The following is a 144,179-nucleotide window of genomic DNA, read 5'->3' as shown; positions in this document are numbered from 1 at the left end:
TTTTAATTTTTTTATTTATTGATTGATTTTAGAGTGTAAAGAAGCAAGAGAGAAATAGAAACATTGATTTGCTGTTCCACTCATTCAAGCTTTCATTAGTTGATTCTTATATGTGCGTTGGCTTAGATTTGAACCCACAACCTTGGTATATCGGGATGACACTCAAACCAACTGAGCTACCCAGCTAGGTACTTCCTATGATTTCTTCAAGAATTTTTATGGTTTCTTCTAGGAATTTTATGGTTTCAAGTTTAACATTTAAGCCTTTAATCTATTTTGAGTTTATTCTTGTGTATGGTGCAAGAAAGTGGTCTAGTTTAAATTTTTTTTTTTGTATTATCTGTCTAATTTTCCTAAAACCATTTATGGAACAGACTATTTAGCTTGTTGTATGTTCTTGCCCTCTTTGTAAAATATTAATTGACCATAAGGCATGAGTTTATTTCTTGGTTCTCTATTCTGTTCCATTGATCTAGATTTCTGTTTTTATTCCAGTACCATGTTGTTTTGATTACTATAGCCTTGTATTATAGTTTGATATGAGGTAGCATGATTCCTCCAACTTAGTTCTTCTTTCTCAAGATTGCTATGGCTATTTGTGATTCTATATAAATTTTTGAAATATTTGTTCTAGTTTTCTAAAATATGCCATTGGTGTTATTTATTTTTAATTATAATTTTATTTTATTATTTTAAAATTAAAGTTATTGGGGTGACATTGGTTAACAAAATTATACAGGATTCAGGAACATAATTCTACAATACTTCTGTATACTCTATTGTGTGTTCACACCCCCAAGTCAAGTTTCTGTCCATCACCATTTATTTCCCCCTGATACATTCCTCCACCTCCCTCACTGCAGTCACCACACTGTAATCCATGTCCTTGAGTTTTATATCTCTTTTATTATCCTTTTTTGCTCAGTTCCTTTACCCCCTTGACTCAGCCATATCCTCCCCCTCCCCTACTGACAGTTGTTAGCCTACTCTCTACATTGGTTTTATCATAAATGTATGCTGATTTTTATCACATGCTTTTTCTGCATCTATTGATGGGATTGTATGGTTTTTATCCTTCATTTTGTTTATGTGGTGTATCATGTTTGTTGATTAGCAAATATTATACCAAGCTTGCATCCCCTGAATTAATCCCACTTGATCATGGTACATGATGTTTTTACTGTATTGCTGAATGCAGTTTGCTAACTTTTTTTTTTTTTGAGGATTTTAGTATCTATGTTCACCAAGAATATTGGCCTATAATTTTCTTTTTTGTGATATCTTTATAGGATTTTGTAATTAGGATAATGCCGGCCTTATTAAATGAGCTTGGGAGTCTTCCTTCCTCTTAAATTTTTTGGAATAGTTGGAGAAGAATAGGTGTTAGTTCTTTGAATTCATCTTCTTTGGTAGAATTCATCAGTGAAGCCATCTGATTTAGGACTTTTGTCTGTTAGGAGTTTTTTTATTACTGCTTCAATTTTATTAGCTATTATTTGTCTATTCAGATTTTCTGATTCTTCCTGATTTGGTTTTAGAAAGATTGTATGTTTCTAGAAATTTATCCATTTCATCCAGATTGTCCAATTCAGGGTCCTCAAACTTTTTACACAGGGGGTCAATTCACTGTCCCTCAGACCGTTGGGAGGGCCAGACCATAAAAAAAAACTATGAACAAATCCCTGTGCACACTGCACATATCTTATTTTAAAGTAAAAAACAAAATGGGAACAAATACAATATTTAAAATAAAGAACAAGTAAATTTAAATCAACAAACTGACCAGTATTTCAATGGGAACTATGGGCCTGCTTTTGGCTAATGAGATGGTCAATGTGCTCCTCTCACTGACCACCAATGAAAGAAGTGCCCCTTCCGGAAGTACGGTGCGGGCCGGATAAATGGCCTCAGGGGGCTGCATGCAGCCCGTGGGCCATAGTTTGGGGACCCCTGGTCCAATTTGTTGGCATGTAGTTGTTTATAATATTTTCTTACAATCTTTTGTATTTCTTTGGTGTTAGTTGTTGCTTCTTCTCTTTAATTTCTAATTTTATTTATTCAGGTTTTCTTTTCTCCCCGATGAGTCTGGTTAAAGGTTTGTCAATCTTGTTTATATAAATATTTTCAAAGAACCAGATCTTGGTTTCATTGATCTTTTGTATTGTTGTTTTTTTTTATTTTATTTTTTTAATGGGGTGACATCAATAAATCAGGATACATATATTCAAAGATAACAAGTCCAGGGTATCTTGTCGCATACCCATCACCCAAAGTCAGATTGTCCTCTGTCACCTTCTATCTTGTTTTCTTTGTATTGTTTTTTATAGACTATTTTATTTATTTCTGTTCTGATCTTTATTATTTCCTTTGTTCTACTCACTTTGGGCGTTTTTTTTCCTAGTTCCTGAAAGTGTAAATTTAGATTGTTTGAGATTTTTCTTGTTTCTTGAGGTCAGCCTGTAATGGTATGAATTTCCCTCTTAGGATTTCTTTCATTTCATTTGGGTTGTTTTGTTCCTCATTTTTATTTGTTTCAAGATATATTTTAACTTCTTCTTGATCTCATTGTTAACCCATTCATTTTTTAGTGACATGTTATTCAGCCTCCATATCTTAATGTGATTTTTAGTATTTTTTGTGATTGATTTCTAGTTTTATATATTATTGTCAGAGTAGATGCTTGATATGATTTTAATCTTCTTAAATTTATTGAGACTTGTTTTGTATCCTAAGGTAACATATCTTAGAAAATGTTCCATGTTCATTTGAAGAGAACATACCGGAATATACTGCTGCTTTACAATGAAATGCTCTGAAGATATTAACTAATTTGGATAATCTAGTATGTCATTTATGGGCACTATTTTCTTGCTAATTATCTGTCTGGAAGATCTATCCATTGATGTAAATGGAGTGTTAAAATCCCCTATTATGACTATATTACTTCTGATTTCTCCCTTCATGTTCATCAAGATTCGCTTAATATTTTTAGGTGCTCCTGTGTTGGGTGCATAAATGTTTACGAGGATTATATCCTCTTGTTTGATTGATCCCTTTATCATTATGTAGTGTCCCTCTTTGTTTCTTAGTCTGTTTTTAAATCTATTTTGTCAGATATAAGTATTGCTACTACAGCTCTCTTTTCATTTCTATTTGCATAAAATATCTTTTTCCATCCCTTCACTTTTAGTCTGTATGCATCTTTTCTCCTGAGGTTGTTCTCTTGTAGACAACATATATTTGGGTCTTGTTTTCTTATTCATTCAGCAATTTACATTTAAAATGATTATTCTTCCTCCTTCACTTCCTCTTCCTTCTCCTCCTTCTTCTTCTTTCTCTTCCTCTTATTCCTCTTTCTCTTCCTCTTCTTCTTCATCTTCTCCCTTTTTCTCTTCCTTCTCTCCTTCTCCTTCTCCTCATCCTCCTTTTTTTCTTCTTCTTCCCCTTTTCTTCAGAAAGACTCTTTAACATTTTTTGTAATATTAGTTTTGTGATATTAACTCCTTTAGCTTTTTCTTGTCTAGAAAGCTCTTAATTTCTCCTCAATTTTAAATGATATTCTTGCTGGATAAAGTAGTCTTTTTTGTAAATCCTTGCTTTTCATCACTGAATATTTCATACCAATTTCTTCTGGCCTAAAATGTTTCCATTGAGTAGTCCACTGACAGTCTTATGGTAGCTTTCCTGTTGGTAACTATCTTCTTCTTGCTGCTTTTAAGATTCTCTCTTTGTCATTAAATGTTGCAATTTTAGTTATGATATGTCTTGATGCGGGCTCTTTGAGTTCATCTTGTTTGGGACTCTCTGTGCTTCTGGTCTTGTGTGTCTTTTTTCTTCACCAGATTAGGGAAGTTCTCAGTCATTATTTCTTCAGAGTTTCTCAGTCCCTTGCTCTCTCTCTTCTCTTTCTGGTACATCTATGTTGTGGACATTGTTTCACTTCATGTTGTCCCAAAGGTCCCTTAAATTACCCTCATTTAAAAAAAAAAATTTTTTTTTTTTGCTGCTCTTATTGGGTGTTTTTTTCTACTTGTCTTCCAAATTGCTGATTTTATTCTCTATTTTATCCACCCTACCATTTATTCTTTCCAGTGTATTCTTCATTTCTAATTTTCTTTAAATGATTTTGTAGTTCTAATTTCCTTGAGCATCCTTATAACCATTTTTTAAAACAATATCTAATAAAATGCTTGTTTCCATTTTATTTAGGTCTTTTTCTAGAACTCTCTTCTGTTCTTTCATTTGGACATTCCTGGAGCACCCAGCTCAGATGATTAAGGAGACAGCATCATTGGGCTCCACAGGACAGCTATGACATAAGGACACCCTACAAAGACTGGGAGTCATAGCAGATCTACCTAATATATAGATACAGACACAAAGAGACAGCCAAAATGGGAGACAAAGAAAAAACTAAATAGAATGCTATATTTTAGTTGTAATTCCAGTTTGATCCTGGGAAATGAGTGTAACATCCACCTGCTCTGCCACCATCTTGGATGTCCATATTTAATTTCTTATTTTGTTTTATGGAAGGTGGCAGATGAGGAAAAAAGATGTTGATGATGCTAACTCCCCTTCACATTAATGAGATTGTACCATTCATTTTAATTGGCATTAGTGTTGCAATCACTTTCCTATAAATAACATGCTTCTTTGACAACTTAGATGCTCCATATTAAAACATGTTTGGAAAGTAACTTGAATGGTCCACTTTAAGTATCTCAGCTATTCAACAGGGTTTTTTTTTTTTCTTTTCCTCTCCCAAAACTATATAGGGACATTGTCTCCACCAACCACTATCTGCTTGTAAAAATTTTATCTTGTTCGGATCAGGACAATGAGAATGCTTATGACATGAGAAGCAATAAACTTGTTTTCAGCTCTTCTCTCAAACACAGCTTTATTATTAGAACATCTTTTGGAAAAAATTGTCTGATTTAATAGAACATTCCCCAGAAAATGAGTTGGTGCCAGCTTCCATATGATCAAAATTCATTGGTAATCTAGTTGCTCTGGGATAATAATGACATGAGCTCCCTACTTTTTTCTTCTTCTTTTGTAAAACCAAAGTTCTTTAAACAATTACATTTTAACCATTTAGAGATTGTGTTCTTGGGAGACAGACCATAGAACCCAAACAAATGCTTCCAGTGGAAAGCTCCTGGGTGACGACAGAGTCTGGACAAAAACAAAACAAAACAAAACAAAAACACTGTACAAATTATTAGTCCCACTTAAAGGCAAATAAGACAGAACCAACCCAATAATTCTTACCCAAGAGTAGTCAGAAAATGCTACCTAAATACAGATACCCCTAATGCTTGGTGGAACCCAAGCTCATCTAATCCCACAAAAATATTTTTTTGATACAATCTTATCTTTGTGAAAGTCTTCTAAAACCCTGATATATAAAGTTCCACTATTATTTTCGTAATATCAAAAAGTGAAGTGAATTACCCAAGTTAAAATATTAAGTCAGTAAGGACTTTCAAACTAGCCTTTATTTTCTTTCACCTTTACTTTAATAAATGCATTTTTACCATTATACTCTAAATCAACAGACACAGCTGAAACCAAGATTTTGCTTGGAACCTGTGGGTATATCAAGAAACACAAGGTCCTTGATGTTATGAAATGTAGGTGTTTTTCCATTTCTCCACAAAATTCACAAATTACATAATGTCTGCAATTATTTAGTTTTCTCATGTGTAAAGTGGGTACAATTACAACCAGAATGTCGTCAGAGAAATGGCGCCATGAGGAATGCTCCTGATACCTCTCCCTGAAACTTCAACAAATTCAACTACTAGAGACAGATAAACAATCCCAGGAGCATCTGAAATACACATACATCAAACAAAGGTACGACTGGGCAAAAAGGTGGCCAAATAAATAACCCACTCTGAAGGAAATAAGACAGAGAACGGAGTATTCTGCTTTCCTCACTGACCTGAGCAGTGAGGGCTGCCTTCACTTGGAACTGAGAGAAAGCGAGGGCTGGGGGCGTGGAAAAAGCTGGGCTAGGGCAGAGATGTTCAAGCCAAGGAGAAAGTGTGCCCGCAGCTCAGCCCACATGGAGCTAACGCCAGCGGCAGACCCCAGCAGAGGTGGGTGAGCAGTTGCTTTGTTTACTCCCGCTATCCCGGTTGGCGAGCACAGGCAGTGTGAGAGTGGGTCCACCTGGCACTTCCGGCATGGGTGCTTGCATTCCTGGATGGGAGGGCTGGGTCGGAGACTGTCATTAGTGGCTCTCTGTGTGGACTGTGACCAGAGTTTCTGAATAATCCTGGCTTCGAAAATAATAGTGCACAGGAAGTGCACGAAAGCCGGCTTCCCTACATCCGGACCTGTCTGGGCACGGCACCTCCTCCAGTCATACAGGCTAACAAAGCACACTCCTGGGGAAGAGAACTGAAGAAGTGGGGGGGGGGGCACGCAGGCAGCTTGCAGACAGCCTCTGGAAAGCAGACCTGCGGAGTGCTGAGGCATACTAGACATGCCTGGAGGCTCATAGAAAGACACCAGAAAGGCAATCAGCTCCCAGCCCTGCCTCATTATGCCAGCAGCTCAGGCTGGCAAAGCCTTACCCAGAACCCTGTGTTGAGTAGGGATAGAGGGGGGATTTGGCAGCTCTTAGAGCCTCTTGCTCACCAGGCAGTGGCTAGGACTTCACAGCTGGGTCCCAGGCTGCTGGTTCAGGAAGGAGAGATTTGGGGAGAGGCTCCGGGAAAACAGACTCTCCTACTGTCAGAGCCTGCAAAAGCTAAGGGGCCCTGCCTAGCAACAGGATTGAGGCCTAGTTTATGTCATCACCATAGCAACACAAAAGCAAATCTTTGCCTAAGAGTGACAAAGGGGCAGAACCTGGGGGTACAGTGCCACTGGCCAAAAAGAGAGAGAAGAAAGAAAAAAGAAGAAGATAACTTCTCAAAACCAGGAAAAATCCACTGTCTTTATAACTTTTTCCATTTTTTTCTTGTATTTTTTATCTTTTTTTTTCCATTCCACTTTGGTCACTTTATCGGCTTTCCTTTTTATTCCTTTCTTTTCATTTTGAACATTATTACCCATAGGTGTTACATTTTCCATTCTTTTTTTTTCTACGAGTGTTACATTCCAAAAAACTTAACTCAATTTTTTTTCTCTCTCTCTCTTTGTTTCTTCTTTTCTCTTTCACTTTTTCTCTCATTTGAATCTTACCTACAAACAAATTACTTTATTCTGGATTCAAAATTTTCTTTGTGGCATTTTGTGTGCTTTTCACTTCGCTTTTTATCTCTTTAGCATTTCCCCCAACTCCGGCTATTCTATAGTTTTTGTGCCACTTAATACAATAGAATTTTCATTTTTCATTGTATTTTTTTCTTTTTTATCTTTTTCTTTTTCTTTCTTTTCTCTTACACTATTTCTCTCAGTCAACTATCATGTAAAAACAAATTATTCTTGATCCAAATTTTTTCCTTGTGGATTTTGTGGGTTCTTGCCTCGTTTTTGCCACTTCATCATTCCCCCAAACCCAGGCCCTCTGTTCTATGTAGTTTTGTTCTATTTAGCACAATAGAATTTTCAGTTTTCCACTGCATTTTTTCAAAAAAAATTTTTTTATCAACTCTTATTAGTGTTATGAACAATACCATTCTCAAATGCCATTAAAGAAAAAGAAATCAAATATCATGGATACAAAAGACAGTGATGTAGCTCAGATAGATGAGGAAAATCTATAGAAAAAATTTCAATAGCTTAGAAAACCTTAGAGTTAAATGACAGAGAATTTAAAATTGAAGTCCTAAAAATACTCAGGGATATAGAAGAAAGCACAGAAAGGAAATTTAGGGAGCTCAAAAAACAATTCAATGAACAGAAAGAATACTTCACCAAGGAAATTGAAACTACAAAAATGAATCAAACAGAGATGAAAAACTCATTTCATGAACTGAAAAACGACGTAACAAGCTTAGCCAAAAGAACAGACCAGATAGAGGAGAGAATTAGTGACATAGAAGACAGGCAACTAGAGGTACTACAGAGAGAAGAGGAGAGAGACTAATTTAAAAAAATGAGATAACCCTACAGGAATTGTCTGACTCCATCAGAAAGAGCAACATAAGAATAATGGGTATATCAGAAGGAGAAGAAAGAGAAAATGGAATGGAGAACATATTTAAACAAATAATAGATGAGAATTTCCCAAGCCTGTGGAAAAAACAAAAGCCTTGAATTCAAGAAGCAAACAGAGCCAGACCAGGCGGTGGCACAGTGGACAGAGCATCAGACTGGGATGCAGAGGAACCAGGTTTGAGACCCCGAGGTCGCCAACTTGAGCACGGGCTCATCTGGTTTGAGCAAAAGCCCACCAGCTTGAACCCAAGGTTGCTGGCTCCAGCAAGGGGTTACTCGGTCTGCTGAAGGCCCGTGGTCAAGGCACATATGAGAAAGCAATCAATGAACAACTAAGGTATTGCAACACGCAATGAAAAGCTAATGATTGGTGCTTCTCATTTCTCTCCATTCCTGTCTGTCTGTCCCTGTCTATCCCTCTCTCTGACTCACTCTCTGTCTCTGTAAAAAATAAATAAATAAATAAAAATTAAAAATAAAAAGGGCCCTCTCCGGTTGGCTCAGTAGTAGAGCGTCGGCCTGGTATGCAGGAGCCCCAGGTTCGATTCCTGGCCGGACAGACAGCAGAAGCGCCCATCTGCTTCTCCACCCCTCCCCCTCTCGTTCCTCTCTGTCTCTCTCTTCCCCTCCCACAGCCAAGGCTCCATTGGAGCAAAGTTTGCCTGGGCTCTGAGGATGGCTCTGTGGCCTCTGCCTCAGGCGCTAGAATGGCTCTGATTGTGGCAGAGCGATGCCCCAAGATGGGCAGAGCATCGCCCCCTGGTGGGCATGCCGGGTGGATCCTGGTCAGGTGCATGCAGGAGTCTGTCTGACTGCCTCCCTGTTTCCAACTTTAGAAAAATAAATAATAAATAAATAAATAAATAAAAAGAAGCAAACAGAACACCAAGTTATCTTAACCCAACAAACCTACTACAAGGCACATCATAATGAAATTGGCACAAACCAACGACAAAGAAAAAATTCTCCAGGCAACCAGGGAAAAGAATACAACATAAAAGAAGGCCCATTAGATTATCAACAGATTTCTCAGCAGAATCTCTACAAGCTAGAAGAGAGTGGACCCCAATATTTAAAGTTCTGTAAGAGAGGAACTTTCAGCCTAGAATACTATACCCATCAAAGCTATCCTTCAAATATGAGGGAGAAATAAAAACATTCACAGATACAGAAAAGATGAGGAAATTTATCACCAGAAAACCCCCACTTCAGGAAATACTAAAGGGGGTTTCCTGACCAGACACAAAGAACAAAACAAAACAAAACTATAAGTAAAATCTCCATCAAGATCACAATAAAAACAAGATTAATCTGTGACAAAGAAACAAAAAAAAAGGAGAGGACAAAGATTAACAGTAAGTAGCAAAGGAGGATGGAGTGCAGAAGCACTCATGAAATAATGTACTACAATGAACATGATATGTATGCTTTCCATTACTTAACGGTACCCACCCCTGAAAAAACCAACACAGAGAAAAACCAACGTGGCTTGAAAAAAGAAGTAATAGAGAAAAGAAGTAAGGGTTACAACCAAACACAAATAAATGATAGAAAAATAAAAGAGAAGAACCAAACAAGATACAAAACTATCAAAAAGCAATATATAAAATGGCAATAGGAAACCCCCAAATGTCAATAATCACACAAAACATAAATGGATTGAACTCACCAATAAAAAGACACAGAGTAGCAGAATGGATTAAAAAAGAAAATGCAACTGTATGCTGCCTACAGAAAACACATCTAAGCTACAAGGATAAAAACAAATTCAAAGTGAAAGGTTGGAAAACAATACTTCAAGCAAATAACATCCAAAATAAGCAGGTGTAGCAATACTCATATCTAACAATGCTGACTACAAGACAGCAAAGGTAATCAGAGACAAAAATGGTCATTTCATAATGATAAATGGGACATAGAATCAAGAAGACATAACACTTCTTAATATATATGCACCAAACCAAGGAGCACCAAAATATGTAAGGCAACTACTGACTGACCTAAAAAAAAAAAAAATGACAAAAATACAATCATACTTGGAGACCTCAATACACCGCTGACGGCTCTAGATCATTCATCCAAACAGAAAATCAATAAAGAAATATTGGCTTTAAACAAAACACTAGAACAACTGGATATGGCAGACATCTACAGAACATTTCATCCCAAAGTGCCAGAGTATACATTTTTCTCTAGCGTACATGGAACATTCTCAAGAATTGACCATATGTTGGGCCACAAAAATTACATCAACAAATTCAAAAAGATTGAAATTATACCAAGCATATTTTCTGATCATAAAGACTTGAAACAAGAATTCAAACTGCAAAAAAGAGGTAAACAAGCCCAAAAAAATGTGGAAACTAAACAACATACTTTTAAAAAATGAGTGGGTCAAAGGAATAAGTGCAGAGATCAAAAGATACATACAGGCAAACAAAAATAACAATACAACATATCAGAATCTCTGGGATGCAGCAAAAGCAGTAATAAGAGGGAAGTTCATATCTACAGGCCTATATGAACAAACGAGACAGTCCAAGTAAACCACTTAACTTCACATCTTAAGAAACTAGAAAAAGAAGAACAAAGACAACTCAAAACCAGCAGAAGAAAGGAAATAATAAAAATTAGAGCAGAAATAAACAAAATAGAGAACAAAAAAACTATAGAAAAATTAATAAAGCAAGGAGCTGGTTCTTTGAAAAGATCAAGAAAATTGACAAACCCTTGGCAAGATTCACCAAGGAAAAAAGAGAAAAGATTCATATAAACAAAATCCAAAATGAAAGAGAAGAAATCACCACAGATATCATAGATATACAAAGAATTATTGTAGAATACTATGAAAAATTATATGCCATGAAATTTAACAATCTAGAAGAAATGGATAAGTTCCTAGAACAATACAATCTTCCTAGACTGGGTCACGAAGAAGCCGAAAGCCTAAACAGACCCATAAGCAGGGAGGAAATAGAAACAACTATTAAAAACCTCCCCAAAAATAAAAGTCCAGGGCCAGACAGCTATACTAGTGAATTCCATCAAACATTCAAAAAAGACTTGGTTGCTATTCTACTCAAAGTTTTCCAAAAAATTGAAGAAGAAGCAATACTTCCAAACACATTTTATGAGGCCAACATAAGCTTCATACCAAAACCTGGCAAGGACAACACAAAAAAAGAAAACTACAGACCAATATCTCTAATGAATACAGATGCTAAAATACTAAACAAAATACTAGCAAATTGAATACAACAACATATTAAAAAAATAATTTATCATGATCAAGTAGGATTCATCCCAGGATCACAAGGATGGTTCAACATACGTAAAACGGTTAACGTAATAAACCATATCAACAAAACAAAAAGCAAAATCCATATGGTCTTATCAATAGATGCAGAAAAGACATTTGATAAAATACATCATTTTATGTTTAAAACATTTAACAAAATGGATATAGAAGGAAAATATCTCAACATAATAAAGGCCATCTATGATAAACCATCAGCTAACATCATATTAAATGGCATAAAACTGAGGACTTTTCCCCTAAAATCAGGAACAAGACAAGGTTGTCCACTCTCTCCACTCTTACTCAACGTAGTGCTGGAAGTTCTAGCCAGAGCAATCAGACAAGAGAAAGAAATAAAAGGCATTCATATTGGGAAAGGAAAAGTAAAGGTTTCACTTTTTGCAGATGATATGATCCTATACATCGAAAACCCCAAAGACTCCACAAAAAGACTATTAGAAACAATAAACCAATACAGTAAGGTTGCAGAATACAAAATTAATATACAAAAGTCCATTGCTGCCTGACCTGTGGTGGCGCAGTGGATAAAGCGTCGACCTGGAAATGCTGAGGTCGCCAGTTCAAAACCCTGGGCTTGCCTGGTCAAGGCACATATGGGAGTTGATGCTTCCAGCTCCTCCCCCTTCTCTCTCTCTCTCTCTCCTCTCTCTCTCTCTCTCTCTCTCTCTCTCTCTCTCTCTCTGTCTCTCCCTCTCCTCTCTAAAATGAATAAATAAAAAAGAAAAAAATAAATTAAAAAAAAAACAACAAAAGTCCATTGCCTTCCTATATGCCAACAATGAAACATCAGAAAACGAGCTCAAAAAATAATCCCCTTCATGGTTGCAACAAAAAAAATAAAATACCTAGGAATAAACAACAAAGAATGTAAAGGACCTATATAATGAAAAGTACAAAGCATTGTTAAGGGAAATCAAGAAAGATATAATGAAATGGAAAAATATTTCTTGTTCTTGGATAGGAAAAATAAATATAGTCAAAATGACTATATTACCCAAAGCGATATACAAATTTAATGCAATTCCCATCAAAATTCCATGTCATTTTTTAAAGAAATGGAACAAAAAATCATCAGGTTTATATGGAACTATAAAAAACCCCAAATAGCCAGAGCAATCCTAAGGAAAAAGAACAAAGCTGGGGGCATTACAATACCTGGCTTCACATTATATTATAGAGCCACGATAATCAAAACAGTATGGTATTGGCAGAAAAATAGATACTCAGACCAATGGAACAGAATAGAAAGCCCAGAAATAAAACTACATATATATGGTCAAATAATTTTTGATAAAGGGGCCAACCAACTCACAATGGAGAAAAGAAAGCCTCTTCAACAAATGGTGCTGGGAAAACTGGAAAGCCACATGCAAAAGAATGAAACTTGACTACAGTTTGTCCCCTTGTACTAAAATTAATTCAAAATGGATCAAAGACCTAAATATAAGATCTGAAACAATAAATTACATAGAAGAAAACATAGGTACTAAACTCATGGACCTTGGTTACAAAGAACACTTTATGAATTTGACTCCAAAGGCAAAGGAAGTGAAGGCAAAGATAAATGAATAGGACTATATCAGACTAAGAAGCTTTTGCACAGCAAAAGAACTGACAACAAAACAAACAGATAGCTAACTAAATGGAAGATGATATTTTCAAACAACAGCTCAGATAAGGGTCTAATACCCAAAATATACAAAAAACTCATAAAACTTAACAACAAGCAAGCAAACAATCCAATAAAAAAATGGGAAGAGGACATGAACAGACACTTCTCCCAGGAAGAAATACAAATGGCCAACAGATATATGAAAAGATGCTCATCTTCATTGGCTATTAAAGAAATGCAAATCAAAACTACAATGAGATACCACCTCATACCTGTTAGATTAGCTATTATCAACAAAACAGGTAATAACAAGTGTTGGAGAGGCTGTGGAGAAAACGGAACCCTCATCCACTGTTGGTGGGAATGTAAAGTAGTACAACCACTATGGAAGAAAGTAAGGTAGTTCCTCAAAAAATTAAAAATAGAACTACCATATGACCCAGCAATCCCTCTATTGGGAATATACCCCCATAACTCAAAAACACTGATACGTAAAGACACATGCAGCCCCATGTTCATTGTAGCATTGTTCACAGTGGCCAAGACATGGAAACAAACAAAAAACCCTTCCATAGATGATTGGATAAAGAAGATGTGGTACATATATACTATGGAATACTACTCAGCCATAAGAAAAAAATGACATCAGATCACTTACAACAACGTGGATGGACCTTGATAGCATTATACTGAGTGCAATAATAAATCAGAAAAAAACTAAGAACTATATGATTCCGTACATAGGTGGGACATAAAAATGAGACTCAGGGACATGGACAAGAGTGTGGTGGTTACTGGGAGTGGGGAAGGGAAGGGAGGAGGTGGGGGTAGAGGAGGGGCACAAAGAAAACCAGACAGCATGTGATGGAAGACTATATGACTTTGGGTGATGGGTATGCAACATAATCAAATGTCAAAATAACCTGGAGATGTTTTCTCTGAACCTATGTACCTTGATTAATGTCACCCCATTAAAATTAATTAAAAAATAAAAAATTTAAAAAGTGGGTATAATTACGTCTACATAGGAACATTATGTAGGTTATAAACATTATAAGGTTACAAACACAAAGTTGGAAATGAAAAAATAAATTTAAAAAGTAAAAGAGAAAGAAGGATGGGGGAAGGGGAGAGACAAGGAAAAATACAGGAAAGAAAGAGAAGGGAAGGGGAGTTGGAGGAGAGGGGAGACCTCTCCACACATTCAACATATTACATTGCATTTTAATAGTATGCCTTGGCAAATTAGAAATGTTGGCAATTTGGATTAACTGAAACCAATCAAAACTAGCATGAGGGTCATTCTCGTATCAATATATTTTCAATTTCTAACATAATGCTGTAATTTGCAAGTTTCACGTTTGTAATTCCAAAAATGGCAAGCCCTAGAGTAGACAGCATGAAATGAGATGGCATCTCCTGTAATGTATTGTATTGCTGACTAATTATTCCATGAAAGTTAGTCTTGTCAGTCTGCTCTTTCATAGAGCAGAGAATTGGCATTGTTACAGTTTTCTGCTTAGTCCCAAGAAAGTCTAAGACAAGTTCACCATTAACAGGAAACCACAATTTTTGCTTTATTAATAGCATTGAATAACTTGATTCTTCCACACTGCCTTTTTCATGTTCAACCTTCAGATTTCCATCTTTGCCCCTCATTACATTCCAGGTTAACTCATAGTGCAGCACTGTAGTTAAACCTTTAAAATTACATAGACTAGATTAAAATCCCATTTTTGTCTCTTGCTAGCTATCTAATTTGTAAAAATTAATTCATTATTTTATTCCTTCCTTGGACAAACATTTATCGATAACTACTTTGAGAAAGCATTGCTCCAGGAAAATTCAAGAGTGAAAAAAGAGACAAAATTTCAGCCCTTGTGGAGCTCACATACTAGTATGTTCCAAATCACTGCCAAAAACAAAATTGAGTTTTAAAATAAATGAAATCTGGTAATTCACTTAGCTCAGTACTTGGAACATAGAAAATTCTCAATCAATGGCAGTTTAAAAATTATGTCACCAAGGGTGACAGCTGAAACAGGTAAGCTCTGTCTCCTCTTCCCACTCCAAACAGTATCAAGAGTTATATAACCATGATTTTCATGTGAAATGAGTAAGTCATGTGCCCAAAAGAACAAGCACAGCTGGTTGGTTCAAACGAAGTCCCAGCCTGGGGTATAACATAGTAGCTTTGCCATCATACATAAGCCACAAGTCTTGCCATCAAGCTTATATAGACAGGTCTTTTCAGATAACTAGCTTCTGGAGAGGAATAATAAAAGGGAATACAGCACAGTGGAACCAGCCAAGTATATTTAGGCTACATTATTAGACAAATTTCTTACTTTCCTTGAAACCAGATTATAAATATACTAGTTGCATGCCATCTTCTGTTTTCTCTGCTTAAAATGCTCTTCCCCCAGATATGTGCTTGCCTTTCTCCTACACTGTTGAAATGTCAGCTTGTCTTAGAGAACCTCCCTGATCAACTGTATAAAAGAGCAGCCCCTCACATCCCAATCATCCTCTATCCCCTTTCATTTTTATCAACTTTCATTTTTCTTCATGGCATGTAAGCCCACATTGCATTAGTCTTGTTTATTTGTTTGCTGCTAGTCTCCCTACTCTAGAACACTACCAAATATTCTGTCTTTCTGATAACTTCTGAAACCTCAACACCTAGAACAACAGATTTTGATCAATCCAAAGTGTGTTGATCGATCCAAAGTGCTGCTCTGTAAATATTTGCTTTAAAAGTTGAGTAAAGGCCCTGGCCGGTTGGCTCAGCAGTAGAGCGTCGGCCTAGCGTGAGGAGGACCCGGGTTCGATTCCCGGCCAGGGCACACAGGAGAAGCGCCCATTTGCTTCTCCACCCCGCCCCCTCCTTCCTCTCTGTCTCTCTCTTCCCCTCCCGCAGCCAAGGCTCCATTGGAGCAAAGATGGCCCGGGCACTGGGGATGGCTCTGTGGCCTCTGCCTCAGGCGCTAGAGTGGCTCTGGTGGCAAAATGGCGACGCCCAGGATGGGCAGAGCATCGCCCTCTGGTGGGCAGAGCGTCGCCCCATGGTGGGCGTGCCGGGTGGATCCTGGTCGGGTGCATGCGGGAGTCTGTCTGACTGTCTCTCCCTGTTTCCAGCTTCAGAAAAATGAAAAAAAAAAAAAAGAAAGTTGAGTAAATACCTTAAAATTGCCTATAGTGCCACTGGGGTCATTGATTGATTAAAATCCACTTATTAGATGTTCTGGTTAAGGATGTCCCTGGACCCAAAACTACAAATCTCCACTTGAATTCTAGCTTGTCTGTCAAACATTCTAAGTAATAGACATTTAACTCTTGGTATATCAAATATTGCTCTCAGATTTTTTAGCCGAGGTCTTTCCAAATAAGGAAAGACTGATATCCTCCAGTATCTTAAGTGAGGAACCCTAAAAACAAACAAAAAAAGGCCTGTTTAGTTTGATATAATCTCATTTGTTTTGATTTGCTTTATTTGAACTTGTCTGGAAAAACATAGCCAAAAAATATTTCTAAGACCAATGTCAAAGAGTTTATTGCCTATATTTTTCTTCTAGGAGTTTTATGATTTATGGTCTTACATGTAAGTCTTTAATCCATTTGAGTTTATTTTTGTATATGATTATATGATATATGATGTAAAAAAGTGGCCCAGTTCCATTTTTTCTTGTAATTGTTCACTATTCTTCTTATTGAAGAGATCGTCTTCTCTGCATTGAATATTCTTACCTCCTTTGTCATAGTTTAATTGACCATGTAAGACTGGGTTTATTTCCGGGCTTTCTATTCTGTTCTATTAAGCTGTGTGTTTTTAGTGTGTGTGTGTGTGTTTTGATTACTATAGCTTTGTAGTATAGTTAGAAGTCAGGGAGTACGAGTCCTCCAATTTTGTTCTACTTTCTCAAGACTGCTGTGGCTATTCTTTATGGTCCTATATAAATTTTAGGATTATTTGGTGCTATAAAAATACTATTGGTATTTTAATAGAGGTTATATTAAATCTGTATATTGTTTTGGGTAGTATGGAAATTTTAATGATATAGTCTTTCACACTAAAAAGCTTTTGCATAGTGAAGGAAACTATCAACAAAACAAAAAAGCAAGCACTGAATGGGGGAAGGTATTTGTAAAGCACATTTGTGATAAGGGGTTAATATCCAAATTATATAAAGAACTCATAAACTCCCCAAAAAATATGTATCTAAAAGTGAGCAGAGGACCTGAATAGCCATTTCCCCAAAGAAGACATACAAATAGCCAATAGACACATGAAAAGATACTCAACACTACTAAACATCAGGGAAATACAAATCAAAACCACAATGATATATCACCTCACACCTGTCAGCCTGGCTATTATTAAAAAGACAAGAAATAACAAATATTGATGAGGACATGGAGAAAGGGAGCTTTTGTGTACTGTTAGTGAGACTACTAATTGGTACAGCCACTTGGAAAATGATAAGGAGGTTACTCAAAAAATACAAAATGGAATAATGGAATTTACTCAGACATGAAAAAGAATTAAATCTTACCATTTGTGACAGCATGGATGGGCCTAGAGCCGAGATGGTGAACCTTTTTATAAAAACCTCCCACTTTTGCAGTGCTGGTCAACCTGGTCCCTCCCGCCCACTAGTGGGTGGTCCAGCTTTCATGGTGGACCAATCGTGGTGCCATTTGGTTGCTCCACTACCACCCACCATGAAAGCTGGAATGCCCACTAGTGGGCGGGAGAGAAGAGTTTGACCAGCACTGCAAAAGTGGGCGGTTTTTATAAAAAGGTTCACCATCATGGGCCTAGAGGGTTATATGCTAAGGAAAATAAGTCAGACAAAAAAGGATAAATATTGTATTATTTCACTTATATGTAGAATCTAAAACACAAAATAAAACAAAACAGAAACAGACTCATAGATATAAACTAATGGTTGTCAGAGGGGAAGAGGGTGAGGGGAAGCATGAAAAAGGTGAAGGGGATAGGAGGTACAAATTTCCAGTTATAAAATATGTCATAGAGATGTAATGTATAACAAGGGGAATGTAATCAATAATATTATAATTTTGTAGGGTGTCAGATAGTTACTAGACTTATCTTGTTGACTACTTTAAGTATATAAATGTTGAATAGCTATGTTGTACACCTTAAACTAATATAATATTGTATATTAACTATATTTCAATAATAAATAAAAAAGCCTGTTTCACCATTTACCCTTTGTTCTCTAAACCATTAATTCTCAAACTTGAGCTAGCATCAGCACCATCTGGAAGGCCTATGAAAATGCAAATGGTTGAGCTCCACTCCCAGAGCTTCCGGTTCAGCAGGTCTAAGGTGAGGCCCTAGAATTTGCATTTTTAGCAAGTTCTCATGTGATGCTGATGCTGCTGGTCAGACTTCCTTTTTGAGAATCTCAGCTGACTTCACACTGCAAAAAAAGCAACAAACAAAAAAACTCTGATACAGTCCTTTACACTCTCACCCTAACTCTGCCTTTTGTTACTATAACTAAAATAACGATCACATTTACTCCTGGATTTAACCAACCTGAAAGTTATATTCTGGGAGTGTGGGCAAATTTTGTGTTTTAGTTCCATAATGAAATCTAGGCTTCAGCATCATTAAGCAATCTGCTTCATAATGAAAATTAATTATTATGGTCATTAGATTAAATAGCTTCTGTCATCTGCAAAGGAATAATTAGTACAGAAAATTGTTTCACAAGTAAGAAATAATCAATCAGTAAAGGCTGGCTATAACTATGATGTCTTTTCTCTACTAATTTCCATTGGACCTATCCAGAATAGGAAAAAGGTAGGGGAATATGTGGGTATATTCTAACAAGGACTTATAGACATTGTAATTTAAAAAAATAAACCAATGATTAATTAAATTTAACTACTTAAAAATTATTTTCTAGCCCTGGCCAGGTAACTCAGTTGGTTAGAACACTGCCCAGATGTGCCAAATTTGCAGATTCGATCCCTGCTCAGGGCACATACAAAAATCAACCAATGACTGCATAGATAATAAGTGGAACAAAAAGATCAATATCTCTCTCTCCTTGGTTCTTTTTCAAAAAAATCAATAAATTAAAAACATTATTTTCTGTGTCTACCATATTCTTGTATACTATGCTTTCCCTTTGGGTTTAGTTTTCATGTTTTTTTACTTAGGGTCTGGGGTGATGACTTATTTTTTATACCTGAAAATATGTTTATTTTGTCCTCCCTCTTCATTAACATGTTAGTTGTATATAAAGTTCTAAGATGACAATTACTGTCCTGCTGCTTTTTAAAGGTATTACTTAACTGTCTTCTAACATATATTTTTTGCCAAGGTGGAAAAGTTACTCTTTTCCTAGATGTTTTGTCTTTTATTTCTGGTAGCTTATATGGGTTTCTTTTTTGGAGTCTCAGGTTCCTTCTTATGTTTAGTGTTCTGCAGCTTCTCATACAGTTTCTAGTTGAGTGTATTTTCTTTATCTGACTGGTACTTGTAGTACTTCCTAAATACATGATAGTGAGGAATAAAATTTTTGATAAAACTGGGGTCAAAAATAAGGTAAACTCTCAAGAGAAATAAAAAGAAGGGCAACATGAAAACCCCCTATTCAAACCAAAATTACATATATAGTAAATGAGGAAATCCAAAGTTAAGATTCAACTATTGGAATCAACTATTAAAAGACAATTTTTTACATGAAATCAACAAATTATGAAACAAAAACAGGCAGAAACAGGTATTACTTAAAAAAACTAGCTAGAAATCTTGGAAATAAATACTAATTAAAATAATTATTGACAATGGGGATGACGTCAGAGTAATGGTGGCATGAGAGGTACTCCTGATCTCTCCCCATGAAATTTCAACAAATTGAACAACTATAATGCAGTGAAGGGATCCGAGCTGGGCTTATAGGCATGCCTAAAAGATGCGTGCACTGAATGGACTAAAGGTGAGATGGGATAGAAAAGGGGGCAGAAGATAAAACACATTGGCAGTGGGCTTTGGAGAGGAGAAGAGAGGAGACTAACTGAGAGTGACTGGGGTTTTTTTGTCTGCTGGACTACAAGGAGGAGGGAAGCTCAGGCTCTCTGGGTTTTGTCTGAGATGTATGCAGAGAGAAACTCAGAATGACTGGGCCTCCTTCTGCCCAGAGGGGTGGTGAAACAGAGGGGTAGAGGAGAAGATAAACCAAAACATCCAGAGCACAGGGTTATGGCCAGTGTTCCCATGATCTACCTGCAGCCCAGACTCAGCAGAGACAGAGAAAGCTAAAGTGTAGCCACCAGCCTTCCAGGTCCTGCCTCCCTCACCTTGCAGTAGAGAATGGCAGAGACTAACCCCACACCTAGCTCTCCAGAGCCACTCTCTCCCCTGAAGAAAAGAGGTGTTCCACATCTGGTTCCCAGGTCTGTTGAGATGTGAGAAGGAGTACCCAGAAGCCTAAGATATTCATTGCTATAACTGTAAAGCAGAAAAGCTAAAGTAGTAAAGCTAAAGCTGTGAAGCCCTCACAACATGCACCACCACTAACATGACTGCAGTCTCGCCTACATCATTGCAAAAGTAACATCTAAGTAGACATCCCAAGAACTTCATAGAGCTAAAAGATATAACACAGAGACACCTACTGGAAGAAATCTCTCAAAACCAAATTTTATTTTTCCTTTTATTCCCCCCTTTTTCCTTTTTTCTTCTTATTCTTTTTTCTTTTTTTGTTTGTTTTTGAATTTCATTTTCCTTAATTTTTATATTTTTATTCTTTTTTGTGAGTGTTTTGTTTTTGATTTTTTTGTTTGCTTTCAATCTTTTTTACTGTGGTTTATCTTGTGATAATTTTTAAAATTTTTATATATTTTTTAATTTTTCAATTTTTTTAGGTTTTGTTCTTTGTTTTTTTGGTAGAGTTCTTAACAATACCACTCTCAAATACCATCAAAGAAGAAGAAACTAATACCATGGCTACACAAACAGAAACGTAGTTCAGAAAGAAAAAGAAAAATTTCCAGAAAATCATCTCAACCACATGGAAACTTTGGAGTTAAAAATGATAGAGAATTCAAAACTGAAGTTCTGAAAATACTCAAGAAGATGCGAGGAGACACAAATAGGCAACTTAAGGAGCTCAGAAAACAAATTAATGAACAAAATAAATACCTCACCAAGGAGATTAAAACTTTGAAAACAGAGATGTAAAACTCAATATGTGATGTTATCCAATAGAACAAGTTTATCTAATAGAACAAGTCTGATAGAGGAAAGAATCAGTGACATTGAAGACAGACAACTAGAGATGCCACAAAGAGAAGAGAAAGACTCATGAATTTAAAAAAAAACTGTGAGAGCTCTACAAGAATGGTCTGACACCTAATCAGGTGGTGGCTCAGTGGATAGAGCATCAGACTGAGATGCAGAGAACCCAGGTTCGAGACACCAAGCTAACCAGCTTGAGCATGGGCTCATCTGGTTTGAGCAAAGCTCACCAGCTTGGACCCAAGGTCACTGGCTCGAGCAAGGGGTTACTTGGTCTGCTGTAGCTCCACAGTCAAGGCACATATGAGAAAGCAATCAATGAACAACTAAGGTGTCACCAAAAAAACACTAATGATTGATGCTTCTCATCTCTTTCCATTCCTGTCTATCTGTGCCTGTCTATCCCTCTCTCTTACTCTCTGTTAAAAAAAAATTGTTTGACTCCCTCGGAAAGAGCAACATAAGAAAAATGGGTATATCAGAAGAAGAAGAGGGGAAAAGGGAATGGAGAGCCCATTCAAACAAATAATTGAGAATTTCCCAAGCCTATGAAAAGAGTTAGAGCCTCAAAACCAAAAAGCAAACAAAATGCCAAGTTACCACAACCTAAACAGACCCACTGCAAGGCACATCATAATAAAATTGTCAAAAATCAATGACAAAGAAAGAATCCTAAAGGCAGCTAGCAAAAGAAAAAAATAACATATAAAGGAAAGCCCATTAGGTTATCATCAGACTTCTTAGCAGAAACTCTACAAGCCAGAAGAGAGTAGACCCAAACATTCAAAGTACTGAAAGAGAAGAATTTCCAGTCAAGAATACCATATACATTACAGTTATCCTTCAAATATAAAGAAGAAATAAAAACTTGAACAGACATACAGAAGCTGAGAGAATTTACTATCAGGAAACCCACACTGCAGAAATACTCAAGGGAGTTATTCAGCCAGACACAAAGAACAAAACAAATCAAACTACAAGTAAAATCTGCAACAAGAGCATAATAAAAACAAGGATAATCTGTGACAACAATAACATAAAAGGGGAGAGAATACCGCGGTAGCAAAGGAGGATTGAGTGCAGAAGCACACATAAGACAAAGGACTGTTGTACATATGAACATGTTTTTCTTAATAACCTAATGATAACCACTCATGAAAAAGCCACTACTGAAGTATACAGCTCAAAAAAAGAAATCAATACAGCAAAGTTGCAGGATACAAAATCAGTATACAAAAGTCTATAGCTTTTCTATATGCCAATGATGAAACTTTGGAAAATGAACTCGAAAAAGCAATTCCTCTTACAATTGCAACAAAAAAAAAATTACCTAGGAATAAACTTAACAAATGATGTGAAGGATCTACAATACTGAAAACAGCAAGACATTATTGAAAGGAATTGTAAAAGGGACAATGAAATGGAAATATATTCCATGTTCATGGATTGGAAGAATCAACATAGTTAAAATGACCATATTACCCAAAGCAATATACAAATTTAATGCAATCCCCCTCAAAATCCCCATGTTGTTTTTTAAAGAGATAGAACAAAAAATCGCCAGATTTCTATGGAACCACAAAAAATCCCAAGTAGCCAAGGCAATCCTGAGGAAAAAGAATGAAGCTGGAGGTATCACACTACCTGACTTCAAATTATACAATAGAGCCACAATAATAAAAAAGAATGCTACTGGCAGACAAACAGACAGACCAATGGAACAGAACTGAGAGCCCAGAAATAAAACCATGTATATATGAACAAATCATTTTTGACAAAGGAGCCAAAAACATACAATGGAGAAAAGAAATTCTCTTCAATAAATGGTGCTGGGAAAATTGGAAAACCACATGCAAAAGAATGAGACTTGACTACAGTTTGTCCCCCTGCACAAAACAATTCAAAATGGATCAAAGACCTAAATATAAAACCTGAAACATAAATTACATAGAAGAAAACATAGTTACTAAGCTCATGAACCTTTGCCATAGAGAACAATTTATGACTTTGACTCCAAAGGCAAGGGAAGGCAAAAATGAAACTACAGTAGTACCTTGACACATGAGTTTAATTCGTTTCATGGCCGAGCTCGTGACTCAATTTGCTTACGTGTCAAATTGAATTTCCCCATTTAAATTAATGGAAATGCAATTAATCTGTTCTGGCCCCCTAAAACTACATGGATTTTTTGTTTTATATGCTTTTAAATAAGAAAATATACTTTATAAGTAACAAATACACACACACACACACACACACACATAGACATAATAAGAGAAAACATAAAGAAATAAACTGGTTAATGAAGTGTATTTACCTTCAAGGTCAGGTGAAGATGCTGGCAGAGGGGGAGGAGACTGGCGGAGGAGAGTTTCATTTCATGCACTATCACTTAACATAACTTACTCTCTACAAACTTAATGTTACATTTAATTGCAAAATTTAACTTTCACACTATGTATGATATGTAACTTTATCACTAAACTTAATTGCTACTTTTTTACTTAATCATCATCATTTTCTTCACTGATTTTTGGCTTTTTTGCTACACTTTGCTCACTTTCACTTAGGAGGCCTTTCAACAAAAACCTTTCCATGGAAGTTTGTTTCTTCCTCCCTTTCAGAATGTTCAGCAGGCCATCTAGTGGATGGTGGTGGAAGCTCATGATTCAAATACCCACACTTGACTTAAAGCAAAAAATTCCACAAGTGACTGATCATCTCTCAAATTGCTCTTAATTTAAAGTACTTGTGTGTCAAGGTACCACCGTATATCAAACTAAAAAGCTTCTGCACAGCAAACGAAACTGACAACAACACAAATAGATAGCCAAATAAATGAGAGATAATATTTGCAAACAACAGCTCCAATAAGGAGTTAATAACCAAAATATATAAAGAACTTAGAAAACTCAGCAACAAACAAGCAAACAATACAATTAAAAAATGGGGAGAGGACCTGAATAGACACACTTCTCCCAAGAGGACATACAAATGGCCAACAGATATATAAAAAAATGCTCATCTTCACTAGCTATTTGAAAAATGCAAATCAAAACAATGAGATACTACCTCACACCTGTTAGATTGGCTATTATCAACAATACAGCTAATAAGTGTTGGAGAGGCTGTGGAGAAAAAGGAACCCTCATTCACTGTCTGTGGGAATGTAAAGTAATGCAACCATTATGAAAGAAAGTATGGGTGGTTCCTCAAAATATTAAGAATAGAATTACCATATGATCCAGCAATCTCTCTACTGAGTATCTACCCCCAAAACTCAAAAACACTTGTACATAAAAACACATGCACCCTCATGTTCAAGACAGCATTATTCTGTGGCCAGGACATGGAAACAAAGTGTCCCTTGATAGAGGATTGGATAAAGAAGATGTGGTACATATATACAATGGAATACTACTCAGCCATAAGAAATGATGACATAGTGACATTTACAACATGGATGGACCTTGAGAACATTATACTGAGTGAAATAAGTAAATCAGAAAAAGCTAAGAACTGTATGATTTCACACATAAGTGGGATATAAAACTGAAACTTATGGACATAAAGTGAAGTGGTTCCTGGGGGAAAGGAAATGTGGGGGAGGGGAAGGAGACATGGGGGAACAGGGAGGGAGGGGGTGTGAGAAAGGGTATAAAGAGAGACAAATATAAGGTGATGGAAAATGACTTGACTTTGGGTGATAGGTATATGACATAATCAACAGTTCAAATGCTATAGAAATGTTCACCTAAAACCTATGTACTCTTATGGAACAATGTCACCCTGTTAAAGTTAATTTTCTAAATAAAATTTTAAAGAAATTTTGTATAATAATTATTGAGTAATATCAACAATAATAATGACTCATACTCTAGGTTGTACACATGGTAGGAGGGTAATAACGGTTTAGAAAATAATACTCAGGAATTCACCCACAGACATCAGAAGGACAAAGAAAATAAATGAGAGAGAATCTGTTAAGCAAAATGGAGGTTAGAGTATATATCTAACATACGTCAAATGTGAGTTCCAGAATAAAAGAAGAAATGGTGAAGAAGCAGCATTGTAAGAGATCAGAAATTTCCAGAATTAAAGACTTGAATTCTCAAATTTCAAGTGTGCCTTTCATAATTCCAGGGGAAAGACAGAATATTAGTGAGACCTCCCTAAGGCATATTTCAACAGAAATGGCACTCTTCCAGCATATTTAAAGTAATATAATAACACGAGAGTGCAAAAGATAGTAGTGAGACATCAATGAAGGAAGCAATGGGGAGGAGGCATTAACGGAAATGTCAGAAGTGAAACCATGAGATGCTGAGACAGGAGAGTCATGAGAAAGGGCTATTTTATGGGCTCGCCAATGGAAGTCCCACCTCTTCCATCTCTGCTGTTAAGAGTGCTGCTTCTGATGACTGCCCCGCTCACAGAAGGGGTCATCAATTGCCAGAGGAACTTTGGTAATCAATATTCTTCAAAGATGGAAAACTGCCTTTTCCATTGTAGTGGTTTCTACAACTCGACCTACTAGGCCCGAGGCTCTCCCTCCAAGGCTGTTTCCCTATTGGACTAAATACACACATCTACAAAATCATGTAACAAATAGCTATTTCACCCCTACTTCTGCAGGGTATCAAACTTAAAAAGTATTTGTCGGTGATTGGAAAAAGAGACAAGGTTATAAAGAAATAGAAACATTTTTCCCTACCCTTAAGAGTTTAAAATCTGTTTCAAGAGACAAAAATAAACTAAAGTAATTACATCAGAACAATGCAAATTAACATATTTCCCACTAAGAATATAAAAGCAATTTAATTAGAAAGGAAATTTTTCCTTATGGATTAGCATGAAGTGATATCAAATGCAGACCCAGATGCATCTGTGGAATAGATAAATATTCTGATGAATGAGAGGCTGATTTTGACCCCAATATGCTCACTAAACAAATGGATGTTGACATATGCAAAGACGATTTGGGATCATTTTAACTGATAAATAAATTACTATATTAAGCAGCCTCAATCAAGCATTATTTGTAGGGTACCATACTACCAAAGTTTATCATATGTGCTTTGAAGAAAAGTTATTCATGCAGAAATGTGGCTAATTGTACATTGTTCTAAACAATATCAGATGTAGAAGGTAGCAATTTAGGGAAGATTGCTCCTAGGATAACAATATTGAACAAACATATAATAATAATGGCCTAGCATGAATCCCAAAATAGGGTCAGTTATTCTATGTATGCCTCCCTCTCTCCCTCCCTCCCAAGAGGGACCGTGTATCGAACCCCAGGCAAGCTGAGCCATGTGCCTTCCATTTTGAGCATACTTCTTGCCCTGCTTGCAGTGTGAGCATTTGACTTTTTTATGAGTTGCTTCATCAGTACCAACCAGAGAACCCTGTGAACATGCAAAGTCTAATGCTGTTCGTTAAAATGAAGAAACTGATACATCCATCTATCTCCGTGGGAGTTAGTTGCTTACATATAGCTGAGAGATTGGGCTGAGTACAAATCCCCCCCCCCCAATCCCCATTGTTTATAACAAGTCTTTTATCATCTTGAAGTTTGAATTAACATTTCTCTCTCTACCAGTTTAGCTGTTTTTCCATTTGGCAAACTTGAGCTTTTTCCTGTTGTCTTCCCTTTAGGGCATGACTTAGCATAGTTGTGCAATGTTGATTGTTTGTTATTTTTTATTTTTTTGATGTCATTCTTAAAGATGTCAAATCTTCTACCCTGAGTTGTACTGGAAAAACCAAAGATTTCCATGCAGGGGGAGTTTGGGAAAATGACATAGTTGATAGAAACTTGGGCTTTATTGGTAAAGCTCTTTTGTTTGAAGCATATTCAGTAAGCTGTTCTCCTACGGCTATTTCAATAGATTCCCCAACCCATACACCCTGCTCCACAACATACACACACACATTCCATTGTTTCAAACTGTTTCGACTGTCAAGTCAGTATAACAGCTTCATATAGGGAAGTTTTACATAAGGGGGGCAGTAAGCAGTGTGGTTAGAAGGTCCATCTCTGGAATGAAATATCTTCTATATTCCAATCCTAGCACTGATCCTTACCAGCTGTGTGACCTTTGACATGTTACTCAATCCCTCAGTGCCTGAGTTTTGACCTTACGGAATAAGGGGAATAAATACCATCTAAAAATATTGTGAGAAATAAATAAAATAGTATATATAAAATGTCTAGCAGAATACTTTCCAAGCACACTACTAAGATACATAAATATCAGTAATGATAGCTTTTTAATGATTGTGTTAAAAGCTTAGAATTAGTATCAATTTTGGTGATCAAGGGGTAAATTATTCTGTTTGTAGATTGTTCAGTAGCCAGATTCCTTATCCCTACAACCTCTCATTGTCCTATTTACACACACCACCTCATTTCTTATTCTGACAACCTCCCCTAGACTGTCAAAGGGACAGAAAGTAAAAACATTTCTACTACTGTTTCATATGTAGCTCTAATATGGTGTATTGGGGAAGCAGTTGAATCAAAAAATGGAACAGTAGCTATTAAAGATTCAATTATCTCTATTCTTCCTTCGCCCACTTGAGGAAAGTCAGCAGTAAGGGGGGGAGAGACATGCATTAAAGTGCTTTAGGAATGTCTTGGGGGAAATAAATATGCACTCTAAATGCAAGGTATCATTATATTATTATCACACTGCATTCATTTAATAAGAGATTAAAGTGTTCCGGTTCACAGCAACTAAACTTGCTTCCAATTTTCCCACGGTTTCTTTGATATTCTTTATTCGAAGGAAGCTCCCACTTAGGACAATTGCTGCAATATGTTGGTTTTAAACTAAAGCCCTCTTCGAGATCAGAAGTGCCTTTAATCCAATCATAATATTAAGTGCTCACTTGTTTTCCCAGATTCATTTCTTCCCAAGTTGAGTCAGCCTCACCTCATCCCCACAGGCCAGTGACAATCAGTTCATACCGAAGCCCTTTATTCCACTGTGTTCTAGGGTACCTTCCCTCACCCCTTTTTTCCAGAACTCCAAGGGCGAACCCAGAAAGGCCGAGAGGTCTGAAAGATCTCCACAGCACTGTCTGTGTGACAAGATGGCTTTCCTAAAGCAGACACTAAGAAGGAGTTTTGGGTGCAAGATTTTTATTAGAGACCACACTTGGGAAGGGAAGGAGAGAGAACAGGAGACAAGAGAGCAGGAACTCAAACTTCAAAGGCCCCACGAGCCTCTGTGGAAAGCTCTGGAGTGAGTATTACCTGTCAGTATGTCTCCCGCAGCGCTAAGTGCCTAGATTTTTCCAGCCCCATATTGCTCAGGCACTCCACAGACAGTGGGCTGTGGCAACCAGTCCTTCACTGAAGGAAAGCTGGGCACCTCATCTCCACACTTCTTCTCTCAGTCCTGCTGTCCTCCGCCAAGGTGTAAGATGCAAGAACAAAGAAATGTGTAAGTGGTTGGCCACGTGTTTTCATCAGGGTCCAACACTATGTCCCTTCTAGTTAAATACTCTGACAGCAAGAAGAATGATTGTAATGGAGTAGATGTAAAGGGGCAGTGGCCATTCCTGGTGACATCCTCATTATCCTTCTGAATGTATTCCTTTCCCATTAATCCTTACATTGCTGAAACTGTCCCACCTTCTACCCACTAGTCAAAGGTGGAAATTTAGGAGGCATCCTTGGCCTCTCCTTCCTTTTTCATCACCCACGTTCAGTCAGTCATAACTCTAAGTCTACCTTCCTAATATTTCTTCTATCCTCATCCCTTCGTCCCTTCGCCCACTAACACAACCCAAGATCAGCTCTTAACAGAGTAAATGATAAGGACGCTTCAGTTTGGAAAATATATAAAATGTAGTATATAAAATTTAGCTAAAACCTGCACATAATTCAATTTAATATTTCATGAGACAACATCTTAAGGCATACATAATATTTCGCTGGATAGATGCAACAACAGAAGAAGGGCCCAGCACTGTACGAGCTCACAGTCTTATTTTAGCAAAAGGAAAATCATTTGACTGATTAAGGAGAAAATGAAATAGGCTCTGACTCCTTGTTAATCTCAGACACATACAAAATGGACAAGGAAATGAAGTATCATATTTTATACAGATTGTGACATTCTTGATCTTGTTCATCTACATAATGCCACATCAACTCAGAGATAGTGAAACCAAGAGATAAAAGCCTCTCAGGGAAGACAGACCCTACGGTGCATATAAACACGGAAAGGTGGATTAGGGGAGGAGATCACCTGCATTTCTAGAAGATGAGTGAGATATGGCCTATCATATCAATAGCATGAAAGACATAAGGGATGTAAGAATACCTTTAAATGCTTAAACCAAAAAAAGCTATTATTAGAATACTCTATTTCTTCTTCAAATTCCTTATTTCTTCTCCATTTCCTCTAGAATATTTCCTCCCTCTTTATCCCTAATTGTTAAGACATTCTTCAGTTTCCAGTCCTTAGCTAATTTTTTTTCACCAACCATAAATTATCTTTAAAATATTCTAAAATTCTTAGATTTTTATGCTTTGCAGCTTTACCACAAACACAAGAATTTTAGGTACTCTATTTATATAAAAGTCACAGCTATGGTGTCTTTTAAACCCACTCCTCCTTTTTTATTTCCACAACCACGATCCTAATTCAGACTGATATCTCTCCTATGGATTATTGCAACAGTTACCCAAGTCTGATCCATCCCAGGTAGCTGCTAAATTGCTATTCTTAAAGCCAATCAGTAGGTTGTTCCTGCTCACCCGAGTCCACAAACCTAGACTTTGAACTTGGGCTCTGAACTTGGGCCCAAGACTTCAAGCTGTCCTCAGATACACAAGATCTTCTAATATCTAACTCTACCTACTAACTCCACATTGTTAGTTGCTCCTAAAATAAAATCTTTATCCCAATCAGCTCTCCAAATCTCCATCCTTCCAGGAGCTTCGAAGCATATGAGCCACTCTGCTAACACTGTGAACGGTGTTATGGAGCTCAAGGATGTTAGGAACCTTAATCAAGGGTATGTTGTTAAAAAAAAATAGAATTCAAACTCAAGTCTTTTCTACTTCAGAGCTGCCCTCTGAAGGTAGTAGTACCACCGCTACTTAAGTCTTTTTCACCAGAAAGCTGGTACTTTGAATCACTCTGTCCTGTCTTTCTTAATCACCAAGACAAGGATAAGTCACACACACACACACACACACACACACACACACAGAGTCAAGCTTTGGTAATAATCACATTGGCTGAGACTTAAACATTGTGAAATTTTCAAGGACAAATATACATGTAAAGACTGATGCTTTACTTGGATATAAATGCTAAAATAGGTGAAAGTGTATTTGACTGATCCTAGCTCCCTGATAGAAAGATTAAAATGTATGAATCAAAGGTCTCTATGAAATCAGAAAAAATTTCCATGAGGTAATGAAGACTTTAAAAAAAAAAAAGCTCCTGAAAGAAAATACTAAACAGATATATAATTCTACATTTCTCTCCTTACTAAGACAGTGAGCTAGAGTTCGGTCTTTCATGCAAATACATGTGCTTATGAGTCTCTGTCAGTTTCATTCTCTTCTTATACTAAAATCAAAGCAGATGAACAGGAATTTCTCCTCTCTTGGTAGTGCTGAAGTCCCCAGAGCAGGCCTCTCTCCAAAGCCTGTAATACTGTTTGTCAGAAGTTGCAAAGTGGTGGCCTGAAGACACGATCTGGCCTGCACGTGTGTGCCACTGGCCCACACAGTGCTTTTCCTTTAATTGAATTAGTCTCCACCATTCAAAATTCAAAAATTTCACATCAAGTCCAGATTTTCAGATTTTCTTGGAAAACAGAGAGATCTGGGAACACTGAACGCACATTCCCCCCCCCCCCCCCACGCCACGGGCCACTTCCTCTGGCTGGGAGCTGGCTCTGCAGCTCACCCGGCCCTACTCAGGGCTCCTGTCCTGTCCTGCAGTCTTGGGTTTGAAGGGCAATCCAGGTTCTGAGGGGAGAGCACAATGAAGAGTGTGGAGAGAACAGAAATAGGGCACCGGAACATGGTTCCTGGTTTTTTTCTTTTGTTTGTGTGTTTGAAATTATTCATTTCCATAAAGGTGAGAAGGGAATCAACGTTACTTCTGCACTTCCTTCTTCCTTTTCAATCTATCTCCTACTCCTAAATATATACATTAAACATGTATATTTAACATATATTATAAAACAAAACTAAAGACAGAAAATTATTTTAATCCCTGCTTCCCACAGTTCCAACCTCGGCAGCTCCACCGCCAAACAATTTGGGAGACAATTATATTCATAAGGTAATCATATTTAGAAAAGTTTGATATTTTAAGAGCAATTTACAGAATTAAAAGAAAATGACACAATAATTTATAAGAAATCAGATTATAGGCATTTAAAGTAACAAAAAAATTTTTTAAAGATAGCCAAATAGAATACTGGGGATTGAGGCAGGTGGGATCATACAGACAAAGCAATAAAGGCAACAAGATCTTTTTGGTTTTAAAGATGTCTCCAGGAAGGTTATTTTATTTTATATGTATATTATAAAATGAGCAGTCTCAGCAGTTTCCAAGAGTTATTATGTCATTCCTTTCTATGCTGCTGAACAAAGGTAACCTGTGATTAAGTAGCAATTCATGATTTAAGGAACAGATAGAATTCATTGAACATTTTATAAGAGCATTTCTAGTGGCTTCTCACCTTTGAGGAGCTAGCTTCAATTTATACACTGTAATTAATCAGACAGCCAGAGCCAGAGAAAATTCATCAAAGAAAATGGAAACTTATTTGGGGGTAATTAGCTCCTCTGGTGATTGATCAGTTAGTTACTTCTTTATTTTTCCTGCTCACTGCCAATTCCGTTTCTATACTTTCTCTTATTATCTAAGAATCTCTAAGTGGAACATGTTTAATAATTTCTCAAGCCCAGTTTAAGTGTCAACGAAGAGAATAACAGGAGAAAAGCAATTTGTGAGACTGGTTTTCCTAACTTCATATGTGAAATCCTTTTGAAATACTGAAGTTCTATCCTGAAGTTCTGATGGAGGTGGCTCTGTCCGAGAAAATGGAAGGATAAAACAGCAGAACAAATAACAAAGCAAGAACTTATTAGATAATCAGGATGCTAAAGAGCAAAGCAGAAGTTTTGGGCTTGACATTAGGACAATTCATTCAAAATTTGCTGTGGAAGAACAAAGAGGAAATTCACTAATTTGAAAATTATTAAATTATTGCTAGTCTTCTTATTTTTTCCAGATCTACCACCAAGCCATTAATGCCTCTTTTGAAAAATCTCTTAAATTTTTCATTTGGCAAACAGATTTTCTTCTTCGCTACTGATGGAGGGGGTTGGGGAAGGGGACTGATGTCTTCTTTGTATAAAGTAAACCATATGAATGGTAAATTTAGACAAATGGGAAAATAAATAGATGGTTATTATGCAAATAGCAAAGGACAAATAGATATGAAAAATTTTTAGACCACAGTGGTGCCTTCTCAAAGAAATATTCTCTTTGCTTTTGCCTTTGAACCCCACCACCCTTAAGAACAAAAATCACCTCAAGAGATCTAGTGGTCGGCCTTTAGCTTATATTTATTTTCTTCATTATCTAAAATAGACTAGACTGTCCTACTATCTATCTATAGGAAGATAAAAAGAATTAAAATAAAATTTTGCTATAAAATGAAAAAAAAACTTAAGTAGTTCTTTCCTCAGGTCTACCAACAAATATGAAACTGACAGTAGAAAAGTACCTTGAAACTTTAGATAAAATTTATGCTCAGCCTCTCCTGACATGAAAAATATCAATACTTTTCAGCTATGGACTCATTTTCCTTTTAATGGGAGGATCGTAAAAGGTAAGTTGGAGCACTATTTCCCAATGGACATATGTTATTATAAAGATTAGATTTTTCAGGGATGGCAACCCCTAAGTTTAAAAGCTAAAAACTCAAAGTGTTCTTACATTTCCATTGCCCTTTTTAAAAGGGAAACCCAGCTACCTCCACCTTTCCTGGCCACTTATCAAATGGGAGCTGCCCAGGCTGTTGGTGTGTGCGTTCCGATGGAAGCTCTTCCCAGCCTGTGAGCCAGGAGCCTGCGTTTCCTCCCCTTTCTCTTCACAGCTTCTAAATCTTCCTTTGACTCCATGGAAATTGTATTACTGATGGCCACTACTGACTTTTTAATAACCAACACCAGAAGACTTTTTCTGGTTATGATCCTGTATCAAGTGTTTCTGCTCTATATCACTGGTCTTTCCTACCTCCCAGCCCCTCTGGTAATGGCTGAAGGTTCAATATATCAACATATATTATAGCATATTACAGCATATATTAAGATTTGACCTTTTCCTTTCTAGACCATTAGAGTAACTTTTCCAATCTCAACTGCCTATCACTTAAATAAGAAATGGTTCATTCTTTTAACCAGTGGGTATTTGTTCCTACCCTCTATACCTGCAAGGAAGCTGAAGTATATAACCTCAGGCTCAGGACACCTCTTTTTTCTCCTTCTTCTCTTCCATCTGCCCAGGATTTATGATTCCCCTCTCCTCCCTCAGGTATACCAGTAGGAGAGAAATCAGAGCCTGGAACCTACTGTTGATATTTGGATCCATGGTCCCTGACCCTAACCATTCAAACAACTTCTTGTGTGCATCAATTTCATGGCTTTTGTGGAACTAAAAAACATCCCCAAATGGTCCTAAATCCTCATGTATTCATCAGAGCGTGAAAAAAATGGTACCTCTCAAAGCTTGGCAGAAAAATGGCAGAGTAAACTCTTATAACTCTTGTCTGCCATTACTGCTTGGGGCCATAGGCAATAACAGGGAGTTCGGATTAAAAGTATCATCCACAGAACAGGAGGAGAGACCAGGACCCAAGTTCTTAAAAGTGCCTATGTCACTCATCAAGGTATTTCCTGTTTGCCTCTTCAGATATACTCTCCAGTCTTCCGCAGCCTGCCCTATGCCAGGAGGCTGGCCAGCACAGACAACATCAATAGGGCCTCGGTGCTCCGTTTTCTGGTTGTGTTTGATCAGTAAAGCCACTGCTAGGAGATTAAAGGAGAGAAATAAAGGAAAGGCTGCATATTATTCCCTTGACTCCTCCCCTACAGAGTTGCTTTGAATGGACAGTTCACTTAACACCACAGCAATCTAGTTAGACGCCCCTAGCAGCTCTTTGCCTCTGAATTCTACTGACCCTTCCCTTTGAGACGTACTGGTGACAGATCTGTGACTGCTAACCCTACGTTCCTGCATTATCCTTTAGGGCTCACCCTATCCATATCGTTCTAATAAAATAAACCTCATGAATAAAACTCTCTGAGTTGTCCTAATTGTAGTGTGCCTTCCTTTTCTACCTGGAAACCTAAATGACATTCCAAAAAATAATCTATAGAGTTTTATAAAAATACGTATTCTAGCTCTGGTTGGGTCATTCAACTGGTTGAAGTGATGTCCCAACGTCATGAGGTTGTGGGTTGGATTCCCTGTCAGGGCACATACAACAATCAACCAATGATAGCATAAAGAAGTGGAATAACAAATCAATGTGTCCCCCCTTCCTCTCTCTCTCAAAATCAAAAGAAAGTTAAAAATACATATTCTAGACCTCAACCCAGACCAACTGAATCAGAACCTTTAGAAGTGAAGCCTGAGAAATCATTTTTGACAAGTGTTTTAGATGATTTTTTTAAGTGAGAGGAAGAGGAATAGAGAGACAGACTCCCACATGCACTCCGGGATCCACCCAGCAACCCCCGTCTGGGGCCAATGCTCAAATCAACCAAGTTATCCTCAGTGTCCAGGGCTGAGGCTCAAACCAATTGAGCCCCTGTCTGCAAGGGGGGAAGAGAGAGAGAAAGGGGAGAGGGAGGGGGAGAGAAGCAGATGGTTGCTTCTCACGTGTGCCCTGACCAGGATCAAACCCAGGATGCCCACAGAACTCACGACATTCCCATGCCAGACTGATGCTCTGTCTACTGAGCCAGGACTGGTTGATTTTTTCATTGACTTTATTGGGGTGACACTGGTTAACAAAATTATACAAGTTTCAGGCGCACAATTTTACACCACATCTTCTGTACACTGTACTGTGTGTTCACTCCCCACTTGTCAAGTCTCTGTCCATCACCATTTATCACCCCATACCTCCTCCCCCCCAGTGATCATCACACTGTTGTCTGTGTCCATGAATTGGGGGAGAAGGATGAAGGGATTGAACAAAAAAAAAAGTACAAAGAGAGAGAGAGAGAGATTGAAAATAAAGCTTTTTAGATTATTTTTAAAGTGTTCATGAACTACTAAAGTGAAGGTTGGCAGAAAAGGCACACAGGGCAAATCCTACCTGTCCTCTGATTTAGTCTAGCCTATGAGCTAACCATGGGTTTTACATGTTTATTATGCTTAAAAAAAAAGAATGACCCTGATGAAGTAAAAATTATAAGACATTCTGCCCAGAAGTAAAGTTTTGCTGGAACACAGCCACACCCATTTGTTCGCACCTGGCTTTGGCACTGCAGTGGAGAGCTGAGGAGCGGCAGCTAGGAGCATCTGGCCCACCAAGCCCAAAATATTTGCTATCTGAATCTTTACAGAAAGTGTTTGCCGAGTCCTGGTTCTTTTTGTTTGTCCCTTTAAATTTATTTTTAATTATAGTTGACACACAATATTACATGAGTTTCATGTGTGTACAACATAGTGACTCAACATCTATATACTATCACCACATAAGTATAGTAACCATCTGTCACTGTACAAAGTTATATTATTATTCTGTACATTGTATATTATATTCCCATGACTTATTTTATAACTGAAAATTTGTACTTCTTCAACCCCTTCCCCTGGATTCTCAGTCTTAAGAAAAGGATATATTCTCATTCCGGATCCCTTGCTGAGACAAACCACTATCGTCCACTTGGACTGAAGACCAAGATTATTTCCCAAACTATAGAAGCTACGTATTAAGCAGAGTAACGCTGTCCTATTCATTTGGAATGACAATTCCAACTTACATGTGGTTGTGAATATATTTAATCATATGGATATTTTACATGAGTACCCATTATGCATTTTAAGTATTTGAACCAGAGCTAACGGACAATATAATTTGTTATGGCTAAGCATCCAGACTTAGAGTCCCTGTTCTGCTACTTATTGGTGGTGAGACTTGGGAAGTTACTGTTTTCACATTTATGACATTTACTAGCTGCTCCCTAAATAGTGGTGAGAAATAAAAGGGAACATTTTATGAGTATGGCACAGACACTTTTTAATAGTCTGTAGCAATTAATTCCTTTCTTCCACCCTCATCTCACTACTGTTTTTGCTCCTTTACACACAAAAGGTCAAGGAACAAAGACATATCTTTCACTGGGGACTTTACCAACGAATTGAGTTCCCAGGTTATTTGCAAAAAAACAAAACAGGCTTAGAAATACAGTATTGAGAAACAGAAGCATCACAGAGGTTTTTATCTTGTTCAATACAACAACCCACGCCCCGTGGGCACTCCATAAACACTGACTGCATTGGATTGCATTATACTGTCAGACCACATGCAATTCCTTTGCTCCCTCCATCATCAGAAAAGCTGGCTAAAACTATGTGGAAATAAACAGTTTATCCATTGGTCTCTGCTTTGAAAGGCAAACTTGCATGTAGCAGTTAAGGCATTATGCTTTGATAGAGTCTACCCTTGGGGTCTGTTTTAAAAGTGTAGCTTCAGTTTCTCTTTTATCAGAATACAAAGGTTTTCCAAGAAATACGAAGGCATGAAAGACTTGCCACACAGTGTGCCCCACACCGTGGCATTGCAGCTCTGCCAACTGAAAATGGCTGAAAGACAAATGAAGTCTTGCCACAGCCTAAGAGTAGAAGATCGAAAACAGGCAAATCTATCACTGAATTCTACTTGTCCACATACGCTAAAGAAAAGTAAGAAAATATATGTATAGTTCCAGAGCTGTAAAATATCTTCAAGAGGACTTCTTCAAAGGGCTTTCACACTGTAGCCCTGGGGTGTTTTGGCAATCACTTAGGAGACAGGGAGAGCCAAATTAGATAGTTCCCTTTAAACCCAACCATTTCTTCAATCACAGAAACTTTGTTTTCATCAGGTTTGTATATTGGAGCTGTGCTTAAGATTCAGTTTGAAAAATGGGTCTCACAGATTTATTTAGGAAGGTTGCAAGCTAGTGACCCGTCTCTTCCACTGTGGATCAGGATCAGCAAAAGTTTCCTTTAAAAAAGCCGAATTGTAAATATTTTAGGCTCTGCCTGCCAGATGGTCTCTGTCACAAATATTCCACTTGACCATTGTAGGTAAAAGCAGCTTAAACAGTATGCAAATGACTGAGATTAGCTGTGTTTCAATAAAACTTTATTTACAAAAACTGGTGGCAGGCTGTATCTAGCCTGTGGGCCACAGTTTGTTGACTCCTGTTGTAGGTGATAAAAATAAGTTCTCAGTAAGTTAAAATGACTAATCCAAATCACTAACCAGGTAGTTATTGACAGCTATGAGACCAGTATTCTTTCCACCACATGGTTAGTAGACCAGGAAAAACAAAAATGTACAAGAGCCCTGGCTGGTTAGCTCAGCAGTAGAGCGTCAACCCGGCATGTGGAAGTCCCAGGTTCAATTCCAAGCCAGGGCACACAGGAGAAGCGCCCATCTGCTTCTCCACCCTTCCCCCTCTCCTTTCTCTCTGTCTCTCTTTTCCCCTCCCACAGCCAAAGCTCAATCGGAGCAAAGTTGGCCCAAGCACTGAGGATGGATCCATGGCCTCCGCCTCAAGTGCTAGAATGGCTCCAATGCAGCAGAACAATGCCCCAGATGGGCAGAGCATCGCCCCCTGGTGGGCATGCCGGGTGGGTCCTGGTCGGGCACATGCAGGAGTCTGTCTTCTGTCTGCCCCCCCCCCAGCTTCTTACTTCAAAAAATACCACCACCCCCAAAATGTACAAAATATCTTTTGAAAGGTGGTAAATAAGGAACTGCATTATTCCATACGTAGGTGGGACATAAAAGTGAAACTGAGAGACATTGATAAGGGTGTGGTGGTTACGGTGGGGAGGGGGGAATGGGAGAGGGAAAGGGGGAGGGGGAGGGGCACAGAGAGAACAAGATAGAGGGTGACAGAGGACAATCTGACTTTGGGTGATGGGTATGCAACATAATTGAACGACAAGATACCCTGGACTTGTTATCTTTGAATATATGTATCCTGATTTATTGATGTCACCCCATTAAAAAAAATAATAAAATTATTAAAAAAAAAAGGCTAAGAAATAGCAAAATCTTTTTGCAAAGATATTTTCTAAAATAAAACCACCATATATACAAGTAAAAAAAAAAAAAAAAAAAAAAAGAAAGGTGGTAAATAATCTCAGAAAAGGTTCTATTCAATAAGTATTTCATGAATGCCTAGCCGGTGGTTAATACTGTATGCCATCATAATCCCAATCAATACTTACAATAATTTGTCTATTACTCTACCTAAAAAATAATGCCTCAAGAGGAAAAAAATTCTGTAATGTTCTTTTATAATCTGACACATTTGGTCTTGCCGGTGTTGCTCAGTATAAAGATATATCACTGAATGAACTATTGATCTGATCAGTCTACCTATAGCAAAATGGTATCTAACGTGGTGTGTAAAAATTTATTTCCTCTCTGCAACCAAGTGGTTATATCATGATAGGCTCATTAAGCCTTAAGCACTCCCTAAATGGGAATGAATTGCTATTGGTCTTCCTTTCCATCTTAGTATACCTCTGGCTGTGATGTCACCACAATAGACCCTGATTCCCACCAGTAAGGTGCTTTTGATACAAGAGAGTCTTCCCACCCGATTGTCATAGTCCCATTCGTGCAGGCACAATGCTGGAGATTCAGCTGCTGCTCTGGGGACCCCGACCTCCACACTCTTGCCTCTGTAGCTTTAACCAAACACAGGGTAAGGGAAAGCTCAAGCAGAAACAGCAAGTAACTCAACTCTCATTGATGCCTTCTGACACTCCTTCTTTATCCGTAAACTCAGGACTATTGCGACCTTTTCCACATCGCGATTTTCAGTTTCTTGTTACACCCTCCTCCTTCACAGGTTAGTAAAAACGCAATTGAAAGGAACAGTAAATCAAATCAGAGCATAAGGGAAATATCACATACCCCTGTAATTCGCAGAACATATGAGGCAATGAGGCACAGAAGAAACTACAATGGCTATTGTGTACATCTATCTATTCTTATGACAATTGTAATGAAAACGAAAAATACATCCAGCACAACATTCCAGCTAAGTCAAGACAGTCATACTGTGGTTTTCCTTGGCTGCTTTTGCCCTCAGACAACAATAGAGACCTCAAATTTTTTTAGGAAACATTTACAAAGATTCACCACTCCAAATGTCCATGAAATATGCATCAGAATTTTAAAGCAATTTAAGAGACAGCTTTCACAAGTGGATTCCCATCACGAAAACCAGGACTACTACCTCTTACCTCTCCAGCCAAAAACTATAGAAAAATATTTCTCAAAGAAAACTAACTGACCATCTGCATTCTATTTACTCTTTAGAATAATGGGCTCTTAAAGCTAGAAAGAATCTTAAAAGGCACCCACTCTAATACCTTGATTTTATTCCTAAGGAAACTGAGATGCAGGAAGATTAGTAAGTGTTTCCCAAGATCAGTGTTGGTTGGCAGAAAACGCAGGTCTAGTACCCAGTCTCTCTAAGCGTCATGTGGAAGTTCTATCTGCTACACCAGTTGGCCTCTTCCTTTCCAATCATATCTACCACCATGACCGCGTTAAACAGAATTTTTCTTTTAAGCATCTTTTGCTTTTACAATAAAGCAATCAGGAAGAACTCCCCATGTCTTTTTGTGGCTGAATCATTGGCAGGACAAAAACCTGGTGAAAACTGTGTAAGATTCCTCAAGGAGCTTGCAGAAAGACAGAAAAGACGGGTTTTGTTTTTGCTTTGCTTTTCATTTTCTTTCCACGGCTTCATCCAAGCTGTCGACACTTCTAAATGAAGTGGTTGCTGGTTTCCACGCATCAGTCTGTGTTTAGCTCATGACTATGAATACAGGTAACTCACCAGAGCTTTCCCTCACTCGCCTTTCCCACCCACTCCAATGCACAGGCATCAACTCTCCTCCACATGAACCTCTGCTCTCCTAAGGTCCTTTTCAGTGGGGCGTCTTTAAAATGTTCTTTCCCATGAAGTCAAATTGGAAGTTCTTCATTATTACATTTCCACATTCTCTCTTCTTAGCTGGAGCCCTTTTTAGCACCTAGTTAGTGCTTCATTACCATCTTTGCCACCCTCCCCCTTACTGCAGTTACCTGGCTTCCAAAAGAACCACTCACAGAAAACACTGAATGTTTCCATCAGGCAGTCAGAGAAATGTATGGCTGGGGGAGAGGGAACTAGAGGAGGGGCCCATTTCAACTGAACCCGTATAGAGGGTTTCTTTACTCCCTAGAAACTGAAGATACTAAATTATTAATCCCCACTCCCCTGCCTGTTGTGTTTGGTTTTTAAGTTTTGTTTTAATGAATCATAAAACCTATGTGGCCTCTTCAACTGCCAAACCCAATATTTTGCTTCTAATGAAAAGGTGATCTGACTTCCAGAGAGAAATTGAGTCATACGCAGAAGTTAGTTAACTCCTAAGGGAGGTTGTTGAGATAGTGGTCATAGCAAGAGCAATGGAATTTACATAAGCAACATTCAGTGCTTATTATGTGCAAAGGACTCCCTTTATAACAAGTCCTGGCGAAGATGTGGAATAACTAAACTCTCATATCCTGCTGGTGGGAGGGAAAAATGGTAAAACTACACAAATGTTTATAGCAGCTTTATTCGTAATTTCCAAAATCTAGAAACAACCCAAATGCTCTTCAACTAGCAAATGGATAAACAATGAATAAACAAACTGTGCTACATCCATACAGAATACTACTCACCAATCAAAAGAAACAAATGAGGATACATGCAACACCATAGGTGAATTTCAAATGCATTATGCTAAGGGAAAGAAGCCAGACTCAAAGGACCACATACTGTGTGATTCTGTTTCCATGATATTCTGGAAAAGGCCAAAATATGGACAGAGAACAGCCTGGCAGCTGCACATGGGGGGAGAGTTGGCTAGAATGGACCACAGAGGAATTTTTGGAATGGGTAGAGATGAAAGGATCCTTTTTTTTTTTTTTTTTTTTTTTTTTTGATGTAGTGTGATTACATGACATACAGTTGTCTAAACTCATAAAGCTGTACATTAAACAGGCACATTTTATATGTAATTGTGGGTGGAAAGGGGGTTCTACGTAAAGTAGCCTCACAGGGTGATCTGGTCAGAAATTCCTAACTGGGCATGTCATGGTGGGTAGTCACACCTAGGCACATAATTTCTTTAGTAGAAGGCTTCTCTCTGTCTTATGCAAGCTCTGTCCATTGTTTTGGTGTATCTAGGTTAACATACCTTTGAAATAAGCTAGCCACTCTCAAGAGAGCACATAATCTTGTTAACTGCCCTGTGACCCCATCCCCGCCTGGGTTTCTCTCACCTTCATACACTCTTCCTTCATTTCGATCAAACACGTAAAAGAAACTGCAAGACTGTCACTATCAGGAGCGTTTCAGATTGTTTCCCAGCAATTGCCATCAGCCCCAGCTCAAATAATCTCATAAAAACGCTCTGCAGATTTAGACATTCTTACATCAACAGAAATTATACCTTAAAAAACAAAAATCTGTTTTGACACTAACAAAAAGCACTATCTCTGTCCTCAAACATTAAAAAATTCATTAGAAGAGACTGGAAAATTTTCTAAAAAGATAGATAATTGCAAGCCCATATTAATTCCCAAATAGATAGCAGGACTAATTTTAACATCATTTAGGACTCATTTTAGAAGCTGTATTTCCAGTACAAGTAAATAAAATATATATATATATCCATATTGGGTGGCCCACCAGGGTTTGGTTCAAGGCCAAGGGTGAACAGAGGGTAAATGCAGAGGAGTTGAGAAACAAAGCAGGCACAATCACAGGGGTTCATACTTGGCAAGCCCTTGCTATGTGCCAGGAACTTTTCTGTGTGCTTCACTTATCTCATTTAATCCTCTCTGCAATGTACTGGTGTATTATTCACCACTTGCAAATAAGGAAACAGAGGCCAGACTGGATCTCATTGCTAAACAATGAAACTAGAATTATTATTAGTGCTGTGGGTTGGGATGTTTGAAGAAAAGAGAACTTCAACTGCACCTTCAAAGGTGCGACCAAGGTTCAAAAGCTGTGCCCACATGTGGCATAAAAAGGAAAATGAATAAACCATCTCAACTGGAGGGGGGGGCATTCTTTAAGAAAATACTAGAGGACACCATTAGCAAGTTCAGAAAAGCGCAGCTTTTAGAAGACACTACATGGCAGATGAACCGACTGGAAACCTGTCCTGTGGTTCCTTGAGTTCACACCTTTGGAGATGTCTGAAAACCAGGCAACCAGTCTGGGCAGATTTGACTTGAAGATGCCAGTGAAATATCCTTTTCAAAGATTACCCAGAGGGTAGGGCGAGGAGTGCCACCTGGGCTCCCTCACTGCAAAGAGAAACCATCATGATACAGGTGCTGTAGTAGTGGCTTCTGTGTATTACCTCACCTCCGGTCCACTTCCACTCCCTGGGACGGACACTATTATTCCCATTTTATGGATGAGATGACTAAAGTTGAAAGAGGGTAAATGATTGTAATTAAAATCTACTGCTAGGGAGAAGCCAATCTGAGACTGAAGCCCAGGGCACATGACACTTACACACACAAGGCTAAAAACTCTTGGAGGTGAGGGATCCCATCAGGTGTATTCATGATAGTGAAGGCATTCAGTATTTCCTAAAATGGAAGGAAAGCCCTTAATAGATGATACAACAAAAGAACTGGCACTATTTGATTAGTTGAAGCGGAGAGAAAGAAAGAATGAAAGGTGTGTGAAGGTCATGGGGAATTAGGGGTCTTGCTGACAGAAACATGCCCTGGAATGCCACATGAATAAACCTTGACCTAAGCTGAAACTCATGAACAAACTACGTAGTGAATTGATTTTACAAATGTGAGATGCCTCATTTATATAGCCAGAGTTTCCGTCTTCTTTTCTTTGTCCTTCCTAGTGTTACAGTAGGCAGCTACATAGATATTAATAACAGAGAAGGGAGTCAGACATCTAATTAAGCCAGATAACTAGAAAGGGGCAGCTTCACAGACACTGCAGGGAACAGTCGCGTCCTCTGCCAAATGGCCGCTAATCCTGGAAAAAGCAGAAAGACTGCCTCTCCAGCCTCCCCAGGGATCAACAGGCCCTTTCCCCCAGGCTAACCCGGGTGGGATAAACAGTTGAGGAGAAAATTACTCTGCTGACGCATGTGCAGTAGAAGCCAAAATAGCGACCAGAAAGGGGAGGAATCTAGCCTGGGAAAATGCAGAGAAAAGACTGGATTGGATAAGGGCATAAAGCCCCGAAAGATCCGGAACGGGATTGGATAGAGGAAGGAAACAGCAAAGTCCCCAGAAGAGCTAGGAAAGAGATTGGAGAGTTTGAAATCAAGTGTAGCCTTTTCCAAATCCAAGGAAAAATAACCAATGCTAAACAAAGGCCTTGGTGTGGCTGAAGTGCAGTGCTGGGCACGGGGCCAGGCAGGAACACGGTGCTGGACTACAGTAGTCTTGGATACTGGGCTGATGGCATGGCAGCTCTGGGTCTTGGCCGTCCTCCGGGGCTTGGTGGGGACAAGTACAGGCCTGCAGCCCCAGAAGCTGGACTTCTTCCACGGTCAGACAGAGCTGAGCCACCTGGTCATGAATCAGACAGTGTAGTATCCTCTGTGGGGGTTGTGTGCCCTTCCATTAAATCTTGTCACTAGATCTCAAACCCCCCTTCACGTGTATTCTTGAAATGCATTTCCTGCAGTAGAAGGCTCTTATTTCCTCTGGTCAGACTAGTACCTCTTTGCTTGATCAAGAATGCCTGGCCAGTTAGCTCAATCAGTAAGAGCAGTGGTCCCCAACCTTTTTTGGGCCACGTACTGGTTTACTGTCAGAAAATATTTTCACGGACCCGCCTTTAGGGTGGAATGGATAAATGTATCATGTGACCAAGACAAGCGTCAAGAGTGAGTCTTAGACGGATGTAACAGGAAATCTGGTCATTTTAAAAAAATAAAACATCGTTCAGACTTAAATATAAATAAAATGGAAATAATGTAAGTTATTTATTCTTTCTCTGTGGACCAGTACTGGTCCACAGCCCAGGGGTTGGGGACCACTGAGTTAGAGCATCTTCCGGAAATGCCATGGTCACAAGTTCAGTCCCCAGATAGGGCTCATATGGGAAGCAACCAATGAATGAGCAACTAAAGTGAAACAACAAAGGCATGCTTCTCTCTCCCTATCTCTCTCTCCCTCCCTTTCTTTCTCTATCTCTCTAAACATCAAGCAATAAATAATTTTAAAAAGCAAAAAAGAATGTTAAGAAAAAGCAAGCCATCTGAGACAAATACACCTGCCCATCAGCAGGCCAGTGTGCAGAGTGACTGTGCAAGGCTAAGTCAGCACCCAAGTCCACAGATCCAAGGTCATTAGGCTAGAGAAGGCTGATTTTGAGGATTCCTAAAAAAGTCCCAAGTGTCTCCTCCTCCTTTACTTCAACTCCAGGAACTTAAGAGTCCATTGTTAATAAGCTTAATAATAAAGAAACACCCTTGTACGTCATTCAAATACTGAAGGAATAAAAAACATTCAGAAATGACAATCTGCCCCTTTCTTTATCACTATACTTCAATAACCCCTTTGTTCAACAATAATTTACTGACCATTTACTATGGACCAGGCTCTGTGTTTGTGTTAGGAATACAAAAATAGTTTAACATTCTTGCATCCACAGAGCACACAGTTTGGTTGTCAAAAAGAATTACAAATAAAACTTTTGCAAAACTGAAATCAATAAATATTCCAGAATTCTAGCACTTCCCTTATGTTAGAGCCCAGTTTGTCAATGGTGATAACTGAACATTTAATTTTATTCCTAGTGTTCCTCTATTTTGCTAAGAATATTTGCTATTGTTTATATTTACGCCTTGCTTTTAAAGAGGTGGAAAATGAATGGCTTACCATGATATACAGTGGTGGCCATGAGCACCACTCAGATCTACTGCTGTGGGAAATGTAATTGACTGACTGGTCCCCACTGCTGTGACGTAAATACACCACCGTGTCTACGCTGAGGTCAGACTACCCACAGGCCACTCCCAGTCAGAGCCTGAGCCCTGCAGGATCACTAATACAGACCCCATCCTGTGAGAGAGAGGACTCCTCAATGGGAGACTTTGGCTCAAAGGCTCCCCACCAGCCTGTCTACAAACTTTCTCAACCTGGGCTGTAGTTTGAGACTCTTTTCTTTCTACCATCTACCTGCCTTCCCTCCCTACTTCCCAGGGGTCAGACCAGCATCAAGCTCTGAAGGTTCTCCCCACCTCCTCCAGTTCCCTGCCCGCCCCTTTTTTCTGACAGGCATTTCTCCTGTCTAATCCTGTCTTGGTGTCTGCTTCTCAGAAGACTCAAATGCAACATGCACAAGCAATAATTTTCAAACTTGCCTTCTAGAGTAACCTCTCCCAGGTTAATACTCCCTAAAGGTATGCCCTTAAAACTGTAAGTACCTATTCATAGCAACTTGCTGTTTTGTGGCTTTATAAGTATTTTGGAGGTAGTTTCAAAGTGTATACTTTGTCTTTGGCACTATGCAAAAAGAACATATTTTAGTCCATGAAGAGAAATATCACCTTCTTTCTTGAGGTCCTGGTACAAGCAGAGTTGAGGGGCACTGGAGTTAGTGGGCAGCTGTGTACTGGGACCTCACACTCTCTAATCCTGATTTTTCCTCTTACTGATCATGTGACCTCAGACAAGCCGTTTAACCCTTATGAACCTGTTTGTTCTTTATTATGGGGATAACAGCTTCCTTGCTGTTATCTTAAAGGACTTTTTTAAGAATCAAATGATTTAATTATGTGAATGTGCCTTGCAAACTAAGCATTGTACAAAAGTAAGACGCTATAATTATTAACTTCTAAGTAATAAATGTGATTGACCAACTTTATTCATATTTCCAGAGGAACAAGCTCTAGATATAAAGTATACACATCTCAATAGCAGGTTTTGGGGGGAGTTGGAAAATTGTGGAAGCATGCACATTGGGTTAAGTAAGCCAATCTCATGACACTGAAGTAGGCTACAGAACTGTAAACCAAAAGCTCCACTGAAATTACCTTAATTCCTATAGGTGGAAATAAATATAAGATGCTTGTTTAAGTGGGAGAAAAAGAAAAAAAATGAGTTTAATGTGATTTCCAAACCACTGTGATTTGGATGACCTTGAATCCAAATATAATCCTTCCAACCTCCTTGACTTTGAGCAGTAATAATAAATTTCCCCACACCAATAAATTGAGGTTTTTCTTGGTTTAGTTATAAATCAGTTTTCACAGGAATAAATAAAGAAAAATATTCTCAAGGGTCTGTGGCTATATGTGAATATATGTCTGTTTTCATCCTCAATACTGTGGTTGAATTAAGGTGTTTCTGTATAATAAAGTTAGCATAAAAAGGGAAACAGTACAAATCTATACGGGTACAGGTTAATCATCTAGATAAGTATAAGCCATTACAAACTACATAGAATTAAAACCTATTGGACATCTCTTTATAATGCCTTTTTTTTAAGTGAGAGGAAGGAAGATAGTAAGTCAGACTCCAGCATGTGCCCTAACCAGGATACACCCAGCAACCCCTGCTGGGGCTGATGTTCAACCAGAGCTATTTTTAGTGCCTGAGGCCAACATGCTAAAATAAGATATACTCAGCTTCTGGGGCTGATACTCAAACCAATCAAGCCACTGGCTGTGGGAGGGGAAGAGGGTGAGAAGGGGGAGAGGGAGGGGTACAGAAGCAGATGGTCACTTCTCTTATGTGCCATAACTGAGAATTGAACCCAGGATGTCCATATGCTGAGCCGACGTTCTATCCACTGAGCCAGCTGGCCAGGGCTTCTTTGTAATGCTCTTAATCCTATGAGCAGCAGTACCTTCCATTTAAATTACAAACCCTCAATCAAAAAACTTCCCCAAATTCCCTTTTCCTTGATTAATTGCAAAACAAGCAGATATACTTAAGGAATAAGAAGTTTCCTTCTTCGTTGAATGTGCTGAACCAACCAGTTCCTTCCCTCTGTGTTTGTTTTGGGTTTCCATTTTATTATCTATGTCAAGTTTCTATATACAAGAAACCTGTGAGGTATACTCTCGTCCAGTAGAGACACCATGCAATGCAGTTGGGTCTGAGACACAGAAAACTTACTCTTCCTTGTTCTCTTTTCTTTTACAGGTCTTCTACTAACAAAAGGAGTACTTATAACATGCCATACTAAGAGTGGGCTGCCTCACTCTCTGGATGGAGGCAACTGTGCATTGAAGAAAAACTGAACATCTTACTCCACCCACCACATTTATGACATTTCTAAGACAGCCGAGAAAAAATAGGCCAGTCCCTTGAGAGAGCATAAAGTTACCTTCATGGGTTGAAAATAGTTAACATTCACCTGAAGGAGTATTACATTTATTCTTCAACTGCTAGTAATGTGGATGTGTCAGCCCTTGCAGACTTCCCTCAAATATACCCTTCCAACCACCAGCAAACTTTTTTCAAACACGCTCTACCTAAACACCAGAAAACTCACCTAGAACACCGAAGGCTTACATGATTGGTCTATAAAAAACAAGACAAAAGAACTCAGGAGGCCGGGGTGTTTGTATTCATAGAATGTTCTGGAACAAGAACAAAAAGAGGTCTGAGGGTGATTAAGGTCATATTTTTTTCATCCAAAATGCATTCTTCAAGGGAGAGTCAGCTTTCATCAGATTTTCCAGGCTTCCCTGTCCCAGATCACCACCCCCCATCATGTGTCCATCCAAACAAAGCTTCAAAAGAAACCTAAATAAATACAAACAAATGCATTCTTAGTGGGGTTGTACTTTCAAATTAAACACTGTGAACTTGCTTATGTGCATGCAAATAAAATGTCATGCTCATCAGGGGAGCATACTTTGGCATCAAGTAGTATATTGTAAATGGTTCATAATCTGATTGAGGCAAAACATCTCTTTGCCTGAGGAGAGTCAATTTGGCTGGATCTGTTTGTGATGGAATTGACATGTCCCAGTCACCACAGAGAGCCTTATCATTCACATGCAATGACACACAGACACTGCTCCACAACCAAAGTCAGTCCTGTTTTTTAATCCATTCATTCATGCATCAAATATATTCTGAGCACCTACTATGTGTCAGGCAATATTCTAGATATAGCATGCACATAAGTGAATAAACGCTGTGCCTGCCCTCTTGGACAGTGATTTTCAACCTTTTTCATTTCATTGCACACATAAACTAATGACTAAAATTCTACAGCACACCAAAAAAATCTATATTTTGCTGATTTCACAAAAATAATAAGTATAATTATGATTCATTCATACTGGACAGCTACTGTTGTGTTGACTGGTTTTGTTTGTTTGTTTGACAACCTTAAAAGTTAAGAGATCAGTACCTCTGACTAAATAGTCAGGTGTTGCATATTTTAAAAATTCTTCTAGCACACCAGTATGCTGTAGCACACTGGTTGAAAATCGCTGCTTTAGGGTTTAAAAGTCCAGCTAGAACTTCAAAATTTATATAAAGAAGCAACTATAGGCAAAAATGCCCACAGTTCATGGAATATGAATAGCACCAAGCCTGGAAACGGGTAGGTACTCAAGAGATGTTAAGTGAATAAGTTGAATAATTATTAACAGAGAGCTAGAATATACAGAGCTTAGAATCATTCCTCACACATAATAGGCATACTATAATATAAATATTTGCTGACTGAATAAATGAAATAATAAGAGCACACTAAGAGCACATAGAAGAAAATAACCTGACCCACACAGTGACTTCTTTGTGAAGGTGACATTTAAGCTAGGGAAAGAAGGTGTGAAGGAATGTCTAGGCAGGGAGAATAATAGTAATTGACCAGTTAGACTGATGTAACAATTCACATGAGCAGAAGAAGTATTAACTTCAGAATGTAGCTGTACTTGCTTCTTGATGCTGATTGTGATGACTGCCCAATGCTCTGAATCATCACTGTGCAAATATTTTCACTGAAGCCAAGAAGAGGATCCAAGACTGCACCTTTGGGTAGGGTAATGATCAATAAAGATGACATCTTATTTAGAGTAAAGGCACGTTTGTTAATAATGAAATTCAGGGTACACCAATGGGAACAGGAATATGAATTTTATAGAAAAAAACACCCACTAACTCTCCAATGAGGAAGAAAGTAGAAGACAAGGAAAGGCAAGAAAGGACTGTAGGAAGATAGTTGTCTAGACAGTATAGAAAACCAGAAGAAACAGAAACACCAACATTGAACCAAAATACTTAGCAGCATAAAATCATTTTACAGAACTTCAAATACTTCAAATCAAGGATATACTCCTGTCAAGAAACACTACAAAAAGAAAATTGGTTTCATGATAATAAATACTCAGAGTTTAAAAGGGAATATTTAACTGGGAACAGAAGCAAAGGTGTAGGACAAGGTATTTCTTTGGTTTCCACTAGACGAGTGTTATGAGAGGAATGTGCAACGTATGGTCAGCAAAGGCTTCCCTGGAAGCGAAGTTCTAGACTATGATGTGACACTATATGTGCCAAGTACTTTTACCTCTGAGGATTTGTAATATCTTTATTATATGTGGTTTAAGTGTCTGTTTGTCGCCAATAGCTTATTGGTTGCTTGAGTAACTGTACTAGCCAATGGGGTGAAGTTGCCACAGCTGAACGCAAATTGAGCGGGTCAGGGGGAAGGTGAACATTTGTTTGCATTGGCAATCATCTGCTTTTGAAACAATTTAAGGCTGAACACAAATTGAGCATGTCAGGGGGAAGGTGAACATTTGTTTGCATTGCCAATCATCTGTTTTACATAAAAACTACATCTTAACATAATTTCTTTTAAGAATGCCTCCTAGAAAATACAGCACTGAAGAGGAGAGAAAGGGAGCTAAAGCTGCACAAAAACGGCTTTCTTGACAAAAAGAAATCACTGAGCAGAGAAAGACAAGGCTTGCTTCAGTCGCAGAGCAAATGCGTCTTTCTTGGCAAAATGAGACTGATGAGCATAGAGAAACAAGGCTTGCCTCAGATGCAAGACAAAAAAAGCCTGTCTCGACAAAATGAGTCCCTTGAACTAAGGCAGGAGAGAAATGCAAAAAATGACAGAGTAATGCTGACCGAAACACAAAAAGGATTAAAACAGTTTCAAATGGAGAAACTTTAATTTTTGAGCATTCCTCTGGTGACATGAATATTAAATGTGAACACTGTCAGTCCTTAAACTTCAAGTTAGAAACTAATCGATTTGACCGTGGCAAGAAAGGATTTTCTCAATGTTGCAAGTACGGAAACACTGTAGTTCCACTAGTTGAGAATTATCCACCACTCTTGAATAAATTATTGACTAATCAGCATCCAAACAGCAAACAGTACATGGATTCGATCCATTAATAGTTTGTTTGCTTTTGCATCCATGGGAAACAAACCAATTGACTTGCCTGGACCAGGACTTTATTGCTTGGCTCCATCTCAAACAGGGTTGCCGTTTCAACTGAGACGTAGACAATTTCCTGTAAAATTTGCCTTTGCTATGACCATCAATAAGTCTCAGGGCCAAACGCTTAAGCGTGTTAGCATTTTTTTTACCTGAGCCTGCTTTTGGACACGGTCAACTTTATGTTGCCTGTTCAAGAGTTCGTGAAAGAACGGACGTAAAATTAAAAATAATTGATGGTCCTCTGCAAGGCAAGCTTAAAAATGATGAAAAGATCTACACAAGAAATGTTGTGTACAAAGAGATCTTTGACATGTCAATTAACATTTTATTATTTAAATCACCTTTATTTATTGAGCTAGCGGTGGCTCTTAAGAAATGTACTGCCAGTGGTTTCCTTCATTGCACTCTACTTTAAGCAATTAAGCATGTAGAAGGGGGAAACCCCGTGGGGCACTAAGCAAAGGGGCATCCTCGCCGCCTGCCCTGGGTAATTCAGTTTGAATTAGCAGACACCTTTGCACAAATCATTTTAATTACAATTTATAATATCTAGAACAGCGGTCACTTCGTATGACCACTGGGCTTTCTAGTATATAATAAACCAAATGGAAAAATGCAACTTAACTTACCAAGATTTGTTTTAAAGGCAATCATTCCTATGAGGGTATGGGGGGATAAACGGTGATGGATGGAAACTTGAGTTGGGTGGTAAACACACAATATGATGAACAGATGATGAGTGTAGAATTGTGTGCCTGAAACCTCTATAATTTTGTTAACCAGTCTCAGCCCAAAGGATTCAATAAAAAGGAAAAAATAAAGACAACCATTCAAGTAAATATTAATTACTTCACAAAGTTAATCTTGCTCTGTTTCTCTTCTCAGAGGGTTAGTTTAGCAATTCTCAGGAGTTGTCGCAGCCATGTGACAAACTGACATGTTAAAGTCGGTCCTAGTGGCCCTGGCCAGTTGGCTCAGCGGTAGAGCGTCGGCCAGGCATGCGTGGGACCCGGGTTCGATTCCCGGCCAGGGCACATAGGAGAAGCGCCCATTTGCTTCTCCACCCCCTCCCCTCCTTCCTCTCTGTCTCTCTCTTCCCCTCCCACAGCCAAGGCTCCATTGGAGCAAAGATGGCCCGGGCGCTGGGGATAGCACCTTGGCCTCTGCCCCAGGCGCTAGAGTGGCTCTGGTCGTGGCAGAGCGACGCCCCGGAGGGGCAGAGCATTGCCCCCTGGTGGGCAGAGCATCGCCCCTGGTGGGCGTGCCAGGTGGATCCCGGTCGGGCGCATGCGGGAGTCTGTCTGACTGTCTCTCCCCGTTTCCAGCTTCAGAAAAATACGAAAAAAAAAAAAAAAAAAACGATTAAAGTAGGTCCTAGGGTCACATGACTGTCCAACCCTCAGGGACATGTTTTCTTCACAATAACCTAGTCTCTTGACAGATTTACTGATGAATTAGACAGTGGATCTACATTAATACAAAAACAATAACCTGCTTGCCTTCATTTAAAAGAAACAATGCTCACTTAGGCATATTTTTCCTGTACTAACTGTTTACCAGGCAATTTGAAATGGATATTGGTCTTTCTGGCATCAGCTCATCTATGTTAATGGAATTTGTTTCTTTTTATGCTGCCTCATCATGACTATTCCACTTTGCTAAAGTTAACTCCAATAAAATCAAATGAGGAAACAGAAAAAACAATCTTAAAACGCGTTATCATTAGTAACAAGTAGAAGTTTTCCTAGTTTCTATAATGTTAAAAAAATGAAATGATAAAGAAACGTTATGTTTATTTTCTGTTCAACAGTTTTTGGAAAAATTCTCCATTATTGTCTATTACAATCCTTTTTTAAAATTGTTTTATCTATTGATTTAGAGAGAGGAAGAGAGAGAGACAGACAGACAGGAACATCAACCCTTTGCTGTATGTGCCTGCCCTGGGATTGAACCAGCCACCCCCACACATTGGGACAATACTCTACAAATGAGCCATCAGACTCTTTACAATCTGTATTAAATACCCTAAGTAGGTCCTTGGGCTTAAAAGAAAAATAATAAAAGTTGCTAATTAACTTTTGTTTCTAGGAAGATGGAGTAAATATCTTTTCTTTATTCCTCCCACTAATTATAATTAAAAGCCCTGGACATTATATATAAACAAATATAGAAGACTCTGAAAGGCAGAAAGAATAAAGCTGACCAGCTAGGGGACCTCAGAACACAAGGAAGGACACAGTATTTTCTTGGGTTTTCATTTTCCCTCCTATACCGCAGACTTATAGTTGAATTAGCTGTCAATCTAGAAATACTAACAGCCTCAGAAAAAAACAGAAACATCAAAATCCTGCTTGCTCTAGTCAAAGAGACATTCTAGCAAGACAGAAGAAAACTCTTATTTTTTAAATTTATTTTTTAATTTATTGGGGTTGATAAGCTTCACCAAACCATACAGGTTGCAACTCAATATAACACCATCTACACACTGTATCATGCCCTGACCCCCACAAGTAGTCTTTTCCCACCCACCTTCCCCCTCCTCTACCCTCATCCCCTACCTCCATCCCCCAGACAATAACCACTCTACCCAGCCAAACACTGCCCTCCGCTCCAAAAAACAAAACAAAACTGGTTTCACCTCCACCCACAGAAACAAAGGTCAAGCAGGAAACCTACTTCTACCCGTACTTGGCTATAGCAAGGCACCCTACCCCTCACAAACCACCTTCTTACTAACATGGTACGAAAGAGGGCAGAATAGGGGACCAGGAATTTTATCACTTTGCTGAAGTGTCAGGAGAAACCAAGTGGAGAGTAATGACAAAGAAAGAAAAAAAAAATAGCAATCTCAGGAATACAAAAAGGGTCCTTACTGCAGAAACCTCAGACATCAGAAGGATAATATGGGAATACTATGAACTCTACACACATAAATTTGACAATTTAAATTAAATGATCCAATTTCTTTTCTTTTCTTTTTTTTTTTTTTGTATTTTTTCTGAAGTTGAAAACGAGGAGGCAGTCAGACAGACTCCCACATGCGCCCGACCAGGATCCACTCAGCATACCCACCAGAGCCTGCTGTTGTGACCAGAGCCATTCTAGCGCCTGAGGCAGAGGCTATGAAGCCGTCCCCAGCGCCCGGGCCATCTTTGTTCCAATGGAGCCTTGGCTGCGGGAGGGGAAGAGAGAGAGACAGAGAGGAAGGAGAGGGGGAGGGGTGAAGAAGCAGATGGGCGCTTCTCCTGTGTGCCCTGGCCGGGAATCAAACCCGGGACCCCTTGCACGCCAGGCCGACACTCTACCACTGAGCCAACCGGCCAGGGCTGGGCCGAACCAATTTCTTAAAAAATACAATCTACCATGACTCATTCATATAAAATAATTTGTTTAGCTCCTTAAGTACTCAGGAGATTAAATTCATACTTTAAAGACACCAAAAATAAATCCTCAGTCCTAGAAGTTTTCACTGGAAACCACTTCAGGCATTAAAGACTTAACAAAATTCAACAAAATATTTTCCAAAAAATAGAAGGTAAGTTCATTTCATAAAGCTATTATTATCCTGATTATTTGTTATTCTGATACCAAAACTAGTCAAAGATATTAAAAATATTCCTAATGACTAAAGATGCAAAAATTTTAAACAATATACTAGCAAATAGAACTCAGCAATACATAAAAAAGAATTATCCATCATGACCAAAGGGAGTTTATTCCAAGATACAAGACTATTTCAGATCAATGCCATATACCATATTAACTAAAATGGAAAAATTATATGATCATCAATTGATACAGAAAAAGTATTTATTAAAATTCAATGTTGGATCATGAAAAAAACTCTCAAAAATACGAATAGAGGGAAAAGTCTTCAACTTGATGAAGTACATCTACATAAAGCCTACAGCTAACATTAAACTCAACAGTCACATTCTGAATGTTTTCCCCTAAAATAAAAAACAAGGCAACTGCATCTGTTCTCACTGTTTTTATTCAACATAGTGCTGTAAGTTTTAACCAGTGCCATAAAACAAGAAAAATAAATAAAATGCATAGAGATCAGAAAAGAGAAAAACCTGCCCCTTTTTGCAGATGGCATAGTCGTCTACATAGAAAACCCCAAGAAATCTACCAAAAATAAAAAACCCTAATAATTTCAGCAAGATATAAGATAAACATAAAAACTTTAATTTTATTTTCATAATCTAGCAAAAAAAGACATGGATAATGAAATTAAAAATATACTAATACCACAGTCATTCAAAAAATGAAATTATTATATGTAAATCTAATAAATCATGTATTGGACTTGTATACTGAAAACTATAAAATGCTAATGAAATAACCAAGGAAGATCTAATCAAGTAGAGAGAAAATTATATTCATATATTACAAGACTCAACATAGTAAAGATGCAATTCTCTCTAACAGATATACTTACACAAGTTGACATAATTCCTATCAATATCTCAGCAAGATATTTTGTAGCTATGTACAAGATTATTTCAAACTATATGGAAAGGAAAAGGAATTAGAATTACTAACATTTTTAAAAATGTAAATAAAGTGCAATGAACATAATATATACAATAATCAAAACTGTGGTATTGTCAGAAGAAAAGACACAGACCAGTGGCACAGAATAGAGAACCCAGAAATAGACCTACATGAATATGCTCAAATGAATTCTGACAAAGATGCAAAAGCACTTCAGAGAGAGAACATCTTTTCAGCAAATGGTTTTAGAGCAATAAAATATCCATGGGCAAAAAAAAAAAGAACCTCAAAGTAAGTCTCATACTTTAATTCAGAATGGAGAATAGACTTAAGTATAAAATGTAAAACCACACAACCTTTCAAAAAATACAGAAGAAATTTTCAGGATCTAAGACAAGAAAAGTAGTTTTTAAACTTGACAACAAAAGCATAAATTATAAAAGGAAAAACAGAAAATTAGATTTTATAAAAACCTAACTTTTGCTCTTTGAGAGACCCTATGAAGAAGATGGAAAGACAAGCTCCAGATTGAGCAAGGACTAGTACCTAGACTATATAAAGAACCCTCAAAACTCAACAGTAAATAAACAATCTAATTAGAAAAATGAGCAAAACACATGAAAAGACATTTTACTAAAGAAAATACACAGATGGCAAATAGCATTTGAAATAATGTTCATCATGATACATTAGGGAAATGAAAATTAAAACAATAATGAAATAGCACTATGCACTTATCAGAATGGTTGAAATAAAAAATAGTGTGAACAGCAAATGCTGGCAAGGATGGGAAGAAACTAGATCATTTACACATTGCTGGCAAAAATGTAAAATAATACACCCACTTTGGAAAAATAATTTGACAGTTTTTCAAAATTCTGAACATGCAACTACCATATGACTCAGCAATAACACTTTTGATCATTTTTCCTAGAGAAATGGAGATGAAATGTTCACTCAAAATCCTGCACATGAATGTTTACAACAATTATATTCACATTAGCTCCAAACTGGAAACAACCCAGATGTCCTTCAATCAATGAATAGTTAAACAAACTCGAGTACATTCATACCATGAAACAGCACTCAGCATTAAACAATAAAGTGTTTACACAAATAGCAACCTGGGTGAATCTCCAGAGCATTATACTGAGTGAAAAAAGCCAAAGACAAAAGGTTATGTACTCCCTGGATCCATTTAAATACTATTATTGAAATGACAACATTGGAAAAATGGAGAATAGATCTGCAGTCAACCAGAAGGAAAAATGGGACAGGGTGTGACAAATGTGGGTGTTTCTGTAAAGGGTCGACATGAGGAATCCTTGTCATGGCAATATTCTGTATTTTGGCAGTGAATGTCAATATCCTGGATTATAATTGGGTGATACAATTTTGTAAGCTACCTTTGAAGAAAACGGGCAAAGGACACATGGGATACTCAATGTTATTTCTTACAATATTTAAATTTATAATTACCTCAAAATTTAAAAGTTTAGTTTAAAAAATGATCCACATCTCTCAAGTGGAGGAAACAGAAGTCCAGACAAATAAATGCACTAAAATTATGTGCAATCATTGGCAGGGAGATGAAATTCCTTTAACAGAACAGTACAGTCACCATGGGGGTGGCCTCCCAAGGTTGCTGAGATTGGAGCTGAATCTTTAAAGAAGGGGGCACCTACCAGTTTCCCTTTAATCCTTGCTATCTATGACACAGATGTTTTATTTGTGGTAGCAAAGGTCCACAAATGTTAAATCAGTGGTTCAGTGATAGTTTCCAATGGCAATTTTATTCTTTACATTTTTACCATATGGTTGAATTTTCAAAATATAACATAAAGCAGAACGCTAAAGAAGTAATGTATATTATATATATATTTTTTAAAGCACATTCATCTATTCAGGCGCTAGTAAGCATTGATATTCCTGGTACAGCTAGTGCTCGACTTACAACCATGATTGGTTCCAACAGACTGGTCGTAACACGATTTGGTCGTAAGTTGAGTAGGCTATATGTACAGTACTGTGAAATGGTGTTATAAAAATCTTTAAGTCATATTTTATCATAATTTTCTTTCATTATTGTTATATAAAATTTTCTTTGTTCATTTTATGCCATTTGTATCATCTCTACACCATTTTGTTTCTTATTTTTACATCTGTCAGGTTTAAGTAAAACACTGCATTACCAGTACAACTGGTTTAATATTTGCAAAGACAATTTCCTCTTGATAGGCATCTTGGGAGGGGTTTGATGAAAAATATCCAAGACACAAAACACAAACTGCTGTACCAAGTCTGGGATAACAGTTGAAATGGTGTACATGAAGATGGTAATGCTGCCGGAAGCTGGTCTGCACATGATATGCCCAGCTGGGCAACGCCTGTGCTGCCAAACGCGGAGCAGTCATGGCTAGCGATTGTGGTCGTAAAGTCAAATGGTCGTAAGTCAATCAATATTTGTATAGGTTAGGCACTCATGTATGTGTTGAAGAGGAGACAAAGTCATAGGCTTCAGAAAGTGAAAAGGCAATCCATCAGTAAGTATCAATTATGTTTTGGAGCCAGTGGTTTTCAAGCTATCACTTGCTATTTCTTGCACAAGAAATGCCCATTTGGAACATCTCTTAATGTGTGCCATGATTTTGAGGAGTGAGAAAGAGGCAAGAAGACAAAGTAAGAATTATGTCGGGAGAGAGGACGGGCATGTGTAGTTTATGAAAGTACTCCCAATAATTTAGGGTTCTCTCAAAAGGGAATTGTAACCTCTCCCACAGAGTATGAAGCACTTTCAGACTATTTTATATTCTTCATAATAATTTAACTAGTCTGGTAAAGGATTTGTCACCCTCAGTCCTATTAATACACTCCATAAAGTCATGGTGCACTTTTGACCGGTCACAGGAAAGCAACAAAAGACGACAGAAATGTGAAATCTGCACCAAATAAAAGGAAAACTCTCCCAGTTACATACCTATTCAGTGCAGTTTGATGTGGGCTCACGCACAGATTTTTTAGGGCTCCTTAGGTAGCTATCCCGTATAGCCTCTACAGACTCGTCACTGACTGATGGCCTACCAGAACGGGGTTTCTCCACCAAACTGCCAGTGTCCTTCAACTGCTTATCCCACCGAGTAATGTTATTCCTATGTGGTGGCGCTTCGTTATAAATGTGCTGATATTCACGTTGCACTTTGGTCACAGATTCAAATTTAGTGAGCCACAGAACACACTGAACTTTCCTCTGTACTGTCCACATCTCAACTGGCATGGCCATGGGCTGCTCCACTGTATACATGGTGTTACATCATCATCTGCGCATGCATACATGCTGCCACATCATCCTACAGAAACTGAGAGGGTTTTCCTTTTATTTGGTGCAGATTTCACATTTCTATCATCTTTTGTTGCTTTCCTGTGACCGGTCAAAAGTGCACCATGACTTTATGGACATACTGTACTTTGGGCCAGATAATTCTTTGTAATGGGAGGCTGTCCTGTGCATTACATTTAGCAGTATCCCTGGCCTCTATCTACCTACTAGATGACAGTAGCATCCTCCACCCCAAGTTGAAGAGTCAAAAATGTCTCCAGGCATTACCAAATGCCCCGGGGGGTTGCAAAATTACTCCCCTTTGAAAACATACTGGTCTAGTAGTGCTACTACCATTTTGTTAACGAGAACTAATGTTTGGAAAGATTCAATAGGCTGCCAAAATTATACAATGATTAACTGGTGGACCCAGGAATGAAACCAAAAGAAACAAATTTTTCTCCACTACACCTAGATTCTATAAGGTGTTCACATCCTCATAGAGAGTTCACATAAGACAGAACCTTACCCCAACACTACTAATAAGGGGCTCAAAAGAGCAACCGAAAGGCTACAAGATGGAAATCAGAAGGACAGAACAAGTAGTTCTGCCTGGAGTAGACAAGGAAGAGTAAGTGTATGATTTCCTATTGCTGTCTGCGGTGATACCACCCTGAACGCGCCTGATCTCGTCTGATTTCCTATTGCTGCAGAACAAACAATACAAGCTTTTTTTCTCACCAATTCCTTGGGTCAAGTGTCTGGGTACAGGTTAGCCAGGTTCTGAGGGTCTCACCAGGTTGAAATCCAAGTGTTTGTCAAAGATTACAATAACATCTGCAGCTAAAGATCTTCTTCCAAGCTCACCAACTGTTGATATCATTCATATCTTTGTGGTTGTATAACCAAGGTTCCCATTTTCTTCCTGGCTGTCAGCGAGGGACCACTCTTAGCCCCTAATGGCTGCCCTCAGGTCCTTGGAATGTGGCCCCTCACCTCAAAAGGTAGTGGCCTCCTTCTTTAAGACCAGCAAGAGAGATTCTGCTGCTGCTTTTTGTCTCTTGTAAATTTTAAGGACTCACCTGATTAAGTCACACCAATCCAGGATATTTCCCTTTCTGATCAACTCAAAGTCAACTGATTTGTTGACCTCAGCTACATCTGCAAAATCACTTTTTCTGTATAATATAACGTAACTTGGGGGGGGGACCCATCATATTTTCAAGGGGGGGGGATTATACAAGAGCATGGGTCAATGGGGTTTATCTTAGAATTCTGCCTATAATACATAAACTTTTCTTCTTGGCCAGTCCAGGTAGCCCCTGATTTGACATCTACCCTGGTCATCATGCTTTACTGCCCCTGTCAGTGCCTCCCACTTCCCTAATGTGGTGGTTCCATTCTGCTGAGCTTATCTGCACGTTTCCTCCTAGATCCTGGTCAAAATGTACTGCATACCTGAATCTTCCTTTAATACTGATTTTCCTCTACATTTTCCTACTTTTTCTCCAATTTTTTTTTATTTATTGTGTTTACAGATTCTAGTTTCATCAAATGCATCCCCCCTCCCCCATATTCCCCTTAACATCTTTCTTGCCCCCCTCCTAACAGCTCCATCCCCCCTTCCCTTCAGGTTTAATTCCATTCCTCAGTTCACATTGTTCCTTGGATTCCTCAAATGAGTGAGGTCATATGATATTTTTCTTTCTCTGCCTGGCTTATTTCACTCAACATAAGTTTCCAGATCCATTCATGTTGTTGCAAAAGGTAAGATTTCCTTCTTTTTCATGGCCCCATAGTATTCCATTGTATACACTGCTTTTTAATCCACTCGTCCACTGACAGATACTTGGGCTGTTTCCAGATCTTCACTATTGTGAACAATGCTGCCATAAACATGGGGGTGCATTTCTTTTTTTGAGTCAGTGATATGGTGTTTTTGAGATATATTCCTAAAAGTGGGATGGCTGAGTCAAAAGGCAGTTCCATTTTTAATTTTTTGAGGAATCACCATACCATTTTCCACAGTGGCTACATCAGTCTGCATTCCCACCAGCAGTGCAAGAGGGTTCACCTTCCTCCACATCCTCGCCAGCACCTATCATATGTTATTTTATTAATGAGTGCCATTCTGACTGGTGTGAAGTGGTATCTCATTGTGGTTTTAATTTGCATTTCTCTAATGATTAGTGATGTTGAGCATTTTTTCATCTGTCTATTGGCCATCTGTATGTCCTCTTTGGAGAAGTGTCTATTCATTTCTTTTGCCCATTTTTTGATTGGACTGTTTGTCTTCCAACATCTCTCGCAGCAATATATTTGCTGATTTATCTCCACAGGCAAGTGAAATAAAAGACAGGATAAACAAATGGGACTATATCAAACTAAAAAGCTTTTGCACAGCTAAAGACAATATGAACAGAATAAAAAGACAAACTATACAATGGGAGAACATATTCGACAACACATCTGATAAGGGGTTAAAAACCAAAATTTATAAAGAACTTGTAAAATTCAATTTCTACTTTTTAAAAAAATATTTTATTTATTGATTTTAGAGAGAGGAGAGAGAAAGGCAGGAGGAGGAATGGGAAGCATCAACTTGCTTCTCATATGTGCCTTGACTTGGCAAGCTGAGGGCTTCAAACAGTGACCTCAGCATTCCAGATTTATGCCCCATCCACTGTGCCACCATAGGTCAGGCATAAGTTTTTCTCCTTTCTATTCTTTAGGCATGTAACAATTTCTATGTACTGTGAACCGTGACATTTAAACAGTCATAATGTTAGACAATTTTACGAGTCATGTTATCTCACATATGGTCTTCCTTATATAATGATAACCTAATAGCATATGTTTTATCCCTACTTTTTTAAATAAGAAAATTTAGGATCAGAATGATCAAGAAGCTTTCCCAATGTCCTACAGCTTTGCTCAAGGAAGTAACAGCGTCGCACATTTATGTGGCTCCAATTTAGTGCCCAAATTGCTTTCAGATTAGGAAGGTCAGCAGAGGAGCACGGATTGAAAAATTTATGTATCTTTTGCCCTGTTATCAAGTAGCATCTCCTCTGTTCAGTACCTCCCACCTCAATTCTTACAATCATCTAAATAAATACAATTTTCACTCTTTTTTCTAAGTGATACTTCTACTAAAATCTCATGTCCTCAACCTTCCGAAATCTTTTAGGGTAGAAACCATGTTTTGTTTTGTTTTTTGTATTTTTCTGAAGCTGGAAGCGGGGAGAGACAGTCAGACAGACTCCCACATGCGCCTGACCGGGATCCACCCGGCACGCCCACCAGGGGCAACGCTCTGCCCACCAGGGGGCGATGGTCTGCCCCTCCGGGGCGTCACTCTGCCGCGACCAGAGCCACTCTAGCGCCTGGGGCAGAGGCCAAGGAGCCATCCCCAGCGCCCGGGCCATCTTTGCTCCAATGGAGCCTTGGCTGCGGGAGGGGAAGAGAGAGACAGAGAGGAAGGAGGGGGTGGGGGTGGAGAAGCAAATGGGCGCTTCTCCTATGTGCCCTGGCCGGGAATCAAACCCGGGTCCCCCCGCACGCCAGGCCGATGCTCTACCGCTGAGCCAACCGGCCAGGGCCTAGAAACCATGTTTTTTTGAGGTCCCATTGGTGCTTTTTCAGCCTTGCATAAATGACAGCACTTGAAAATGATTGATATGTGTAACATGAATTCTCTGATCACCCAACTATATAGTACAACTCAAACAAAACGTACAGACTTGTAGGAGGAAAGAGATGTGCAGTAAAACCTCTTTTCCACTGTGCCTGCTCTCCTAACATTTCTTCCACCTGCCTATTCTCTGCGAGAAGACTGCATCAGTTCTGCCCCAATTCCACTCCCTGCCGACTCGAGATGGCACTTCATGCTCCAGTATCTTTTAATAATATTTCATTAAATCAAAATAACCTAGTTTACCAGTGGCATTTCAATTTTTTTTTTTTTAAAAGCCTTTTCTATGCCCAACACACTCAGATATATATGCAAACCTCTATCAAGGTCTGGTGCTTAGTTGTAGGGAGAGGCAGCAGATTTAAAAATCATATGTTGATTTAATAGGTATTTTTGAACCATGATATGTGCTATTCTGCTCTGTACTGGAACTATTCCCTCTCTGGAGAGTTTACAGTCAGCAAGGCGATATAGACACAGAAACAGAAATTAGAATATGCACGAGAAGTCCTGTGTGGAAATTGGTGCCAGGAGCAGGGAGGACCCACTAACTCAGTCCTGACTTAGAGTTCAGAGTGCTGGTCAGGTATGCTTCCCAGAGGAAATTATATCTCAGCCCCAAAAGAAGAATGGGATTTAGCTAAGACGGAGTTGATGAACATGCTCCATCCATAAGGAACATCAAAGACCTAGAGCGCAAGGTAGAGAGTAATGAGATGGGAGACTTCTGGGGTCTGGGAAGTTCTTAAAGGCCAGATAAAAGAATTTGGACCATATAATCCAGTGTGCAGCAGGAAACTATTAAAAACATTCTGAAAAGTGAAGTAGCAGAGACATTTTATCATGGCTACAGAATGGAGGATTGGAGTCGGATACACCTATAAATCAGGAGGGAAATCCGGAGACTGTAGTGATTACCCAAGCAAGAATAAGGACAAAGCAGTGCTAGACAAATGTGAGCAACCTTAGGATTAGCCAGTCTTGGGTATCAATTGGAAATGGAGATGAAGATGAAGAAAGGAAGTCAATTAAGAACAGCATGGGGGCTCTGGCACAGTGACCCAAGCACCTGCTAGTGCCATTAACCGAGTTGGGAAAGACAGATTTAGAAGCTCTGAAATTCGATGTTCAACGAGCTGTGTTTCAGGAGCCGGTTCTGAGTTACGGCTGTACATAACCTGAGATGATGGCAGTAACAACAGTCCACGAGTCCTTTCTCCTTCTCCTATGTTCCAGGACAGACTTTGTAACCAGGGTGCCATCCCCCTCACTACCAAGACCCATCTGTCTAATTGTTCAATGTGACTGACCATGAAATGCACTTGAGTTCAAAAGACCTTACCTCTCAACCCAAATCTGAAATCAAAGCACTGCCTGAGTTAAGTACGTCTGTCTACACAGATGTGGTACCCACCACATCAAAGGCCTGTTGCACTTGCTATAGGGGTGGCTTTATGACCTCGGAAAGAAATCTGAAGTGTATGGCTCCCTGAAACCACAGAGTTGACTGAATATGACTTGAATTACGGTAATGCATTATACTCACCATGGGAGGAACCCAGTGCAAATTGTTGAACTGAGGGTTCTTAGCAAAAGAAATAAGAGACCCAAAATCCAAATTATTAGATGACAAAATAGACGATTTTAAAAACCTCAGATAGCAAACCATATCTATATACCTATATTGTTCTACAAAAATGCTCATTCGGACCATAACATTTTTTCTAGCTTTCCTTACATTTACCAATTTCCGCCCCAGCTCTTTATCAGATCCACACTTTCCTAGCAGAAGAACAGTTGTGATAGGTTCGTAGAACACTATTATATATTGAAGTAAACTAAGTCTACTTATAACATAAATGCAAGACCACACCTCGTTGGTAGCAAAAATAGTAAGTTGAAAGAAAAAAAGAAAAAACATCAGCTGCTCTCACTTCTTCTAAATTAACCATGTATTCAATACAATGAACGTTCAAGTTTGCTTTTCTTTCTGTCCTGGTTTGGGGGAGATAAGAAATGTTTTTGAAACACCAAGTAAATAATTCCATCCGGTCATAAAAATGACCAATAAGATCCTGTTATCTACACAGAAATTAGATCCATTTTTTTTTCTAACCATTTCATGATAGCTATGTGGATATCATGTAACCTGGGCACACAGCCACCAAGAAGAAAAGCCAAGAATCAAGCCCAGGTCTGTCTAACTCCAAAGCCTTTCTCTCAAGCACCTCACCGCCCACCTTGAGTTGTTGCTCTATGGGATAGATGCACAATTCTCAAAAATAAAGAAATTTACCTATTTTGTGTGTGTGTGCATGTGTGTGTGACTAATTAAAACTAACTTAGGTATAAAACTTTAATAAATGATATTTATATGTTTTATATTTTAATATCTGATATTTAGTAAATGATATTTTACTAAACTTTTTTAAAGTTCTACCTTTAGAAGGGTTAGTTAACTCACCATACACACAAACAACCTACCAGAGTCAATTCAAACAGGTATAAAAGCTAAATTATTAAACTAAATATTAAATCCACTATATTTGCTTTACCTCTGAGTTAATCCTAAAATTATGAATTTTAAAATATACATATCAAACATGAGTTAAAATGAAATAATAATAAGTCATCACTCCTTTCTAGAATGTCTAATTATATGACGGGTACTGTGCTGGACACATTACCCATATCATCATTTCTAATCTTTATGAGATCCTTAAGGAAAGTATTATTATCTCCATTCTAAAGACAGGAAAAGGTTGGCTCAGTACAGCTATGTTGGTTTCATAACATCATTCAGCCAATAAAATAAGGCCTTTGGACTTCAAGTTAGAGATTTCTGATTCTATGGGCTTGTGAAGTCAATGCCACAGTATGACACTCCCCCCTCAGAAAAGTATGTTTTATAAGGATCAGGGACTTCCTTGAGAATATTGCAGAAAATTCTAAGTAGCTGAAAGTCCATTTTATGCCTTTCATGTGTTGGCAACTCTATAAAAGTTAAATTCATCGTCATCTGTAATATAAGAACTAATAGAATCAGTGTTCTTTGAAAATTATGCTTTTCTTCCAAATGTCACCTTATGTTCCACACACATTTTCAAATATGAACATTCAGGTTTTAAAGAGAGACTAAACAAAATTGACAAAGTAATTTTATCCAGGTACCAAAAAAAAAAATGTACTTACCTTCTGGGTTGTTCTACCAGTCAGACCAGGATAATAATTTACTATTCTAAAACATAGTTATTCTTCCAATTTTGACATAACTGCCATGTTATTTCACTCACATATTCCTCTGTCTATCTCAGTAGCCAGGGGCCATTTTTCATGTCGTTCATTTGCATCAGAAATTACAGGTTTTGATACCATTGCAGAGCCTGTGCTTTAACTTTAAAATATATTGCAGCTAGACTTCTAATGTGGCTAATCTTGTTAGTGATTCAATATGACTGCAGTTATGGTTCCCTGAAAGGGCTGCCACTGACAAATTCCTGCCCTGTTTTTATGCTGAAAACTCCCCGGGCTTAGCTCCCCGGCTCAAGCTGAAAGAGCTCCCTAAGTAAAGAGTCGTCTGAGGCTCTTCCTATCCTGGTCACCAATTTATTCTATGACCTGGGCACCAGAAAGCTTCTCCTTCGTGTCTTTTTTTTTTTAAGTAACTAAAGGCACAGGCACGGCTTTCCTAATTTTGTTCTTTCTGCCTCAGACTCCCAGAGATGTGAAGAGATCTTTCCCTGGGTTCGGAGAAGAACAGGCAATGACAGCCATCTCACCATCAGCTCCAAGAGAACAGGGATGGAAGCTGAAACTGCATGAGGGGGAGTCACAGTCTGGAAAGCTAGAAGGACCCTGAAGATCACCAGTCCACCCCTCATTTTCACAAGCACCAAGAGTTCATGCAATCTGCTCAAGGTCAGTGTGTCCTCAACTAGTTAATTCATGAGTACCTTATCTCACCGCACACTGAGTAAGCACCCACTGTGTCTTAGACCCTGTACATGGTCTGGGGACCTAGAGATGAATAGGCCAGGTCCTGCCCCAGAGAGAGCACAACCCAGAGGGGGAAATAAGACAAGTGAATGAAAAAGTGCAATAGTGTCAGAGGCACTGCGGTCATCCGTTCTGGTTGGTCCAGGAAAACCCCAGTTTGCACCTGTTGATCCAGCTCAATTGTCAGTGGCACCCCATTTCATTCACAAAGGTGTTCTGTTCAGGTGATGGGAAAAGTTCAACATGCACTTCAGTTCCAGCGGATTAGAGAGAAGAATGTGAGCACGGAGGATCTCGCTTGGGTTCATTCTCTAATAAACCTTGCACAACTGTTGTCCCGTGGAAGGAAATGGTTCAGCCATTTGCTATGAGTCTTTTCTGTTGTTTCTGAGAACCAAGGAGATAAGCATGTTTCAGTAGGTAACAGAGGAGAGGATCCTGCACTGTCTGGGCCCAATCAGATACTTGGAGCTGGTTATTGTTTATAATCACACTGCTGGTTTGCAACCGAACCAGGCAGTAAATTGAGCTGTCTTGACTCCCTGTTCATTGCTCTTGTTATTACTCTCCATCCAACTGCTGGCAGGATGGGTTCTTGTGACTGAGTGGATGTCACTGAATAGGACTCCTGCAGCTTCTACTTGACACTTCTTACTCACCAGCTTTGCCATGCGCCCCCATCAATCACCAACACTGCCCAGGACCATGACAGAAAACATAAGTATACAAAGGTATCTCACTTTAGTACAATGTATCCTGACATTATCCTTACAAAAGTTATAAAAAATCCTAATGGCAGCCAATTTTGATACATAATAATAATTATAAAAGAATACCTTTCTCACTTTCCCTGAGGGCAACTTTCATGTCCTGTGCTAGATATTTTATTCTAGAAGATAATGATTATTATTCGGCAAGGTAATACTATTCTCATGATTACTCTGCAAAGTAATACAATTACGCCATTTTTAAAGATGAGAAAACAGAACTTTGAGAACTATATGACTTGTCTATGGCTATGCAGCTAATAAGTGTCAGAGTTAAAACTAAAGCCTCTGTCCCCAAATGTCACCTTTTGCACTACAGTATACTGCTTACCCTGTATCATCCCATTTCTCAAGTGGAAATCAATTAATTACCGGCATCTACTGGGTCCTATTATGATTAAAGCATCTGTGGAACAACAGAGTCGTGAGACACAGACTGGCTCTTGAGAATTATAGGTTTCCTGAGAAAACAAAACACACACACAGAGAGGCACACAGACACACACACACAGAGGAAGAGAAAGAGATACCGACCACATGGAACAGAAAATGTGAGCACAGTAGAGCAGAATATAAATGTTATGGGATTCCAAGGTGGAGGAAATCAACTCGGTGATCAGGGAAGGTCACAGAGGCAGGAGGAGGACTGAATCACAAGGAGGAGGATTCCAGCTATCTGAAATCTCAGGGAGGCTATTCCTTCCAGGCTCGGACACTGGCAAGTCCAGGGAGCAGTGACTGGAGATGAAAATGAAGAGAATGGAGATGAGGTGCCATGGGGCGGCACAGACTGAGGTTCATATGGAGATGAGGTGCCGTGGGGCGGCACAGACTGAGGTTCAGGCATATGAGTGTAGCAAATTACTTCTCCCTTGGATGTCAGGATTCTCATCTGAAAAGTGGGAAAGAGAAGTAAGCGTGCTTACCTTCCACGGTACTTAGAAAAACAGAAAGAGCTCAGGTATAAGAACCTGAGCATAGTAGATACACAGTATTATTTTGACAAACTATAGCTTTTATTATTAACCTTACCATGGTGGTAGCCATCTTGCTGGCTTTCAGTGTTTCATTAGTGCTATAGGTAAAATGACAATAGCCTTGAATGGTACACTCTAGGCAAGAAATACTTAGCAACTTTTGCAAACTGTCCAGTCTTCCAGGAACAAAAAAGACATATTTGTTTCCCATCAGTATTGACTCCCCAGACCTCGGGGCAACTGGGCTGCAGATTCAGTAGTTAGAACTCGTGTGCAGATCAAACATGATTTTAGGAAGCAGTACATGAGGAAGCAAGCCAAGGGGACAGAGTTTTATGCAAGGTTGGTAAGTGCTTATCTGCCCATGTTAGATCCCTACTAGTTATCTGCATTTTTAAATTGAATTTACTGGGGTGACATTAGTTAATAAAATTATACAGGTGTTAGGTGTACAATTCTACAATACTTCACCTGTATATGGCACTGTGTGTTCACCACCCAAGTCAAGTTTCTCGCCATCACCACTATCCCTTTCTAACCTCCTCCACCTCCTCCTACCCCCTTTCCCTCCTGCAATCCTCACACTGTTTAAGGGAAAAATAAGGATTTATTAAATACTTACTTCTTGACAAGCACTCTTATCTTTTTTCACTCTTAAAGGTGCACAGAAAAATACTCTAAGAGGCACCCCATGGGCTTGCTTGTATCTGACGTCCTCAAGGTGCATTTCAAATTCGATTTGAGAAAAGTACAGCCCACAACACCCTCCCTTTACAATTAGTTTATTCCTCTTCCTATTCTATAGGACAGAGGTTATTAACCTTGACCGCACATTAAAATCATTCAGATGGCTTTGAAAAAATTCTAGTGGCTGGATGTTATCCCAAAGTTTGAACTGTAATGAACTGGAGTATGGAATACATCAGTGCTTTCCAATAAGACTGCCCTACCTCTCAGATGGCTCCAGGGCAGAGCCAGGCTGTAACCCAGGGGTTCCCAAACTTCTTACACAGGGGGCCAGTTCACTGTCCCTCAGACCATTGGAGGGCCGGACTATAAAGAAAACTATGAACAAATCCCTATGCACACTGCACATATCTTATTTTAAAGTAAAAAAACAAAATGGGAGCAAATACAATATTTAAAATAAAGAACAAGTAAATTTAAATCAACAAATTGACCAGTATTTCAATGGGAACTATGCTCCTCTCATTGACCACCAATGAAAGAGGTGCCCCTTCCAGAAGTGCGGCTGGGGCCAGATAAATGGACTCAGGGGGCCGCATGTGGCCCGCGGGCCGTAGTTTGGGGACCCCTGCTGTAACCTCTGCAGAAGATCTACCACCTGCTAGTGTGTGCAATCAATTCCTCCAACTCAAAACCACATTCAAAAGTATGTTGCTGGTGACTGGTCAGTACCTGTTTGAGACATGGAGGAACACTTGAGCACAGATGACATTTTTCAATCTACAAAGACAATAGCCACCATTAATTCTCCTAAAAATTTTCTGTGAGTACTCAAATGGAGACTAAAACTATCTATATAGCTATTTCTCCCCCAACCGCCAATGCACACACCATTACCAATGCAGGAGTATGCAGTAAGCCACAGCTTACATGCCTCTAAGTAATAATGTATTGATTTAGAGTTTGCACACATTGCAGTAAATGGCATTTTCTGTTATGTGGAGAGTAATAGATTGTTCTGGAGTGAATACAAGTCCATAATTCGTTCAAGGGCTATGCTGATGCTATATACTAAAGCTCACAATTTAAGCAGTTAAGCCATGGTAGCTGAATGCTGAGGATGGGTTTCAAGATGGTATTCAATTTGGTGACCATCTGTTATTATTTTAGTTGAGGTATAATGAACTTGACAGACATAAGAAGAGAAATGTTTTCAGAGACTTTTGTCCTTTCTCCTGCCTTCCTAAGCTCTTGCTACATATCCAGGTTGACTCTTTCCTGGTTCAGAAAAAGACTGGGACAGGAAACATTGCTTCAGAGACAGCTGATACTGTGTGATGTCCATGGCTGAGCCGTGAGTTTATGGGACCAGGCTAGGACTGTTGCATTTGCCACATAACATCAGATCATTAGTTTATCAGAAGTGCAGTGGAAGTGAGTGACCAAACCTTTCGTCTGCTGCGGAAAGGAAAAAAATCTTTCTTAGGTTTTGGTTCCCCCATTTCTACTAGTTTCCTTTTGTCTCTGCTCTTCCTTCTTTCCCGCCTTCTGTGTCACAAACAGATATCCACTCTCTTCTTCTCAGAGGCAGAGATGAAGGAAAACCCTCAGACAAGGGTACTGTGAGCAGTCTTCATCCACTCAGAATCCATAAACTAAAACTAAGCCTTTTATAAAAACACAATACCCACCATATAGCTTTAGAAGAAAAGCTGCCACCCATTTGCTTTAGCAAATCTCTGTGACTTTACTGGACTGCAAGTTTCTCAGTGACAAATTCCTCTAACTTTCCCATGTTTAAGATATAGCCAAGCAGCCTGACCAGGCGGTGGCGCAGTGTATAGAGCGTCGGACTGGGATGCTGAGGACCCAAGTTCGAGACCCCGAGGTCGCCAGCTTGAGCACAGCTCATCTGGTTTGAGCAAAAGCTAACCAGCTTGGACCAACGGTCGCTAGCTCAAGCAAGGGGTTACTCAGTCTGCTGAAGGCCCATGGTCAAGGCATATATGAGAAAGCAATCAATGAACAACTAAGGTGTCGCAATGTGCAACGAAAAACTAATGATTGATGCTTCTCATCTCTCTGTTCCTGTCTGTCTCTGTCTATCCCTCACTCTGACTCTCTCTCTGTCTCTGTAAATAAAATAAAAAAGAAAATAAACTCCCTTCTTAAAAAAAAAAAAAAAAAGATATAGCCAAGCAGGTGATATTGGGTCAGCTAACATTTAAAAAATCAAGATTATGACAAATTAGCTTTATATAGAAAGAGCATAATATAATCAAGACTAAGCCTGCTTTCAGAATCCATGATGCCTTAGAATTATATTTCTGGGATTCCATATACAGAATAAAAATTAAGTAAAACATACATGTAAAGAAATAGTATAAAATGACAAAAGTGTTAATTCACCAAGAAGACATAACAATTCTAAATGTGCATGCTTCTAACAACAGAACTTCAAAATACATAAAATAATAATTATACCCAAGATTTCAACACTTCTCTCTGTACTTAATAGAGCTAGCAGGCAGAAAATCATCATGAATGAAGAACTGAAATACACCATTAACCAACTGGACCTAGTTTGTGCCTAGAATTTCACCCCAAATCAGCAGATAATCTACCCAGAATTGTCTTCAATGATAGACCTTCTTTTCAAGTTCATATAAAACATTCACCAAAACAGAAAATACCTTGGGTCATAAGAAATCTTTAACATACTTAAGTGAATTGGATTCACACAAAGTAGGTCCTTAGATTATAACTGAATTAAACTAAAAATTAATTATAAAAATATAACAAGAAACTTCTACATACTTGGGAATTAAACGTATAATTAATCCATAGTCAAAAAGGGAGTCTAAAGAAAAATTTAAAAATTTTTGAACTGAACAGAAATGAAAATACAATATATCAAAATTTCTGTGATGTATCTAAAGCAGTGCTCAGAGAGAAACTTAAAAGTATTGTTACACTAGAACAAATATCACAAATAAATAATCTAAGCTAACACCTTAAAGCAATAAAAAGCAAAGATGAATAAGAAAATTAATAAAAATAACAGCATATCAATGGAATTGAAAACAGAAAATCAATACAGAAAATAAAGGAAACCAAGAGCTGGTCATCTGAAACACTCAATAAGATTAAAAAAACTTCTACCAAGACTGATTAAGGAAAAGAGAGAGAAGTCACAAATCACAAATATCAGGAATAAAAGAGGAGGTATCAATATCAACCCAAAGGCCATTAAAAAGAAAATGATGGCATATTATGAACAACTCTATGTACATAAATTTGTCAACTTATATAAAAGGGATCAGATTGTCAAACCTCATGTTCCATCAAAGCACATCTGAGAAAAAATAACCTATAGTCTTATAACTATAAATAAAAATAATTTGTGTAAACCTGCATGATTTCCCTGATAAAATCTACCCAATTTCATCTCTATACAAACTGTTTTAGAAAATAGAGGGAACACCACCAAATATATTTTATGAGGCCATAATTATTCTGATAATAAAATCAAATAAAAACAGTACAAAAGACTACAGACCAATAATATCCTTCATGGACAAAAAAAGTTCTCAACAAAATGTTGGCAAAAAAGTATATGTAAATAAAATAACACATCATAACCAAGTATAGTTTATTTTGGTAATGCATAGCTGGTTCAATATATGAAAATCAATGCAATTTTTTTGTGTGTGTATGTGTGACAGAGACAGAGAGAGGAACAGATAGGGACAGACAGACAGGAAGGGAGAGAGATGAGAAGCATCAATTCTTTGTTGCAGCATCTTAGTTGTTCATTGATTGCCTTCTTATATGTGCCTTGACTGGAGGGTCACAGCAGACCGAGTGACCCCTTGCTCAAGCCAGTGACCTTGGGCTCAAGCTGGTGAGCCTTGCTTAAACCAGACAAGCCCATGCTCAAGCCAGCGACCTCAGAGTTTCGAACCTGAGTCCTCCATGCCCCAGTCTGACACTCATCCACTGAGCCACTGCCTGGTCAGGTGAAAATCAATGTATTCAACAGTTTATGATTTTAACTGTCCAAATGGGAAAAAGTGAGAAAACTATATAAATTTATACAAGAAAATTATTTGTCAATTTAAAATCCATTAATAATAATAAAATCTCTCAACAATCTAAGAAAAAAAAGAGGGGAGCTTTCTCAACTTGGTAACAGGATCTATAAGTAAATTACACCTAACCTCATTCTTAATGGTGAAAGACTTAATAGTTTTCTACTTAGATCAGGAAGAAGAAAAGAATTTGCATTCATCACTCTTATTAAATACTCTTTAGGAAGTCCCAAACAGTCAATAATGCAAGAAAAGGAAATAGGCTCTGACAGGTTAGCCCAGTCAGTCAGAGTGTCATCCCAAAACAAAACAAAACAAAAAAGCTGTGGATTTGATCCCTGGCCAGGGCACACGAGAAGTAATCAATGAATGCGCGACTGAGTGGAAAAACTAATGAATGCTTCCCTTAACCCTCCCCTCTCTTCCTTCCTCTCTCGGTCTCTCTAAAAGTCAATCAATAAATAAAACATTAAGCCCTGGTCGGATAGCTCAGTTGGTTGGGACATTGTCCTGAAGTGCAGAGGTTGCGGGTTTGATCCCTGGTCAGGGCACATACAGGAACAGTTTGATGTTCCAGTCTCTGTCTTTCTTTCCCTGCCTCTCTTTAAATAAAAATAATAATAAATAAAAATAAATAAAAGGAAATAAAAGGCACATCAATTGGAAAGGAATAAATAAAACTATCCCTAATCACAAGTGAAATATGTGATCATTTAAATAGAAAACATCAAGAAATCTACAAAATATTCTTTTATTTTATTTATTTTTTTATTTTTCTGAGGCTGGAAACAGAAAGGCAGTCAGACAGACACCCGCATGCGCCCGACCGGGATCCACCTGGCATGCCCACCAGGGGGCGATGCTCTGCCCATCTGGGGCATCGCTCTGTCACGACCAGAGCCACTCTAGCGCCTGGGGCAGAGGCCAAGGAGCCATCCCCAGCGCCCGGGCCATCTTTTTGCTCCAATGGAGCCTTGGCTGCGGGAGGGGAAGAGAGAGACAGAGAGGAAGGAGAGGGGGAGGGGTGGAGAAGCAGATGGGCGCTTCTCCTGTGTGCCCTGGCCGGGAATCTAACCCAGGACTCCTGCACACCAGGCCGACACTCTACCACTGAGCCAACCTGCCAGGGCCTACAAAATATTCTAAAAGTAGTGAGTTTATCAAGACCACAGGCTGCAAGATCCATACTCAAAAATTAATACTATTTTTATATTCTAGCAATGTAAAATTGGAAAACGGTATTTCAAAATTTTACTTATAATAATGCCAAGGAAATAAAATACGTAGGAATAAATCTAGCAAAGCACACACAGGAGCTTTATACTAGAAACACAAAGTAATGATGAAATAAATCAGAGGAGACCAAAATAACTGTTCAGGGAATAGAGGACTCAACACTATAAAGATGTCAATTCTCCTCAGATTAAAGTAGAGATTTAATTCAATTCTCATCAAAACCCTCACAGGATTGGTTTTGTTTTTTTTTTTTCACATGTAGACAAGCTGACTTCAAAATTTATATTAAAAGGCCAAGGCTTAGGCACTGAGGATGGCTAGGGCACTGAGAATAGCTCAGTTGATTTGAGCATTGGCCCCAGATGAGGGTTGCTGGATGGATCCCAGTCAGGGCGCAGCAGAAATCTGTATCATTATCTCCCCTCCCCTCACTTAAATAAGCAAACAAATAAATATGAAGAAAGGCCAAGGAATTAGACTAGCTAGAATAATTTGGAAAAGAAAAATAAAGAGAGCCTGACTAGGCTGTTGTGCAGTGAACAGAGCATTAGCCTGGGATGCTGAAGACCCAGGTTCAAATCCCAGAGGCTACTGGCTTGAGCATGGACTCACTAGCTAGCTTGAGTGTGGGATCACTGGCTTGAGCATGAGATCACAGACATGACTTCATGGTCACTGGCTTGAGCCCAAGGTCACTGGCTTGAGCAAGGGCTCACTGGCTCAGCTGGAGCCCTTCCCTGGTCAAAGCACATATGAGAAAGCAACCAATGAACAACTAAAGTGCCACACATATGAGTTGATGCTTCTCATCTCCCTCCCTGTTTGCCTGTTGCTGTATGTCTCTCTCTCTCTTTCTCTCTCTAAAAAATAATTAAAAGTAGATAAAAGGAGAATAATATGTTATACAACTTTAAGCTTTACTATAAAGCCACAATAATTAAGAGCATGATGCTGATGAAAGGATAGCCACATATTTCAAGGAAAAAATGGAGAGTCCAAAAACAGGATCACAGTAACATGGCCTATTTAACAAGGTCCAAAAACAATTCAGTGGAATATAAAAAGGTTTTTAAACAAGTGATCTTGAAATACTTGGATATCTATAAGTAAAAATAAATAAACTAACATGTTATACAAAAATCAACTTAAAATTGATCACAGATCCAAGTAAAATGTAAATATATAAAACTTCCAGAAGAAAACCTTTATGGTCTGGCTATAGGCCAAGAGTTCTTAAACAGGACACCAAAAGCACCATTTAAGAAAAAAGAAATTTGTTTTCACCAAAATAAAAATACTTCTTTATGAAAAACTCTTTTAGGAGGATTAAAAGACAAACAAGAGGCTAAAAAAAATATTTGCATGTCAAATATCTGACAAAAGGCTCATATCCACAATACATAAAGAATTCTCAAAACTTTGTAAGAAAGCAGATATTCATTTTTCTAAAAACAATGGGCAAAATGAGCACACTTCACCAAAGAAGATATAAAAATTCCAAATTACCATACAAAAGGAAGTTCAATATCATTAGCCATTAGGAAAATTCAAATTAAAACCATGATAAAATATTACTACTTATTACAATGAATAAAATAAAATGGCTGACAATACCAAGCCAAGTGTTAGTTAAGATATAGAGTAACTGGAACACTCATGTTACTGGTGGGAGTAAAAATTATTCAGTTAGACAACCTCTTATGAAGTTATCCTAGGTATTTCTCCTGAAGAAATGAAAATCTTCGTTCACACAATAAACTGTACAGAAAACTTCATAGTGCATAATCACCCAAAACTGGAGAGAATCCAGATATCCCTCAATAGGTGAACAGGGAAAGAAATTGTTGGTACATCCATACAAAGGAATGGAAAAATAAAAAGGAATGAGAAAAGTTATCACTATAAAGGAACAAACCACTGACATATGCAATAACTTAAATCAATGGCAAAGGGATTATGCTGCATGAAAGCAGCATGTTTCAAAAGATTATATACTATAAAATTTTATTTCAGAGATGGGGAACAGGTTAGTGGTTGCCAGGGGTGACAGGTGAGAGGAAGATGTTATTTTAAAGAAATTGCATAAGCAAGTTGTTTGGGATAGCAGAACTAGCCCCTACCCAATTCTGGCAATGTTTACATAAATCTACACAGGTGTTAAAACTCATAGAACTGTACACTTTTTAAAAAGTCAATTTACTGTGTTAATTTAAAATTAACTTAAAAACTATATTTTTTATTTTATTTATTTTTTTTTTAATAAATTTTTATTAATGGTAATGGGATGACATTAATAAATCAGGGTACATATATTCAAAGAAAACATGTCTAGGTTATTTTGTCATCAAATTATGTTGCAAACCCCTCGCCCAAAGTCAGATTGTCCTCCGTCACCCTCTATCTAGTTCTGTGCCCCTCCCCCTCCCCCTAACTCTCTCCCTCCCTCCCTCCCATGTCCTCCCTCCCCCCCCCCACCCTTGGTAACCACCACACTCTTGTCCATGTCTCTTAGTCTCATTTTTATGTTCCACCAATGTATGGAATCATGTAGTTCTTGTTTTTTTCTGATTTGCTTATTTCACTCCTTATAATGTTATCAAGATCCCACCATTTTGCTGTAAATGATCTGATGTCATCATTTCTTACGGCTGAGTAGTATTCCATAGTGTATATGTGCCACATCTTCTTTATCCAGTCTTCTATTGAAGGGCTTTTTGGTTGTTTCCATGTCTTGGCCACTGTGAACAGTGCTGCAATGAACATGGGACTACATGTGTCTTCACGTATCAATGTTTCTGAGGTTTTGGGGTATATACCCAGTAGAGGGATTGCTGGGTCATAAGGTAGTTCTATTTGCAGTTTTTTGAGGAACCACCATACTTTCCTCCATAATGGTTGTACTACTTTACAGTCCCACCAACAGTGAATGAGGGTTCCTTTTTCTCCACAGCCTCTCCAACATTTGCTATTACCCGTCTTGTTGATAATAGCTAATCTAACAGGAGTGAGGTGGTATCTCATTGTAGTTTTGATTTGCATTTCTCTAATAACTAATGAAGCTGAGCATCTTTTCATATATCTGTTGGCCATTTGTATCTCTTCCTGGGAGAAGTGTCTGTTCATGTCCTCTTCCCATTTTTTTATTGGATTGTTTGTTTGTTTGTTGTTGAGTTTTATGAGTTCTTTGTAAATTTTGGATATTAGGCCCTTATCTGAGCTGTCGTTTGAAAATATCAGTTCCCATATAGTTGGCTGTCTGTTTATTTTGATATCAGTTTCTCTTGCTGAGCAAAAACTTTTAATTCTGATGTAGTCCCATTCATTTATCTTTGCCTTCACTTCTCTTGCCATTGGAGTCAAGTTCATAAAATGTTCTTTAAAACCCAGGTCCATGATTTTAGTACCTATGTCTTCTTCTATGTACTTTATTGTTTCAGGTCTTATATTTAGGTCTTTGATCCATTTTGAATTAATTTTAGTACACGGGGACAGGCTGTAGTCGAGTTTCATTCTTTTGCATGTGGCTTTCCAGTTTTCCCAACACCATTTGTTGAAGAGGCTTTCTTTTCTCCATTGTGTGTTGTTGGCCCCTTTATCAAAGATTATTTGACCATATATATGTGGTTTTATTTCTGGGCTTTCTATTCTGTTCCATTGGTCTGAGTGTCTATTTTTTTGCCAATACCATGCTGTTTTGATTATCGTGGCCCTATAATATAGTTTAAAGTCAGGTATTGTAATGCCCCCAGTTTCATTCTTTTTCCTTAGGATTGTTTTGGCTATTCGGGGTTTTTTATAGTTCCATATAAATCTGATGATTTTTTGTTCCATTTCTTTAAAAAATCTCATAGGGATTTTGATGGGAATTGCATTAAATTTGTATATTGCTTTGGGTAATATGGCCATTTTGATTATATTTATTCTTCCTATCCAAGAACAAGGAATATTTTTCCATCTCATTGTATCTTTTTCGATTTCCCTTAACAATGCTTTGTAATTTTCATTATATAGGTCCTTTACGTTCTTTGTTATGTTTATTCCTAGGTATTTTATTTTTTTTGTTGCAATCGTGAAGGGGATTATTTTTTTGAGTTCGTTTTCTAATATTTCATTGTTGGCATATAGAAAGGCTATGGACTTTTGTATGTTAATTTTGTATCCTGCGACCTTACTGTATTGGTTTATTGTTTCTAATAATCTTTTTGTGGAGTCCTTTGGGTTTTCGATGTATAGGATCATATCATCAGCAAAAAGTGATAGCTTTACTTCTTCTTTTCCGATATGGATGCCTTTTATTTCTTTGTCTTGTCTGATTGCTCTGGCCAGAACTTCTAGCACCACGTTGAATAAGAGTGGAGAGAGTGGACAACCCTGTCTTGTTCCTGATTTAAGGTAGAAAGTCCTCAGTTTTATGCCGTTTAATAGGATGTTGGCTGATGGTTTATCATATATGGCCTTTATCATGTTGAGATATTTTCCTTCTATACCCATTTTGTTGAGAGTCTTAAACATAAAATTGTGTTGTATTTTATCAAAAGCCTTTTCTGCATCTATTGATAAGATCATGTGGTTTTTGTTCTTTGTTTTGTTGATATGGTGTATTACATTAACCGTTTTGCGTATGTTGAACCATCCTTGAGATTCTGGGATGAATCCCACTTGATCATGATGTATTATTTTTTTAATATGTTGTTGTATTCCGTTTGCCAGTATTTTGTTTAGTATTTTAGCATCTGTATTCATTAGAGATATTGGTCTGTAGTTTTCTTTCTTTGTGCCATCCTTGCCAGGTTTTGGTATGAGGGTTATGTTGGCCTCATAAAATGTGTTTGGAAGTATTGCTTCTTCTTCAATTTTTTGGAAGACTTTGAGTAGAATAGGAACCAAGTCTTCTTTGAATGTTTGATAGAATTCACTAGTATAACCATCTGGGCCTGGACTTTTATTTTTGGGGAGATTTTTAATAGTTTTTTCTATTTCCTCCCTGCTGATTGGTCTGTTTAGGCTTTCTGCTTCTTCATGAGTCAGTCTAGGAAGGTTGTATTGTTCTAGGAATTTATCCATTTCTTCTAGATTGTTGTATTTGGTGGCATATAATTTTTCATAGTATTCTACAATAATTCTTTGTATTTCTATGATGTCTGTGGTGATCTCTCCTCTTTCATTTTGGATTTTATTTATTTGAGTCCTGTGTCTTTTTTCCTTGGTGAGTCTTGCCAAGGGTTTGTCAATTTTGTTGATCTTTTCAAAGAACCAGCTCCTTGTTTTATTGATTTTTTCTATAGTTTTTCTGTTCTCTATTTCATTTATTTCTGCTCTGATTTTTATTATCTCCTTTCTTCGGCTGGTTTTGGGTTGTCTTTGTTCTTCTTTTTCTAGTTCCTTAAGGTGTGAAGTTAAGTGGTTTACTTCGGCTCTCTCTTGTTTGTTCATATAGGCCTGAAGTGATATGAACTTTCCTCTTATTACTGCTTTTGCTGCATCCCAGAGATTCTGATATGTCGTATTTTCATTTTCATTTGTCTGTATATATCTTTTGATTTCTGCACTTATTTCTTCTTTGACCCATTCATTTTTTAGAAGTATGTTGTTTAGTTTCCACATTTTTGTGGGTTTTTCCCCCTCTTTTTTGCAGTTGAATTCTAGTTTCAAGGCTTTATGATCAGAAAATATGCTTGGTACAATTTCAATTTTTCTAAATTTGCTGATATTGTCTTTGTGGCACAACATATGGTCAATTCTTGAGAATGAGAATGTTCCATGTACACTAGAGAAAAATGTATACTCTGTCGCTTTGGGATGAAGTGTCCTGTAGATGTCTATCATATCCAGGTGTTGTAGTATTTCGTTTAAGGCCACTATATCTTTATTGATTCTCTGTTTGATTAAGGGGAAGTTGAATCAAGAAGACATAACAATCCTTAATATATATGCACCAAACCAAGGAGCACCAAAATATATAAGACAGCTACTTATTGACCTTAAAACAAAAACTAACAAAAATACAATCATACTTGGAGACCTCAATACACCGCTGACGGCTCTAGATCGGTCATCCAAACAGAGAATCAATTAAAAACTATATTTAATGAAATGTTTTAAGATATCCTTTTGAAAGGTAACACGAGGAAGTAAACCGAAGGACTACATTTATATCAGTGTCTCCCACCAAGCTTGAACTCTAAACCATTGAGCATTGTAACTACTTATTAACAATCAAATTTTGCCAGAGATTTTTTGGTGGAAAGTCCCAAGTGGTCAAAATGCAGGGTTGCTCAGCTTTACTATGCAGGCCTAGATAAAGAGAAGTTGTGTAGATGCGCGAAGTCAAAAAATTAAACCAAAAAACCTCTTAAATTTGCAAAGCTCTAAAAGAGGTCATCACAAACGTCTGACAGTGAGTCATGATGAGGTCTGAACCAATTCTGATGTTTCTTTCGGGACAAGTGAAATAAGAGCTAGAAAAACGGGAAGAGCAGGGATCAATGATTCTGAAATACTGAATGCAATTTTCAGAAAAGCAGGGCTGAGAGGGCTTTAGTCAAGACAATGGAGACAGACAGATGCCCAGAAGGGAGAGAAAATGGGCAGAAGACTCGAATAAACACTTCACAGAAAACTCAAAGGAGAGAGTATTCAACCTTATTAGTCATCAGGGAAATGCAAATTAAAACCACAAAGAGAGAGCACTACACACTCCCAGAGTTTCCTAAATGAAAAAAGCAAACTTTTTTTTTTTTTTTTTTTTTTTAATAAATTTTTATTAATGGTAATGGGATGACATTAATAAATCAGGGTACATATATTCAAAGAAAACATGTCTAGGTTATTTTGTCATCAAATTATGTTGCAAACCCCTCGCCCAAAGTCAGATTGTCCTCCGTCACCCTCTATCTAGTTCTCTGTGCCCCTCCCCCTCCCCCTAACTCTCTCCCTCCCTCCCTCCCATGTCCTCCCTCCCCCCCCCACCCTTGGTAACCACCACACTCTTGTCCATGTCTCTTAGTCTCATTTTTATGTTCCACCAATGTATGGAATCATGTAGTTCTTGTTTTTTTCTGATTTGCTTATTTCACTCCTTATAATGATATCAAGATCCCACCATTTTGCTGTAAATGATCTGATGTCATCATTTCTTATGGCTGAGTAGTATTCCATAGTGTATATGTGCCACATCTTCTTTATCCAGTCTTCTATTGAAGGGCTTTTTGGTTGTTTCCATGTCTTGGCCACTGTGAACAGTGCTGCAATGAACATGGGGCTACATGTGTCTTCACGTATCAATGTTTCTGAGGTTTTGGGGTATATACCCAGTAGAGGGATTGCTGGGTCATAAGGTAGTTCTATTTGCAGTTTTTTGAGGAACCACCATACTTTCCTCCATAATGGTTGTACTACTTTACAGTCCCACCAACAGTGAATGAGGGTTCCTTTTTCTCCACAGCCTCTCCAACATTTGCTATTACCCGTCTTGTTGATAATAGCTAATCTAACAGGGGTGAGGTGGTATCTCATTGTAGTTTTGATTTGCATTTCTCTAATAACTAATGAAGCTGAGCATCTTTTCATATATCTATTGGCCATTTGTATCTCTTCCTGGGAGAAGTGTCTGTTCATGTCCTCTTCCCATTTTTTTATTGGATTGCTTGTTTGTTTGTTGTTGAGTTTTATGAGTTCTTTGTAAATTTTGGATATTAGGCCCTTATCTGAGCTTGAAAATATCAGTTCCCATATAGTTGGCTGTCTGTTTATTTTGATATCAGTTTCTCTTGCTGAGTAAAAACTTTTAATTCTGATGTAGTCCCATTCATTTATCTTTGCCTTCACTTCTCTTGCCATTGGAGTCAAGTTCATAAAATGTTCTTTAAAACCCAGGTCCATGATTTTAGTACCTATGTCTTCTTCTATGTACTTTATTGTTTCAGGTCTTATATTTAGGTCTTTGATCCATTTTGAATTAATTTGAAAAAAGCAAACTTCAAATGTTGGCAAAGAGGTAGAGTAACAAGAACTCAATTCACTTCTAATGGGGAGTATAGATATATTGGTATAACTGTTTTGGAGACTTTATTTGATATTATTGACTAAAGCTGAAACATATTTATCCTATCACTGGGAAATCTCCTTCCCAGGGATATATACTCATCAGTGCTGTGTTTGTATGTTCATCACTGTATATGAACTAGGATGGTCCCATAATCGCCCCATAGCTTCTTACCGCTGCTGTAACAAATTACCACAAACGGTATGAGTTAAAATAATAAAAATGTACTGTTTCCAGTTCTGTAAGTCAGAAGTCCACATGGGTCTTATGGTCTAAAAATCGAACTCTCAGCACAGGTGCACTCCCTCTGGAGGAGCTGAGTGTGAATCTATTCTCTTGCCTTTTCCAGCTTCTGGAGTCCAACTGCCGTCCTTACAATGCACCTTCAAAACACATCAATCCAACCTTTGCTTCCAGCACCACGTCTTTTCTCTGACTTTGACTCTTCTGCCTCCCTTTTATAAGGGCTCGTGCGATTACACTGGGCCTACCTGGATAATCCTGGAAAATCTTCCCATCTGAAAACCCTTAACCTAACCAACTGTGCCAAGTTCCTTTGGCCACTAACATAACATATTCACAGGAATTAGAATGTAAACATCGTTAAAGAACCATTACTCTGCCTGCTAGAGTAATAGTACAAAGTGGTTTACCTTTGTTAGTGAAAATGGGAAAGTACTAAATTTCCCAGCAACAAAAGAATGAGTAATTGGGGTTTATTCATACCCCAATTATAGAACACTATACAACAATGAGAACGAACAGTTTTCAAAGACATGCAATGTTATGAATGAATCTCACAAACATACTGTGAGCAAAATAAGCCAGAAACAGACATAATATGAGTCTATGTGTATAAAGTACAGAAAAATGCAGAAATAAACTACAGTAAAAGTCAGAAGAGTGGCTACTCTGGCTGCGGTGGTCCGTGACTGGGCAGGAACAAGAGGGGGCTCTGGGGGATGTTGACGATCCTTTGTGTCTCCACCTGGGATCTGATTCCTGGATGCGTTCAGTCTGAGAAAAATCTATCAAACTATACCCTGAAGGCATGTGTGTACTCTTCTGTGTGTATGTTGTATTGGCTTTAACAAAAAGTATAACCTTATTATTGACAAAGAGGAAAAACTAGAACCCAGTGTGCACAAGGGGCCCCCAAGCTGATACAACTCTGTATGGTGGGAAAAATGGAAGCTTTAGAATCAGATAGTCAAGACCTGGAGTCACAGCTCTTTCACAGATCCTGTACTTTTCTAGAAATTATCTAATCTTTTTGGTCCTTGGTTTCCTTCCCTAGAAAGTGGGGATAATGACATTTCCTGCCTCAGTGGATATGCTACCTATGTACAGTAGCATGTGTGAAAACAAATGGGACATTACAAAGGCTGAGTAATACTACTTCTGCTCTCAGTTCTGGCCTTAAGTCTAGCTTTCAACAGAAAATACACAACAGAAACAAAATAAAATCATCTCAGAAGCTGGGTCTTAGTTTTTGTTTTTTCGCATTTTCAGTGCCATGTATAAAAATGTTTGCCAAGAATTGTATGAGAAGTTGCTCCACACCCTGTAAAATTGGTAAAGAAGTAGTTCTTTGTTTCTTTATAAACACTGCCTACTTCTTTATAAAACTGCCAGTTTCATGAATCCATACATAGAAGGGACATAAAAACGAGACTCAGAGACATGAACAAGAATGTGATGGCAACAGGGGCGGGGGGGTTGGGGGAGGGGGGAGGGGGTGAAGAAGGAGAGAGGGGTTAGGGGAGGGGAGGGGCACAAAGAAAACCAGATAGAAGGTGACAGAAGACAATTTAACTTTGCGGGAGGGGTATACAGCACAATCAAATGGCAAAATAATCTAGAGATATTTTCTCTCAACATATGTACCCTGATTTATCAATGTCACTGCATTAAATTTAATAAAAAAAAAAAAAACTGCCACTTTCATTGTGAAAATTCACTAACAAAGGTGAGCCACTTGAGATCATGAAAGATCAGGTATTACTTCCACTAGCTGTAGCAGCGGCAAGAAAAATTCAAGGAGCAGAGTGGAGATAGAGTCACTTGAGACTTCTACCTACAGAGCAAACACTGTCTCGAACATTACACATCTACCTTTGTGACTAGAAGCGAATAACTAGACACCAAACCAAATTTCCCCTTCAGGAAGCTCTTCTTGTCTTCATTGCCCTGCAGTAGGGCAGAGGGAAAAAAGATGAAAATAAACATAGGTACAAAGTGGGTATCCCTTAAAGTTTAAGAACATGACAGATTGGAGATTAGAACTATGATCTGGAGCCTTAGAGGCCATTTAAAGAGTTTTGGGTCCTTGGAATTATGGCTCTTGGTCAAGGTCACTCAGACCCACACGCAGTCTGGTTTATAATCCTCTTCCCAGGGGGTTTTAAGTAGTGGTTTACATTTCTCATTCCCAGCCAGAACCTTTTATTTGCAACGCTTAAGTCTTTATTTGTATTTTCTCACCCCCATTTTTATTGCCACTGGTATTATTTCAACATCATCTGATTTTGATCCAGACTTGGCCTACTTTTCTAGTCTTTTTCTTGTACCCTCCTCTCACGACTCTTTGCTCCCCAAATTTTTCCATCCAATCTCTCCCAAATGCCTCTCCTCTCCCACTCCTCCATGCTGGGCTTACTCCCCTCCACCAGGATGCTTGCCTGCTCCTTGAGTTTGTATCATTTCATCACATGTTCCAGGAAACCTGAATCACTGCATTTATCACGAACTGTTTATCATGTGCCTAACGCATTAGCCTGTCACTCCTTTAGAGGAAGAGCTGGTATTCACTCCTGCCTTCCCAGTGTTCAGTTAAAAAGTGTTCCATCAATGTTTGTCGAATCAATGAACTATCAGTTGAAGTCCTCTTGGGTTTTTCGGTTTGGTTTTTGGTGGGGTTTTTTTGTGGGTTTTGTTTTGTTTTTTAGATTGACAGTCTTGTTCCAAGTGTCATCAAAGTTTATTTTTTTAAATAATGGTGTTACCCAGAGCTACTACTGATTGGTCCTTTGCTCTTTCCTCTCTCCACTCAATCAGAGCCCCCCCTTATCATATAACTCTATATTTACATATTGACACCTCTCTTATCTATCAAATCAGTGATTTTAAACCAGTATAGGAAAGAAATGCTTGTAAGGCCTTCAAGTACCTGCTGAAATAATATTGCCTTATTGTTACCTTAACACTTACCAGAGCTTGCTCCCCTTACAGACCTAAGTAACTAGCCCACTGTGTGTGTGCGGGGTTGTTCACAGAATGAGCAAGGAGCTGTGGACCGTGGCCAGCATTATGCACAGGCCCACTTTTCACTGTCGTGATGATTATCATTTTTCTTCTTTTCCTCATTTCCAATTAGAATAAAAACCTTGGTTTCAAAAACGTTAAGTCATTCTCCTTAACGATGTATAAACTTAACAGAATTCCACAGGAAAGCCGAGTCTTTATTTCAGACACAAGCTCCAATCTGAAAATATGAGCAAATGAGCCGTCTCCCGCACGTAGAGCCGTGGTAAACTGCAGAGTGGTGTTAAGTCAGAGCTGGAAAGGCAGCGGGAACGCAATGAGCTCTTTTTTCCAGTGAGCGGCCGAGCAGCGATAAGGCCAGTTGACTCTCGTTGGGCTTGAACCCAGGCAGTCTGGTTCCAAGGCTCCTGCTGCCTCCCAGGAAAACAAGAGCTGCCCAGATGATCTTAGCAGAGTCTGTAAGAAGAGCACAGCCTGCTCTTTTTCGGAAATTAGGCAATTACAGAAAGAGAGACAGGGAGGTCACGTGAAAGAAAAGCAGGGCCAAGGAAAAGTATTTCTAGGGAAGGAGAGTTTTGAGCCCGATTTTAGCTTGACAGGAAAGAACTAAGGGAGGAGGAGAGATTAAAGATATAAATGAGGGGGCGGCAGGTGGCAGAAAGACCCCTGCCCCTACCACAAAGTTGCAATACATGGAATCCAGCAGAGGGACAGATGGACCCGACTTTCCAAGGCGATGAGACTCTGAGACAAGGAAGAGGAACAAGCAGAAAATGAGCGAAGATAAAAATAAATTTTGAGTCAGCGAGAAGGGAGGTTGAGAGTTCACCGTATATGGCTTCAAGGATTCCTGTGAAATAGGAGGTAATTTCATCAGCTGAGAGGGAGGAAAGTAGAGGGCTGGGGTTTGCATCATTTAAAAAGGGTTAGATCACCTGATCCGAGGGACAAGGCATGAAGGAAAGAGAGATAAGTAGGAGTCTTGCTGAAATTCACTCCACTCTGCAACCCAGGAGCAATTTTACTTGTGCTTTGGTGAGCGAGACCCTAAGAAAAAGGAGTCTGGGGCTTGACACTTTATTCTTTTACATAATTACCACTTGATACAGGCAGTTTATTGAAGCTTTCTTGCTTCGTTTCCTCTATAAAACACGTTAATAATCCTTGCCTCTTTCTTACCCCATAGGATTTTAACAAGCATTAATTAATATCTTTGGTGTCCCAAGTGCCTTGGGAAAGCTCTGTATAAGGACTTTTTACATCACTTCTATTATTCTTGCAATTGCATTAGCTCACCATCTGTTTAGAGTAAGTTGAAATACAATCTTAACAATTTCCTTCACTTGCTTTCAAAATTTGTTTGCTAAGCCTGCCTGAAATCACCTATTGAGGCAGCAGAGGCAAAAAAAAAAAAGAACAAAAATCTAGAATGTTGTCCAGGTGCTCTTAAACCAAAATTATTCAAATTTAAACCACAAGCAAAACATGTAGTCTTTTTAGAACTCATTGATCTGTCTAATATAATGAACTCAAGTTAAAGATTTCACACTGGCCCTTCCCTCATAATGCCAATACTCTGGTAGAAAAATCATAGTTTCTAGCAAAAAATACAATGCAATAATAATGAATACCTTAATGCTTAAAATAGCAATGTCTCAATATAAAGGCATGCAATATTCTACACTTTTATCTTCACTTTTTTAACATAAATTCAATGCCTCCCTTCCTTCGTTTTGTTATTCAACACATAACACATAATATTGATCACCTGTATGAGTAGGCACTGTTGAGGCCTGGGACTATCAACTAGCATGCACTTTGCCACACACATCTTGCCCCTTTGGATACTGGTTCTTTCATTACCTAAGATACTTTAGTACTTTCATTTTATTTCTATTTGAATGGCACATAATTCTATACCATCTCCACATTGGCTGGGTTAATGTTATTTATCAGTATTGAGACATGAAGAATATTGAGAATTATCTGTGGTGTCAAGAATTTGCTGACGTTTATTGAAAGGAATGCTTTCAAGTATCAATTAGCCTGTGGGTACCACAAGCCCTGAAATCTTGTAAAAAACCATCAGAACCCCATTTAGGGGTAAAGGTTTACTTTTATAAATTCACTTCTGATATCAACAGCAACTTGTTATATAATGTAGTTGCTATGGTGATGTGAGAGCAATGAAAATTCTTCTACGTAAACTTATCAAAGTTTGCTCCTTTGAACTTAACTTGAGACACTACATGGTCTACTGATTCCCATGATACAGGGTTTTTTGAAGTCAGTAGATTTTCTTCAGATTCTGTAAGAAGGACTTATCTTTTATTCTTCCACATTATCTAAGGACTCCAGTGAGGCTGTAGTTGGTAGGGATTGAGATGGGAGTAGGAGGAAAGGTCCTGGTGCAAAGAACAAAAGGAATTTCTCAAAGCTGGAGTCACAGAACTGTCAACGCAGTACTTTATTTCTAGTCCACTGATGGAACATGGCTATGCATTAGGTTTTGTGGAGTAGGACTTGCTGTGAAGCCCTCAAACAATGTGGACAGAACCCAAGATTCTTGTGGCCATTCTACAACTAGAAAAGTTTAGAAGGTAGAATGTGCGACCATGTGGCATGCTCACAATTTCTTTGACAAATCCTCAAATTCATATCATCTAAAACTATCAAATATCCAGTGCTTTTTTAAAAAAAATATTTTATTTATTCATTTTAAAGGGGGTGGAGAGAGAGAGAGAGAGAGAGAGAGAGAGAGAGAGAGAGAGAGAGAGGAGAGGGAGGAGCAGGAAGCATCAACTCCCATAGGTGCCTTAACCAGGCAAGCCCGGCAACCTCAGTGTTCCAGGTCAATGCTTCATCTGTGTCACCACGGGTCAGGCTATCCAGTGCCTTCTGGGTCTTACATTTAAGTTGTGTGTTGTGTTTGGAGCTATTTTGACAATTACTTTATCCCTGATGGAAATCAAAGGTCAATTTTTTTCTCAAGAGGCCTCACAAAATAAAATTATCACCAGTGCCAGGAATTTTGCCACAAGATAATCATAGGGAAGTAAAGATGAAGGCAAAGTGAGAGTTCAAAGAGGTGTAAATGTGAGAACCAATCTAAGAAACCCAGGAGGCAAAACCAATTATAGCCAATACAGTTTACATATGGAGAGGGAGAGGCTGTCCCCAGGCCCAAATTGTGGCAAGCCGTTTTCCTGTGACAGTAGCAGTGTCGCTCATCACACGTGCCTTTCTGGAATTCGGCCATTCTCCCATCCCCTAGAAGCCAGGCAGGTCTTTGTGACCACCTTGACCGATGAGAGTGTATCAGAAACAACACTGACTTCTGAGGCTAGGCTGTGCAAATGTCACATACTCTCCTTTCCTCTCTCAGGACGCTCATTCTTAGAACCCAGACACCATGATCTGAGGAAGCCTAAGCAGGTCTACATGGAGAAGATCCAAGCTGCTTACTCACATCCTCTCTTAATTTTATATATTAAATTTCCCATTCTGCTCTAATGAGCTGTTGGTCTTTTTGCTTTAATCATCACTGCTTTATAAAAATGTCTTAAAACCTGTAAGGCAAGGTACTATGGAAGTGTCTTCATCAAGTTGTATTAGCTAGCTTTAGCACTTCAATGTCCAAACCAACCATTAAAAACATAATTACATATAGATATATAGTGTGTAAAAATATATAGTTAGTTTCCTAGGACTGCTGTAACAAAGTTATGTATCTTCTTGGAGGAGACCAGTCAATCCATAAATATGTACACATACATATATGCTTTCTGGAACTTTGCTATTTAAGTGCTGACAATCTCAATTACCTCTTTTCCTAAATGACAAAGCAATTTCCCCAAACAATATATTAATTTAATCATTCCCCTCCCTATCATTAGGGTTATCTGCTATAACATATACTAAGTTTTTATATATTATACTATAGTTTGGATCTGAACATTCCATTACAATCTATTTTTTCTGTCTAACTGTCCAAATAATATATTGCTTTACTTACTAAAGTTGTATGGTATATTTTATTAACTTTCAAAATAAATTTTTATTTTTCACAATTGTCTTAGCTATTCTAACCTGAATAATGTTCCAGGAAATTTCATAGTCATTTTGTTAAATTCATTCAAAAATTGGGATTATATTAAAGTTGCATTAAACTAATAACCTAGGGAAGGTATAAGTTCTCATTTAAACTGAAAACACTGCCCAGACAGGCAGGGCTGAGTAGATGGACTGAGCTATTCCCTTTAGACTCTGCTAACCCTGACTCCCACCCCCTGTTCCAGACTCTCGCTGGATTAACAGGTGGCACTGAGAGTTCCTATGTGCAGGTCACCCAGGCTCCAGGGAACCTGGAGGGCAAGCCTTTCATCCTTGGCCTTTGTGGAAGAACTCCCCCCAACAGTGTACCAGGGTTCCCCTTCTCCGCTCCCTCACCTGCCTGTGTTACCTGTTATATTTTAAATAATAGCCAGCAGCAGGTCTGAGTGACAACTCACTGATTCTGACCTACATTTCCATACTGACTAGTGATGTTGAGCACTTTTGTTTATCTGTTAACCATTTGTATGTCTTCCTGGGGGGGGGGGGGTTATTCAGGTCCCTTGCTCATTTTTAATTGGGTTATTTGAGTTTCTGCCATTGAGCTGTACAAGTTCCTTAAATATTGTGGATATTAACTCTTTTTTTTTTTTTTTTTTTTTAAATTTTTAATAAATTTTTATTAATGGTAATGGGATGACATTAATAAATCAGGGTACATATATTCAAAGAAAACATGTCTAGGTTATTTTGTCATCAAATTATGTTGCAAACCCCTCGCCCAAAGTCAGATTGTCCTCCGTTACCCTCTATCTAGTTCTCTGTGCCCCTCCCCCTCCCCCTAACTCTCCCTCCCTCCCTCCCATGTCCTCCCTCCCCCCCCACCCTTGGTAACCACCACACTCTTGTCCATGTCTCTTAGTCTCATTTTTATGTTCCACCAGTGTATGGAATCATGTAGTTCTTGTTTTTTTCTGATTTGCTTATTTCACTACTTATAATGTTATCAAGATCCCACCATTTTGCTGTAAATGATCTGATGTCATCATTTCTTATGGCTGAGTAGTATTCCATAGTGTATATGTGCCACATCTTCTTTATCCAGTCTTCTATCGAAGGGCTTTTTGGTTGTTTCCATGTCTTGGCCACTGTGAACAGTGCTGCAATGAACATGGGGCTACATGTGTCTTCACGTATCAATGTTTCTGAGGTTTTGGGGTATATACCCAGTAGAGGGATTGCTGGGTCATAAGGTAGTTCTATTTGCAGTTTTTTGAGGAACCACCATACTTTCCTCCATAATGGTTGTACTACTTTACAGTCCCACCAACAGTGAATGAGGGTTCCTTTTTCTCCACAGCCTCTCCAACATTTGCTATTACCCGTCTTGTTGATAATAGCTAATCTAACAGGGGTGAGGTGGTATCTCATTGTAGTTTTGATTTGCATTTCTCTAATAACTAATGAAGCTGAGCATCTTTTCATATATCTGTTGGCCATTTGTATCTCTTCCTGGGAGAAGTGTCTGTTCATGTCCTCTTCCCATTTTTTTATTGGATTGCTTGTTTGTTTGTTGTTGAGTTTTATGAGTTCTTTGTAAATTTTGGATATTAGGCCCTTATCTGAGCTGTCGTTTGAAAATATCAGTTCCCATATAGTTGGCTGTCTGTTTATTTTGATATCAGTTTCTCTTGCTGAGCAAAAACTTTTAATTCTGATGTAGTCCCATTCATTTATCTTTGCCTTCACTTCTCTTGCCATTGGAGTCAAGTTCATAAAATGTTCTTTAAAACCCAGGTCCATGATTTTAGTACCTATGTCTTCTTCTATGTACTTTATTGTTTCAGGTCTTATATTTAGGTCTTTGATCCATTTTGAATTAATTTTAGTACACGGGGACAGGCTGTAGTCGAGTTTCATTCTTTTGCATGTGGCTTTCCAGTTTTCCCAACACCATTTGTTGAAGAGGCTTTCTTTTCTCCATTGTGTGTTGTTGGCCCCTTTATCAAAGATTATTTGACCATATATATGTGGTTTTATTTCTGGGCTTTCTATTCTGTTCCATTGGTCTGAGTGTCTATTTTTCTGCCAATACCATGCTGTTTTAATTATCGTGGCCCTATAATATAGTTTAAAGTTAGGTATTGTAATGCCCCCAGCTTCATTCTTTTTCCTTAGGATTGTTTTGGCTATTCGGGGTTTTTTATAGTTCCATATAAATCTGATGATTTTTTGTTCCATTTCTTTAAAAAATCTCATAGGGATTTTGATGGGAATTGCATTAAATTTGTATATTGCTTTGGGTAATATGGCCATTTTGATTATATTTATTCTTCCTATCCAAGAACAAGGAATATTTTTCCATCTCATTGTATCTTTTTCGATTTCCCTTAACAATGCTTTGTAATTTTCATTATATAGGTCCTTTATGTTCTTTGTTATGTTTATTCCTAGGTATTTTATTTTTTTTGTTGCAATCGTGAAGGGGATTATTTTTTTGAGTTCGTTTTCTAATATTTCATTGTTGGCATATAGAAAGGCTATGGACTTTTGTATGTTAATTTTGTATCCTGCGACCTTACTGTATTGGTTTATTGTTTCTAATAATCTTTTTGTGGAGTCCTTCGGGTTTTCGATGTATAGGATCATATCATCAGCAAAAAGTGATAGCTTTACTTCTTCTTTTCCGATATGGATGCCTTTTATTTCTTTGTCTTGTCTGATTGCTCTGGCCAGAACTTCTAGCACCACGTTGAATAAGAGTGGAGAGAGTGGACAACCCTGTCTTGTTCCTGATTTAAGGTAGAAAGTCCTCAGTTTTATGCCGTTTAATAGGATGTTGGCTGATGGTTTATCATATATGGCCTTTATCATGTTGAGATATTTTCCTTCTATACCCATTTTGTTGAGAGTCTTAAACATAAAATTGTGTTGTATTTTATCAAAAGCCTTTTCTGCATCTATTGATAAGATCATGTGGTTTTTGTTCTTTGTTTTGTTGATATGGTGTATTACGTTAACCGTTTTGCGTATGTTGAACCATCCTTGAGATTCTGGGATGAATCCCACTTGATCATGATGTATTATTTTTTTAATATGTTGTTGTATTCGGTTTGCCAGTATTTTGTTTAGTATTTTAGCATCTGTATTCATTAGAGATATTGGTCTGTAGTTTTCTTTCTTTGTGCCATCCTTGCCAGGTTTTGGTATGAGGGTTATGTTGGCCTCATAAAATGTGTTTGGAAGTATTGCTTCTTCTTCAATTTTTTGGAAGACTTTGAGTAGAATAGGAACCAAGTCTTCTTTGAATGTTTGATAGAATTCACTAGTATAACCGTCTGGGCCTGGACTTTTATTTTGGGGGAGGTTTTTAATAGTTTTTTCTATTTCCTCCCTGCTGATTGGTCTGTTTAGGCTTTCTGCTTCTTCATGACTCAGTCTAGGAAGGTTGTATTGTTCTAGGAATTTATCCATTTCTTCTAGGTTGTTGTATTTGGTGGCATATAATTTTTCATAGTATTCTACAATAATTCTTTGTATTTCTATGATGTCTGTGGTGATCTCTCCTCTTTCATTTTGGATTTTATTTATTTGAGTCCTGTGTCTTTTTTCCTTGGTGAGTCTTGCCAAGGGTTTGTCAATTTTGTTGATCTTTTCAAAGAACCAGCTCCTTGTTTTATTGATTTTTTCTATAGTTTTTCTGTTCTCTATTTCATTTATTTCTGCTCTGATTTTTATTATCTCCTTTCTTCGGCTGATTTTGGGTTGTCTTTGTTCTTCTTTTTCTAGTTCCTTAAGGTGTGAAGTTAAGTGGTTTACTTCGGCTCTCTCTTGTTTGTTCATATAGGCCTGAAGTGATATGAACTTTCCTCTTATTACTGCTTTTGCTGCATCCCAGAGATTCTGATATGTCGTATTTTCATTTTCATTTGTCTGTATATAGCTTTTGATTTCTGCGCTTATTTCTTCTTTGACCCATTCATTTTTTAGAAGTATGTTGTTTAGTTTCCACATTTTTGTGGGGTTTTCCCCCTCTTTTTTGCAGTTGAATTCTAGTTTCAGGGCTTTATGATCAGAAAATATGCTTGGTACAATTTCAATTTTTCTAAATTTGCTGATATTGTCTTTGTGGCCCAACATATGGTCAATTCTTGAGAATGTTCCATGTACACTAGAGAAAAATGTATACTCTGTCGCTTTGGGATGAAGTGTCCTGTAGATGTCTATCATATCCAGGTGTTCTAGTATTTCGTTTAAGGCCACTATATCTTTATTGATTCTCTGTTTGGATGACCGATCTAGAGCCGTCAGCGGTGTATTGAGGTCTCCAAGTATGATTGTATTTTTGTTAGTTTTTGTTTTAAGGTCAATAAGTAGCTGTCTTATATATTTTGGTGCTCCTTGGTTTGGTGCATATATATTAAGGATTGTTATGTCTTCTTGATTCAACTTCCCCTTAATCATTATGAAATGACCATTTTTGTCTCTGAGTACTTTTTCTGTCTTGTAGTCAGCATTATTAGATATGAGTATTGCTACGCCTGCTTTTTTTTGGGTGTTGTTTGCTTGGAGTATTGTTTTCCAGCCTTTCACTTTGAATTTGTTTTTATCCTTGTTGCTTAGATGTGTTTCTTGTAGGCAGCATATAGTTGGATTTTCTTTTTTAATCCATTCTGCTACTCTGTGTCTTTTTATTGGTAAGTTTAATCCATTTACATTTAGTGTAATTATTGACACTTGTGGGTTCCCTACTGCCATTTTATAAATTGCTTTCTGTTAGTTTTGTATCTAGTTTGATTCTTCTCTTTTGTTTTTCTATCATTTGTTTTTGTTTGTTTGTGTTCCATACTTCTTTCCTCTGTTGCTACCTTTTTTAAGTCAAGTGTTTTTGTGGTGGTTTTTTTAAGGGTGGTTACCATTAAGTAATGAAAAGGGTACCTACCATATTCATTGTAGTACCCTATCTTATAAGTATTTCTGCACTTCATCATCCTTTGCTACTGTTAATCTCCATCCTCTCCCCCCTTTTTTTCCTTTGTTGTCACAGTTTAAGTTTGGTTTTATTGTGTTCTTGGTGGAGCTGTTACTTGTGGTGTTGTTTTCTCTTGTTCTTTGAATCTGGTTGGAAAACCCCCCTTAGTATTTCCTGGAGTGGGGGCTTTCTGTTGACAAATTCTCTCATCTTTTCTGTATTTGTGAATGTTTTTATATCTCCTTCATACTTGAAGGATAGCTTTGATGGGTATAGTATTCTTGGCTGAAAGTTCCTCTCTTTCAGGGCTTTAAATATTGGGGTCCACTCTCTTCTAGCTTGTAGAGTTTCTGCTGAGAAATCTGATGATAATCTAATAGGCCTTCCTTTATATGTTGTACTCTTCTTTTCCCTGGCTGCCTTGAGAATTTTTTCTTTGTCATTGTTTTGTGTCATCTTTATTATGATGTGCCTTGGAGTGGGTTTGTTGGGGTTAAGAAAACTTGGTGTTCTGTTTGCTTCTTGAATTTGAGGCTTTAGTTCCTTCCACAGGCTTGGGAAGTTCTCGTCTATTATTTGTTTGAGTATATTCTCCATTCCATTTTCTTTCTCTTCTCCCTCTGATATACCTATTATTCTTATGTTATTCTTTCTGATGGAGTCAGACAATTCCTGTAGGGCTTTCTCGTTTTTTATTATTTTTGAGTCTCTTTCTTCTTCTCTCTGTTGTGCCTCAAGTTGTTTGTCTTCTATTTCACTAATCCTATCTTCAATCTGGGCTGTTCTGTTAGCTAAGCTTGTTACCTCATTTTTCAGCTCGTGAATTGAGTTTTTCATTTCTGTTTGATTTGTTTTTATAGTTTCAATTTCCTTGGTAATATATTCTTTGTGTTCATTGAGTTGTTTTCTGATCTCCCTATATTGCCTTTCTGTGTTTTCTTGTATATCTCTGAGTATTTTTAAGATTTCTAGTTTAAATTCTCTGTCATTTAGCTCCAAGGCTTCCAATATGTTAAGTCTTTTCTCCATAGATTTTTCCACATCTATTTGTGTTACCTCTCTTTCTTTTGTATCCATAATATTCGATTTCCTCTTTCTTATCGGCATCTGAGGGTGGTCTTATTGATAGCACTAATTAGAATTAATAAAGAGTAAAAAGAAAAAAAAAAAAAAAAAAGGGTAAAACACCCCACAAAAAAAAAACAGTAATAATTTATTATTTCCCCCTTTTTTCTCTCTTCTCTTTCCCTCCTCTCCCCTCCTCAGGGAAATATCGTGCCTATAATGGAGGGCCTGATTTGGGGTGAAGAGTTCAAGGGGCAAAAAAAGGGAGTAGGGACCTACTAAATGCAAAAAAAAAAAAAAAAAGGAAGAAAATCTTAGACAAGCATAAGATGATTTGCTTGTAAGTGATGGTCAACTAAGAGATATAATGAGAGGGATAAGAGGGAATCAGAAAAAAGGACCAAAAAAAATAATAAAGAAGAAAAAATAAAAATAATAAGTAAAAATCTGTTGTATTAAGTGGAGCGAAGACTAAATACAATGGAGACCTTGGGTTGGGAGGACCCAAAATGCCACAAAAATAAACAAACAAGAGAGAAAAAAAATAAAAACAAAAGCAAAAAAGAGAAATAAAACCAAAAAAAAGCCTTGAGTCCCAAATTAACTAATTTGTTCGTGATTGAGGATTATATGGGAGGAAAGTAAAATGAGAAAAGAAAAAACGAATAGAAAGGAAAAAATAAGAAAAAGAGAAAAACGAAGGAAGAAATAAAATAGGAGAAAAAAACAAAATAAAGCAAGACAAAAAAAAAAAAAACAAGAGAGGAGAGAGTGAGAGTTAAGTGTTTTGGAGTATTACCTTAAAGGAGGGTGAGGATGAAGAAGAAAAATAAAATGCAACACTCATGGGTAGTGTAGTTCAAGAAAGGGGAAGCATAAGATGGGCAGAGAATAGAAGGACCGAGGTGGAGGAAATAAAGGCAAAAAGATAGAAGAAACAAGCAACAACAACAACAACAACAAAAAAAAAAAATTAGTGGATCAAGTTGTAAAGTCTGTGGGTTTTTCTTGATTTTGAGAGGTTAACTTCTTCCTTTTTCTTTTCTCTCCCTCTTCCTAGTCGGTGACTCTGTACCCCAGGCTCTGCCCCTGTGTCACTCTTAGTTAGGGATTTGCAGTTGATGGGATTCTATGGCAATGTCATATAATTGGCTTTAGTCTTGCTGGAAGTAAAGGCTTGTTGGCGTTTGCAGGGTCCAACGATGAGAGAGTTTGCTTTCCTGGATTCTCTCTCCTAGTCCCCCCTTTCTGAATTAGCAGCCTGGTGATCCAGCTATAAGGCTGCAACTGCTTCTGCCTGGGGAGTAAGAGGCTCAAAGAGCTGGGAAATCCCCACTCTATCCCCACTCAGTGCAAGGCTTTGGGAAAGGCTCTGACAGTCAGGGCCTCCAGTGTAATCAGGCGGGGGTGGGAGTCAATTGTTGTCAAGGTGACTGTTCAGCGCCTATCATTTAGTTGGACCTCTCAACCCAGGCTTTCCACACTTTGTAGCCTGTTTTTGCAGGGAAGAAGAGGCACTAGTCTCTGCTTACGACTAGTGCAGTATAGACCTTATTATCTGCCAAGTCCTTCTTGTTAGCGTTTATCCCTGAATATGGAGGCTCTATCAATCAGAAGTTGCCCCCGCCCCTTTAGCGAGAGGCACTAAAAAATATCACGCCTCTTGTCTTGGATCGCTGAACTGAGAGAGATCTTATCAATTAGAACCGAGGGTGCGCAGATTTTATGGGTTAAGCTAATTTCAGTGATTGGGTCGCAGCTGTTTCCGAAGGTATTTTAGGCTGCCTGCGCGCGCCCCTCCCCCAACGCTTGATTGTTAGCTTGAATGGCTGGGTGAGGTGCCCCGCCCACGGAGAGAATCTCCCAAGCCTCTCCCACTCGCCCCGCCGCTGGCGGCTGGACCGCACCAGGCGCAGGATAATGGAGCGCCCTGGGTGTGCGGGCCAGTAGGGCGCCCTGGGCGCGTGGAATGCCCAAGGCACATGCGCGAATGGGGCGCTCAGGGCACCGGTGGCCGGCGACCCCCACTCGCAGTGTGCGGGCCGCTGGGAACGTCAGCAGTGCTCAACCGGACCAGGCGCGCGCACGGCGGCTGGTGGCGGCCGTTCGCGGTGGCGGTTCCGCGGGGGTTCACGGCAGCTCGCGGGCTCGCGGCCGCGAGCGGCGGCTTGCAGTTCCCAAGTATATGGGCTGACTCACCGCGGGCGCACTCCCTGGCGGCTTGAATGAGCGTCGCTGCGGTAGCTTCCTCCACACCCTCGTCTCTCAGATTCAAGTGATAACAGTCCTTTTGCTTTCAGTTTGTGTGGAACTCCGGAATGCTCCGAGGATAAATTTTTCTGTTTCTAGTTGATAAATTTGTTGTGATTTAGGGGAGAGCTGTCGGACGCGCTTCTCACGGCGCCATTTCCGTGACGTCACTCCCCGTGGATATTAACTCTTTATCTGATATATGGTTTGTAAATGTTTTCTCTCATTCCAAAAGTTGCCTTTTATTCTGTTGACTGTTTCCTTTGCTACATGGAAGCTTTTTAGTTTAATGTAATCTTACTCATTTCTGTTTTTGTTGCCTTTGTTTTGGTGTCTTATCTGCAAAACTACTGCCAAGACCCATGTCACAGAGCTTTCTTTCCTCAGAGTTCTAGAGTCTCAGGTGTTACATTAAAGTCTTTACCCCATTTTCAGTTGATTTTTGTTTATGGTGTGAGATAAGGGTCCAATTTTACTCTTTTGCATGTGGATTTTCAGTTTTTCCTACATCATTTATTGAAGAGACTGTCATTTCCTATTGTGTATTCTTACCACCTTTGTTGAAGATTAGTTGATAGCCTATTGGTGGGTTTATTTTGGAACTCACCATTCTGTTTCATTGGTCTATTCGCCTGTTTTTATGCTAGTACCATTCTGTGATGATTACTATAGCTTTACAATATAGTTTGGAATCAGGAAGTGTGATGCCTCCAGTTTTGTTCTAGCTAAAAATTGCTTTGTCTACTCAAGGTCTTTAGTGGTTTCACATGTGTTTTATGATTGTTTTTTCTATTTCTTTAAACTATCTATGGAGCCCTCTCCTACCAACATGATGACTAAAGATTGCAGGGTAAAACTACTGACTTCTTGTCATTTCTTCCTTCTTACCACTGTTGAAAATAAAAAGAAGAGGAAGAAAAAGGGGAGGAAGGGAGGAACAGGTATCCTATCAGCCTCTAAACCATGTTCCCCCTTCAGAGTCAGTTCCCCCATCCTTATCCAAGAAAAATACTACATGGCCCTAATGATATGTTTAATTGCTTTTCAGGCTTTGCAGCAGCCTGAATGCTTTGTTGCAAAGGGACCAAAACCAGTTGACTCTCCTGCCTGTGGACTAAGCTGAACAACTGATTTTTCTTTCCCATCTCTTTCTTCTGCCTCCTTCGCCTTTATTCTTTTGATTTAGATTTCTGTGGTGCTTAATGAACAATACCCTTCCCAGCAGCCATAAAGCAAGAAAAATTCAGTCAGGATTATAATCACAATTTCAATTATTTACACGTTAGAAAATATTGCCATTGGGTTCTCAGTGTTATTTACACTGGTGTTTTCTTCTATTTCAAAGTGCTAAAATATTAGCTCTATTCATTATAAACTGATTGCTTTTAACATGATTCTTCCCTCCCTCCCCTCACCCTGTCTGAAATCCAATTTGCAGTCTGCTAAAGGCCTCATATGTTTTTTATGGATTATTTCCTGGGGTCACATTAATCTGGCTCCTTGTTACTTTATACAAATTTCCCTTTGCCACAGTAAAATAACGAGATTCGATCTCTTGGGAATTAATCCATAGAGACCTCTTAATGGGGCAAAGCCAGAGCAGAGTGTATCTCCTCTTATTAAGCCTCCCAAACACAATGGAGAAGAGGGAAGAGGGCGCCTGCCCTCCTGCGCAGTGTCACCCGGGACCCAAGTCCAGGCAGCGAGAGGGGAAGCAAGTGAGAACAGCGGGATCCAGGTATGGTGCCAGGCTTAGCACTCCCCCTGCCCTCACAGGGCCAGAACCAAAGCGTCGCACATGCAATTCCAGTGGAGGAGAGGAAGACAGAGCAAACGAAGCAAAAGAGGCAGATGGGAGGCAGAGGGCTTCATTGCTTTTACTGCGCATACGCTGACGCACAGGACATGACTTCTCTCGTCCAGGCTGCTCACTCCCGGCGCCCACTTCTTCCACCCTTCACTGGAGCCTCGGTCCTCGCTGGCAGCCCTGGCAGCGAGAAGACTTTAAGTAAGATTCTGTCTCCCACCTGACCTGTGGTGGCGCAGTGGATAAAGCATCGACCTGGAATGCTGAGGTCGCTGGTTCAAAACCCTGGGCTTGCCTGGTCAAGGCACATATGGGAGTTGATGCTTCCAGCTCCTCCCCACCTTCTCTCTCTGTCTCTCTCTCCTCTATCTCTCCCTCTCTGTCTCTCTCTCTCCCTTCTCTCTCCTCTCTAAAATGAATAAATTTAAAAAAAAATACTATAAAAAAAAAAAAAGATTCTGTCTCCCTTTCCTCTTGTGTGAGAGATCAAGGGTTGTCCCAGTTCCTCTCCTAAGAGGCGAAACCAGCCAAGTCTTGCAGAGTTTAAGTGAGAAACTTACATTTATTTGAGAGAAATATGAGCTGTTCTCTCAAATTGTAAGCAGGATAAGAATAACATGCAGTTACAATTCTTATGGAGAACTGATACAGAAAATGGGAAAAACAATTAATGAGAATATTTGTCAAGAGGATATAGAAATAATACATGTAAAGCCCCTAGCACAGTGGTTGAGATGAAAACACATATATAAAGGGTAGCTGTTATTAGTTACATCACTATTATATTCTCTAAGCAGATTTCTTTCTTATCATTTATCAATAATTATCTCCTGGAAACACATTAGAAATAAGTTACTTTTTTAATGAAGCACTTTCACATGCATTATCTTACCGTGCTTTCATGTTGATCAGATTAGATGAACAGGTAGTATCATCCCTGTGTTGCAGATAAGAAACTGAGGCTGTGGAGGTGAAGTAACAGATGGTACCTGGTAGCCCTGGGTCTACCACTTCCATGCCTCTCTCAGTTCTCTTCTGCCTTCTCTCCTTGTAATTACCTTCTTGACCAAATATAGGGGCTCCCATCTGGGGAAGACTTGCGTTTTTCCTGCTATGTCAAAGACTGAAGGGGATGTGGATGTAAAGTCTGTCTATTCAGGGCTGAAGTATGAGCAAACTCCCTTGGCCAGGGTATGAATGTCACATGCTCCAACTTCCTTATCAGTAATAGAACTGACACAACCCGCTGATCTCCATCTATCTTACTACTGGATCTAACTCTGCACCTGGAAGGGCAAGAAAGGCATGTTATATATGGATACCATGCTCTCCCCACCCTCACTTCCCCTAAAACACCCAAGAATTTAAATATCAATGAAATAAGGCATCACCAGGGACCTATACTCAGTTATGTAGATGAATAAAATTGCAAGTTACCCAATCTTACATTGATATGTAGCCAGTATACAAAGTGGGATGATTGCATTACCCCAATTATTATCTCAGAAGATAATTTCATTTTGTAGAGACACTAAAAGGGGAAAATAGAATTTCTGGACTCACAAAGAGATTGTTAAATTATGTGTTATAGATATGATCAAAATCTATCTGGAATTCAAATCATTGCATAACTAAAAAGAAGTAGCTGACCCTAATATAATAGTAAATTTAAAACAGCCATAATGACGATAATGTTCACAGATAGCATAATCAAGGGCATTTTTGAGCAATCTAATCCAATGACTTGTTCTACACCAATAAATCCACTAATGTCCCTCAGATAAGATTTAGGCCAGTGCTTGAATTGTGCAACTACAGTTAGTAAAGATCCCAGGTGTTTGCCATCAGTTCTTCCCCAAAGACTTCAATAACAGGTCCTTCATTAATCAATATTTAATATGTTGGATTCATTACATGATACAATTTCGTCTTCCTGTCATTTAGACTGAGTTGCCAGTATACTCTCAGAATCAAAACTAATGAAAAGAAATCAATGTCAGTGATTAGGCATTGTTCCTGATATTTGCTCTTGAGTGATAAGTTCACAGGGAGAAAAATCAATAATTAATGTATTTGTTCTCTAGCCCTGAGTATTTCAAACTAAAACAAAAACCTTTCTAATAGGAGTCATGATAGAAAAGTCCTTCATCTGAAAGGGGATCCCCATTTGCCAGAGAGAGAGACATTGGGATTTGGGCATAACTAAATATCCCATAAATCTACCCAAACCACAGGAGGAACTAAAGGATTCAATGGGGAACCTCTGGAATGGAGCAAAAGAAGAAGAAAATTAATTACAGTTTACAGTATCTACTCATGAAAGAAGAAACAAACAGAATGATTTGTCACGGGGGGGGGGGAGAACCAGCCTCGCTAGTAGTCAGAAAAATAAAAGTTAAAACCAATTTTTATTTTCACTATCAAATTATCACAAGGGTTTTTTTGTTTGTTTGTTTTTTATGTATTTTTTACAGAAACAGAGAGTGAGTCAGAGAGAAGGATAGACAGGGACAGACAGACAGGAATGGAGAGAGATGAGAAGCATCAATCATTAGTTTTTCATTGCGCGTTGCAACACCTTAGTTGTTCATTGATTGCTTTCTCATATGTGCCTTGACCGCAGGCCTTCAGCAGACTGAGTAACCCCTTGTTGGACCCAGCGGCCTTGGGTTCAAGCTGGTAGGCTTTTGCTCAAACCAGATGAGCCCGCGCTCAAGTGGCGACCTCGGGGTGTCGAACCTGGGTCCTCTGCATCCCAGTCCGAGGCTCTATCCACTGCGCCACCGCCTGGTCAGGCTATCACAAGGTTTTTTAAAAGCAGAAGTACCCCAATTCCACCCACAGCAGAGAATCCAGGGCATGCTTAAAGAGTCAGAGGCAAGACTCAGGATGCAGAACAAACACATGATACACTCAGCTGAACTGATCGGACACAAAGGGTCAGGAAGGTGAACCAAACTGCAACCTGGGCAGAAAACCCAAATTCCAGTACTCAGAGAAAGATGGGAGACAGTGGCAAATGTTGGCAGGGGTAGAGGTGAGCGTGAGAGACAGAGTACAGAGCCAGGAGTTTGTGAAAAAAGCGTTTTAATACAAATACCTCCCCCCCCCCCCAAGTCAATGAACAAAATTCTACTTTCAGGTAAAAAGGAGTAACAGGAAATGGTTCTAACCTCTCAAACAATTTTAAAAATTGATATAAGGCAATATATGGAATAACAGTTTTCAGAAACAGCACAACTGGCAATGTAGGAGAGTAATGCCTGAGAGAAAAAGATAAACTAGATGAACACAACAAATGGCCCAGCTTAATACCTGCAGAGCCTTTCCAGACAACAACCCAGGAAGTAAAGACCCAGAGTTTAATAGTCTCTGTGAGATAAGAGTTTTGGATTCAGAGCCTGGCCAGTTGGCTCAGTGATAGAGCATTGGCCTGGCTTATGGCTGTCCTGGGTTTGATTCCCAGTCAGGGCACACAGGAGAAGAGATCATCTGCTTCTCCATCCCACCTTCCCTTTCTCTATCTTTTCTCCTCCCACAGCCATGCCTCAACTGGTTTGAGTTTATCAGCACTACATGTTGAGGACAGCTTTGTGGAGCCCCGCCTCAGGTGCTAAAAATTAGCTCTGTTGTGAGCATGGCCCCAGATGGGCAGAGCATCCATCCCAGACAGGGGCTGCCAAGTGGTCGGGGTGCATGTGGGAATCTATCTCTCTATCTCCCCTCCTCTCACTTGGAAAAGAAACAAAAGAGTTTTGTATTCAGAAAACCCAAGGTGGATAAAATTCTGGGGGCAGAATACCAAAAAGGAGAGAACTTCACTGAAAAATCTCTGGACATCTACAGACTGTTACCTTGGAGTCTTTTGCTAACTACTGATTAGAATATACATGTGAGAAAACCAGTAAGGCCAAAGAAAGAACGATTGGAAAGGAACAAAAAGAACCATCTTCAGAAAAATACAGGGTGAAGAGTTGCCACCCCCACCAGCCAGAATAGCAAGAACTCCTAATACAGAGAACATTGAATAGATTCTTCAGAACAATATTGCTTCAGGGAAGTAGCTAATTAACTCTAGATTAAAGGCTGTTCTAGATTTCCCTTAGGAAAACTGTCAACAAATGTCCTTAAAGAAAAGCCCAAAGTTATTTAAAGGAATAAAAAGCCCAGCAACCAACCTATCCAGCAACCAATATAAAATTCACAATATCTGCACTGAATCAAAAATTACCAGGTATGCAAAGAAACAGAAAAACATGATCCATCTGAGGAGAAATGTCAATCAATAGAAACAGACCCAGAAATGACAGAAGTGATAGAATTAGTAAACAAGGATGCTAACCAGCTATCATAAAGCTACTTCATGTGTTTAAGTATGTAGAGAAAAATCTAAATATGACCAAGATTATGTGGAAAGTATGAAAAGATACAAATCAATCTTGTAGAAATAAAAAAACACAATATCGGAGATGAAAAAATACCTCTGAGTAGGATTAACTACAAATTAGACATAGTAGTAGTGAATATAAGACAGAGCATAGAGCCTAACCAGATGGTGGTGCAGTGGATAGAGCATCGGACTGTGGTGCAGAGGACCCAGGATCAAAACCCTGAGATTGCCAACTTAAGCATGGGCTTGTCTGGCTTAAGCACGGACTCACTGCTTGAGTACGGAGGTCGCTGGCTTGAGTGTAGGATCATAGACATGACCCCCATGCTCACTGGCTTGAGCCCAAGGGTCATTGGCTTGAAGCCCAAGGTTGCTGGATTGAGCCCAAGGTCACTGGCTTGAGCAAGGGGTCACTCACTCTGCTGGAGCCCCCCAGGTCAAGGCACATATGAAAAAGCAATCAATGAACAACTAAGGTGCCACAATGAAGAATTGATGCTTTTCATCTGTCTCTCGTCCTGTTTGTCCCTATCTGTCTGTCTGTCTGTCTGTCTCTCTCTCTCTCTCTCTGTCACACACAAAAAAGAAAAAAGAGCATAGAACTATAAAACATGAGACACAGGGAGAAAAGACACTGTGGGAGAAAAGAAATAAACGGAGAATTGGTAAAGTGTTCAATAGTATCAAGTGAACTAACATGTATAATTGGAGTCTCTGAAGAAGGAGGAGGCAATAAAATATTTGAAAAGATAATGGCTGGATTTGATAAAAACAAAACAATAAAATAGTGTAAACCCACAGATCAGAAAATCTGACTGACCATCAAACAAAAGAAAGAAAACTACATCAAAGCAAATGATAATTATAATTCTGAAAATCAGTATCAAATAGAAAACCATGAAATTACATAAAGAGGGAGGAAACAAATGATCAATAGACTTCTCATCAGAAACAATGCAATCCAGAAGACAGTACAGTTATATCTTTAAAATTGGGGGGGGGCGGTCAACCTAGAATTCTATAATCAGTGAAACTTTTAAATGAAAGTGAAATAAAGACTTGAGTGAGAAAAGGACAAAATAAAGATACTCTCTGTCATGAATCAATAGGTTAGAACACATGAGACAAAGGAATAGATGGGTCGAAAATGAGAGGAAAGAATGCTCACATATAGAAACTGCTCAGGGAAAGACCTCCTCTGAAGAGATAACATTTGGACCAAGTCCTGAGACAGGCAGTCATAAAGGTATTTGGATAAAAAGCAACCCAGGCGGTCCTGGCCCGTTGGTTCAGAGGGAGAGTGTGGGTCTCGCATATATAAGTCCCGGATGGATTCCTAGTCAGGCACATAGGAGAAGCAACCATCTGCTCCTCTACTCCTCCCCTTCCCTCTTCGTTCTCTTTCTTTCCTTCCTGCAATCATGGCTTGAATGGTTCAAGTGCATCAGCCCCAGGTGCTGAGGATGGCTCCATGGCCTTGCCTCAGGTACTAAAATAAAATAGCTCTGTTGCTGAGCAACGAAGCAGCAGCCCCAGATGGGCAGAGCATCACCAGCTAGGGGGCTTTCTGGGTGGATCCCAGTCGGAGCACATGAAAGAGTCTGTCTCTCTGCCTCCGTCACCTCTCAATTATAAAAAGAAAGAAAAGCAACCCAGGCAAAAAGAACAGAAAGTGCAAAGGTCCTGGGGCATAAATGTGCTTGGTGTTTTTAAGGAACAGCAAGAAGGCCAATGTAGTCATATCAGAATGAACAAGTGGAGAAATCACAAAAGATAAAGATGGCGGGACAGAGGTGCATAAAGAGAAACCATTTAGGGCCTGACCTGTGGTGGTGCAGTGGGATAAAGCGTCGACCTAGAACACTGAGGTCGCCGGTTCGAAACCTTGGGCTTGCCTGGTCAAGGCACATATGGTAGTTGATGCTTCCTGCTCCTCCCCCTTCTCTCTCTCTCTGTCTCTCTCACTACTCTCTCTCTAAAAAAATCAATAAATAAGATATTTTAAAAAAAAAAATTAAAAAAAAAGAGAAACCATTTAGGGTGTGGTTGCAGTTGTCCAGGAGAGAGATGACGGGCTTGTGGCAGCCTGGTACCTGTGGCAGGTAGAATAAGAATCCTCCAAAATTATCACATCCATATCCTGGGAACCTGGGAATATGTCACTTTCCATGGCAAAAGTAACTCGGCAGGTGTGACTTAAAGACTTTGAGGTGAGATGATCCTGTATTATCTGGGTGAGCCTGATGTAATCACATGGGTCCTTAAAAACGGATCTTCTCCCAGTTGTGGTCTGAAGACAATGGGGCCATGGAAGCATGGCCAGAAAAATACACATTGCTGACTTTGAAGATGGAAGGAGGGGTTATGAGCCAAAGAATGTGCACAGCATCAAGAAGCCGGAAAGGGCAAGCGCAGGAGTCTCCTCAAAACCTCCAGAAAGAACTGCAGCCCTGCCAACACAGTGATTCTAACCTGAAACTCATCTCAGACCTCCGACCCATAGAAGCATTGTTTGTGTTGTTTTAAGCCACTGAGTCAACGGTAACTGGTTGGAGGAGCAAGAGAAAATTGAATAGTGGAGATGAAGGTATAAATACACGCTGGCCACAGTGGAGAGAACTGGCTTTGGAAAAAAATGGTAAAACTGAAGCTCAGGGAAACAGCAGTAATCAGCTTTGTGCTTCGTGTCCAGGGCTCAGCTCTTGAGTGTAGCCCTTATTTAAAAAGAGTTATGCTAATATGCCTCTACTTACACCATAAAAGGAGAAATGTTTACTATCCTTACACATGTAGAAGAATGAAGCATGCTTGTTAATACGTGGAATGGGAGGCCCTGGCCAGTGGCTCAGTGGAGAGAGTATCGGCCTGGGTATGAATGTCCTGGGTTCAATTCCCAGTCAAGGCACACAGAAGAAGGGATCATCTGCTTCTCTCCCTCTCCCCCTTCTCTCTCTTCCTCTCCTACAGCCAGTGGTTCGATTGGTTTGAGTGTGGCCCCAGGCATTGAGGACAGCTTGGTTGACAGAGCATTAGGGGTTCTGCGTGGATCCTGCTTAGGACTTTGTCTCTCTATCTTCCCCCCTCTCACTTAAAAAAAAAAAAAGAAAAAAGAAAGGTGGAATGGGAGGCTGAAACGTCTGGTGAAATTTCAGCTAGAAATAGGCCACAACAGCTGATGGAAGAGAATGTAATTAGGCCCTGGCCAGTTGGCTCAGCAGTAGACCATCGGCCTGGCAAGTGGAAATCCCAGGTTTGATTCCCAGTCAGGGCACACAGAAGTGGCCATCTGCTTCTCCATCCCTCTCCCTTCTCTCTCTTTCCCCGACTCCTGCAGCCACCAGGCACTGAGAATGGCACCATGGTCTTGCCTAAGGTGCTAAAGTAGCTTGGATGCCAAGCAACAGTCCTAAGTGGGCCAAGCATCGCCCCACAGTGGGCTTTCCGAGTGGATCCCGGTTTGGGTGCATGTGTCTCTCTGCCTCCCCACCTCTCACTTAATAATTAAATAAAAAAGAGAAGAGAATGTAATTATAGGGATAATCACGATACTCAGAATCACATCAAAATCAACCTTAATACCCCTAAATAAATAACACTAGAGATGATTTCTGCCTTGGCAGAAATCTCAAATCACTTCCCATGGACGTGTCTTCAGAGCTTTTTTCTGAGCGATCCTCTGGAGATGGCACGGTACAAGGCATGTGAAGTCAGCCTCTGTCACCAGAGAGGGGCTATCGTCTACAGAAATGCTTTTGCTCAATTCAGAGGATTGTCAGGACCACCCCTTGAGCCCCAGCCTCCTACACCCATGTTCCCAGAGCCCTGAAGTCACTCTTAATCATCGGAGTGAGATCAGTCAATATTTTTCATGCCCACATGGATGAAAGTCAAGGCATAATAGTCATGGAGCCGAACGTGTCTCCACAGATTTTCAGCATCTGGCCCACATCTGGGCCGCCTCAGGAGGGTGCTGCTGATCACCAGAATTCTTTTCTTCTTCTTGGAGCGGCCTTCTCCAGCCCATAAATTTCCAGTGTCTCCAGTTCTTAGTCCTCTTTTGTAGAAACAGATTGCTTCTTCTGCAGAAGCAGGATATTGAGGAGACTCAGGAAAAAACCTCTTCCTCCTTTTCAAAAAGCACTTATGGGAGGTAACCAATGCAGTGGAGACATGCACTTGTGCCACAAAGCATCCATCAGCACCCCTTAGAGAAAGCAGGGTCACAGACAGCATTAGCTACTACTAATTTTTGAGCAGTGTGCCAAGCACTGTGAGAGGCCCTCTACCTATGGTATAGTATTTAATCCTAATAACACCACTTTGAAGAGAGATTATCATCTCCACTTGACAATGAAGGAATTAAGACTTGAAGAGTTTAGATAACTTGCCAAAGTTCTCCCAGCTAACATGTAGCAGAGTCACAGCTCAACTCTAGGTTGGTCTGACTCTACTTGGCCAAAGCACTGTAACAGATAATGAAAAAAACTCCCAAATCCCTTGACATCTCTCTCTCTTTTCCATTTAGACATTTAAATGTAAAGTTGAACCACGTATAGCCTGTAATGGAACTCAGATATCCTGGACAAGAACTGAAGCCTCCAACAGTCTCATTCAGAAAAGTCTTCAGCATATATTTGCTACCTGGAACTACTGGCTAAAAGAGTCAAGTTATCTAGAAATAAAAAAGAACTCAGATTTGGTTAGAGGTTCATTTTTAAAGGCTCTTTTGTATTTCTAACAACCTGGCAGTTTCCTCTCAGTTACTTACGCCTGCTGTGAGCCCAGCCTTTTTGTCTCCGGGGCTGATGATTCTGCCCATTTAAGTCACTTCCAGCGGTGGAGATCCACCCAGACTATAGGTAATCTAAGCACTCAGTTTACCGGAAGTCTAGATAGCATAGCAAAGAAGACTAAATGATTTGGTGGAGAATAAACTTGGGTTCAAACCCCCACTGTGCCACTAACCAGCCATACACCCATGGGTAAAGTCACAGCTTTCCACATCTCAGTTGTCCTATTTGTGAGATGAGGGTTGCAAAACTTCACAAGGCGGTCATAAGGGCAATGAGGTAATATATGTAAATCTCCTAGTACAGTGGCTCATAGTAAGCAGTCAACAGTGTTAGCTATTAGTGCTATTACCACATTGCTCAGGACGAGTGTCAATTAAAACCAAGGACAAACCATGCAGACCAAAGAACGATGCCTTCACTCACTATGAACCTCCAGAAAGTTCTTAGCAATGTGTGTGCCTCAGAACCGAGCCGAAGCCTTAGCCGTAGCCTGTCACACTGGGCTCCTCTCCAACCTGTTCCCCTGGTGCATTTCAGCGGTCTCTCCAGTGGGACTACACAGAGATAATTCACAAAGATGATTCAAGGGGGTGAGAAAAGAAAATATTAGGACCTCTATTTAAATTCTGATGGTCTTATTTTATTGACTTATCCCTACTTTAAACTTATATTTGATATATTTTAAATAGTCTATTATGTTAATTATACTGAATCTACAATACAATTGAACATAGAATACATGTTCAAATTTTCTTTTTAATTAATCAGAAGTGAAATCTGAAAAAAAAGAATTAATGATGAAGAGTTCCACCCAGTTCTTAAAGGGATACCAACTTATAAGCACAGGTAGCAGGGCTGCACAGGTAGATCAGTGCAGGAGCTAAGGGGAGGAGGGTGGAGACAGCAGACAGCTCGAGTTCATGTCCAGACTCCAGGTGGTCAAAATCAAACAGTTTAAATATCTGTGATGTTTGTTTGTTTTTTATAACACTTGCTGGGCAAGTCAAAGTGGCAGACGTCACTTTGCCCCGAAGGATAGGTCATCTCCACCTCAGTGCCAGCAGCTCATGGTCACTGGTCCCTACAAACATGTTACCTTTAGAAGTCAGCACAGAAACCAAGGCAACTTGGGTAGGACCCAGGACCGACAGTCACAATACCTGATTCAAGTCCTGGCCCTGCTCTTGACTCACGTGACGTCATGGGTAAGTCCTTTAACTCTGAGATTCAGTTTCCTCATCTCTTTATGGAATAGTAACACGTACATCAAAGGGTGGTTGTGGACTCTAATTGAGATGATGTATTTCCAAGTGCTTTAATGACTTCAGAGACAGCTGAATGGACACCATTCATCCCTGTGGCAGGTTAGCTGAGAATAGTGACAATTTATGGGTGAACACTCACCGACTGTCTGCTGTGCAGAAAGGGAAGGAGAACTGTTATATGTCATCCTGGGTGGAAAATCTAATATAAGGAAGAATTTCTGAAACAGAACTAAAAAAATTGGCAGCACCTTGTCAAATACTGGATTCCCTAGCACAGATGCTCGGGCTGAGCCTGCATGTCTAGAGATTGTGTAAAGCAGACTCATTTTGAGGGAGAAGTTTGGAGCAGACAACTTTTACATTACCTTCAAACACTGAAATTTTCTCACTCTATGCCAAATAAAATAAAAATCAGTTAAAAAGCAACATGATTGCCAACAACTCAGGCCCTGTGGCAGGTCCTGGGGAAGAAGACTGCTTTGGGTACAGAGCTACCTTTCGATGTCCTTTAAGTCATGCAGCTCCCTGATTCAACCTCACTAGACCAGGACCTGCCTTCCAGGAGCCCCTTAAATCCCTGCCACCTAGGATAACTTTCCCAACCGTTCAAATTTCTTGGTGACTTATTCTCTGCCTACAAAGATGTTGTTCAGGAAAGATCCTGAAGAGGAATAAATCTCATCAGTATTAAAACTATAAGCAATTCTACACAAATATTTTATCTCCAGCCCAGACCTTGCCTTTGAGGGTCAGACCCATATAATCAACCTATAGCTTACCACCTAACTTTGAGACTTCCTAAGGTAAACTTGTCTTCTTCCCCCCACCCCACCTTCTAGCATTCCTTGTCTCAGTGAACAGCATCGCCATCTCTCCATTTTGCCCGCTCAGAAGCCTGAGACATCCTGGTCTCTACTTCCTCCCTTCCTCCCCATACCCTGTCGTTTTGACATTCTAAGTACTTCCTGAATGTATGTACTCTCTTCTTTCTCTTCCACCACTCCGTACTTCAGACCAAGCTTCCATTCCCTGTTGCCTGGATTAGTCCCATGGTCTTCCTTTGAATCCACTCTTGCCTCCTTCCACTGTTCATTACATGGACTTCCTTTGCCTCTAAAGCCAACTCTGAATGGGGGCAGGGAGCTTCAGCATCTGGCTCTGAGTCACCACACAGTCCATCTCTTCCCTGCTCCTCCGCCCTCTTCACGCCGGCCACACTGACCCTCCTTGTTTCTCTTACACTCGTGCTTCTGCTCATCGCCTGTTCCTCTCCCATGCCGTGTCTTCCAGAAAGATTCTTTCCTTTTCTTCCTTGACACGCCTCATTAGGTTTTACTCATCCTTCAGATAATTGCTTAAGCATCACTTCCTCAGGGAAACCTCCTGTTACCTCTCTGACCAGCTCCAATCTGCCCATTTCAGGTTCTTCAGGCGACACACAGCACTTGCACTAAGGAAGCTATACGTGCCTGTGATTATTTTCGTGACTGTGTATTTCTTCCATTAAACTTTGAAATCCACAGGGATAGAAACGGTGGCATTTTTGTTTACCACTAGGTCCTAGAATTAACACAGTCCCGAGAATACAGCAGGGCCTCAGTAAATATCTGGTTAATAATAACAAATGAAACTAACCATGACAAGTTATACGTTCCTGTGCAAGGACTTCATCTCTCTAGTTCTGATTTTAACTCTATGAAATCAGGAGGCAGGGGGAGCAGATAAGGAATGACATGTCCTCTAGAATTGCCAAGGACTCAAATTCTTTGATTTCAGAATGCAAAAAAAAAAAATTTTTTTTAGATAAGATAAAAGATCCCAAAAGCAAGTTGTTCTCATGCTGAGCTCAACTACATGCTTTCTTTCTCCCTCATAAATAGAACAAACAGATGCTATCTGCAAGGCCCACAGCACATCTGCACGGCTGCAGCAGCCACACTGGAAGCGTCCTGGGAAGGAAGTGATTTGCATGTTAGCTCTCTGGCGTGCACATTCTCACACATCTCTCCAGATAGCACCAACAGGGGCCACGGCCAGAGAGAACCGAGACTGCGGCTTGGGATGAATTCTTCAAGTTCACCTTCAGTCCCTGTGCTTGAGAAATAGTCACGTTGGGAAAGGTTTTCTAAAGAAAGAAAGGCTGGCTGGAGGGCTTCTTCTCTCCCTGTCACCCTCCCTTTCTCGAGCTTTCACACGTGAGTGTTGTCAAGTTATCATGCGTTAACTAATCAAAACAAAGGGAATATGAGAAATGGCTGAAAGCTTTATGCCAAGAATGAAAAGCAATGCAAAACGCCTGAAGGATGTGCCACCAGCCACTCAAAAGACTCAACTTTCTCAAAAAGATAAGACTTTGATAAGTTTACAATATTTTCTCCTAAAAAGCTCAAAAAAAAAAAGTTTTTTCTTTTTTTATGTAATTAAAAAGTTATCTGGAAAGGGGTTTTCTGGAGCAAGGTGTAAAACTGATATACTTTTTAAAATAAGGCAGTAAGTGAAATAAATAGAAAATTATTATCTTTTTTATTATTATTATTATTATTCCCACAAGAGGCAATGCGAGAAGAGGTGGGCAGGGGAACAATGTGCTTTGGGAGCCCTGGCCACAGAGCAGCCTGATCTAATTTGCATATGAGACTGGGAGTTCCTGGAACTGAACTCCCATGTGGCCCATACTCCCACCCCTATTTCCACCACTGGACGCAAGCTGCTTTTTATGGTAACTGGCATTTCAACTCAGCAAACCCTGCAAAGTTCAGCTGATCGCTAAAACAACGGGACAAGTATACTACTCTAAAATGGTGACATCTTCACGAACTTTTGGTCCGAACTGAAACAAACAAGGGAATACTGTATCTACTGACAGTTAAGCCAGAAAAGAAAAAAAAAGTTGATGTTTCCTACTCAGTATATTTTCTCCTTTCAAACTTCAGACAACTTTACCCTACCACACCCAGCTAGTTGTCACTGGTTCCAAAGAGTGACACCAGCTGATGAAAGATGACATTCTTGCAACCCTTTCCCTCAAAAGACTCATGGTAAGATGGCCCTTCTCCAGGAGACTATGCATTTCATCATCCGTGTCCATCGTTCTGCCCCGGGAGACACCAGTGTCAAGGGGAAATGATCTTTCTGAGCCCGCTGTAGATCAACCCTTGGGAATTGAGGCCGGGGATGTGCAGATCAGCTCAGACTGCTGGCTACTCCCTCGGAAGCTGAGTCACTGACCTGGCTAGTTTATTTAATCGCTTGGAAAGTGGTGAGACTGAACAGGACATGTAGTGATTAGTAATTCAGACTGGTCTCCAAGCTTGGTGTTTTTCACTCTTCCAAGCCAACTGCAGCCTTTCTCTTGGAGTCAACAGGAAGTGAGAGAACAGCAAGCCAAATTTGACACCACTTGACGTAACCAGGGATGGACTTCAGCCCTTATTTCTCCACCCAGTAACACAGAGATTTTGAAAAGGAGTCCCTCTGGTTAAACATATCAAATATCAGCGGCCAAAAAAAAAAGTTAAAAATTAGAACAAAACCAGTTTTGATAACTCAGATGTACCCCTTTCTTCTTACTTGACTCCTATTTAAATAAAAAAGTAAATTTAAAAAAATTTTACAGTTTCAGCTATAGATCTGAAGAGGAATAAATAGAAATTATCTGTATTAACTAAGGTATTCCTCAAACCAATCAGAAAAAGACTGTAACTGAGGCAAACATGAGATCAACTAACTTTTTTCATTTCATCATGCTGCATTTGCAAAGCCCCTAAACTCCGCGCAGCAAGACCTGGCCATGCAATCAGAAGTGAAGCAAACAGACTTTTATGGAACATTTCCTATTTCGGGCTATAATTATTGTCTCAATGATTGGTTCCTGTTCAGTTATTCCCCACTACAGTTGTGGTGCTAACAATGAGATTTAAAATTTGACCATTTCACATGAAGTATTTGGCAAGGGAAATTCATATATATTGATATCTTTGCACTCTCCTCTATTTTTTCCCTACTTTCTGTCTTTATCTCTATTGCATCCCATACCTAGTCCCAAGATTACTTTTCTTAAAATGTCACTGCTGTGCATTTATTCATATGAATTGGTTAGACCCTGACCACATGTCAACAGTCACTTCACTATGCACAGAGAATATAAGATCACTGTGATGACCCCGCCCTTGCAGAGTTTACAGGCAGTGACACTTCTCTAGTCAAGTCTTCTGGTGCTCTTACGGGACTATGAGACCCAGTTCAAACTTTAACCTGGTATTCCTGAACTCCTAAATGTAGCCCTTACCGAAATGTTTATCTCTAAAGTGTCCACTATCAAGCTTATACCTCTGTTTCCCCATCTCACAGCCTAACCCTTTGAGTGGTACGAACATTCATGTACATCCTCATGCCTCTTGACCACCCAGAGCAGTGATTTTCAACCTTTTTTGAGCCGCGGCACATGTTTTACATTTACAAAATCCTGGGGCACACCACCTACCAAAATGACACTCTAACACAGTACATATTATACATATAGTTAATAATATAGTTTCTAAATGTATTTATACTCACTTAGTGTGAAACCTGGGCCTGTTCCGATGAACACAAAAGGGATATCCTGGCAGGAATGGCAGAAAGACACACACGAAGCTCTTCCTCAACAGTTCTCAGTCTCTCTCTGTTTTTAGTTTTTATCGCAGTCAAGCTTGAGAAGCTCAGCTCACATAGATATGTGGCTGAAAATGGGAGCAATGTCAAAATAGCTTTGTTGGTCAGAATGGGGAACTCCTTGGCAACAGATAACCAAAAACTGTCCAAAGGAAGATCAGCAAACTTTAGCTTTCAAGTTAGACAACATTGTGATGCATTGTGATGCATTGTATATCACCCTCTGCGGGGCCTCTTTTAAAAAGAAAAAGGTCAAATATCTATATACACCATCAGGATAGACATAACCAGCTAAGGCTGAGGCTTCATCTAGTGGTGGCAACATTTACCTCCAGCCCTGACCAGGATTAGAAATCGGGACCATGGGAGGAGTAGCAGCTTCAACTACTCGCCGCAGCCACACAATGACAAGTGCGCGGCATCCCGAGCGGGGACCTTCCTGGGTGTGGATGAGAGGCGGCCTACTATTGGTTCACCTCTAGTGGTCGGGATGAATCCTAGAAGGTGATTGGTCAGTGAGCGTTCCCTGTGCCTCCACTCTTCCTGTCGCTGATAGCTGGAGGGATTGTGAGGGGGATGTTTATGTTCGGATGGAGGCAGCTGGCGGCAGGCTGGATAAATAGCCTCTGCGGGCCGATTCCGGCAGGCAGGCCGTAGTTTGAGGACCCATGTTTAATTTCCTCATGGCACACCTGACCATGTCTCACGGCACACTAGTGTGCCGCGGCACACTGGTTGAAAAACACTGACCCAGAGTACAATTGTACAAAAATTTTTATTTTAAAAATGTGTAAGGCAACATTAAAATAAGGCAAATGTATGTTCTTCTTATTTCCATAAACTGGTTCTTAAACAAACATGATTTTAAGTTAATAAAACTGTAACTGGAAATTAACTAATTTCATTTTTTGAAAAAAACTCACTCCCTGGGGTCAGCGCGCATGAAAAATCTCACTACTCAAAGGGCTAAAATGCTTCTTCCTTTGCATTTCCAAATTCCCTCAGAACCTAACTCAGCTACCTTTAACAAAACCATTCTTGACTTGGGGCTATGAACACACAATACAATGTATAGATGATATGTTGTAGGATTGTGCATCTGAAACCTGTATAATTTTGTTAACCAGTGTCACCCCAATAAGTTCAATAAAAAGGGGAAAACATTTATCTCAGCCTTTCCTCATTCCTACGTTTCAAGAGTCCAGATTAACTTTATCAATTTTTCAGCTTGACACTATGCCACATACACTGTCCCAACCAAAATTCAACTGTAAATATATACAAATAAAGACATACAAACATACACATATATACCTGGGTATTAAGAAAGAATAACTAGACTTGGGACATTCATTCTATACTGAAATCTGGGCAAATACTCCATTGGTAGTTGGGATTATTGTTTCACAAAAAAGGGGAAGGTAAGAGTTGGGGTCCAAGCCACGTTATTAGGAGGAATACAAATTTCTCATGTAATCTAGATACAATGATCTTTACAAGAAAATTAGTTCTCATCCTAGAAAGTTTTATTTATTTTCCATTCTTTATGAGAAAACAGTAGCTCCCTGATACAGGAGCCCCTGCTCTTTCCCCACATTCCTCTGCAAAGCCCCACCAGCGAGCCTTCTTCCCTCCCTCACATCCCCACCGCACCCCACAGAGACAGCACACACTAGCACCTCCCCGTTTCTTAGCGTGAACAAAGACTGAGTGAAGGAACAGTCCACCGGAACTTACTTTTCAGTAAGAACAATGGAGAGTCCTAAGGAAGGAGGACATCAAGATGAGGAAGAATCTAAGAGGAGAGGTCTCCCAGAGTGAAGGCAGGGGTACTTTTCAGTAAGAACAATGGAGAATCCTAAGGAAGGAGGACATCAAGATGAGGAAGAATCTAAGAGGAGAGGTCTCCCAGAGTGAAGGCAGGGGTACTTTTCAGTAAGAACAATGGAGAATCCTAAGGAAGGAGGACATCAAGATGTGGAAGACTCTAAGAGGAGAGGTCTCCCAGAGTGAAGGCAGGGGCACTTTTCAGTAAGAACAATGGAGAGTCCTAAGGAAGGAGGACATCAAGATGTGGAAGACTCTAAGAGGAGAGGTCTCCCAGAGTGAAGGCAGGGGTACTTTTCAGTAAGAACAATGGAGAGTCCTAAGGAAGGAGGACATCAAGATGAGGAAGAATCTAAGAGGAGAGGTCTCCCAGAGTGAAGGCAGGGGTACTTTTCAGTAAGAACAATGGAGAGTCCTAAGGAAGGAGGACATCAAGATGAGGAAGAATCTAAGAGGAGAGGTCTCCCAGAGTGAAGGCAGGGGCGAGTAGGAGCTTGGGGAGTGTCCATGTGGAAAACTCTCAGCCTAGGCAGCGTGGCCCCATCTCTTCTTTGTGTGGAGCAAAGTCTTAAGTTGGCTAATCAGTGACCAAGTTCCCAACTGTCCCCTCTCCTCCTCACGACTTATGACTCTGAGGCAGCTAGTTACCCAAATGCTTTAGTAAAAAAAGAACACAAAACAAAACAAAGACCAGCAATGACAAATGTGCAGTGAACCACCAGGGGTTACCCCAGTACATTGCTGCTCATTACAGACTACTAGGAGAGACATCCAGATGACGACTAGGAGGCTAGGGGCTGCAAAGCTGAATGCCACCCTGCTCCCCAGCCCTACTCCCAGCCTACACCAAGCCCAGTAGACATCCTGAGGGCCCAGGTATGCCCCGCCTCTAACACTGGAGGAGCAAGGACCTTCCCACTTTGAGCAGGAGAAATTAGAACATTAAAAAGAAGCCTTCCTTTAATTGCATTCTTTCTGTCTCTCTCCACCTGACCACAGACCTTTCAATCACAATTTAAGCACTGCTTAATCTGCTGAATCATCTTTAGTCTTAAGAATAATTGTGTCAAAATAGTTTCTTAAAATATGTTCTAAATAAATGTCCCTTTGGGAAAAGTACTCATGGATAGCTACTCCAACCCAGTTACAATTTTCCCTATGGGTCACACAGAACAGCCTAGCTTTGCAGTAATTTTGATTTCTTCCTTCAAGGTTCCCCGCAACTCTGAAGCCAACTGTCATTGATCTTGGTACACAAAACCCAACAGTTTCAAGCATGTCATACATCAATAGTTACAGACTCTGTCACACATGCCTTCTACAGTCATTTAACATATGTGCCAGGGTTCACTGTGTCCTTAACCACTTCCTTTATCTGTAAAATAATAATAATAGATTCTCACAAACATAAGAGTTATAGGGATGAAATGAGTTAGTACATGACTTTGTATGTCTAGACCAGGCATCGGAAAACTTTTCTGTAAAGAACCAGATAGAAATATTTTAAGCTTTGCACGTTGTGCAGTCTCTGTCTCAACTACTCACCTCTGCCATTCTAGAACAAAATCAGCCACAGATCAATGAGCATTGCTGTGTTCCAATAAAACTTTATTAACAGAAAGAGGTAGTAAGCTGGATCTGGCCAACAAGCAGTGTGGTTTGATGAACTCTGGCTTAAAGGATAAGTGTTCAATGTAATTTTTACCACATTTATTATACTAATGAGTACTGACAGTCCTTCATTTTCACATTTTGTGTATCTTTCCTAGTAACATCTGTAATTGAATTCTGGATGCCCTAATTTACCTGTTATCACTGTGGGGCCCCTGACACAGAAAGTAGGAGTGTTTTTATCCTGCTTATGCATGCACATCATCTAGTGGTATAAAAGTGTAACTGCAAGATTTTTTTTTTTTTAATGTCCGGCCCTTGTTCAAGTACATCCTTGTTAAGAGGGTAGCTTCCTTGGCCTGCCCTCAGTTGGCAGCTGCAAACTGGATTACAAGGGTCAGTTCAATCCATCTGGTTGCCAGAAACTTTGTGACAGGCCTTTGATGGTGGTTCTTATAACTCAGGGTTTTTTGTCAACAACCAAGTGTTCACTGAGGGGGAAAAAAAGAACCAATTTAAAACTAAATTATTATTTATTAACCAATTACCTGTAATGATGTGTATGTGTTTAATAATACTAACAAATACTTCAGATAAAAAATGGAGTAGTTGTACACTTTTATCTTAAATTTGCCTTCACGAAATAAATCATTGGACGAATCCATAGCATGAGATGCAGACAGCTCTTGGAGTCCAGAGCACGGCCTTCCGTTTACATACTTGGCGTAAGCTGTCTACTGATCACCTTTTATGCCTCCTACTTCCCTCCCTTCCACGCTGACACATACTGCATTTGCCACCGCCTCACAGCATTGCCCATAATACTAACTGTTGCGAATTCTCAGTCTCCCTTTTGCAACTGTGCAGAGGTAAAAACTTAAATAGATAGCATCTTCAAAAACAGAACTCCCATTCTACAACTCTGGCTCTTTGCCTTCTGTATTTTCTACAGTGATCTTGTCCATCAACACAGTCTCTAAGAAAGATTTTTGATATGCAGATGCCTGAAGATGACTTTTAACTATCTTATTATAATGAAGTAAACAGATCAGGAGATAAATTTTTTTTAAACCATTTTTTTAATAGTGAGAGGAAAAAACTCTTCCTGCTCTCTATTTCCTTGGTTAGTCTCTCTTACTAAACAGAAATTATTTATGGACATCTTGTGTGTTAACTTTTGAAAAATAAACTCTGACCTGTGACAACTAATTTTATTTTCTTCCCCTGTAAATAAGAAACCATCACACTAACATATCCCACTAGCAAGTTCATATCCCATCATCTTGGTACACAAACCGAACAGTGCCAAACATGCCCTCCATCGCTAATTAAGGGTTTTGTCATGTGTGCCTGCTACAGTCATTTAATATACGTGCCAGGGCTCACTGTGTCCTTGAAGACTGAAGTTTGGGATGCTCTGTCCACATTGTCAGAGGTAGCCTCTTGCTCCTGCAACCCATCCCACCCCCAGATGCTCTTTGTTCCCCTTCTTCTAAGATTCAATGAATCTAGGGGTCCGCACACTGTCTTAGCACCACCACCGTCACTGTAACCACCACGTCTTCCTTAGCAGCTGGCTGGCCTGGGACCTGACTTCCTACCTTTTCCTGGTAGCCTCACTTCCTGGGCACCTTTCCTTCCTACTGCCTAGATTAAGAAGGATCTCTTTTTTCTGCTTTTGAGGAAATTCTCAACTCCATTCTATACTTTCAATCAAAAAAAGTCTCCTTGACCCAGCAATCCCTCTACTGGGTATATATCCCCAAAACTCAGAAACATTGATACGTAAAGACACATGCAGCCCCATGTTTATTGCAGCATTGTTCACAGTGGCCAGGACATGGAAACAACCAAAAAGCCCGTCAATAGATGACTGGATAAAGAAGATGTGGCACATATACACTATGGAATACTACTCAGCCATAAGAAATGATGACATCGGAACATTTACAGCAAAATGGTGGGATCTTGATAACATGATACGAAGCGAAATAAGTAAATCAGAAAAAAACAGGAACTGTATTATTCCATACGTAGGTGGGACATAATAGTGAAACTAAGAGACATTGATAAGAGTGTGGTGGTTACGGGGGGAGGGGGGAATGGGAGAGGGATAGGGGGTGGGGAGGGGCACAAAGAAAACAAGATAGAAGGTGACAGAGGACAATCTGACTTTGGGTGGTGGGTATGCAACATAATTGAACGACAAGATAACCTGGACTTGTTATCTTTGAATATATGTATCCTGATTTATTGATGTCACCCCATTAAAAAAATAAAATTATTAAAAAATATATATATATAAAAAAAAAAGTCTCTTTTGTTTCCCTCAAATCTTGAAGCTGACCAGAAACACTGGACTGAATTGGCCACAGCACTTTTTGGACTCTCTCTGTGATTTTTGGCCACTTCCTCTCCCCCAGTAGTTCACAGTAACATGTCAGATTTTCCACAGTGGTCATATAACTCACATGCCCATCCTTCCTTACTCCCACCGTGGGGCTCGCCCAGCTTAAGTTTAGGATGCTCTTGAGATTACGGGTAAATAGAGTGCTGGGCATTAAAATAACACAGACAAAGCACTTACAAGACCATAATTCTGCCCCTGGCTATGACAGAATTAACAGTGATCACTGGACATCAATTTCCTCAGAAAACAGGAGGTTGGCCTCCAGTGCAATGTGCAACTCAAATAATCCGTCATTCAAGATGTATCTTAGGGTTTGTTCGTTTGCTTGTTGTTTTTCAAGAGACCACCTGGGTTCCAATTACTATGCATTCATCCTTATTTTAGGTAAAGTTGCCAAAAAGGGACTTTGTGATGCCTGGTCCTGCCATCAACCTTCTACTTTCTGTTCCTAGTACCTTGAAAGTTTAAAGGTTTTACTGTCATTAATGGGGCTGGGGTAAATTCTTCACTTTTGGCATTGGTTAGCATTTCTTCTAGCACTGCTCTTGCCCCTGAAGAATCATCCGACACAGCTCTGAAACCCAAGTTATAAATCCTGGACCTGAATCGTGTTGAAGTTATGTTTCTTCCCATCTAAACCCTGCACTCAGGAGTGCCTGGATTTAGCATGGACCTCACTACCCTCCATCTTCATGTCTTCTAAGTTATGTACTTTTCTTCCAATTGCAGAATTTCTATTTTCAAGTTCTACAAAGAAGAGATATTTTTGAATTTTTATTTGTGGCATATACCCTGCTTATGGCAGCAGATGCATCAAAGATACCACAACTAAAATTGGATTTTTATAGAAAAACAGAATTTGGGACTTTATTTAATTTCTGACTCCTTTAGAAAACTAGCTATTCAGAAATGATTCTGCTCCCTCCTGCCAGGATCTGGCTGTGTCAGACTTCTGCCAGGCCAGCCACTCCCACCCCAGTTCGCTACATCCTCCCCTTCTCACATCACAGCCAGTTTTTGCGAAAATGAGTATGCTCTCCCAGGAACACATTGTGACCTAGGAGAATCGAGAGCGGGCAGGAGAAGCAGGTGAACTCTGACAGGTGTGAGGCAGTATCTCATAATGGCTATCATCAAGAAATCAACAAGCAACAAGTGGTGACGAGGATGTGGAGACAACAGAGAACCCTCATGCACTGTGGGAATGCAGATGGCACAGCTACTGTGGAAAACAGTCTGGAGGTTCTCAAAAAAAAATTAAATATAGAACTGCCTTATGACCCAGCAATTCCTCTTCTGGGTATATATCTGAAGAAACCCGAAACACTAATTTGAAAGAATATACACACTGCTATGTACATTACAGCATTATTTACAATAGTCTAGATATAAAAGAAACCCAAGTGCCCATCAATAGACATGTAGATAAAAAAGCTGTGGTACACACACACACACACACACTCACACACTCACACACACATACACAATGGAATATTACTCATTTACAAAAAAAAAGAAACCGCACCATTTATGACAACATGGATAGACCTAGAGAGTCGTATGCTAACTGAAGTAAGTCAATCAAAGAAAGACAAATACCATATGATTTCACTTATATGTGGAATCTAAAGAACAATATAAATGAACAAAAGTAAATAAACGGACTAATTGATACAGAGAACAGACTGATGATTGCCAGAGGGGAGGGGAGTTGGGGGGCTGGGTGAAAAGGCGAAGGGAGTAAGAAGTAGAAAACGTGCACATTGGCAGTTATCCAATAGAGAGATGCAGGATACAGCATGGGAAATACAGTCAACAATATCGTAACAACAATATATGGTGCCTGGTAGATACTGGAAATATTGGGGTGGAAGGAGCATATTGTAAAGTACATTGTCTAACCACTATGCTGGACACCTGAAGCTAATACAAAATAGTATTAATATAAACTGTAATTAAAAAATCAAATTAAAAATAAAAGCAGATGAACTCTCAGCAAGCCAAGCCAAGACTGGGATCTCACCACAAATGTCCTTAATAAGATACAAGGGAAAAAATAAACACAAAAGAAGAAAAGAAATAATAGAATGAAAGGTCAAGCAAAATTATTTTAAAGGAGATTTGGAACCAAGTTTTCTAAGAGATATCAACTATTTTATAGAATATACATAAATTTTCTAAATTTTCATTCTCAAAATACAGGCTAAAGTATCCTGTAGCCTCAGCCTAAATCAGTGGTAGTCAACCTGGTCCCTACCGCCCACTAGTAGGCGTTCCAGCTTTCATGGTGGGTGGTAGTGGAGCAACCAAAGTATAAATAAAAAGATAGATTTAACTATAGTAAGTTGTTTTATAAAGATTTATTCTGCCAAACTTAGTGAAAATCTGACATAAAGTATGATATGTGATAACTAATTATTATTATATGCTTTAACTTGCTGTAACTCTGCTTTATAAATTTTATAAAGTAAAGTTACTTCCCTATTTTATAAATCACCATTACTGTGGAACCGGTGGGCGGTTAGAAAATTTTACTACTAACAGATATACAAAAGTGGACAGTAGGTATAAAATGGTTGACTACCCCTGGCCTAAATTCTGAAATTAATCCTTCTACTTTGCCTATAAACATAACCTCTGTTCCAATACAACCACTTTACTGTATTTTGTTTCTAAACATATTTCTGTACTGTTACTTATATTAGTCTCACCACCTGGAATGTTTATTCTTAGCCATAAGAAAATTCCATGCATTCTTCAAGGTCTTTCTCAAATACCACCTTCATCACCATGTTTAAAAATGTGAGAGAAGAATGATAAACAAGCCATGGAGACATCAGATGAGACGTTACAGAGAGCCTGAGGCTGATCATGTTTGTTTTAACTTTGGAGGCAGACACAGAGGACGGCAGAATGGACATATCAGTACAAGAGACTGTGAGCCTACAAAAGGACTCCCTAGAACTGGGTTGTTCCTTGAGGGTGACTTAGTTGGCTACTCCCTAAAACATGTTACATTGTATGTCCAAAATCACACACTTTCCATAATTAGGCAATGTGATGGTTTTTGAGTATACAGCTGAGAAGTAGGCCAGGTATGGTGGGAAGCACAAACAGAAATAAGAATTAAAGAAAACTGCTCAGAGAAAATTCAGCAGCTCAACTGGAAGAGCTAGATGCTATTGGCACATCCTGTGTGCAGACGGTTTAGGACTTTACACAATACCTAATAGACTGAGGCTTTGTGGATAAAAAATTCTATGAGGTGAACATAATTATTTTCATTTTATAGTTGAGAAAGAGGGTTCAGAAAGTAGCCTAAAATTTCACAGAGGGGGTATGAAACCCCAGGTCTATCCAACTCTAGAGACGAAATTCTTAGCGGTTCCTCAAAGGTTTACCACTTTCCAAAAGCAGCCCATCTATTGTCTCATACCACCCAGGATGCTTTCTCAACCATTGCATATCCAAGTGTAGATGCAAATATGTGCATGTGGATTCAGCCGTGAGGGAAGAAAGGTTTAGAAACACTGGCCCAACACATAAAGCTCTAAAGAAAGTTAGGAGCCTTCAAGTTCCTTCCCCATCTCGTCCTATCTTTCCTCTGTAGCCTTCAGCCAAACACTTAATTCTCACCCTCAAAAACTGCACATACTTATCCTGTTACCTATAATCCTTCATGGAGAATTTACTCTTCTGAATTTCCTCTATAAGCCTTTCCACCTTGCCAGGCACAATCCTTTCTTCTGAGTTCATCTGAAACACCCTTTTACACACATGACTTCTAGCTTTGGCAGTTTGCAGTAGTTTTATTTCTTGTTCACATTTCATGTTTCCCACCAGCCTGTGCACTATTCAAAAGCTAAGCACCCTGTGTCCTATTCATCTCATCACAGTGATGGTTAATAACATGCACTGAATAACAAACACATTAAAAGATGGGTGATTTACATACATAAAACATACATCTGTTCAGAGCTTTGAGTGTCCAAAAAAGTTTGCTATCTGAATCCAGTGCATAATTTTTAGAAACTTGTAATCTGTGGTTAACAGAATTTTTTTAATATACCTCCAAAAACTAAAGTAAATTCAAGTATCTTTGCCCTCCTATTTGGAAAACATGGATCCCACCACTCTCCTGGAAAATACAATCCAAAGTGAAGGGTAGGGAAGCAGCTGAACCAGTATTTCTTGAGTTGAATTGTATGTAACTGAACTGAGTTAAACTGAAAGGCAGTCTCAGCTATTTAGGTGGAGAGTCAACCCAGAGGAGAGCAAAGGGCTGAATGTGGGACCCACAGCTCCGGGTCCGGACTTCTCAACCCTGGCTGCACATTACAATCAACTAGGGAGCTCATAAAAAATTTGGATGCATGGTTCCCACCCATAGGGCAAGCAATTTAATAAGATTGAAATAGGGCCTTGGCATCAGTATTCTTTAAAGCTCCCTAGATGTTTTTAATGTGTAACCAGCCATGAGATGATTCCTCAGGAGAAAAGGTTACTCCAGCATATCTGTGCATGTCAGTGTGTGTGTAGGGGGGGGGGGGGGGTCAAAAACAGAAATTTGGTCTCTGATGCTGAGTTCGCATGCATCTCATTTCAGACTCTGTGGACCAAGATTTTACACCTCCATCAATGAGCCGAGCAGGACAGTTTGCCTGCATCCTGCAGCCGCAGAACTTGTACGTCAGGGGCAGGGGTGTCCGGGTGTCACGTGCGTCTGTAAGCAAATCAGACACACCCTGTACTACACGAAAGGGCCAAGAGGAAAGTCGGTGTTTTGACCAGGAGTTGGTTCCTACCAAACAGCTTTCTTCTACTTCCATTGTGTATGGCTGGCACCATGTAGAGATCCAAAGAAAACACTGAAGAAATATTGTGATACAGCCACAGCTGTGCCTTCCTAGGAAGAAACACTGCCTGAGGCTTTCCCTTCTCTGGAAGGCTTCTTCAGCACTTTGTTTTCCTGTTTGGAAACAAATGGAACTGGAAAGTTTCAAGATGCTTTGCTACAGTTGCACAATCTTCACCTGCCCCCCCCCCCCACGAAGCGCCCCCGCGCCTGTGCACACACCCCCTAACCCATCCACAGCCTGCAAAATGGCAGCTCCTGAGCCTCCAGCTAGAGCCTCTGCACTTCCCCAGCTCACTTTCCACCTAAAGCTCCGCTTTGCAGGAAACTTGAAAAACACTTGGCTTCTCCACTTAAGTGTGTTTTTCTGCTGCATTTCCAAAAAGCTCTTGGAGATTTTATGTTTGTATTTTCCCCCTCTCTGGCTTCACGCTCTCCTATGTAAATGAAGAAAGTTCTTCCAGTAGGGAAAAGAGCTGCACTTGAAACATTTGCCAATTTCATATGCATTTGCTCCCATTTAAAGTAACTTTGCATGTAGCAACATTCTGTACTGCCTAACGGAAATCCAGAACAATTTAAGAAATAGCCCCTTTAAAAATCAATTCCAGCCCTGGCCAGTTGGCTCAGCGGTAGAGCTTCAGCCCGGCATGAGCAAGTCCCAGGTTCAATTCCCAGCCAAGGCACACAGGAGAAGCATCTATTTGCTTCTCCACTCTTCACTCTTTCCTTTCTCTCTATCTCTCTCTTCCCCTTCTGCAGCCAAGTCTCTACTGGAGAAAAGTCAGCCCAGGCACTGAGGATGGCTCCATGGCCTCTGCCTCAGGTGCTAGAATGGCTGCAGCCTCAGCGGAGCAACACCCCAGAGGGGCTGAGCATCGCCCCTGGTAGGCATGCCAGGTGGATCCCAGTCGTGCGCATGTGGGAGTCTGTCTGACTGCTTCCCCGCTTTTAACTTCAGAAAAATTAAAAATCGATTCCAATAAAGAACAAAGCAAACAAAAATGGAGCCACACAAATTTATCTAAGAAATAAATACTGCCGTCATATTGGTGAATGTTATTTTGTTCATTTCTGCCTTTTGCTATTCACTTAATAAATATGCATTTTCCCCTGCTGAATCTTTTCTTATAGACACTTCAGATTTGACAAGTTCTTCCATTTTTTATGATTATGTTTATGCATTTACCTTTCAGAACTACCTGAAGCCCATCTCCATCTCTCCCTGATAGAGAGAAGAAAAAAATCCAGGGGTAAAAATCAGGAAAGTCATGGCCAAGGAGATTTCCCCTTGGTTCTGTCTTCTCTGGAGTCAAAATTCAGTGAGGACAATAAGCCAATAAAAAAGCACTATTCAAAGGCAAAATAATAATCAAGAACACTTAAACTATCTTTGTTTTAATTTAGAGTTTTTGTTCATCATGAAGTGCTTTCATTGATTTTGATTTTTCAAGATATGGCATTAAATTTTTTTATCTTGATTACAGAGTTTTGGCACTGCCTTAAATTTTGTGCTGGAGTCTCAGTTTTGGTCCTCCTTGAAGAAGTAGGAACCAGTCACACAGATTGACAAAGCAGAGTTCAAGGAGTGAATGCGATGAGACTCTACATTGGGGTAGTGAAAGCCCCAACTCTAGGTATTCCTGTATACTGGCACTGTAGTTAGCCCACCCCCCAAAAAGAGAAGATTAATAGAATTTATTTCCCAGGGGTCTTGAGGTTCTTGAAAAATCTATATGACTTTACAGATTGTGGCTAGAGGTGAAGCAAGGTCACATGACTTAGGCGGTGTCATCTGAACAAAACCAGAGCTTCAACCCAGAAGATCTGCATTCCTCTTGCCTTAAGAAGTAAACTGTCATTCCATTGAATTCAACAAGGTCTTCGCTGAGCTCCTCTGCTGGGTCAGATACAACTATGAATAAGATTGCCTCAACCCTGTCCTGCACAGTTCACAGCCTAGTAAAAAATGCAAAACAGTTCAATATTTTTTAAGCAACAATATCAATGCTAGAATAAAAGTAGTAAGACAAGAGCCTCGGTACAGTGGCAAGGGTTCCCAAGATCAAGAAGACCCTCCAAGTGATGGCACAGAAAAGAAGGAGTTAGTACTAGGCATGCATAAACTAGGATTCGATGACTCTGAAAGTGTGTGTGGCTAAGACCTCCTGCAAAGCCCAACTTGAAAACATACCTCAGAACGTCTGGATTGTGCATGTACCGCCTGCCATCTCCACACCCCTGTCAGTAGGACATGTGCTTTGAGTTGTTTTAACAGTAGTAATTATGGCTTGCACTCGGCTATCTACACCCTCTAGTCTGGTTCCATGGGTGACCAAGGAGACACATTTGTTAAACAGCTGGACAAGGGCAAGGATGCCAAGTCTTGTAACAGAACAATTTACCTCTATTTTAAAGCTAAAGCATTAAAATTAAACCTTGATCCTTGACTACATTATCAACAGTGTGGCTGCTAATGCCACCCCATCAGCTACTTTAGAATAAAGACTTGGAAGCGGTTTAAGATTCATTGTTGGGGGTCATAAATTGAAAGTAGTTGGAGAAAGACGGAAGAGAGGATGGTTGGGAGAAGATCTTTTACTTAATTCCCACCTCTGTACGTAGAATATTAAATTACCAGGATTCTATGGATTTAGAAAACTGAGTTCATCGATATGAACCAATTGAACCGACTAGTCCAGTAGTAGCCCTCCCACTTACTGGGGGGATCTATTCCAAGACCTCAGGATAGTACCAAACCCTATACCCACTGTATTTTCCTAGGTACATGGAAACCTATGATGAAGTGTAATTTATACATTAGCGCGGGAGATTAACAACAATAACTAATTATAAATTAAAATTATATACTGCAATTAAAACTATGTGAATATGGTCTCTCTGTGTGTGTGTGTCTCAAAATGCCTTATTATCCAGTACTTACCCTTCCTGTGATGATGTGAGACGAGGCGTCAAACCTACCCCTGAGCCTGTGCAGCCATCCCTTCCTTGCCGTAGATGGCGCGGCGTCACTCACTTCAGGGGGTCCCTCTCTTTCGTCTTCCCTCAAGCTCCCTGAACTTCTGGGGCGACACAGTGCCGTCAATCAGAATAGGTTTTCTGTGCATGTCTTTTACGCCCAAATGTAAGGCCTTTTCCCCTTTAACACCGACCGTGCGCTGTGGCTGTAACGGCTGCAGTTTGAGGTGCGGCGGCAAAGCGCACGCGAATTTCTCCTTCCTTCCTCCCAACTGCACGACGGGAGGTTCGTCCTCACCACCGGCCGCCGCAAACTCGCGCCCTTTTTTTTCTTTCCTCATTAAGTTGCGAAAGTTCGCCGTTTCACTTTTTTTAAAAAAAAGCCCTTTGCGGCTTCTCTTTGGCATATGGGAGTTGCCAGCGTCACTGGTCTTGTGCTTTGGGAGCATTATTACGTCAAAGAAGCGTTTTGTGAACACCTACCCCGCAGCTTCACAACAACGGGTGCAACAACCAAGATGGCTGGAGCGTCTGCGGCGTGGAGACGCTGGACTGAGGCAGGATGCACGGACTGGATGGGATCGGGCAGACATCGCGAGATTTTATCACACTACTTAGAAGGGCACAGTTTCAAACGTGTGACTTAATCCCCTGGCTACATAACTCGGTTGGTTAGAAGAGCATCATCCAGAATTACAGTTTGCCAGTTCGATCCTCAGCCAGGGCACATAAAGAAACAGTTCGATGTACCTGTCTCTCTCTCTGTGTGTTCCTCCCTTGTTAAAATCAATAAATAAAAACTTTTAAAAATGAAACAACTTATTGCTGGAGTTTTCCATTAATATTTTCAGACTGCCGTTGACTGTGGGGAACAGAAACCACAGATAAGGGGGGACAACTGTAAAATATAACAGCTCAGTCTGAATCTGTCTCCCAAACCCTGCCTTCAGAAAGTGGAGCCTGGGTCACTTATTTCTTGATCTCTGTAGACACTGAGATAGATGGTCCTAGGGGGGACTCTCATTCCTATTCCTGATGTGTCCTTCCAGGTGGAGGGCAGTCATCTGCATAATGCTCCTTCCTAGCTCCACTCCATCCCCAACTCCCTCCCCCTTGACTGGTCATTGCAATGAGCATGAAGACCTCTGTCATCTCCTCTGAAGAGCAAATTCTCAGGTGGAAACACATTTTTGCTCCTCTGGAGTGAAGCCAGTGTCCCAGCCAGTTAAAATGGTAAACCTGGGTCCTTCCGGGGTACTCTGTGGGGAATCCATACACATACCCCAGTCATCATTTTCAGTTTCATTAATTATAAAGTAATATTTTGGCCTCCGTTTCATGATTTCTTGGTCTTCTCCCTAAGTTGTTTCAGATCTTGAGCAGATAAGAGGCTTGTTCTTTATTGCCCCATGACTCTGTGCCGCCAAAATTCTGCCTTAGTTTCTAATTGTTTCACCTTACTCAACACGATGACCAAGTCTAGTAATGTCACAATCAGATGCTAGAGCTGGAAAGAATCTCCAGAAGTCTTTGAAAAAATCTCTTGCCTTTCAATACAGTAGGGTAGCATGCAATAGAACTAACTGTCCACTTGACAAGTTCTTTTCTCATTGATTGGTTTTTTTTTTTGGGGGGGGGGGTTCTTTTTTTTTTTTTTTTTCTTGTGAGCCATCACCTTTAATCCTAGCTTGCACCCGCAGGCAAGTAAAAACACACACTGGGCTCCAAAACCCACTCATTCAGTGCTCACAAAGCTAATGACTTACCCAACTTTCCTAGAATCAAAGGTTTCTAGCTCAATAGCTTTATTCACCTCTGTTCCCTATCTCCTTCTCTCTGCACAAACTCTGCACTAACTGACTTCTCTTTCAGCACTCCACCATCTTGGCTGCTTCTTCTGATCTCCTTTATATGGCCTTTTTCTGCTCTTCTCTCTAATGCTAATCTCAGGAACTGAGAGGGCCATTGATTGTTTAACATGCATTAACTCATGTACACCTTTCTATAGCCAACAAATAGGTACTATCATTAGGCCCATTTCACAGATGAGAAAAGTTTTCAAAATTGACCCAGTTAGATAGCAGCAGTGGAATCAGAATTTAAAGCCAGGTGTGTTTAAATCCAGAGCCCCCTGGATTAACCTAGAGGCGAGTCCTCACCATCCCACCAGACAGATGGCCACATTCTGCTTAAAGATCAAAGGCAATAGTTGATTCAAGGAGCATTGGCAAGCCAAGTCCACAGCAGCATGTTTGAAGATACAAGAGTGACTAGATTCAGTGTGTCTTGCCCAGCATTGTTCCAGGAGTAACCGCAGAAAAACCACCAGCTCTGCTGGGCAGATTGACTAGGAAAATGTGGTGCTTCTATCAAAAGTTTGTAGTTTTAAGATTCCCTTGTGTTTTAGTGGCATCAACACACAAAGAGAATTAAGCCATTTTGATCTGCAATAATGAGAAACATAGTTGACGTTCAGACCTGAAACTATTTAACGCAAGTTAATCCTTGAAACAAATCTGGAATGAAATGAGGGAAGAAAAAAATCTTATTATGGTAGACATCAACTAATGGGTTGCATTTCTTTCTTCTCAATTAGAAATGGCAGAGGGGTTTAATTATTTTTCCTTAGCAAGCACATCAAAACATATCTACACAAAAACACAGCAAATATGTTATAAGCTTATTTAAGCCAAAGAGCTCGTCAACACTGTTTGCAATTATGAAATCATTTGGGGATATGGTATTTTTTTTTTTTTTGGAAAGAATTGTTTTTCTCTTAGATGCAAACCACATCACAATCCATCAGGCGTAAATCTTTTATTGTATCTTCAAGAGCAAAAATGGAAATTGTGCAACGAAGGCGCCACTGATAAAATGCAACTCGCCCTCCGGCCCCCAGATTCATTAGAGTGATCTTGTTACTTAGGAGAGATAACAGAAAATGTCATGACTTCAAAAATGCTCTTTGGTGGGGGAAATATTTTTGAAATTAAGTGTTGCGTTGCTCAAGGACCCTGGCTGGTTAGCTCAGTTGGTTAGAGTGTCATCTTGATGTGCCAAGGTTGCGGGTTCAATCTCCAGTCAGGACACATATAAGAATCAACCAATAAAAAATAAGTGGAACAACGAATTGATCTCTCTCTCTTGATCTCTCTCTCTCAAATCAATTAATATTTTTTTTAAATTGTTTTAAATGTTTCTCAAGGAGTTCCAAAGAGGACTTACTGGGAAACTTAGAGCCCTATCTCCTTAAGTCATCATATACATTAAAATATTTTTAAGTCTTTGTCAGAGACTTCCTTGACACTTGATGAGCAGTGAAGACCATGAAAGAGATGGACTAGAACAATATAATGTGCTGGATGAGGGCACAAACACAGCCCAGGAATCAGGTTTCCTGCATCTCAACTATGCTCTGCCATTCAGCAGCTGTTTAACTCTGACCTATTTGTGCCTAAACATAAACTTTGGATAAGATCAAGACCAATTCACATCTTCTCTTTGAGGATTAAATAATAAATGTAAAATATATACTATCTACTCTACAGGATATTATTATTATTATTACCATAATTGTTATGTCAGTTTTCAGCAGGAATATTAGACATAAGTCAAAGTCTAGAAGTGGTACAGGGTCAGGTCAGGGAGTCAGAAATGGGAGTTTACACAGTCAAAAACAGTCAGAAAACCAAAAACAAGGATACAATGAAGGCCCTGGCCAATTGGCTCAGTAGTAGAGTGTAGGTCCAGTGTGTGGATGTCACGAGTTCAATTCCAAGTCAGGGCACACAGAAGAAGTGACCATCTGCTTCTCCACCCCTCCCCCTCTCCTCTCTCTTTCTTTCTCACCCCATCTCCCCCTCAACCATGGCTCAGCTGGAGAGAGTTGGCCTCCTCAGGCACTGAGGATGGCTCTGTGCCCTCTGCCTGAGACATCAAATATAGCTCAGTTGCTGAGCAATGGAGCAACACCTCAGATGGGCAGAGCATCACCCCATGGGGGCTTGTCAGGTAGATCCCGGTCAGAGTGCATGCAAGAGTCTGTCTCTCTGCCTCCCCACTTTCACTTAATTAAAAGGAAAAAAAGGATAAAATGAATTAGGAACCCAAAGGACAATTTGAGTAATGAAGAAAAATCCAAGGACAACAACTTTAGGGATGTTGTCAATGGTTCCACTACTTCTTTCAACTTTATCACCAGAGATGCTTCACCAAATCAGACATTCTTTCCTTGTCATCTTCATCTAATCAATTACCTACCCCTTACCTTATTTTGGGTCCAGAAAGAACAAGTTTAAGTGACTATGGAGAACGTGGACCCAGTCAACCATACTAAACTGGGATTCAGCACCAAGTTTCTAGTTTCTAAGAGGTGTGGTTATATGACAAAAGCCAACATTAAGGTAAAAATCATGTATTTCACAAGGAAGAAATAATAGCCCAGAGTCTGACTCCAAGAGGGTGGCTACTACTGAACCCACAGCAAGGTTGCTTTCATGGGAAGCCACTAGGTTGACCATCTAAGGGTTCTACCTGCAAGCTTCTCAGAATAATGATCTGACCTGGGGATTGCTAATCTAAAAGTCAACTCTGAGAATCCATATGAATCAGAATCCTTGGGGGATGAGGTCTAGGAATCTGCAAAATGTTCCCAGGGAGACTCTTTTGTACGCTAAACTTTGATGACAACTAGACTCGAGGCTGAACTATCCCCTAGGGCAGAGGTCTCATCAAGAGATGTGGAAAGATAGGGAGGCATTTAATTATTGTTAGCGTGATATGGGCCTCCAAACTCTCCCAATGCAACTGTCATTAGATTTAAAAGTTGCAGCCATTCACCATCCAATGAAGGCTAGTAGGAATTGTAGGGATCAAAAACCAATTTAGTGACATAATTCTTTCCTCAACATAAAACAAATTTCAGTGTGGTGATTAATTAGATTCAATTGGGATGGCTGTCAAACTGAAGGACTGTCCTTTTCGGAATCGATCATTATCTAAGACCTACAGGATAAGACTGAAGAATTGGACAATACAGTCTCTGCACTGGGGGGTTACAACACACTCAGGACACTAATACAAACACAGTAAGTGTTCAGTGGATATTTGCCAAATTGAATTGAGTATTTTCTCTAAGAACTCAAAAGGTTTACAAGTGGAATAAGGAAAAAGTCAAAAGAAATAACAGTTTTTGAGCACTTATATACCAAATTAGGTGTGGATACCTATTCTCTAGTTACCATCATGTCTGTGATGCTCTCCTGAAGGTAACCGCCACTCATGCAGTTTCTAATGAGGTACGCTCATGGCATACTCTAAAAGTAGGACATTCTACCATATTACACTTGGCCCCTAGGCACAACAGGGTAACAGACAAAGGACAAGCGAACTAACTCGTGCCCAACAGCCTATGAAGTCACCTGCTTCAAAAGTTTTACCCTTAAAGTAGCAATTAACCAAACCACTCAGGTCCTTTTGGGAATTTGTACTGGAGATGTGAGCCTGTCCTCGGACACTTACTTTAACCCCTGGTACTAGAGATTCTCTTGCCGTTTTAATAATGAGCAAACTTGAACTTAGCAAGGATCAACAATATTTTAGTTAAGAGTGTATCAACCCAGATTTTTGGCCAAAGCTTGTACTTCTGTAAAAGAAAGAATTAAAGTCTCTAAAATGAGGTTACAAAAAAAAAATGGAAAAAAAGAAAGAGCTCCTCTATCAACGAGCTCTATGCCAAAGTGAACCCTGCAAGATCAATAGAAGTTTCTACCCAAAGGTTGAAAAACCTCTGCTTTGGGAAGCCAAGTGGGGAAGGAAATGCTAGACAAGATGGCTTCTTCAATCTTTTCCATCCTAAAATATTATAATTTATTGGCAAACAGCTGGGTACCACATTAAGTTAATTTCTTTTTTGTCTTGGCAAAAGCAAACTGTATTCTTGCAGAAACGTCAATTGGCAAAGCCGTTGCCTTGTAAAAAGTAGAAAAGAAGCTGAGAAAACTGTTTATTTTCTCCTCAGGATTTTCAGAGATGGTTTATGGTCAAGCAGGATTATAGGGATACGCAAAGGATAGCACAGTAGTTAAAAATGCTGGTAAAAGTGGGTTTGAACCTGGCTCTGTCATTTAGAAGCTGTATGACTTTGCCATGTTGTTCAACATTTCTGAAATTTATTTTCCTCATCTGAAACAACCTCCCTCCATCACCAGATTGTGAGAATAAAATAATGCATGTAAAGTACTTAGCACAAAGTATATATTCATGTGTGTCTGCACTGTTGTGTTACCCTAGTGCTTGACTAAAGGCAGTTTCTGAAAAATCTGTGGGAGGGGAAAATGAATGAAAATAATCCAATATATGAGGAAGAGAAACGATACTTTTTAAAATTTACCTTGTTTTTTATAAGACGCAGAGCCTGTGCTTTACATTTCAATGAGCTTGTTTTCCTCCCTGTTCAATACTTGTACGATCTTGAATAAATGAGTTGGCCTTCCTACACTTCAGTGACTTAACCTGTAAAATGGGCATAAAATGGATACAATTAGTTCAGATACTTTTGGCTACAATAACGGAGTGCCTGACTACAACTGGCTCAAACAATTGTGGCTTATTTTTCTATCATGTCATGCAGCCCAGATTGTCAATTGCAGGGATGATTCTGCAACTCCACTATTTTGGAATTGAGCTGTTTTGGCTCCTCCCTTCTAATCTCAAGATAACTACAATGGTTCCAAGAATTGTAGTCTCACGTGAAAATACCCAAACCTGGGACAAGGTGGAAAGCACATCCTCTTACACAGCTTTGCTTCTTCACTGAAAGGAACATCCTACCCAGAAGCCCCCAGCAGATATCTTCTCAGGTCCCGTTGATCAGAGCTGAGTCACATGTCCAGCTGTAAACCAATCCCTGGTAAAGGAGCATAATCTGGCTGATTCATTCATGCCTCATAGCTAGGAAAGAGGTCTACATCACCACACATCTGAACAAATCAGAGTTTTGTTAGGGAGGAGGAGTATAGATGGTGGGCAAACAGTAATAATTGCTCCTTTTGTCTGCCAAGGGTGTTGAGAAGCTTGAACAATACTATAATGTATCTAGCACATGGTAAGTGCTCAATATATATTTGTTCCTCCTTAGTAATTAAAAGATCTCAAAGCCAGAATCTTCTCAGGTTAAACTACCCCCAAACCCCAAACAGAAAATACTGATTTATATAGAGAAAGGTATACTAGAAATTGCTATTTAATATACAAAAAGTATTTTCTTACAAAAAGTTTCAACAATATATTTGTGTAAATGTTAGGTTTCCAATTCATTTAAGTTGTATTTCAATAAATGCAAATTAAACAAAATATACATATCATCTTTTGACATACCTCTGCTGCATCCAATATACATGAATTAAAAATATATCATCCTAATCTTCATCATCATTCATTGAGGACTCATTGATATCTATAAAAATCATGTTTGATTATAGGAATTAAGTGTCATACTTAATCTTTTAGTTCAAAAATGTATAGGACTAAAATGTAGAGTGGGTATGGGTTTATAGCAATGAACATCAGTTAGGCCAAAACCAAAGTTTGAGACAACCTTTGTTGTTTGTTTGTTGGTGACCCTTTAGGGTTTAAAAACTACATACCTTTTCATCCATGCTTTGTAATGTTTCCTCTACCCTTTAACAAGTTTGTTCCCATCTTGTGAAATCCCACTCAAAATTTTTCTCCTCTGCAAAAACTTTCTGCTCTTCCCCAGGCAATAATTTCCTCATCTGGTCTCCTAAAGCCACACCTCTTTTGTCTCACTTAACACTAATTATTTACTCATGTGTCTCCCTCACTGGACTAAAGAACTCTTGGGGGCAAAGGACTGTGTTGTATTCATGCTGATGGTCTCAGTGGCTAGTGCATTGTTCTGCATATATTACAATGGTACAGGTGATACAGTAACCCTTTATTGAATGAGTGGTTTTTATGTTATGTACAGGTACTATGTGCCATGTACTGTCAGAGAAGCTTTAGAAACATCTAATTGAGTCTCTCAACAATCTTATGAAGGAAAAGAACGAATCTCAGAGAGATTAAGTAATTTACCTAAGCTGAAGCAGTTTACTGAGGGCAGAATCTCCATTTGAACCCATCTCTGTCCTCCAAAGCCTGGATATTCTCCAATATGTTACAAAGCCTTCATGGAGGCTTCAAGACAAGAGCAATGTCAACAACATAGCCAAAAGGACCATTTATGTGTTTACTTTGACTTCTCTTGTTTTCTTTTTTACAGTATACAACTAGGAAGCATAGACTTCATTTATTAAAAGGAAAAAATAACCAAAGCAAACAAATTACCATTTCTGTTTCCTTCTTCTAGACAAACTCAGTCCTACAGTGCTATAATGAAAAGCTTAAGTTAATGTGTGATTATTCTATAAATAAGCCATCTCAAGCTGGTATTAATGTAGAGTAAAGCTTGGTCACCAACTGCTGGGGTTTGAGAATGATAATCACATCTCTTTTCCCCCATGAAAAGAGTAGATATATGATTCAAGTAGCAGAAGATACAAATATTTATTTCTCTTAGAGCTCAACTTAAAAGCAGAGCTTAGTACCACATTCAATTCCCTTAACATCCCAGTGTATACCTCGGCTTTCCCACTCCCAACCCCAGCTGCTATGAGTATTGACTGTTTGACATCTCATAGATTTCCTCCTTATTTGAGGCATTATCCTTACCTGACTGGGTCACTTCACCTGGGAAGTTACAAGCCCAACATTCCCTCCTCCATACCCCAGCAGTCTGTGGCCCTCTGGTCTCAAGAAAAAGTCATTCTACTGTGGTTCTAGGAACTGAGGACATCCCCTGTGGATCAGGTAGATGACCTGAGGACACATCCTTGCTCAGTTCCTCTCCTTCTCTATTCTGCTACTTTTGCTTCCTATGAGGTTTCCTGCAGAACATTCTCTCAATAAGTCGTATGCATTCAAATCTCTGCTTCAGTCCCTTCTTTTAGAGAACCCAACCTAAGATACTCGCTTTAAATGTGAGTCCACAGTTAGGCTTTCTAATTCCACCACCCATACAATACCCAAATTTAACTTCATCACCACCACCCCAATCACAGGAATAGCTGGACACCAGCAAGGATGCACTGAAATAGCTTCTACAGAAAGCAGGAGGCCAGAAAGACACCCAAAGCGTCTTCCCTGTACTTTTCCCACCCAAGAGAACAGAGCAGGAGTTTCCTTCCAATCAGCAGCAACCTATACAAAGCCTTTGTGTGAAGCTGGAGAAGGCACATCCCCGATGGTAGAGTCCACACCAGTATGGACATAGCCTGGTGAACTGAGAACAGCTCAATTTCAGCTTCCCTCAGCTTCCTGTACTGGTTCCTTTGTGCAGAACCAACCTGCAGAGCTGCATGGAGCCCTCCCCTCCTCCATAGAAACATGACTGGGGATAAGCTCCCCTCCCCTCCACCCATATTATGGGGCCAGCAGCACAAATAGACAAATATTTAACCTTAGGGTTCTAATGCTGGATATATTATCAGTGTGACCCTTGGAAAACTTTGACTTCACCTTTCTTTAGCTTTGTTTTCTTATCTCTAAAGTAAGAATAATAAAAGTACATTCCTTATATGGTTGTGGTGAAGATTAAACAAGTTACTGCATGTAAGGTGCCTAGAGTAATTTCTGCCACATAATAAGTAGGCTCTAAATAAAAATGAGACATCATTATTCATTGTAAATGCACATAAGAAACTACAAGGAATGTACACCACTTGATTTGGGGGCAAGGTCAGGGAAAATACCCCACTTTGGAATTAAAACAAGTAGGGGAACATGTGATAGAAGAGATTGCCTATCAGTAAAATAGCCCATATTAAGGGGGTGGTTTATAAGTTGTTTGCTAATAAGAAAATGCAGATTCCCAAACCTCTACCTAGAAAATCCAGTTACCAACCGATGCAAAGCACCTGAGGAATGTGCTCAGAAGAGCATCACTGGCATCTAATAATTACTAAAGAAAGCTATGATCATCTCAACCATGCTGTAATGTATCTAGCAAGTAGCATATTCCAATATTACAACCTTTGATAGATGATACAGGAAAAGTACGGGTTCCTGTTTGTTGGTGATCATCAAGTATTGCTTTTGGTGAGAAATAATGACATTTAGTGGACACAAGTATCCTGGTCATTGGGAACTTACACTCCATGACAAAGTAGAAAATAATTCACAAGGCTGTGATACAATTTAAGGAACACATTACCCCTGGAGAACAGTAGCCCTTAAAACAGACCACCAGGTCACAGCGTCAGCGCCACCCAGGAACTTGTCACAAATACAAAATCTAGGTTCCACTCCCAATCTACTAAATCAGAAACTCTAGACATGGGCCCAGTGATCTGTGTTCTACAGCCCTGTATGTGAGTCTGAGATGCACTACAGTTAAGAACCATCGTGTAAAAATCAAAAAATAAAATTTAAAAAAAAAGAACCATAATGTAGAGCATCCATATTTCTGTGCCCTAATACTGTACTCAGAAGCAACTTTGAGAAATTGATTTGATCTGATAGAATATCAGAAAGGAGTCGCATGACTAGTGTTAAGAGAAATCAACTTACTGGGAAACTATATCTCATTTCTTACATCACTGGCATTGGCATATATACATAATTGTCATTCTGGTGCACCATAATTTGAATTTTTTTTTAGCAGGGGACAGATTTCAAGAGCCTGGCAAGCTTTCTTAACCTACTCAACCTCGTGATGCCACCTTCCTCAGGCCAAGATCTTAGCCATGATGATCTTCTCTGTTGAAATAAACATAAGGGGAAAATCAACTAAGGGGACAGACATAAAGACTAAAAGATCTACAACTCACCACTGCTGGCATCATCCACCCACACATAACCATCATCCAGGAGAAATGTCATAAGGCACTGACCAGGAGGAACCGAAAATAACGGTATTCCCTACACCTGTTTCCAAATGCACAGCACACAACAGATTCAATGTAAAAGGATGCAACTTGACTAAAAACATGACTATGATCCAAAACTGAAACTACATTTAAATTGGACATAAATGACTCTTCCCTGAACTAGAATGTGATCCATACAAATGCTTCTCGTTCTGGTGAAAATCTAAAGTGTGCATGCGTGCTTGACAAGACAGTATTGCAGGGAAGCAATATTCCTTCCTAATATACCTAATAAGGGGAAGTAGTCTCAGGATCATCCCAATAATAAATAAATAACTTGCGACTCCTTTGTATGCCATTTTCACCGATGGAAGGAAATGGGAGAAAATGACGAAAGATGTTTGAAAATCACCATTTTAGCTAAATCTGTTATACCATGTTGGTTTACTTCCCTTTGAACTGTTTTAATCAAAGCAGGTTGATTTCCACTTCGTGAAAATGTTTCATTTCTAGCCACTGCAGTTTTATGAGCTTTTCTACCACATTTTACTGGAGCCTTGTAAATCTTATGAAATTCTGGAATGTCTAGACCATAAAAACCTGTCATTTGAACATGTTTTCTATGGAGATGTTTTTCCCGTATGCAAACTCACACACTTTGTAGAGAAATAGAAAAACTCTTTAAGATATGTCCGACAGTACCTGAGTTAAAAAGATGGCCTTTTCGGTTGACTGGAATTTTACCTGTCACAAACAAACCGTTCATAGAACTATCTAAAAGACTGAAGTCATTCATGATAATCATGATTTTAAAAAACTGTCACCCTTACCCTGTATGCCTTCTGTATTCAATCCTGTTAAAGACACATAGTACCAAATGCACCTCTTACAAGAATTTTAAAGCCAGTGACGAACTACTGTCATGAACAAACATACATCACCATCATTAAAGGAAACATATGTGCCAGAACTGAGAACCACCTTTTAAGGTTGCTGAAAAGAGGCTTTGCTGTCATAATGGAAACAAATACTGCAACAAGGAAAAAGTGCTATAGGGGTTTAATGAAACAGCACCAAGCCCCCAGATGTTACCAAATGAATCACTCCTTCCTTCTCATGAAGTTTATCAGTTTGGCCTCAAAGTGAACAGAAGCACATTGGCATTATTTCCTAGTTATTTGCTAAAACATTGGAGACTGCCAATTATGCATGAGAATGTGTGTTGTGAATCCTATAGCTAAGTGCATCCAAACCCTTAGTCACTCACATAAACAGGTTCAGTGCATAGGTGAATATTGATGGATGAATCCAAATACTTCATGCTCATTTTATAAGTTCTATGTAAAAACATTTTTCTATTCTAAATATGAAGAGAAAGGTGCTACCACTGCTTATACCTTTTTCAGATGGTTGGTGTCTGGGTTTAGGAAACACTTTTTATCAGGAACTGGTTCTCTTTCTGGAAGAGACCTTCCCCCAAGGCAGCAATCAGGAAGTGTTCCGCAGCTAAGAATGGACCAAAGCATCCAGGTTGTTTCAGTGTCTATAAAAACAACCTTACAGGTAGGACGCTGTGAGTCCCTGAGAACAGGTGTGAAATGCCTGAAAGTAAACATCAGTTTATGTGGCAACCAGGATACACAATCGGTATCATGTGATCTTCAGATTCATTTCTCAGTCCACTAAGGATGTTGCCCATCATTTGGAACCAGAAGACCTATTTTTGTTTTTCTCAGTTTACTTGCTCTGTGATTTCAAATTATTCACCACTTTTCTGAGCTTGGTTTCTTCACTTAAACTAAAATATGGTTGACAGATTTTCAGGTTAGTCCACTAATTGAATAGCTCACTGAATCGCCTCTCTTATCTCTTTAAGCCAGAGACCAAAAGTTCTTGTGACATTTGAACTCAGAGTAATCCATTGAATTGCCCTGTGATTAACATAAAAATTGTGAATCCCATAACTCTTATAAATGATCCCATAAGTAATATACAGTATGAATGCCATAGTAATATTAAATAACATTTGTATGGCACATTTCATTGTATTTTACATATTGTATCAAATCCTCACAGCCACCCACTGTGGTATTATACTAGATGAGAAAAACAAGTTCAGAAAAATTATGAAAATTGCCCAAGATCAGGAAGTCACAGATGCCAATTTCTCTGATCTCTAAAATAACAAAACAAAGAGAAGGGGAAGGGGAAAATGAGACATGCTTAATCTTTAAGACTATAGAGGCAAAGTCATAACTTTTGAAGAAGTCAACCATATGTCTAGTTAATGCCATATGCAATGGGAGCCCCAGAATGCATGTCACATTTTATTTAAAGAAGTATCAAATAAATGGGCAATCTTGATTTCACAGCTCTCCGTAAGATTCACCTATATTTGCCTGTAGATAAATACCATCTAAGTCTCAAAAAAACATTGTGGTACATTGGGAAAGGAATATATTCTGGAGTTAGAAGATTCTGCTTGACATGATTACCCTGCCATTTACTAGTCATCCTCAATGTCATTTCCCTGTCTGTTAAGTGCAAATAATAACATTGTAAGCAAAAGCACTTCTAACAGGTGTGAGGTAGTAGTGCATTGTAGTTTTGATGTGCATTTTTATAACTAATGAAGTTGAGCATCTTTTCATATGTGTGTTGGCTTGGGATATAAAACAGAAAACAACAAATGGACAAACAAAAAAACAAACTCATAGACACAGGCCACGATACAGTAGTTACCAAAGGGAATGAGGAAGGGGAGGATGAAGAGGGTAAAGGGGGTCAAATACACGGCAATGGAAGGAAACTAGACTTCGGTGGTGAACATACAATGTAATATTCAGATGACGTATTATAGAATTGTATACTTGAAACTTATATAATGTTGTTAACCAATGTCACCCCAATAACTTTTAGAAAAGTACTTAAAACTATATCTTCTCTATAAATGTTGATAATTATGATAAATACTAATAAAATATATGGAGTAATAATGTTAGTATAATAATAATCTCTCTCTTTTTTTTTTTGTATTTTTCTGAAGCTAGAAACCGGGAGAGACAGTCAGACAGACTCTCACATGCGCCCGACAGGGATCCACCCGGCACGCCCACCAGGGGGCGACGCTCTGCCCACCAGGGGGCGATGCTCTGCCCCTCTGGGGCGTCGCTCTGCCGCGACCAGAGCCACTCTAGCGCCTGGGGCAGAGGCCAAGGAGCCATCCCCAGCGCCTGGGCCATCTTTGCTCCAATGGAGCCTCGGCTGCAGGAGGGGAAGAGAGAGACAAAGAAGGAGAGGGGGAGGGGTGGAGAAGCAAATGGGCGCTTCTCCTGTGTGCCCTGGCCGGGAATCGAACCAGGGACTTCTACACGCCAGGCCGATGCTCTACCACTGAGCCAACCAGCCAGGGCCAATAATAATCTCTTTTAATGTATAATTATTTGTCATCAAAGCGCATATATAATAAATTACATTAACTCAAGTAAAAGGAAAAAAGGAAAGGAACCATGTATGAACCAAATTTTAAAAAACACATTGAGGAAAAATTAACTTATCATTTTTAAACATTACTTCAAGTCTAGAAACAGCAGAAGAACTGCTGTTAGTCAATTTTCAAAGTATCAAAATTAATAAAGTTGCGTTGACTATTTTAAAAAGTATTTACAGTTTCCAAAATGCATAAAATAACCCTAAAGTGGATATTTGGGCATGGGAGAAAGCATCTTGGAACAGTAAACAAAGCATTAAAGAAGATTATGAAAAACTAAGTCACAAAACCAACTTCTCTAATTGTGCGATGTCTTTTCAGTAAGGCATGACCGGTGGTCATTACAGACCCAAAGGTGTGTGCGGAGTTTGGTGTCAGAAAGGGACAGATATCTGACACCGCTGAGAATGAATATACATATAAATTGGGAGCACAATAGCCTGACAATAGGGGTGTGAGGCAGGTATGGACAATGGGGAATTAAAAGAAATGTTGAATTTCAGTCTGTTACTGATATTTTTTTAAAAGGCTGGCCCAATATGAAATAATAAGAAATATATATAGCCCTGGCCAGTTGGCTCAGCGGTAGAGCGTCGGCCTAGCGTGCGGAGGACCCGGGTTCGATTCCCGGCCAGGGCACACAGGAGAAGCGCCCATTTGCTTCTCCACCCCTCCGCTGCGATTTCCTCTCTGTCTCTCTCTTCCCCTCCCGCAGCCAAGGCTCCATTGGAGCAAAGATGGCCCGGGCGCTGGGGATGGCTCTGTGGCCTCTGCCTCAGGCGCTAGAGTGGCTCTGGTTGCAACATGGCGACGCCCAGGATGGGCAGAGCATCGCCCCCTGGTGGGGAGCGTCGCCCCTGGTGGGCGTGCCGGGTGGATCCCGGTCGGGTGCATGCGGGAGTCTGTCTGACTGTCTCTCCCTGTTTCCAGCTTCAGAAAAATGAAAAAAAAAAAAAAAAAAAAAGAAATATATATATAAGTATATATGTTTCTGCCACCCTCCAGTTCCTGACAGAGAGCTCTTAATACCTTTGCAAACAGGGATGCTAGGAGCCTCTTTTGTTTTAACATTTACTATTTGACCTCAGTTCCTAATGCATGGTTCTGAAATTTTCTGGAATTTCCTGGGTGATAGTAGTGTCTTTTGTTCTAATGAGATGTCCCTTGGCATAATCCT

The sequence above is a fragment of the Saccopteryx bilineata genome, chromosome 3, assembly GCF_036850765.1.
Source record: "Saccopteryx bilineata isolate mSacBil1 chromosome 3, mSacBil1_pri_phased_curated, whole genome shotgun sequence".
Taxonomy (NCBI): Eukaryota; Metazoa; Chordata; class Mammalia; order Chiroptera; family Emballonuridae; genus Saccopteryx; species Saccopteryx bilineata.
This window is presented reverse-complemented; position numbering follows the sequence as displayed.